At 38.5% G+C, this 139,779-nt stretch overlaps 16 protein-coding genes, 1 long non-coding RNA gene and 1 pseudogene across 22 annotated transcripts; 13 read left to right on the top strand and 5 right to left on the bottom strand.

Moving 5' to 3' along the window:
- The first annotated feature begins 911 nt into the window (after positions 1–911).
- Positions 912–2,982, top strand: LOC111326628 (barH-like 2 homeobox protein). The gene is made up of 2 exons (XM_022930668.2): positions 912–1,104; positions 1,302–2,982. Exons 1-2 carry the CDS (start codon positions 912–914, stop codon positions 1,718–1,720), a joined length of 612 nt encoding a protein of 203 aa, XP_022786403.1. The 3' UTR covers positions 1,721–2,982.
- Positions 2,983–4,716: 1,734 nt separating this feature from the next.
- LOC111326632 (T-cell leukemia homeobox protein 1) lies at positions 4,717–6,485 on the top strand. The gene is made up of 2 exons (XM_022930671.2): positions 4,717–5,035; positions 5,170–6,485. Exons 1-2 carry the CDS (start codon positions 4,909–4,911, stop codon positions 5,649–5,651), a joined length of 609 nt encoding a protein of 202 aa, XP_022786406.2. The 5' UTR covers positions 4,717–4,908; the 3' UTR covers positions 5,652–6,485.
- A 9,773-nt stretch (positions 6,486–16,258) lies between these two features.
- On the top strand, positions 16,259–24,867 carry LOC111326669 (uncharacterized). 3 transcript variants are annotated; one of them, XM_022930720.2, is made up of 17 exons: positions 16,259–16,593; positions 17,566–17,719; positions 18,501–18,574; positions 18,751–18,792; positions 19,130–19,195; positions 19,709–19,771; positions 19,873–19,941; positions 20,124–20,177; positions 20,363–20,425; positions 21,060–21,119; positions 21,431–21,511; positions 22,822–22,878; positions 23,375–23,404; positions 23,693–23,737; positions 23,941–24,015; positions 24,250–24,333; positions 24,412–24,867. In XM_022930720.2, exons 1-17 carry the CDS (start codon positions 16,398–16,400, stop codon positions 24,474–24,476), a joined length of 1,278 nt encoding a protein of 425 aa, XP_022786455.2. In that variant the 5' UTR covers positions 16,259–16,397; the 3' UTR covers positions 24,477–24,867. The 3 variants fall into 3 exon arrangements, with proteins under 3 accessions (XP_022786455.2, XP_022786454.2, XP_022786456.2); XM_022930719.2 differs by having other exon boundaries at positions 18,742–18,792; XM_022930721.2 differs by lacking the exon at positions 20,124–20,177 and having other exon boundaries at positions 18,742–18,792.
- A 5,048-nt stretch (positions 24,868–29,915) lies between these two features.
- Positions 29,916–31,241, bottom strand: LOC148733957 (histamine H2 receptor-like). The gene has a single exon (XM_088757440.1). It carries the CDS (start codon positions 31,058–31,060, stop codon positions 30,101–30,103), a length of 960 nt encoding a protein of 319 aa, XP_088613566.1. The 5' UTR covers positions 31,061–31,241; the 3' UTR covers positions 29,916–30,100.
- Positions 31,242–45,765: 14,524 nt separating this feature from the next.
- LOC111326689 (actin-related protein 2/3 complex subunit 5-A) lies at positions 45,766–47,459 on the top strand. The gene is made up of 4 exons (XM_022930747.2): positions 45,766–45,980; positions 46,222–46,294; positions 46,632–46,808; positions 47,256–47,459. The coding sequence occupies exons 1-4, from the start codon at positions 45,841–45,843 to the stop codon at positions 47,316–47,318; spliced, it is 453 nt and encodes a 150-aa protein (XP_022786482.1). The 5' UTR covers positions 45,766–45,840; the 3' UTR covers positions 47,319–47,459.
- Positions 47,460–51,209: 3,750 nt separating this feature from the next.
- LOC111326653 (cytochrome c) lies at positions 51,210–54,007 on the bottom strand. Its single transcript, XM_022930700.2, has 5 exons — positions 53,889–54,007; positions 52,896–52,984; positions 52,497–52,659; positions 51,812–51,859; positions 51,210–51,492 (listed from the first exon to the last, which is right to left on the bottom strand). Exons 2-5 carry the CDS (start codon positions 52,977–52,979, stop codon positions 51,458–51,460), a joined length of 330 nt encoding a protein of 109 aa, XP_022786435.1. The 5' UTR covers positions 52,980–52,984; positions 53,889–54,007; the 3' UTR covers positions 51,210–51,457.
- Positions 54,008–54,033: 26 nt separating this feature from the next.
- Positions 54,034–61,757, top strand: LOC111326652 (putative cytosolic iron-sulfur protein assembly protein CIAO1 homolog). Of its 2 annotated transcripts, XM_088757438.1 has the most exons (13): positions 54,035–54,175; positions 54,306–54,384; positions 54,795–54,874; positions 55,038–55,118; positions 56,615–56,734; positions 57,457–57,545; positions 57,763–57,824; positions 59,053–59,129; positions 59,240–59,302; positions 59,785–59,872; positions 60,298–60,361; positions 60,543–60,602; positions 61,223–61,757. In XM_088757438.1, the coding sequence occupies exons 1-13, from the start codon at positions 54,139–54,141 to the stop codon at positions 61,331–61,333; spliced, it is 1,011 nt and encodes a 336-aa protein (XP_088613564.1). In that variant the 5' UTR covers positions 54,035–54,138; the 3' UTR covers positions 61,334–61,757. The 2 variants fall into 2 exon arrangements, with proteins under 2 accessions (XP_088613565.1, XP_088613564.1); XM_088757439.1 differs by lacking the exon at positions 59,240–59,302 and having other exon boundaries at positions 54,034–54,175; positions 61,223–61,540.
- A 2,927-nt stretch (positions 61,758–64,684) lies between these two features.
- LOC111326663 (small ribosomal subunit protein uS7) lies at positions 64,685–68,938 on the bottom strand. Its single transcript, XM_022930713.2, has 6 exons — positions 68,915–68,938; positions 67,725–67,857; positions 66,592–66,678; positions 65,676–65,798; positions 65,054–65,281; positions 64,685–64,804 (listed from the first exon to the last, which is right to left on the bottom strand). The coding sequence occupies exons 2-6, from the start codon at positions 67,848–67,850 to the stop codon at positions 64,736–64,738; spliced, it is 633 nt and encodes a 210-aa protein (XP_022786448.1). The 5' UTR covers positions 67,851–67,857; positions 68,915–68,938; the 3' UTR covers positions 64,685–64,735.
- A 97-nt stretch (positions 68,939–69,035) lies between these two features.
- On the top strand, positions 69,036–76,701 carry LOC111326620 (flotillin-1). Its single transcript, XM_022930656.2, has 15 exons — positions 69,036–69,194; positions 69,358–69,433; positions 70,053–70,143; positions 70,495–70,596; positions 70,915–70,956; positions 71,272–71,316; positions 71,535–71,609; positions 71,972–72,067; positions 72,621–72,740; positions 73,668–73,787; positions 73,971–74,065; positions 74,244–74,289; positions 74,402–74,539; positions 75,411–75,575; positions 75,852–76,701. The coding sequence occupies exons 1-15, from the start codon at positions 69,146–69,148 to the stop codon at positions 75,876–75,878; spliced, it is 1,287 nt and encodes a 428-aa protein (XP_022786391.1). The 5' UTR covers positions 69,036–69,145; the 3' UTR covers positions 75,879–76,701.
- A 606-nt stretch (positions 76,702–77,307) lies between these two features.
- LOC111326619 (suppressor of SWI4 1 homolog) lies at positions 77,308–84,430 on the bottom strand. The gene is made up of 15 exons (XM_022930655.2): positions 84,299–84,430; positions 84,003–84,158; positions 83,701–83,802; positions 83,486–83,536; positions 83,237–83,314; positions 82,611–82,703; positions 81,936–82,012; positions 80,987–81,094; positions 80,384–80,510; positions 80,191–80,269; positions 79,882–79,936; positions 79,261–79,335; positions 78,350–78,411; positions 77,810–77,896; positions 77,308–77,715 (listed from the first exon to the last, which is right to left on the bottom strand). The coding sequence occupies exons 1-15, from the start codon at positions 84,314–84,316 to the stop codon at positions 77,474–77,476; spliced, it is 1,410 nt and encodes a 469-aa protein (XP_022786390.2). The 5' UTR covers positions 84,317–84,430; the 3' UTR covers positions 77,308–77,473.
- Positions 77,809–78,786, top strand: LOC148733956 (uncharacterized). Its single transcript, XR_016000173.1, has 2 exons — positions 77,809–77,939; positions 78,563–78,786. It is a non-coding gene; the product is annotated as an uncharacterized LOC148733956 (long non-coding RNA).
- Positions 84,418–88,720, top strand: LOC111326621 (uncharacterized). Its single transcript, XM_022930657.2, has 6 exons — positions 84,418–84,632; positions 84,745–85,002; positions 85,741–85,821; positions 86,011–86,162; positions 87,553–87,727; positions 88,240–88,720. The coding sequence occupies exons 1-6, from the start codon at positions 84,485–84,487 to the stop codon at positions 88,317–88,319; spliced, it is 894 nt and encodes a 297-aa protein (XP_022786392.2). The 5' UTR covers positions 84,418–84,484; the 3' UTR covers positions 88,320–88,720.
- Positions 88,721–91,135: 2,415 nt separating this feature from the next.
- Positions 91,136–96,083, top strand: LOC111326681 (uncharacterized). 2 transcript variants are annotated; one of them, XM_022930740.2, is made up of 4 exons: positions 91,136–91,273; positions 93,257–93,851; positions 94,412–94,675; positions 95,249–96,083. In XM_022930740.2, the coding sequence occupies exons 2-4, from the start codon at positions 93,278–93,280 to the stop codon at positions 95,836–95,838; spliced, it is 1,428 nt and encodes a 475-aa protein (XP_022786475.2). In that variant the 5' UTR covers positions 91,136–91,273; positions 93,257–93,277; the 3' UTR covers positions 95,839–96,083. The 2 variants fall into 2 exon arrangements, with proteins under 2 accessions (XP_022786475.2, XP_088613563.1); XM_088757437.1 differs by having other exon boundaries at positions 91,143–91,170.
- Positions 96,084–97,581: 1,498 nt separating this feature from the next.
- LOC148733954 (uncharacterized) lies at positions 97,582–109,862 on the top strand. The gene is made up of 4 exons (XM_088758058.1): positions 97,582–97,603; positions 98,067–98,165; positions 107,790–108,266; positions 109,390–109,862. The coding sequence occupies exons 1-4, from the start codon at positions 97,582–97,584 to the stop codon at positions 109,740–109,742; spliced, it is 951 nt and encodes a 316-aa protein (XP_088614184.1). The 3' UTR covers positions 109,743–109,862.
- On the top strand, positions 98,359–99,854 carry LOC148733955 (uncharacterized; the record flags this gene model as incomplete). The annotated part of the gene is made up of 2 exons (XM_088756458.1): positions 98,359–98,857; positions 99,483–99,854. Coding segments are annotated over 2 exons (723 nt in total), but the record flags the coding sequence as incomplete, so codon positions are not given.
- A 13,400-nt stretch (positions 109,863–123,262) lies between the features above and the next one.
- LOC148733953 (histamine H2 receptor-like) lies at positions 123,263–124,812 on the top strand. Its single transcript, XM_088758681.1, has one exon. The coding sequence runs from the start codon at positions 123,514–123,516 to the stop codon at positions 124,471–124,473; it is 960 nt and encodes a 319-aa protein (XP_088614807.1). The 5' UTR covers positions 123,263–123,513; the 3' UTR covers positions 124,474–124,812.
- A 2,909-nt stretch (positions 124,813–127,721) lies between these two features.
- Positions 127,722–130,520, bottom strand: LOC148733952 (TNF receptor-associated factor 5-like; annotated as a pseudogene). The gene is made up of 4 exons (XR_016000171.1): positions 129,970–130,520; positions 129,423–129,603; positions 129,043–129,273; positions 127,722–128,853 (listed from the first exon to the last, which is right to left on the bottom strand). The product of XR_016000171.1 is annotated as a TNF receptor-associated factor 5-like (transcript).
- A 790-nt stretch (positions 130,521–131,310) lies between these two features.
- Positions 131,311–132,565, top strand: LOC148733951 (uncharacterized). The gene is made up of 2 exons (XM_088757434.1): positions 131,311–131,824; positions 131,930–132,565. The coding sequence occupies exons 1-2, from the start codon at positions 131,324–131,326 to the stop codon at positions 132,302–132,304; spliced, it is 876 nt and encodes a 291-aa protein (XP_088613560.1). The 5' UTR covers positions 131,311–131,323; the 3' UTR covers positions 132,305–132,565.
- The last annotated feature ends 7,214 nt before the right edge of the window (positions 132,566–139,779 follow it).

Below are 139,779 nucleotides of genomic sequence, written 5' to 3'. Positions count from 1 at the left end.
TTTGGACAATATCCATCTTCACCGGAATGTTCTATCAAGAGGGTCTGTGAGAGAGGTAATGATGTCTTCAACACATTTTATGTACAGAGGTGCACTTTTTCAATCCTTCAAATTAACTTGATTTAACCCTTTAAAAATTCTGGCCGACTTAACAATCTTTTCGCTTCAGGATATAATTGAGCATAAATATGGTGAATGCTCCGCACAGCAAGATACTTTCCGTCGCATTAGATCACATATATTTTAAATTTGTTACAACGTGTGTTCAATTGTTCGACCTACTGAGCCAAAGCTACTGGTCTTTTTCTAAGTTGCTTCCCAGTTAAGTTGTCATAATAGATCACCTTCAATACTAGCTGCGTGAGAAGCACGAGGTAAGACAAGCCAATGTAGATGATCAAACGAGTTATCTTAAATTTTCTGTTAATCTGTTTATCTTTAAAATTTCCACTCCATCTGAAACCAATTTTTTTTTAAAAAAACCAACGCGTTAGCCGAACGGTACGCACTCCGAGTTTTTTTGGGAGTTTGAGTCGGACAGAGTATGTTATCAGTTGAACCGATCTTGTTCTTTTGTCAGCGTCAAATGATGGTTTAACTGTTCCTAGATTATGTTAAGATAAAGTTGACCAATCGACTCAGAGAAGGCTTAACTTAGAACTTCGATAGCCTCAGTTATTGTTCATATTTATGTTATTAGATTTGGGCGTTTGCTGAGCTTTATTCATTAACAAAATATTCTAGGTAAAAGTACGTTTTTGATTACAAATCAGACAACGGTGAAAGATAGAAACTGACCATTAAACACTACGTTGTAAATCACGCTGTATACTTCGTGATTGGGATTATACAGTTATCTTTATCGCTGTCATTGAGTTGGATATGAATAATATCCGTAGGCAACATTCAAGATGATGGAGCCTGGTAATTCAGCAAATTTTACTATCGCTGCTTTGTTGGGTTCCTCAAGACCGCAGCAAGAACTTATCAGGGACACAGCGCCATTTCATGATCACAGACTTCATGGGCCTCAGAGAAACGGGCTTGGGTTCCATGCAACCATGGAAAGCGACGAGGAGGATGGTCAGGAATCTCGAATTCCAGGTAAATATTGATTGAACATAAATGAAAATCAGTGTAGGGTTAGAAGTGTTAATATTTGATTCATCTGATTTGACGATATCCCGCTTAATGTCTCCATTGTGGTCGTGACCAGAGTGTTTCTCATCAAGACCTCAGATGTACATTTATTTGATGTTTGCTCTTAGCTGACAGCTTCAACTTTCATGTTTCTCGAATAGACAATCGAATCGTGGCATCAAAAGAAGAAGACAGCCGTGAGTCTAAAGCCACAAGGAAGTCTGTAAAAACGAGGAGAAAAAGAACAGCGTTCACAAGTTTTCAATTAAAATGTCTAGAGGAAAAGTTTATGATGAACAAATATCTCACAATTGCAGAGAGAGATATGTTAGCAAAGTCTCTTCAGCTCAGTAACAAACAAGTCAAAACTTGGTTTCAAAATCGTCGTACCAAATGGAAAAGAGAAAATGTTGGAGAAGCAATTCACTTGGCCTATGAAATACAAAGGAGTAGTATTGGACCTTACCACCCTCCATGGGTGCCTATTTGTCATTGTCCGCCTCCTCCTCCAATCTACAGAATGAACACAATGTATTCCTGTCCACCCCCAACGTTTATTCCGCCACACGGAGCTCAATAGTTTAAGGCACCGCCTATCCTTGGTTTTCTTCCTTTCCACGATTTGCGACAGAGTACCGGGATACGACGTAGTAAGACACTGAACCAAGTAAGAGACCATATCCTGCAGTGACTCTGTATTTCCAAACAAAATCTTGCTGTATTATTCCAAATCGGGCATTGGTTCGTACGGTGAATTGTGTTTAACGATGTTAGTAATTTTTCTTGATTTATAGCTTATCATTTTACCGTGCAAAAAGTGCGTTATTTTTGGGCATAGATCCAAATATACAAAAACGTAGATACGTGGTAATGAAAGGTTTCCTTGTGTAGCTATGGTTTGGGTTGAAAGTTAGTACTGAACTGGTAATAACTATCTCTTACCAACTAAAATATCAGTTTGATGGTCACAAAAATCCGCGGCAATAATTGACTTTGCCTTTCTTTCTAGAATAGCTGATTGTAATATATAATTTCTTTGTCGCACACTACGCTCTAAGTCTTACAACAGTTTTAAATACTGCCATGCCTGTCTGGCAATCATTTGGAAATACCTTATCATCTTGTCCATCCCAGTGGGAGATACAAAGAAAATTATTTTTTTCAAATTTTTCTAGTTTTTTCTGAGTTTATTGAATGCCTTTACCTAATTTTATTTTATTTATTTGCATTGAGTTGGCACATCGAATTGGGTTCACCCCTAAATATTTGATCAGCCTAAACTTCTCAAGTTTCTCATATGCAAATGGTATTACAGTTCTCCATTACATATTTGCCATCCTCGTTCCATCTTCATTACTGCTCTATATGATCTTTGTTTTTTTTTTTTCTATTATCCCATGTCTTTCATTGAAATATCTTTTCTCAGTCGATTATATTCCTTTCCAAGTAAATTGTAACATTACAAAAGGAGTTGCAATTACCTCAACTTAGACAGGACTTTGAATATTTTCCACAACCTTCAAACCTAGCATTTGAAAGAGTAGTGGTTGTGAAGTGCGAGAGAGGTAACTGTTACATTTTTTTTCTCTGCTGCTGAATGAGGCGTTTTCCGATAACGCACTTTTAGAATAAGTCACGATCGATACTGTGACTGTAATTGCAGTTTTCTAATGGGAGGTCGCCAAAATTGAGTTGGCGAAACTATTTGAATATCTCAATATTAACCTCGAATATTGGCCTCGAACACGTACAATGGGACCTTTTTCAATTTTATAGTTCAATTTTTTTGTACAATTTTTTCGGTCCCATTTCTCGCTTAATTAAATCATCATTATTCCTCTGTTTTGCCCTCCTTGATACTAAAAATGTTCAGTAACCGAGCAAACGAAGTAATACTCACTTAGAAATATTTTTTTATCCGACATGGTGACCAGTTCAGAGAGAGAACATTTTTCTATTTCTTATATTTTTTATGACTCACGATCCCACGCACTGATCAATTTTGCTTGACGCGATACGCATTTAAGGAATCTAAGCTACAGGAATGTTCATCACCAATACATGTCCTGCAATACGTCTGGTCTGATGACCTCAATCAAAGAATGATAATCATTTGCACCACCAGATAATAATCTTCTAATATCTACTCACTGTGAGACACAATTCGCACACAATTCGCACACAATTTTATGGTTTCTTAACAGCGGAACTCCACGCACTGGTCAAATGGTCCGCAATCTGTGAACATTACGCAGGCCTAAGTCTGTGAGGGATTATACCTGTGTAATGTCTTTCATTTCCACCTTTAAAAGCTTTAATCACCTCTTAGTAAACCCACTTTCTCAAGAGTTATAAATGATTATAAACAAACAAAAGATCAGACTGAGATAGTACATATCCACTCATAGGATCGAAATCTAAAAGGCTTTCGGAACCCTGCGCTTGTAAACATCTAATTCATTTAAGCATCTCCGGACCAACCGGTCTGAAAATGAGGATAATCCTTAAAATTTAGAGAAAGCTTATGCTATGAGTTACGTATGTCTTTCGCCTGATTTGGTTGATGGCACGCGACGTAAATTGTTCATATATCAAAAACGAGAAACGCGAACTTGTAGCGGCCAGGGGTTAATACTCTGTATGGGATGATACGCAGATAAATAAATTGTCTATTGTAAATACCACATTTTTACTTCGAAGGGAGTAGATTGTTTTGATTAGAAACAAGAACATTTAATCTTCATGTTGAGCTAAATTTAAACATTTTGGCGATCGTGATGAAAGCTCCCCAATTAAACTCTTAGCGGGGGAGGGTCTGCTCTTAAAATACGTATCTTTCATCAAGTACACAATAAGGGAGCTTATTTTCTGAACTCTTTTTCCGCCGTTCGTCACGTGGTACTCATAGCTCATCGCATAAATTCCCAACTGATGAAGAAGTAAAGGACATGTTTGCGCTTTATATTTATTCTTTGAGTTGATACACGACCGGAGAGTAAAGCTTATTTAAGGCTCTTAAGAAAGGGTAAAAACTGACAGTTTTTGTCTGGTGACAAATCATTTATCTGCTGCAGTTAATACATTTCCCTTTGGGCACCTACGCTTGATAAATTGCAATTTGCATGACAGAAGAATAGGAAAAGATTCCGTTGTTTTTCCTGCTTTTTAAAATACCCAGGAAAACGTCACACATGCAACTTGATATGAGAGAGATTAGACAATTGTCTGGCGATATATGGCCGACATTTACAGAACTAATAGTGCCAATTTCCTCGCAATGAACCATACCATCACGCAACAATGAAAACATTTAACAAACTCCTCCCCAAAATCCACACCATATAAACGTCAAAAGTAAAGGTACATCAGCAAATTTTGTATAGAGTTTTGTCAATGATTCTCCTTCTAGAACATTTGAAACCGGAAACAATTTTTGAACAATGGTCAACTCAGTGAAGTATGTACTTGCGGTAGTGTGTAATGGCTGTGTTAGTCGGCGAAGCATTTGATGATCTCATTATGCTACAGTCATCTCGGGTGACAACCGCTTATATGTCTGTTTACGGTAAGTCCCAAATCATTTACCGACCCTTTGTCGTGTAAAGTGGAAACAAGTTAAGGTTAGCAGACTATGTTTAATTGGCTGTCAAACAGATTAGCATTGTCCGGATGTTGGTATCATAATATTTAGCGGATAGAAATAGTTGTTGCTTTCAATTTAGTCAACTTGTCCAAGGACGCATTTCACCTCCCTTATATCGAAACGCAATGGCATCATTCAGCATAAATGCCATCCTTGGACATTCAACGCAAAAACAACAAGAAATTAACGATGTTGATGTGCGCCACACGAATTGTGTTGATGAACGTTCCAGTCAACAACAGGACCAAAAAGGTAAGCGAATTGAAGGGAAAATCATGTTACCATCAAACCATTGAAATGAAGCAAAAGCTTTGTCCCACCATAAGTGTAAAGTTCCAGAATATGACGAAAATATGATGAAGATGATGTACATTTCTTTCTCTTAGAACATTGCCCCTCAAAGTTCGTACCCCACAGTGATGAAATCGACGACGGCGCTGAGTTCCCCAGACAAGAGGACCTCTTGAACAAGATACGGCGAAGGCGAACAGCCTTCACAAGCAGCCAGTTAAAATCTTTGGAGCAAAAGTTTCGAGATAAGAAATACTTAACGATCACAGAGAGAAACAACTTGGCTAAGAGTCTCCGTCTTACGGATACTCAAGTCAAAACATGGTTTCAGAACCGACGGACTAAATGGAAAAAGCAAATGGCGCCTGAGTTTGAAGCAAACTTACGGTGGGAAGAAGCAAACACTATGTTTTATCCGATACAAACTGCAGTGTTTCCTTATTACGAACAATTTGCACTACCAGTGCCACCGCTTCCTTACAAGTATAACATTGTACCGAGTTTCTGTCCCTCATCTAATTTGCAACTAGTTCAGACAAATATTCATTCATTTGTGTCAGCCCACGGCTCGGTTTAAAAGGATCTCACTTTCCACCCAGAAGAAGCTATATCATTTGAACTATTTACTACTTACTCACTTATTTACTTACTTACCAGTTATACAAAAGTTTAAAGATCATACTATTGTAGTTATTTTATTAAGGTATTGGCCAGTTAGGGTGAACAACGCGCTTGCAACATATCTTTACGAGTGGGTTTTAGAAAAAAATCCTTGGAGAACTAGTCATATTTGACATGAATTTTATTGTTCCCTTGGATCGAACAACGCCTGAACCGAATTGTTCTTCACGAATTACTCCTAAAAGCTCAGTTGAAACCCTCGGTGGTTAATTAATTGCCAAGAAAGTGGCGCTGTATAGAATATCTGCCCAGAACGATATGGAATCAATATCTGGGTTTGTACTCTGCGAAAGAGGAAAAACGAAAACCAAAGGAAACCGCAACAGACAATGGGACTAGGGTGTAGCATCACCTAACGCTCTATTTACCTTAAATTTAGCTTAGAGTCTAAGAATGTATTCAAAATTAGGTGTTAACAACACGCCTTTTTCGTAAGCTGATTTGGAAGGCCTGGCCTACCCCTACTTTTGCAGATTTAAAGTAACTAATCAGTCTTCTTTGTATGTGAATATTTTTTTATGTATGGAGATTCTTATGGAAATTACTTTTACCATTCACTCGTCAAACAGCTTGTAAATAATCTTTACTCATTGTAAACGCCTCAGTATTCCAAAAATATTGCATAACTTTGTAAGAAATGCTCTCAACTACGTCACAACGAGTTGAATTTTAGTTATCACCTGTAAATCTCAAAAATATGTTTGAAATGAATAATTTGTGTTGAAATGTACTCGAAACGCCCCTACTACCTTCAAATTTAAACGCTATGATAACTTCGTGATGGAAAGAAAGCGGAGATAACAAAGAAACGACTAAAGCGGAACTTTTTTTTACCACCCATACGGATGACATAATATATAGGGCGGGTAAAGAACTGCTACGCTAAAACAGTTGATGGAGAAGGAACTCGCCCTTTTCGTTCGAAAATTCTCAGATTTTTTATGATTTCAACTTTGAGGTGCCTTGACCACGCTGCACTGTCGGCCAACAAGCGCACAGCGCAAGAGAACCTGTTTTCTGTTTGCCACCGACGTTGACTGATTGGAAGTGAAACTGCGCTCGCAACACGCAACAACCGTGACCCAATTTGTTCCAATCTAGCGAGTGAATGAAAGATGCAACGAACCAACACATTTAATGTTTGCTGATTTATGATGTGCGTGGACAAGAAAAGAACTTTACAAAGATCTCTACCGTATTGAATTTGAATCATCGCTTTCATATATATAATATATACATATATTTTCACAAAAACTAAATGTCTATCGAATGTATCAAGAGTGGTTTCTCTCACCTTGCGCTAATTTAGGGGTTGTGTACTTTTCGATTTCGCATTACATCCAGTAGGATATAAGACGCTAAACATTAACAGAACACTTGATGAACTCTATTTCTTTAACGGATGTAATTTTCCAGAAGACTCTTCGGAAAAGAGAAATTTATAAACGCAATGACATTGACGGCTCGGTTTATTTATAATCCAAAATCAAATGTTAGCAATATGGAAAGAAAACGATTATTATTGTTTCATAGAGCAAGCACAAAAAGCAATCTTCATTTTTCACTAAGCTTACTTATTCGCAGTTAGTAGTTAAACGTGATTTTGGCTAAGAACGTCACAATACAAAGCTGAAAAACTTTACCGCTTAATAATGAAAATAAGTATTTTGAAATAATTGTTAGCTCCATGAGACTTAAGTTTTTTTCCCGTCTTGAACAATTTCTGCCGATTTGATTGAACGTTTTGCACGGGAAGTTTTCCAGAGTGCACTCTCACCATCCCATCCTTCTGTGCCTTTTGCTTATAACAGTATACTGTATTGTAGAAACATAATATTGAATAGGAATTGCTTAATTCACCAATTATCATTGGGGGCCTCCCACTAATCTGTTGAAATTCCACAGACTTTGAAACTTGCCAAACAAATTAACCAGGAATGTATACATGGGTTACACGCATTTGTTAACAAATATAATCTGATAAAACGACTGAGACGATGTCAAGTATAATTCTCTCTTGGTCAGCATATCATAATTATTCTCGCTAATTTTACTGGCTGGAAGCTTTAAACTTACAGAACAAGACTTCCATGTTCCATACGGCTTGGTCCGCTCTTGCAGATCTGGCTGATTATGTTTAATGAACAGCTAAATGCCATTTCTAGAGCGACATAGAACTTTATCCATGTTCTCGTCGAAACGAAATTTAAAAAATAATGGCTTTTTATTCATAAAAGGAATTTTCCCAAATCCCAAATCACTCTAATTGTAATGAGTAATCCATCTGTCTAATACTTATCGTTTTTACCTGGTAAGAATCTAATTCTATTAGAAGGCCTCTCATCAAGACACCCACTTACCCAAAAATGACGCCGTGATAGGAAACAACACTTTCGAGCGGTGCCGGATTTTAGCAATGTTTTTCATCCGTTCAAACCTTTCTTTTTCGAGTTAACAATGAACTAAAAATGGTTTAAATCGCTTCAACAGCTATAAGCCGTACCTGTGTTCTCAGACCATGAAGTGGATTTCCTTTCGAATCAATTGACTTTACAAGCAAGGTTCCACTTTAAAGATTGCGATACGTCAGTCCAACCTCAGGGCACAGCATGACGCACTCTTTATTCCCTCACCGTCCATATGTTCAACTGGAGTGGAAAATATTTGCGTTCTCAGTGATCTTTGAGCCCTTTTATATTGTGCTAAAAGATCGCTAGCAGTGCAAACATTTCCTCACACCAAGAATGAGTTCTTTGGATTGTTTAGGTAAGCACTTAAAAAGGAACCAAAAATATCAGACCAAACTTGAGTCACTTAACATGCTAATTATTTCTGTCTTGGTTGAATTTCCAAACAACATGATATTCTAGTTGAGCTAATTAAGCTTTGTGGGAGAGTTAAGAAGATAAAGCAGAGATGAAACTAGCTTCCGTACATTATGTTAAAATGAGTAAACAAATAAAGTGCCTCAAGATAAGTAGGTCACCAAAGTAAAGAATGAGTGTTCACAGGCACGAAGTTCACAGTACAAAATGGAAAAGGGTGCAGGTTTATTAAGTCCCTGGGCCCGGGAAAAAGAATTCGAGTTTTATAGAACCTAAAACTTTTTATTTTTGCCAACTTGTTTCAACCTCCACTCAGAAAAATGGGAAGTTTATATATAGATCAGTGCTACCGAATTCACCTTAAGTATCATTCCAAAAATTACTCTATAACATACTTAATTTAGAGTGGAATTAGAGTGCCGCATTAAGTTCAGATCTTGCCTGGAATTGTTTCTCATAAATCATCAGTATCAAATAGCATGTCTGACAAAGCAACTGAAGGCGTGTGCTCGATAGAAGACCTCCCCTCATTAGCTTGTTTTAAGTTTTAAAAAGCAGGACTCCTTACATGTAGTGTTTTACCTTTGAGCTTTTAGTGTTTATCAATAGTCTTACAAAACGGGACTCCTTGCATGTAGTGTTTTACCTTTGAGCTTTTAGTGTTTATCAATAGTCTTACAAAACAGGACTCCTCGCATGTAGTGTTTTACCTTTGAGCTTTTAGTGTTTATCAATAGTCTTACAAAACAGGACTCCTTACATGTAGTGTTTTACCTTTGAGCTTTAAGTGTTTATCAATAGTCTCACAAAACAGGACTCCTTGCATGTAGTGTTTTACCTTTGAGCTTTTAGTGTATATCAATTAGATAATAACAATGTTAAGGATGGTGTTTATAGAGTGATTACGTTCCTCACGGACATGGTTTTCAGAAGGACCCCGTTAAAGATAAATGACGCAATAAAAAAAGAAAAGATGGAGTAACACGTGGAAAAAAGCTAGGATTAAAACCCCGAATGGAGAAAAAACATAATGTAAGCAAACCTGAAAAATGTGTTGGAGAAAGTTCCTCTTACTTCTTGAGTAATAATGAGTCAGATCGAAATGATCATCGGTATTTCATAACTAAGATAATTAATTGTAAAAAAATATCTGCTGCCCGGTTTGTAAGTTTCTGCTTTCTCCATCCTGCTTCGTAGTCAGTAATATAAGGTACAGGTTTTCACGTTAGCAGTTTTTTAGTTATGGATGGAGGTACTATTGAGTTGGAATTAACGATTTTATTTAAGCACTTGAAGACAAAACAAATCCCTGTGGTGCTTGTGTCGTCCGCGATTCAGAAGTTTCTCTTCTAATATCTTAAGAGCTTCCGTAGAGGAGGAGTATCTTCGTTTTGCGAGGATGATTATCGATGCTTAGCTTTGTAGGACTTACGGATTGTTCCTTTATCTTTTATTGATTTTGTATTCAGTGTAATCCAAATGATTTGAAAGAGAAAAAAGAGTGGAGAGTCAAGCGGGATGAGCGAGTGTGAAGCGAGCATACACAATGTATGCAGCTGATTCTCGCAAGGAGTCCAAGTCACTGGTTTACCTTTTTGTGATGTTTATGACATGATTACCTTAGCATAGGTCTTAACTGAGTTTCGCCACTGAACATTTACAGGAACAAACTTCTTGAGAAGAAGTTTGTTGATTCGAATACGATGTTTATTTTCAAATAAAAGAAAATTATAATTTGTCAAAGTTGAGGGTGAGTAGATTTGTTTTCTACTGGAGCGAAGCAGCTTTAGAATGGTATAATGCTTTTGAAGTACTCCAACTGTGAGAGGTTTAGGAGATTAGAAACAATTTGTATTTGTGGTAATCTGTTTGCGAGTAAGAAGGTACAGATACCATGAATATATGAAGTTCATATATTTTGAACTGCGGTTATAGATACATATGATGCACGATCCTCGCAGTAGAGAGCGCTATTTATGCAATAGCGAAAATCAGACCTGAAAAAAATCAGGCCTGTACGGGATTCGAACTACTGACCTCTGCGATACTAGTGCAGCGCTCTACCAATTGAGCTAACAAGCCAACTGGGAGCAGGCCGTTAAGTTGATTCGTAATAAACCCGTGATGATCAATCAGATACGATGAATATATGAAGTTCATATATTTTGAACTGCGGTTATAGATTCGTATGATGCACGATCCTCGCAGTAGAGAGCGCTATTTATGCAATAGCGAAAATCAGACCTGAAATAAAATATTGATTCGTAAATTGTTGATTCGTAATAAACCCGTGATGATAAATCAGATACGATGAATATATGAAGTTCATATATTTTGAACTGCGGTTATAGATACGTATGATGCACGATCCTCGCAGTAGAGAGCGCTATTTATGCAATAGCGAAAATCAGACCTTAAATAAAATAAATAGCGCTCTCTACTGCGAGGATCGTGCATCATACGTATCTATAACCGCAGTTCAAAATATATGAACTTCATATATTCATCGTATCTGATTTATCATCACGGGTTTATTCACAAATCAACTTAACGGCCTGCTTCCTGTTAGCTCAATTGGTAGAGCGCTGCACTAGTATCGCAGAGGTCAGTGGTTCGAATCCCGTACAGGCCTGATTTTTTTCAGGTCTGATTTTCGCTATTGCATAAATAGCACTCTCTACTGCGAGGATCGTGCATCATACGTAAGAAGGTACAGCTTAAAGCAATTGAACGAGCTAATCAGTTCCAACCTAAAAATTAAGTCTCCCGAGCAAGAGTTGATGGTCAAAAACACCAAAAGCCTTGCAGGTCGAGGAAAATAGCACCTGAGCTGACGCCAGCGTCCATATTTTTCAAAATATCATCCGTGAGATGAGGAAGAGACATCTTAATGGAAACATTTGAGTAACTGAAAACCAAAATGTTTGGGAGCTAGCAAGTTCCTCTCCATAAGGTTGGCAAAAAGATTCCCTTGACGTTGCTTTGGATAGATGAGATTACAATAGGTATGCAGTTATTTAGGTGAGTTCGACCAGTCGCTCTTCTTAATGCTTACGAGGTGCACTAGCTGAAACACACCATTCTTTACGACACGATGTTTTTTTTCATAAAGATGAGTTCAAACACGCATTAATAGCAATTACTCTGGCAGAAGTTTGACTGAATCAGATGCCGGCATGAATATGAAAATTTTCTTAGTCCTGTAATTTGCTTGCAAAGGTAGATTTACCTTCTTTACGTTAGCGGAGTCGATGTTAAAATCCCCAGTAAGATAACTGCAATGTCATCTGGAGGCGTTGATAAAGTAGCGTTCTCGTCGTCAATAACGTTTGGCGGTTAGGTAATGGGAGCTTTGTTGTTGTTGTCGGATGAGTTCGATCTGATCATTTTCAGTTGAGGCTGAAATGAAATACATGAAATGCGTGAAGCCACGTTTTCGAGATTGTAGTATGTGGAGGGATTTATCCTTAACTGACTAGCGAATGGCATCTAACTGAGTGTGGAAGAAAGTTTCTGAAATTAAGCGAGTTTTGAGCTGGTCTTCTGCAAGATTAGACGGCAGGATTGGTGGAGACATCACTGATCACTGTTCGAGTTCAGTTTCGGTGGAAGATCACACTTATGATGAGCTGGAATCGTGCTGTGAACGATTTCCTCTGAGGCAAGCAAAGTGTTGGACCGGCGAAAGGCATAACCTTGAAAATTATAGGAAGAAATGGAGCGTACATGACAAATTGCTGAACGACAAAGAGCCACGACCGCCCGCCATCTTGAGTTGACATCTAACAAACAACTAAAACATTTTGTATCATTGAACTTCCCATACATTTTCTTGGATGCTAAAGCAGCCACTTTTATAACAAAGACCTTTAAAGTAACAGCTTGTTATTCTTAGGATGAGTGCAGTACGACGACTTAGCTTCATTTCCGCTAACATTCCAAAACACAGACACTGGGTATTAAAGCTGTTAGAATTAATTAACTCAAGCATTTGGGAACCTATATGGGACATAAGATCAGGATAGCTCCGTATTCTCATACATAACGTGAAGATCAATTTGCAACTAAACAATTTGTCATCGTTTCAGGACATTTTCAATACGAAAAGCACCATTTTGGCCAAGGTTGGGAGAGTCTTTGAGATCATGATCCCGGACATGTAGCTTTGTCAACTTATTCTGCTATGTGTCTCAGCAAACTTTTTGAATAATTTATACTGTGACAAATAACAAAGCTGTAAGTTGGCTACAAGCTGAAAATTTTGCATGAATTAACCTTTTTTTCCAAAATTTAGTTAGCGTGTGAAGTACTGACATGTAAGATATAGATGGTGAAAAAGACAATATGTTAAAAATGTAGAATAATAAATTGACGTAAATGAACTTTATTAATTTTTTTTCAAAGGAATGTTTTCTTGTACTGCAAATGAATTGCATTGTACACTGATGGTTGGGTGTCATCATTGTGTGACAAGATTCCGAACTCCTTCTAATGCGATAATTTTATTTACCATTGATGGATACAAAATTAAAATCAGTTACACTGTTACGAGCACATGCCTGCATGATTTGTAATTCTTGAGCCCTCTATCATTTTTATTCCTTTTGTTATTTCGTTCTTTTTCCCTCACAGCGAATAGTTACTTGTATTGCCAATAAATCTCACGAACATTTGGCGAAGGAATTTTGTAAACAGTAAAATGTTGTAAATTCGATAATAGCCGTGATTTTAAGCCGAAAACCCTTGTTGAATGGTTCTAAATGATTTGTTGACGACAATTATTTGCTGCCTTTTTGATGGCCGGTGCATGTTACAAGCATGATTGCACATTTGATGTACGGCAGACACTGGAAGATTTGAGTACTTCAATAACTCTCATATTCAAGGCAAAACCATAAGAAAGACTACAAGCTAAGTTAAGAGTTAAGCTTAAGGGGTAGCTGATTAAAATAACTCAGAATCTCCATCTTCAACAGTTGATGCACTTCGCTTTCTCGAAACAGATGTCCCTTTTACTAGGTTATGCGAGTGCCCGAGTTTAGAATCCATTATTGGCTTCTGGGGAGACGGTGATTTATTTTAAATTGGATTAAATTAGCTGAGTGATAAAAATAACTATTCCTGTTTTCCTGCGCTTCTTTGTCCGTTTTTGTTTTTGCTTTTTTTCTATGTGTATTTTTTATATCTTTCCTTTACTTTGTGGCGTCTTTGTTAGGAAAAAAATACAAATACACAAACTAACAAATAAGTGTTAGTTTTGCATTCAATTACAACATTATTTGAACTCGATAGTCAAGATAAACATATAGCATTGGTATGATCCCGTTTTGAATTCTGTGATACTTAAGCAAGACGTCTCAGTTATCCTCATAAGCTGAAAGAAGCTTAAGTCTCAGATTTGATCGAATAGAAAATCAAAGCTGCTTTAAACCTAAGAGGGGGTAATTTATTTCCAGACACGCTCCGGAGCTCTTCAAGAACAACTTAAAAAATAATCTGAATATTGTATTGGCATAGTTCAATTATCCACTCCATTAGGAAACGAACATTTTAGAGGATTATTGAGAATTACCAGCGGGTTTGTAATATTTCTGTAACACTGGCCTTTGTTATGCTTACATATTTTTACTGCAAAATATCCTTGGCTTCGTTTAGTGTCTAAACTCGCGAGATGTACTTATCTGAAAAGGTAACTTTGCCATAGAAAGTACATCTTTACGCGGGTTCAGTTTAAGATGACTTTCTCTTGACAGAAAACTTGTAATTATAAAAAGACATCCTTGTAAAGATGATGTGTATTGAGATTAATGGTATGATACTAGTTATCGAGAGAAAGAATTCATGGCTTAGCCTAAGCTCTGGAGATGTTTTAAATGAAAATAAAGCTTCTCTTCGTAATATTATTTGGAGAGTAGCTGTCTATGTTTACACCTGCCTCGAGTTCAGCCGAGATTTTGCTCGTCTATTTGGTTCCGACTCTGTTCTGAATTGGTCTTTATTTGGGTGTCGTGTTATTTGAACGGTTTTTTTTAGTTCAGCAAGTTGTTTCCTCCTCTAACGATAAGTAATACCCGTCTTTAAGTTTATGGTCCAAAGATTTGAGATCGGTCAGGCAGTCTTCACCGACGCTGTCTTTGATGCTAGAAACAAGAATCTCCTTCGAGAGGAAAAGCGTTTATGCCATCTTCGCTTCTATTTTCTTCTCTCTTTTCCGAATTTTCTTTGAAGACCTTGATGAGTGCACAAGAATTACGGATTTTTTTGTGACCCAGGTATTGAGGTTGTTGTCAGCAACATGTTTTTTTAAAACAACGCGGAAACTCTTACCAACGCTTCCGTCGTTTGTTTGGCCGTCAAATCTGGCGGCGAGATTGCATCGAATTCTCATTCCGTGTTCTTTGTAGCCACAACTGGGGCTACTGCTATCCTCAAAATCATCCCTGGTTGAAATGTTAGCAAGTTCTACAGGGAAGTTTATCATGATTCGATCATATCTTTTATTGCATGTTAGACTGCGCAATATAAGAAATAAACATTATTATTATTATTATTATGATAAGCGTTTGATAATAAGCTGACGATGTAAGCCTTGAGGCTGGTTTACACGGTCGGGTTCTTTCCCTTTCAAGATATATTTTCCTTTAAGTGTCCGGCGGCTCGTGCATTCTGAATGATTCCACTTGGAGAAGTATGGCATTTGAAACCACATAAATTATCGGTTAAAAAGTGTTTTTAGGACCGTAACACTCACAATAATTTCCCACCTAATGAGTAAATATTTGCTGCTGTTAATTTTTAAAACAATCACAATCACTATTCCGTCCACAATTCATTAGAGTTAAGACTTTCGTTTTGACAAGGTCAAATACAGCTTCCATCAAAAATACTTCCATATTTTTGTACTCGCTGACCTCGTGGAAGCAATAAAACATACAAGAATAGGGAAATATGAGGGAAATCAGTCTGATATAGAAGTTTACGGTCAACTCTTGTTTCTGATCAGATTGTTGCAATACATTTTCTCGGTTTTCTCTTAAAGCTGATTCAGTAAAACAAGATATCCATCGGTATGAAAAGGCTATTGATGTTTTCATTTCATTAAAAAAACGTTTTGCACTTCCTCAAAAGAAGATAAATGCTCTCTATCATCTCTCCTACATTTTTTCGGACTGCCTGTAGAAGTTTCAGATATGTCTGAACGAGATTAATTTTCTTAAACATTAGTGAATTTTCGAACTTCGTTTTGTGATTTTGATATTGGAAACAGTAACGTCCGTCACCGACATAAACTTCTTATCTGGATCAGTTGTCATTGAATGTGAGACATTTGTTTACAAAATATGATGGAACGACATTTGTGGCAACCAGGATTTACTCAAACGTTTCAAAGCAAGAGCTTGGTACCTGGAGACTTTGATTGTGAGCCCCTCCCACATTGCTTGTACGCATTTCTGCCCCGTGCATTAAATAAGGGGAAAAATTACTAAAGAAAACAAATTTATCGCTTTGCTTGCTCGTTACTCTTGTTGTGTATTCGTCTTTGAAGTTAACAGCGATTATTTTCTCTGTCACTGGCGCGATAAAATATTTCAGGAAGTGCTGAAATTTCGTATTTTAATCATTAGTTATTCATTACTTGAGTTTGAAATGTTGTTGATTATTTATTCTGCTTGTATAGTTCAACTTGTTTTCTCTCGGAGTTGAAGAGCCCACAGCTCATAATGAAGACAAAAAGCCAGGTGACACTTATGAACATTCATTTCTTGTATAAGTTGAGTTGAACACAAAAGACACTTGTTTAGTCATTATCGAAAACGATGAAGTATTGCTATATTGTAAGCGCTTTTGTCATAATCGTGTTAACAATAAGTGTTGTTGGGGGAAAACACAAAGGAAGGCGATCAAAAGATCATTCGCGTCATAAACACATGCGACTCTTGACTCAGGCGAAACACTTTAGACGACCCAAGAATCACGGGATCCTGACTTACTCTGATCACAGACACCAAAGAGGTAAGTTGATCAGTGACACTCTCTCTCAGTTTTCGTTTTCTTTTGGCCTCGTTAGAGATGAGCCCTCACATGCGTATGAATCGCACTGATTTTTGCTCATCTCGTGCAAGAGAAAAATTAGAAAGTTTGGCCTGAGATCTTACCAAAGGGATGAGCATAAAAATCGTTATCACCGTATCCTATGCAACTGGGAAATTCCTCAACGCACACAAGCTGACCTTACCAAGGAGTTAAGGACACCTTGTTTTAACTGAAAGATAAATCGTATCATGCCATGGTTAACATAACTCTAACGATGATGATATTCTAAACCTAAAACAAAATTGAGAAATAAAATAGTGTTAAATTACAAATAATTTTGTCGCGGGCAAAGAGAGATTTTAATGAACATGAAAGGATCGATCAAGATAAGGTAGTTAAAACTTCGTATACGCCTTATTCCTAAGCTGACCTTTCTCAGGGTATTTCGAGATCGCGCCAAGTTTCGGGTCGATTCTGGAAACTCAGGAATGTCTTGAACCAGTTAATCAGTTTGTTTCGTAAATTGGCTAATGTATCGTGAGTAACCTATGTGGCGCCCGCTCAAACTCCACTGAAACATCCATGCAACAAAGTATGAGCATGAAGCATTATTATTTCACTGGAAATTAAAAATATTTGGATCAACGTCAGAATCCGAGCAACTGTGCACTTTCCCCTTCCCTACCCAGTATTAACCTTAACTTGTTATCAATCGACTGTTGTTTGGTCAGGGGAGGGGTAGGTGCGCATTTGCTCAGATACTGACATTGATCCAGATATCTATTCAAAACGTAACTTGATATGATTTCCCTTTGGAACGAGGGGTATATGGTACCCAGTCTCACCTTGATGCTCTCCTCTAATGGCGGAGCCGATGATCGAACTAATGACAGGCATTTTTTTTTCCATTGATTTCATAACCGGATTTTTTTTTTTCGTTATCGTTTTCAGGTCATCATCGTCCTCCAGGTTTGAAATGTCGTCGAATAAAATTCATTGTGAATCGAAATGTTCACTTGAAAAAGAAGACTACAGCGGCATTGAAGAGACAAATGACAAACAAGCACACGAGGAGTATACTACACCGGGACACCACAAACAAAAGGTTCTTCTGTAATTTATATGTTGAAAATGTATTAATGCAAAAGTAGTAATTTCCTGTCTCAGGCCAAGATCTAACAACAATTTTTTATCCCTGTTGCTTTTTCTTTTTCATTTGACCAAGGTACTCTAATTATCTGAAGGCTTTTCTTCCTAAAAGCTGATAATTCCTGTCTCAGCCCAATCTGTTTTCAAAATAATTTGGATATATCAACAAAGTTGAAATGGTAAATTGGCCACCGTAATGATTACAAAAGCTGACGTTTCGAGCGTTAGCCCTTCGTCGGAGCTCCGAAACGTCAGCTTTTGTAATCATTACGGTGACCAATTTACCATTTCAACTTTGTTGATATATCCAAATTATTTCGTTACTCCCACCGACGCAGCCCCAAACAGTTTCTTTCGAAACTATCAGCCTTTATCAATCTGTTTTCAGCTGACGAACAATTCTTAATTTCTGTTAGGACTAAAGGACCAAATTCCCTTGATGTAAATTTCGCTAAGTTTGTCGCTGCAGACCTCGTTTCTTCCATTGAATATTCGTTTCGATAGCATGCAATATTGATAATGAACGTATCGATAACAAAACAATCAAACAACCGCCATTACACAGCACATTCCGAGTTACGGGGGCCGCGTGATCTAACGAGCGTGAAAAACTGGCGGAAAAGGAACCCGGCTAACAATTTCCTTTGAGACAGCGTGAAACTTTTTTATAACTCATTCGTTATAATATTCTAATATAGTAGCTCTAGAAGAATGATGATCTGTGTTTCTTTTTGTAGTTCAAGAGAAGCCAAGCTGTTTGAGGATAGACAAGGGAACTTGGTAACTTACATTGAAGATTGTGTTGCGTCTGGTAGGCGAACACCTTTTATGTTAAACTTTTTTCAGTCTTTTAATTTTTAAGCATTTGTGCATATATTCTCATTGTGAGGAAGCTATTGATATGAATTAATTTAAATGCACTTTGATAGGAAAAGATGTTTCCCAGTCATCACTAAAAGAGTTTTCTATTCTTTTGAGAAAATGCAGAGAAGAAGAACTTTTTCGAGAGTCAAAGAGAACTGTACATAGGTAGGTCATGTTCAAAGCATATTTAATACTAGTTTAATACATCGTTACCTCAGCAATATGAGACAAACCTGTCTCATGGCTGTTTGTGCACATGTATTCGTTAAAATTAAATGCAACAACGTTTTACCTTACCTATCATGACCTACACTCAAAACTACATTGATCATCCAATATTTAGGTACAAGAATCTCATGAACTGCAAAAAGAGCTTATGGAAAAGTACTATCAAATTTAAGACATTTAAGGGTTAAAGCAATAGTCAGATGTTAGATTATGACTGTGATATCTCTGCCTTCTTTATTTATTTTTTTGTTTGTTGTTTGTTTTATTTTATCAGAGCCTATATATGGCAAAAAGAAAACTCAACGTCATTCAACACATCCTTCATCAAAAGACGATGATAGTAAGTGTCAATACAAACGGTTTTTGCCTCAGTGAAAGCGCGCAAAAGTTTGCAAATAACTCAAAATAACGTCTCGAGAGTAAATATGCGAAGAAACTTAAAAAGGCACAACCACGGTACCTCTGGCCGGGTAGTTTAATGTCACTTCCGGCCGGGTAATGTTAACACGTTAAACCAGTCCCTTACCTTTTCTCATGCCAAAATAATTGATATTTGCTATGCTATTTCAAACCCGAAATATACTTCCATCTTTTTTTTCAGACTCAGGGAAGAGCTTCAAATCCTTATTGGTAGACAAAAGTTTCCCGCTTTTAGAACCGAATATGACTTTTAAAAGTGTTTTCCAAATTTCTGCTCAAAATGGGTTTAACAACCTCGCTCTCAGCCGCCACACCATGGTAACTACTGAAGCCCAACTTACAGAGACCAAGCCCCGAGCCCTCACCTCCCCCCTTGTACCGGATCTTGCCATCAGTCTTGGACTATGTGACATTCTATCATTTAATTTTTCAGTTTCAACCGTGCAATCAAGTGAGGATGAAATCAGTGATGATAAAATTCTTCCAGCCACTGAAGGTATCAAGGAGCTGCATTAGCTCACAAATGTAGCCCTCGTTTTCTAAACCCTTGCTCAAAGAATTTTAGGGTAACAGTCTCTTATTTAACTTTATCAACAGACTCTTTGCTTCAAACAGTATCTGATTCCTCAGAAATTCTAAAAGACGATGGGCAAGACATGAAAGAAGGTAGGATAAAACATTCTTTGCTCAGAAAAAAGCCATTGAATACTTTTGTATCATGATGACTTTTGCATATTGAGTTACTCGAGCCACCTTTAACCGGTAATAATCAAAATAATGAACTTCCTTAAGTTTTGTCCCTCATCTATGTTGTTTTATAAGTTATCATCATATCCTTGTTTTACAAGGAACCGCTCAATTATTCAAAGGCCAACATGAAACAGAAGTTACTTCTAACTTCGGTGAGTCAAGTTTTTGGAAAATGTTCACTTTTTGACGTTTGTCTTTGGCAGGAATATCGTCAGTCTTTTATCTTAGCCTGCTTTAACATTAACGGCCGAATGCATCTGATTCTAACCTTAAATTAACAAAGTCCTGTAACCTTTTTTTAACATACTTTTTCGCTTTTCTCATGTTACTGGTTCAGGAACTGTATTTCAAGCTGCCAGAACGGACAGTCCTCTTCCCAAAAAACCTGAGGAGGGCAGTGGTAGGTTATATGATATTTAGGAGGTTGTAGTTTAATAACGTTGAAGGTAAATGGAGCGTCCGACATGCACCTGACAGCGGGAAACTCGACTCGCGCTACGTTGCCTCAAGAGCCAATACCCGCGTTGGCACAAGGAAGGACCCAGGCAAAGAGAGGCAAATGCTTTTACGGCTAACGGTTAAAATGTTGGCCATTTTACGGCTACCAATTAATATTTTTCTGTTGCATTCACCAGAATTTTTGTACGGTTAATTCTTTTAGGACTAATTTTACACCTAAAAGCTAAAATTTTGGCAGTTTTACGGCTAACAGTCAACTCCATTGATGCCGTCAAAGAATCACTAACATACTTTTACAAATTCAGTGCGGACAGATGATGTTATAAGAGCCTCCAGTTATTACTATAGAAACATCTGTCAAAAGCAAGTTTCTAAACAAATCCTAGATGCTTTAGCGGGAAACGTATGACCAGTAGCGCCATTATTTTGCTTTCTTGTAAATGATTATTGTGGAATTTTAGAGTACTTCTCCTCACGAAATTATAGATAGCTGATATAGAGATAGATGTAAACCTAGCTAGCGAAAAGCCGGGTACTTCTAAACTTTGTTTGTCTTCTTTCCTCAATTTTCCCAGAGCTTCAAAGGTATTTTTCATCGGCTGGTGTGACCAGCATTGCCCGTATAAACAGCGACGGTAAGATTGGAATTTTTAAGAGACCCCTTCAATTAAAGGAGAGAATAACGAAGGTCAGAAAACCTAATTTCCTCAAAATCTAACAACTGTTTACAATTTCACCGCCAAAATGCTGCTTCTGCCCGGATTACTGTCGTTTATCCGCTAAACTTCCCAAAAAATCAAGACGACGGAACATCCATGAAAAAAGAAAAAATAATAAACTCTTTGTTTTTGTTTAGATGATAGTGGAATGTTCAGTAATAATACCACAAAGAAATGAATTTGAAGTGGTAAATGTTAAATATGTTGATATCCCTGTAATATTTCAGTTGTGGCGCCAGATTCCCAACAACCTCTGAATCTGGATCGTCAAAATGGTGATCAGCTTCCATTGCACATGCCGAACGCCGGTAATTTTCTTGCTTTCTTATATGAAATGTTGAAGATGGTAGTAGGTTAGGGCTGGATAGGGGGCTTCAGCTATGTCTACAATCAGGCTTAACATTTATCACTTCTTTTTTTTTTTCTAAGGACTCCTAAACTATTCTCTACATCAGAAACCCTTTCCACAACCAGCATTGTACCCAATTTTTAACTGCTAGACAAACAGAAATGTCATGAATGAATGAATGAATGATGAATGAATAAAAAACTTTATTTAAGTGTCTATGTTTTTAGCAGTAAGCTAATGGGGGAGAGTAAAAATTTGAAAGTCAAATACATTTACATATGTAGATAATAGTTATTTACAGTAGATAATTAAAAAGATTATAAAGTTATTTTGTTAAGTTTTAAATTTCAACAAGAGTTGAAAGGTCGACTTTTCTTATCTTCTTCTTGAACGAATTTAGAGTTTCTATCGTTCTTAGGTGTCTTGGTAACTTCGACCAAATGAGAGGTCCCATATATTTAATAGAATTCCTACCACATCTTACGGTTTCGAATCTTAAATCATGTTGTACGTCTTTTAAAATCATGTACAAAGATTCCTTAACTGCAAAAAATGTCACACCAAGGTATTTAATTGTTACATGATGGTGGGAAAAAAAATTCTCCAAGGCACTGAGTGCAAAATATCACAGATGAAATTAAAATGGCTCGGGCAATATGGGTAACCATGCCCCACGTAAAGACATTAAACTTTGATTACGATTACGATTACGCAAAATCCTTGTTAGTGCTCTCTTTATGGACAAAAACAAAGAACCTATTTCAAAATGTTTGGCGGTGTAATCCAAGATGTATTCAATCTCCACCAACAACAGAATCCAAGAACTGACCACAAATCATTTCCAAATCTAACTGATGATCGTTAAGTTCCGTTTAGGCCACAGGATTCTTTAATGACAAAAAAACAACTGTGGTTAAGATTGACAAATAAAAGACACAGACAATCGTTGAACTACGTTTGTAGCATGTTCATTTTTATTGTTAATAGTTCATAAAGAAAGTCGGTTTTTTTGCTAAACTTGTGAAACTTGCATGTTGTCATCTGTTAAGATTCTTGTTCCTGTTAACTGCTGTGTTAATAAAAAGCTCTGCATATTGAGTATGTTCATGAAAAGTGCTCACAAACTTCTTAACAAAGTTGTTCAATTTATTCACTCTACACGGACCTTCTAGTTGCCCACTCAACTTAGCTCAGCAATCACTGATCTATAGGATACACTAGTCACTGATCTTATATCGCTGAGCAGTGACATAATTATCTTTCGCTCAGGGTTTGTCAGCGGTCCGCCCCGTGAGACACAAGCAGAGTTTGTCAGTGAACTCTCAGGTGAGGTTCAAGCTTTCACTCAAAGTAAGGTGGCTCAGGGCTTTTTTTTTTTTTTTTTTTTTGTCAGTGAACTCTCAGGTGAGGTTCAAGCTTTCACTCAAAGTAAGGTGGCTCAGTGCTTTTTTTTTTTTTTTTTTTTTTGTCAGTGAACTCTCAGGTGAGGTTCAAGCTTTCACTCAAAGTAAGGTGGCTCAGGGCTTTTTGTCCTAGGGTAGTTATGTTTTCAAAGTTTTTGCCATCGAAGCTGATAGTCAATGGCTGCAGTTTTCCCGGAGCAGAAAAACTTTTTGTCTTAAAACATAAAGCCTAGAGACCTGTACGAAAGTGTGATTACAAGATTCAAAGTACTAAATACTTTACCTATCACGTCTTTGGAAGACGTCCCCTCAAGTCATCATCATCTAAGCGACCATCACGAAAAATTAAACTGACCAGCAGACTTTTGCTTCCTTTGCCTCGCAAATTTACGCTCTCAATTTTTTTTTTTATTCTTTAGAGGATTATGGGAACCCCCTGAGAGATCCGGGTGAGTATCAAGCCAGCGTCTTTGCCTTTAAACGTTTTTGGCAGTCTTTCTTTATTATATTGAATACAAAAAATCTTCAAAACATTAGCACTACACCGCAAATCTAGGTGGGTAGAGCCAAGGCACTCAGTTAATTGCAAGAAATTATAAAAGTTATTTTTTCATAATCTTGAAATGAAGAAAGTGATTAAACTAATACATTAATATATATTTATTGAGCATGACAGAGGAAGAGTTATAATGTCGAAGATCCCAGGAGAATTAAGCCGTGTGTTCTGTCTTATTTAGAGGAAACTCACGCAAAACCCACCCAGAATAACGGAGGATATCAAGGTAAATGTTTAGTGATAACATAGCTATTTGTTTTAAAAATGAATGTGCTGGAACACATCTTTGAAATTGAGTCAGTAAAACCATTTTGTTCAGTTTGATCGAAAGAGAGAGCTTAAATGAATTTATTTTGCTTTTATTGGAATTGTTTTTATTTATCTAGCTTGTGGAGTTAGCAGCTTTTTCCAATTTGTTTCTATTTTCAGTGAAGACCTTCTCAGAAGCTTATGATAGACTGCATAACGCAGAAGCGCAGGAATTAGCGGGTTTTACTAATGAAGGTATGAGAATTGTTAACTAACGACTCATGCCATTTTTCATTTAATTTAAATCAATGACCAATTCCATATAGTACTAAAGGCTGGCAAATAGATTGTTTCATCCTTCTCGTCACCATCGTCTTCATCATCATCATCATTATCATCATCATCATCATCATCATTATCATCATTGTCTTTCAGGTCCAACGATCAAAGTATTCTGTTATCTTGTTCGCTGATTTTATTTCTCTGCAGCCTTAGTTCCCCAGTCGCTGGGAGAAGCGATGAGCGTTGAAAAGGCAGAGGCAAATTATGAGAGGAGCTACGAGACTTTATATGGTTTGTACGTTTATCAATAATTGATCAAATCTTTTGTGAACAAAGTATTGAGAGGTCGTGTTCAATTTCCTTTCACAGGCAAAGATAAATCCATCAGACTTCAGAAAGGAGCTGCATATTTGCCGGAAAAGGATAATAATTAGTAGTAAATCAGCCACAGTTTCACCTGCATCAGCTAGATAAAAGTTTTAATATTTTCTTGCCTTGCAAGCAGATAATCTCCCTTCGCTGAAAAAGTTTCGGTTCGAGATCATGGATATCACTGAATTCATCAATCAAGAAAAGATACCATCCATACAATAAAAATCAATATACACCCTTTTATACTTGCAGATTGCTTGCCTTTTTAATTTTGAAGCATTAGCGATATCTCTTGAACTAATTATGCAAGTGAGGAGAGAATGCTGTACGAACCAAAATAACCCACCTAAAAGAGGGTAACCACGACAACAAGGTGTTAAGCATGTTGTTATGCCTTTTTGCGCTCAGGATTTGATTTCTTACGCTACCGATTACAATCGGTCAATTGGCGAGGATCGGATTGTGTTTATCACGACTTTTTCTTAAACGCACTCTGTTTAATACTCAACACTCTGCAAAAGTTATTGCGCAAGCAGGCGCTTAATTAACTCCCAGGAAAATGAAGGTAGGTGGCTTCAAATGAGATAGCTGCAGTCCCTGCGACCGCCTCTCTTCTGGAACCGAATTGATGTAATAGGACTCTTTAGCAAGAAAGTAAACCATGCAACATGCCATCGATTATCGCTGACATCCCTCTCCGATAGCAAATGGGCTGGAGTGCTTTGGTACCTTTTAATGGCAGCGGGAGAATGGCTCTAGGGTTGGGAGAAATGAAATTGTTTTCTGCGAAATCTTCCCTCGATCTCTCAAAAGTGAGTTGATATCTCAAAAGTGACTTGATATCTCAAAAGTGACTCGATATCTCAAAAGTGACTTGATATCTCAAAAGTGACTTGATATCTCAAAAGTGACTCGATATCTCAAAAGTGACTCGATATCTCAAAAGTGACTCGATGTCTCAAAACTGACTCGATATCTCAAAACTGACTCGATATCTCAAAAGCGACACAGTTGGCAAATTTACTGAAGCATATGTAGATGAATTGGGTGAAACAACTTTGAGGACGATTAAGATTAAGATTCAGGTCAAGCCAATCTTATTGTTATCATCAACCTATTTTCTAATTTATCATACTCCTTATTTCTATATCGTTGGATCAAAACATCCACAGAATCTCACTGAAAAAGAACAAATAAAGAGCTGTTTTAATTTTTTTTTCCAAACTCTACCACAAAACAGTAAAAATTGACCCATGTTATTAAGAGATTATTTCCTTACCAATTGTTTACAAAAAAAAAAAAAACAAAAAAAAAAAAATAAGGATCCATACGCGAAAAATAAAAGTAAGTGTAATTTTACACCGTTTCAAGACCACATGCTTCACGTTTTTGAATATCGCAAGAATGTTTACTGATTACTTACCTCGGCTCTTCACTGACATCTTCCAGTTCCTCGTCCAAATCTGATTCCTCACCACTAACCATACCACCGTGCTTACTTCCATCATTGAAATTAATCTCTAAAGCCTCAGCCACGCTGTATCCCCGACGCTTGGCATCGGACGCCATTTTCGCAGATTGAAAACGTACGAAAATGATTTTCATGGAACGGGTTAATTGGGTTCCGAAGGTCACGTTTGATAGTTTGGAGCTGAAACTTGCCATGTGATTGGCTTAGAATGTCTAATAATAATAATAATAATAATAATAATAATAATGATAATTGAAAATTTATAACTCGCCTTTTCCATGCAGACATGATCAAAAGCGCAGGTCTACATGGCGCTACAGTCGGAATTTCAGAGCGAAAGGCCTACGTGACCGGACAAGTTTGTATCATCGGCCCAAAGGTTGCTGGGAATGAGTTTTAAGCATGTGAAAGTCTGCGGGCTGGCCCCTACTTTTCATAGGGACAACTCACTAATGAAGTTAAAAAATCAGATATTGCATATCTTGGTGATATTTGCATTTAATGTTCTCAACAACTAAAGTTTTAAACGAATTTCAACCGCTTCTCGGTTAGCTCAATGGATAGAGCACTGGACTGTTGTGCAGGAGGTCGAGGGTTCGAGTCCCGGCCGGACCAACACTCAGGGTCTTAAAATATTGAGAAGAAGTTGCTACCTTTCTATAACATCAAGAAATGGTTAGATATTCTAGTCTTCTCGGATAGGGATGAATAAATGGAGGTCCCGTCTCCTGCAGGGTTGGGGTAGGAGACGTTAATTTCCCACACACGAGATTACTGTGATTACCCCAAATCCCCTGGGGTGGGATGGGTGGGAGGGTGGACTAGCACGAATGGTGCCTATGTTCCATTCTAGTCCTTCCCCACTGCAAAACTTAATGCAGTGTAAATGTACTAAATTAAATTAAATGAATAGATTGTACATGGCTTTCAAAGAATGTTATCTTATGAGCCATATCACGAAGAAAATCATCGCTTCTGCCACAAAATTAATCAAACATATACCTCATATCGTGTGCATATCTTCCAGATTCCGAGTGCTTTACCTTCTTTCATGGGAGTAAGAGCAAAACTAAATCCTCTGAAGTTACACTGGTATACTTCTATAAGTCATTTGCAGCATGTTAAACTTGGCTGATTTCAACGAAACTATCTTCACACCGATCATTTGTCATTTATGCATTGAGCGAGTCAGTCGACAAAATTTGGAAGAACAGATGTATATGAGATAGGCAAAGACAAATTTCAAGACAAGCGCGATGAAATCGACATGAAAATACTTTTATTTTCTCATCAGCTCAGTTATTTCTTTGTTCGATGGATCACTCCCCTCTCTCTCATTCTATAATTGTTCGGAAATTCAGCGGTTTTTGTCAGGTTCAGCTGCACATGATGACAGTAATGGATCAACTTGTCCGACTTATTGCCAACCTGGTTCAAGAGAGGTTTTGCACAGCAGCCATGTTGGATGGCAGGAACAATAGATTATTTTACCCATGAGAAAAAAATTCTTTCTTATGCAAAATATTTTCGTTGTTCCTGCCATCCAACCGTAGGTACTAAAAGTTGGAATCACCTGAAACCACCTGAAACCCCCTGAAACCATCTGAAACCACCTGAAACCATCTAAAACCACAAAGGAAACCACCTGAAACCACCTAAGAAACCATCTAAACCCACGTGAACCCATCTGAAATCGACAAAACAATTCGAAATAACCTAAAACGTCATCAAACTTAACAAACTAAAACGGACATAGTTCAAATTTATAAATACAGTTAACTCTCTCGTAAGCGACCACCTTGGGGTCAGGAGAAAGTGGTCGCTTATGGGAGATAGTCGCTTACTAAGACAGGAAGTCGCTTACTAAGACAGGAAGTCGCTTACTAAGACAGGAAGTCGCTTACTTAGACAGGAAGCCCAAACAATGAGAATCCCAACAAAGGAAGTCCAAACCATCCACAATTTGATCTTGTGTAACAGCTATCAAAGGTTCGACTGTTTTAATAAAAATTTGAACGTTTCAAATGATAAAATGTCTTACAGCACTGTATAAACATTATCGCAAATTGGTATCTTAATTTTCAGCATGACGCAAAGCTTCTGTATTGCTAAGGATGTTCGATTACGGGAGAGGAAAAACAATGAAAAATTCACAAATTTTAACCCCAAAGGTGGACGCGGTCGCCCACGATAGTGGTCGCTTACTAGAGAGTTTTATTACAGAGTTTACATGTGAAACAAAACGGGAAATTCAAAAGGTGGTCGCTTACTGGAGATGGTCGCTAACGAGACAGAGGTTATCCAACATGTATTACGTAATGCGTAACGCCATCCACTCTTTGCACTCGCGTATTTGCTGCACATATTTTTTCTGGAAACTGGAGTCGGCATATTCTCAAAGAAGGACTACCTGTATTATTATATCTAGTTATTTAGAAGTTTGTTTTACTTTTGCCATGTGGCATAAAATATTACGCGTTCCACACGTGTTGACCATGTAACTCTACACCGAGAATTATCAAATGAATGCCGTGTTGAGGAGCCACACGAAATCACCATTTCCAGCAACCAATCAAAAAGCTGGACGTGTAGAGTGATCTGAATACCCGTACATATTACAAGTCTCGATAGCCCAGATATAAGATAATTAATTATTTTGCCCTATCTATTAAAAGGAGTTGGTGCTCCGGCTCTATTATTTTTATGACACATTTGTAATTTTTTATTTGATACATATGTAACTATGATTTGTTTAATAACACATGATACATGTATAACTTTTTGGATTAAAGTTGTAATCACTGATTTTCAATATGTAGTAATTGCATTTAACAACTTCTAGTTAGCCATCGGGAAATATAGCCTATATATTTGGAATATTTCGGTCTTAGCTCCTCTCTTTGTTATTTTGTGCAAGACATTTAAGGCACAGAAAAATATCCAAAGCGAGTACAGAGTGACAAAACAATCCATTGTTCTTGTTGAAAACACACTCTACGAATGGCTGGGAGTTGCACGGGAATATGCGAATTCATTTCTTGACAAAGCACTTGCGTGTCAATATCAACATGCGATCGCGAATGCAAAGAAGAAACTGTTTTAAATCGAAAGAAATACGTGAAGTTTTTTCAACGGGATCATGCAAATTATATATGAAAAAACCCCAGGAAGGCCTGAAGATCTTCAAACTTCCTAAGGAAATTTTGAACATTGCGTTTCTTTTTAATCAGAGACGAATTTATAGCGTGACCTAGACTTTAACTGACTTTGTTTTTGCAAAAGTGAAATATATGTGGATTTTTTGCAAGGTATTTTACTGCAAATGACAGAATATAGCTGATGAATGGTGGCTTTAACTTCCACTGCCTAAGTAAATTGACTAGATAGTTGAGATTTTGAGAAAAAAAAAAGCCTGAAGCCCTGTTTGTGGTGCCTATTCTATATTGTATGGTATTATATACGATATCCGTAAGCCGGGCTCCCTGTGGATAAACTCGATCGTTAACACTTATTTTCCGATGTTACCCGTAATTTTTTAGGTGCTTTCATGTTGTTTTAAATTATTTCGAGATATTTTCAGGTAGTTTCAGATGGTTTCGTAATTTTTTAGGTGTTTTCATGTTGTTTTAAAGTATTTCGAGATATTTTCAGGTAATTTCAGATGGTTTCCTTGGGGGTGGTTTCAGATGGTTTCAGATGGTTTCAGATGGTTTGAAATGGTTTCAGGTGGTTTCAGGTGATTCCAACTTTTAGTACCTACGGCCATTCAACATGGCTGCTGTGCAAAACCTCTATAAAAGCGACGCGAATGTTATTGTTATCAGTAAGCCGGCTTGCATGTGGAGTTTTCGGGTATGGTAATGAACAGATTTACAAAGATAAATGCAAATAAAGTCCTCTTCATCGAGTTGAAATACCTCCTAGTTAAAGATATCAATTTTTTCAAGACTTGCAATTTCGGCACCAGGCCGCAACCATCAGCCATCAGGCCGCAACCACTTTAACGACTATTTACCTCTTTAACTTTGGATTATGGAGAGCGAAATTGTTTTTATTCTTATATAGGGCTAGTGCTCTTTCGAGAAAGAAAAAAAAATGCGGTTTCAAGCTAAACGTTCTAATTTTTTCAGTTTTGATACGTTTCCAACTGCGATCCGTCATGATGCTATTCTTTCATTTCATCGTTAATTTTAGTCAAACGGGAGCGTTTAGTTATCAACATGTCAGTGCGACATTGGAGGAGCGATTGTAAATTAAACGAGGACGCTTTCTCATCAAAGGTATGTTCCGCAGTATGTCCATGATAGCGCGTCGAATGTGTCTCATCTTCCAGCAGTAAATGACAGGGTTCAACGATGAGTTAAGATAAACGAGAGTTAGCGAGAATAAGTCAAAATGTTTTGAAACGATGCTCGCGCCGTACATTTTAATTACAACCTTGATGGTGAAATAAGGCAAATAGCAAACTAAAAACATGAAATAAACGAAGAATATACCAACTGCGGTTTTAACGAGGGAAGCAAGATTTGTCATTTCACCAGACTGAGCTTCTTCTCGTACTTGTATGGACTGAATGCGATTTTTGTGTCGTCGAATAGTTAAGTATACCCTGATGTACACCATAAGTGAGAGAGTGAAGCAAATACCTCCACCAACTGAAATGATGAAATCCCGAGTACCGCGTGATTCCCACAATATTGTTGATGAAATAAGCGCACTCATTACCCATATGGAGATCACGACAATAACAACGCGCTTGTGAGTCACAAGCTGCTGGTATCTGAGATGAAGATGGATAGCTAAGAACCTGTCTACACTTATAGCTACAACACCAAAGAATGAGGCGACTGTAAACAAAGATCCCAAAATAGTCTTTGATATGTTGCAGCTCGGATTTTTTAACTGTGACCACTTGATTAGAATGAAAGTGTGGAATGGTTGAACAAATAAACCAACTCCAACATCAGTAACAGCAAGACTTAGCAACAAAGTTTTTAAATTCTTTGGCAATGACGTTTTCCGCATCGCGTACATTGTCACAATGTTGAACATGATAGCGGTAGAATTAAGGAAAATGTTGAAGGCACAGTTTACAATGAAAGTTGTCTGAAGCTTTCTCAAGTCTAAATGACTGGGCATATACTGCAGACTGTCTTCACAAAATGATCCGTTCATGGCAATTGATGCAAAAGAGCTGCTTTACCACTCAGTTTTTTTCAGAGTAATTTCCCTCTGAATTTATTCCTCTCCTCGCCAACCTGGTAGTAGTTTTCATACACGTGAAACTATAAGTTATAAAAACTCGCCCTTTCTTTTTTTCATAGAGTTTGTTATGATGTGAAGTGAAGTCGTATAAAGCATCTGTGGCCACCTGGCTGAATAAGGATCGAATGACTAATTGAAGTTTTGAGTCATGTTTTGATGGGAGCTAAGAGTATTATTTTCACATTTCAACCTCCTTAGCCAAATAGGTAACAAGATGTTTCGAGGGCTAAAAAAAAACGAAGTGGCTTTTTTAATCACGAAATCAGTTGGAATTAAATGATGGCAATTTCGTGGCGTCTCTTGTATTATTATAAGGAGAATATTTTAAATTTTTTTAGCCATCTTATGCTTATGAATCACTAAATTATGCACACTTAGTTCTACCAGCAATAACCGAGAAAAAACTCATTGATCAGATAGAAACTGAGTCGTTACAAAATTAAAAATAAGAGAAGTAATGTGTAGCGATATTGGACAAGATAGATGAAGTGACACGCAGTAATTGTTTCTAAGAAGTTACTCGAGGGGTAATTTTAAATTTATCATTATCAGACTTACCATCGTAACACACCAAGCCAATCGTCAATATTGTGTAAACAAAAGCATTAGCTGACGAGTTCATATTATGAGTTAAAAGTAAAAGTTGCCCGATGGCCTTTGAAATTAGAATAAAAGAAGAAACGCTTTAGGATCCCTGCGCGCATCGATCTGTTCATTAAAATTAACGCAAACAGGATGCTTGGCGACTCTGCCCGTAAAGTTCCTTTCTGTTATGTTAAGACCCATTTTACCTCACAAGTATCTCACTCCTTTTTAGGGTAAAGGTCCTCGCTTTTTCTGATGTGTGAATAGACTTCGTTCAAGGTGCCCCAGGAAGTTTCTCTCTTAATTAATCTTACGACAAAGCAAAACCTTTATCGCTCAGGAAATAAGGCAAGGTACGAGCTGCCTTAAAATTAAAAAACAAAAAAATGATGATCCATATTATCGGAGACTAACGGCTAATACGTTATACTTGTTCACAACGCGTTTCTATTCCATCGAAGGGTAACTATGGTCTTTTGTATTTTTTTAATTGTCTCTCTTTGGAAACGGAAGAAATTTGAATGAACTCTTGTTTCCATTTCTGACTGAATTCATTACACTTTCTTTTTCAGTGCCGGTTAAATCAGGCTGCAAACCATTTCATAGCTTTAAGAATAAAGATCAGACACAAGAGAAAAAAGCCATTACAATCTTCTGTCAGACATTATTCAGCTTAACTTTGATGATAAGTTTAAATTGTTTTTCTGTCTCGAACCCAGACCGTTTCTCTGGAAAAATGTGCGCGTAAGGAATTGAGAAAGGCAATTTGACGCCCTTTCATAAATAAATAAAAGAATAAAAGTTAAGAATATTAGGATATTCGAAAATGATCAATATTAGCGTACCCCTCCTTTATGTGCTCAATATATTTGCGTTTAAAAGAGTTGATAGTTTCGCTAGCTCTTATTTTGACAGGTAAAGAGTTCCATAGTAGAATTGATGATATTAAAAAGGTTTTACCCCTTCTGTTTTCCTGTTGTACTTGGGGTAGCGTAGTATTATGTGCCCATGACGCGAAGATCTTTCTGATGTATCACTTACAAGGACTAACTTAGTGCGTAGATATTCTGGGCATTGCCCTTATATACGTTTAAAAATAAGACATCGGTTGTTAACGTTAATTTCATCGTTAAAAGGCATCCAGTCTAGTTTCTTAAATAACCTAGCAGTTCGTTCTTCTTTAGTTTTAATATCTAGTATAGTCCTGGCAGCTCTCTTTTGTAATCGAAAAACACGTCTAATGTTTGACTTGGATGTCATACTCCACACTGCTCCACCATATAGGATAAAAGGCTTTATAGTTGTGTTATAGAACAATATGCGCTCATTGAAAGGCAGGTAATGCCTAATTGATCTCAGGACGCCTATACGCTTTGCAAGTTTCTTACATAAATGTTCAACGTGTTCATTAAAAGAAAGGACTGAGTCAATGTATACTCCAAGAAGCTTGTGGCTTGTGGTAGTTTTCAGTATATCTCCTTTGCTGGTACGGATTTCCATCTGGTCGAGGGAGTCTATCTTTGCGCGCAGTCTAGTTCCGGTTACAAACATGGATTTTGTTTTGTTAGCGTTTAGCTTAAACCGGTTGTTCCGCGACCATTCTTCGATTTCCAACGTGCTTTGACATAGTCTAGAACATAATCCAAAGATATCTGTATAAGGCGAGCATGAGCTCAAAGTCGTGTCATCTGCGAAGATGACCACGGCAGTGGGCTGTGATACTACCTCTGGGAGATCGTTTATATACAATAGAAACAGAAGCGGAGAAAGGACAGATCCTTGTGGTACGTCATGCGTCAGGTCCTGGGACGAGGATTGTGCACCCCGGATAACCGTGCGCTACGTTCGATTTTGCAGAAATGAGCGCATTAGGTCCAGACTGTTGTCATCTCCGCCGTAGGTGTGCAATTTCTCAATGAGTAGGTCATGCTTAACAACATCGAATGCCTTCTGGAAATCGGCCAGAAGTAAACCATTTATGTGGTTGTCATCTATATTTAGCAGCATGCGATGAACGATTTCTATCAGGGCTGTCTCCGTTGAGCCGGTGGTCTTTCCTGAAAGCAGACTGCAACGAGTATAGCAGTGGCGGATCCAGGGGGAGGGTCCGGGGGGTCCGGATCCCCCCCTCTTATCAGACCTGACGCTTACAACTTTGAGACTGAAATTCTTACATCCGCAGGATCGTATATCACTTTTTAACTGGCTGATTTTTTTAATTAATGAATCCAAGTAAACGGTAAGCGGCCAAGGAATTATAACGCACAACCGCGAATGGTAGGAGGGGGTGTGGGGGATGTGGGGGAGAAGTAATTTGCCTCAAAAGAGTCCAGCAGTCCTTTCTGAACCAAAGTTTGGACCCCCTAGTCAAAAATTCCTGGATCCACCCCTGTATAGTAGATTGTTATCTTTAAGAAAAGCAGATAGTGTTGTACAAATGCCTCTCAAATATCTTTGAGAGTACAGGAATGACTGAGATCGGCCTGTAGTTTTTTTTGTCAGACTTACTGTTATGCCTATGTATGGGCGTCACTTTAGCCTCTTTCTATGCTGTTGGGAGTGTACAACGAGCGACGAGCGATACAAGTATTTATGAGTTTGGCGAGTGATGGCGCTATTGCTGGGGCTGCTATCTTTAGTATACGGGCGCTCACGCCGTCGACACCAGTCGCTTTACCTGTCGGGATGGCCTCAATTAAGTTATTGGTCTGGTTTGGCGTGATAGTTGGAAAAACACGTTTGACATCAAAGGATCTGCGTTTGCTGACAAAAGAATTCAGGGTCTTTGAACGGTCCTTAATATCACTCTATTTTTTTCCAGTTGCTCAGAGTGTTCTGGAAACTACCAGGGACAAGGTACTTACCTAACTTATTGCATTCGACGAACAACAAAGCCTATTAATCGTGTCCCTCCGCGGGTATCAACTGTCTATAGCGTCAAGTCTCACAGTTTCGTCGCCATTTTAGTCCGACCGATTACAGATAGCCTCGATCTCGTGTTATTCGGCATTAGGTTGCCATGGAAAACAGTACAGAGCCTGCTGATTTAGTTTCTCATTCTTTTGATCGAGCGTCTGATGAAGAGATTTCACGAACCATTTTACTTCATTGTTGTTTGTTAGTAATAATAACATTTACTTCAGCCTTTTTAAAAATATCTTTGTCGGTTAGTTCTGAGAATCAATAGTCAGTATTATCAATACCATGTCCGCCTCTTGATCATTCATTTCATTCCCATTACCTGAAACATGTACCCTGACTGCTTCTTCGAAAAAAAAGAACAAAAACATTTTACACACAAAGAGAAGCCAAAGGGTCATAATAATAATAATAATAATAATAATAATAATAATGATAATAATAATGCGGGAGCTGGTGGGAAGCAGAAGCACAGACGTACTGCGAAAGATGCAGAGGGCAGTGCTCTCGGGCACGCTGAATATTGCCCGGACTTTCAAGGTGGCAGTTTGACTTTCTGTTAGAAGGAGGACCGTAGACACAACGGAAAAGCTTTTTAGGATTAGTTAATATACATTTATTTTTTTACTCCATGGCTCACAGGTTACGGTTTTCGCCCTGTGCTGCCTGATTAGAATGTAGCATTCAGTTGATTTCTCTGCGACATAATAATAATAATGGTTAAGCGATTGGACGTCGTGCCCAACGTATGTTGTGGCCGGCACGTACGAGCTGTATGAACAGCTTCTACCAACGAAGTTATACGAAGTTAAGAAGATTAAGACATCACAGTCAAGTAATATGTCCTGTCGTATGTGCAATAAGGCACCGGAAAGCTTAGCTCACGTATTATCTGGATATTTAGCCTGCGAAGTGAGCCCTGGGGGAGAGGAGGGGGATTGGGGCGAGCGGAATGTGCGGAGGGGAAAGGGAGGGCTTGCCACAGACCCCCACTAACTAACGAAATTTCCGATCTCGTATGGACGAAAAATTCCCATTGGCTGAGATCAACACGTTGTCAATCAACCCTCGAACTAAACAGTCTTCGTGGTGGCTACCTTTTAGAAAATGGCGGACGACGGTGATTTCGAGAAGTTCTGCCCTCAAGAATCGATGTCGAAGTAAAATATGTGTGGCAGCCATTCACTGGTTCAAGCTCAGTGCCTTGATAAGAATGGCGTCTTCATTCTCAAACTTGCCCTTAACCACAACATTCCAAAGTCGATGGACGTTGGATCCAAATCATCAATGTTTAAGTTTGTTTCCATCGCTGAAGTTGAGGGTTAATTGTCCTTTCGTAGGCGAGTCAAACAACGCTTCCCTGCTAGATGTAGGTTTTGCATGTGCCGGGAAGCGGACACGCAAGCTCTTTCTACCTGGACTTTTTCCTGTCGGTGTTGAGAACTTTCATTTCGACGAAACATCGCGGGAATCCGGACATTGAGAAGCGGCCTCATTCAACAGTTCATAAAACTGGCAAAAACTGTTAGCTTTTCTTGCACAAGGAAGGCATATAATTTGAGATATGTGCGACTTATTTTCGAAGTCAAAACCGACCGTTCGAAGGCGATCGGCGAAGATACACTTCCCTTTGACTCTGATTAAAAATACGTATCATGCACGATCCTCGCAATTGAGAGCGCTATTTAGGCAATAGCGAAAATCAGACCTGAAAAAAATCAGGCCTATACGGGATTCGAACCACTGACCTCTGCGATACTAGTGCAGCGCTCTACCAATTCAGCTAACAAGCCAACTGGGAGCAGGCCGTTAAGTTGATTCGCAATAAACCCGTGATGATAAATCAGATACGATGAATATATGAAGTTCATATATTTTGAACTGCTGTTATAGATTCGTATGATGCACGATCCTCGCGCATCATACGTATCTATAACCGCAGTTCAAAATATATGAACTTCATATATTCATCGTATCTGATTAAAAATGTTTACAAAACTCTTGAAGCCACTTCCAAATTTAATTCTTAAATCTACTCCGCGAAACCGGCAAACTACGCCTTCTGGATTAACTTTTGGCTTAATCGCTCTCTTAGATTTTGATACCAGATTCTCCTTGTCGTCAGACATTTCTCGCTCACGTGGAGCAAGTTTAAGTTGTTGTTTTGACAGTTTGCATGGTTCACTGAGCTCTCGCTAATGGCGCTTTCTGATTGGTTAATTTTAAAAGGCGCTGATTGACACATGCCAGACGATATGAATATAAAAATAGGGGGCGTTTCGTTAGTTAGTGGGGGTCTGTGGCAAGCCCTCCCTTTCCCCTCCGCACATTCCGCTCCCCCCAATCCCCCTCCTTTCCCCCAGGGCTTGCTTCGCTAGCTACGGGATGTTCAGCCCTCGCCCGAAAAAAGTATTTGGCAAGACACAACAATGCGCTGAAAGTACTATATACTGTGAGTTGCTACGAGAGCTACAACTGGTCGAAAGTCCTCCTGCATGGTATTCGCCAATCAAGCCTAAACCAGAATACGTCCCGGAGGATGTCCAAGCATTGTGGGACATACCAACTTATCGGGAGAACCAGGAACTGCAAGCTGACACTGAGAATCGATGCAAAGATAGTGAACCGTAAAAGTGTGGAAGTAGTAGTCTTGGAGATGAGTTGTCCATTCGCCAATGAAGCCTAAACCAGAATACGTCTTGGAGGATGTCCAAGCATTGTGGGACATACCAACTTATGGGGAGAACCAGGAACTACAAGCTGACAGAATCGGATGAACAGAGGAAAAAAAGATGAAGAGAAGTCAGTAAAGTATGGTCCACTACGATGGGAGTTACAAGAATGGTACCCTGGATATACAGTCCAGCAGCACAATATTATCATGGACGTGCTTAGGGGTGGGTCAAGGACTGTGGAAGAGGGATTACGGAAGTTGTTGGAAAAAAGGCAAAAGATGTACTACAAAACATGCAGAAGTCTGTATTGTCAAGTACGTTGAACATTGCGAGGACTTTTAAGATCATAAGATGAACAGTAAAACTACAAACGAAACTTTTGAAAGGTTGAACATTATAAGAATATTATATAAGCATGAAGTTTATTCTACGTATGAATATTATTTAGAAGGATAGTTTTAAACATTGAAGGAAATTTAAATATTGAGTTCCGTATATTAGAAGATTAATCGACTTATGAAGAGAATTTAGTTTATCAGTTTTACAGTAACCTTATTCACAGAACGTGACTTCGTTGTTATGTATATTAATAATAGATTGTAAATTAGCGATGGTATATTAGTATTAGTTGTATCTTAGATAATTTTCCATACTAGCAAATAGGTTTTTATATTTTTTATAAGTGCAACGATGTGTAGTTTGATAGGTTACGCTGTGCGCCTTGTGAAACTTTCTTTTCCTGGCATACTGAAGTTCAATAAATTGCATCGTAATAATATTAATAACCAGGAAGCCTGTTCGTTTCCCACTTACTACGCCATGATTTGGTAATTTAAAGTCACACAACAGGGTTTAATTATCAACTTGGACGATACCCGAGGAACGGTTATAAATTACGCGAGGTGGATGATTTGTTTTCCGAGAGATCTTTCGCAGTATTTCCATGATGGCGCGGCGAATATATTTCGTCTTCCAGCAGTAAATGACGGGGTTCAACCGATAAATTCATATACACGAGAGCCACTGACGAAAGATAAACGTGTTTCAAAGCAATCATCGAGCCATAGTTTCGAATAAGAGGCATATGAATGAAAAAAGAAAATAACAAAGTAAAAACACGACATATTCATAGAAAATACCAACTGCAGATTTAATGGGAGCAGCAAGATTCCTCATTTCACCAGACTGACCAACTTCTTGTATTTGCATGGATTCAATTTGATTCTTGTGCCGTTGGAAAATTAAATATAACTTGATTTACAACACCAAAGTAAGAATGAAAGCAAAAGCCGAAAAAACTGAATTGATGAAATCCAGAGTACGGTGTGATTCCCACAATATCATTAAGGAACCAAATGTGCTCAACACCCGGAAGATCACCACAATTACAACACGCTTGTGAGTCATAAGCTCCTGGTATCTGAGATGAAGGATCTGTCTGCACTTAACCGTACTGCCACAACACCAAGGAACGAAGGAACTGAAAATAAAGTACCCGAAATACTCAGCACACGATAAGTGTTACAACTGGGACTGCTCAGTTGTAACTGTTTTACTGGAAGTGTTGTGTAGGCTTACTGAACAAGTAAACCGATCAACACCGACATCAGAAACAGCAAGACTAAATAATAGAGTCTTCAAAGTCTTTGGGAAAGAAGAAACTTTCTCCATCGCGTACATTGTCACAATGTTCAACATGATGGCGGTATGGGTAAGAAAATTACTGAAGACATAGTTAGCAATGAAAGCTGGCCGTAGCCTTTCCAAATCGGAAAAAGTGCAGGGATAATACTGCACTATGTCTGGTAATGTACAAAACAATGTGTTCATCATGAGTACAGGAACAAGATGTTTTAAATTGCCTTCTTTAGGCCATAACCATTTCCTTCTATATTTATCTCTCTCTTTACTAACGAGTTGATCCCTTGTCCGGAGCCCTTCGAAATCGGAAAGAGACCGTAGGTAAAACAGCAGAACTTCTGGCAGTTTACAAACATGAAATATCTACCCTGCAGTCATCTATTGGGCTTAACCAGTTTGCCTGTAAGAAGGGACATAATACCACAATGGCCCTTCTTAAATGTCAACATTATTGGTTAATCTGGTTAGATAAAGATGCAGACTTTGTTAAGGCGTATTCTTTCGACTTTAATAAAGATTTCGATTTGTTTCCCATCAGATTGTATGTAATAAGCTCAAGTCATATAATATCAACCCTTATGTTATTAACTGGATGATCAATTCTTTGAGTAACCGTAATCAGAGACTGGTAGTCGATGGTGTCACAACAAAGTTCGTTTAAATCGACAGGGGTGTTCCACAGGGGACCGTCTTAGGTCCAATGGGACTATGCCAACGATTGAAAGAAATGGCGAACTTAAATATTGGGAGTAACCTTCCATGAAAATGCACGCAACTGGAACACTCATTTTCATAATATGGTGGATAAGGCTAATTTAAGACTCTATATCCTCAGAATTTGTAAATACTATGGGTACACTTAAGAAGAACTTACGATCATATTTTATAGCTTAATTATGTCCGTATTTACATACGCAGTTGAAGTATGGGCATGTGCTTATGGTAGTAAATACCTCCTCTAACATCGATAAATTCTGCAAGCGAGCATGGAAATATGGCTACACCAAGGAGCGCATACCCATCAGTGATATAATTCAAACTAGGGATAAACAACTATGGGAAAAAAATTTCAGTTACAGATACACATTGTTTAACAGATCTTCTACCGAACAAACGTACATATCAATCTTTACGTCAACTTGGTCATGACTATATGCCACCACGTATTCGCACAGAGCGCTTTAAGCGCTGCTTTGTAAATAGATCCCTTTTTAACTTTATCTAGTTTAATGTTTGTAAAGAAAGTAAAACTTTTTAGATAACTCTTCCTCTATGGTATAGTAAACTTGCACGTATGTCTGCAAATGCTTGGTTAAATTAATCAGTCAATTAATCAATAAAGGTTTTCATCAGTGCACAAACCGATCCGTTCACCATAATTGATGCGAATAAGATGCTTTACGACTTCCTGCCAGCACACTTAGTTTCTCAGTAAAACTGTTGTTATTTCCCTTCGAATTTATCCCTGACTCGTTTCAGTATTCTGTGATCTACTAACTAAGAAAAGCAAGCTATCAGTTACAAAAACTCGTTCGTTCATGAGTTCATGGATAGAGGGAGTAAGTTTCTGAAAAAAACTGTGGTGCTGCGTCGGTGGAGGTGACAAGGTAACCGTTCGTTCTGACGAAGGGCTAACGCTCGAAACGTCAGCTTTTAAACCTTTTACGGTGGCCAATTTACATTATCAACTCAGTTGATAAAATCAAATTATCTTACAATACTCCCACCCCACCCCCCCACTAACGCTCGAAATCAGCAATAGAAACTCTTTACGGTGGCCAATTTACATTATCAACTCAGTTGATAAAACCAAATTATCTTACAATACCCTCCACCCCACCCCCCCCCCCCCACTAACGCTCGAAACGTCAGCTATAGAAACTCTTTACGGTGGCCAATTTACATTATCAACTCAATAGATTAAACCAAATTATCTTACAATACCCCCACCCCATCCCCCCCACTAACGTTCGAAACGTCAGCTTTAAACCTTTTACAGTGGCCAATTTACATTTTCAACTCAGTCGATAAAACCAAATTATCTTACAATACTCCCACCCCACCCCCCCCCCCTCACTAATGCTCGAAACGTTAGCCATAGAACTCTTTACGGCGTCCAATTTACATTATCAACGCAGCTGATAAAACCAGATGGCATATGTTCATGTAGTTTGTTTTGAAGCTACAAGATATTCCTGTCGTAATGCCGGCTACCTACCTTGTGATAATACACCACAACTTTCAAAGTGTTTCCTTCTCAACTGTGCCTTGAGATATATTACACTTGAACTTCCAAACTGCCTCATTTTCAACTAACTATTGAGATGTATAGTCTGCAACTTTCCAACTATTTACTCTTTAAGTTGTTCTTTGGTCTTAAACACCCAAATTTTAGACTGATTCAAAACTGACACTTGAGATGCATACACTACAACTTTCAAGTTGCATGCTTCCTTCTTATCTGAGCCTTCAGATATATGAACACCGCGACTTTAAACTGTCTTTAACTTAGACTCTTTCGATGCATTACGTACTATACTTCGGGATATGTTCCCTACAAATTTCAAAACGCTTCTTTCTAAAATGGTTCCGGAAATACATACACCGTGCTTGCTTTTGAGTTGACTCTGCACGTGTATCCATTGAACCCCCTTCGTAACTGAGCTTTTATGAGCCCTTTCGCAGTAAGATCAACTTTTGGAAAGTTTTACCTTTTTTAATCGCTGTTGTTTGTTTGCGTTCCTTGTTACATAATAGGGAGCTTTAGCAAGGACGACGGCGACGGCAACGAAAACGTCGTGTCGAAATCTAACTTTTCGTTTTTGTAACTCTTTCGAGGTTATTCCGATGTTTTTCACTTGGAAAATGCTGGCGAACTATGCAGAGACTATATCACTACGAACGGCGTTAAAGTAAGGAGAAAGAAAGAAAAATTAACCGTGATCCGCTCACGCTCTCGAGAAAACCTAAAGTTTGGTTATTTCACGTTGTTGTTTTGCCGAGAACGGCAAAGAAATGTACCAAAATGTTAAACGCACGTGCAGGGCGACTGTTTTTGCTCATCAAGCCTATTGTTTTCTGCCGTTCTCGTTGCCGTCGCCGTCGTCGTTGCTAAAGCTCCCTAATATTCGCGCGTGCAGGCCGTTATCAGCACGTGCGGGACCCTTTGAACTCCGAATGCACACCCAGAAGTTTCGAATAAAATCAGTCCACACTGCCTTCTTCGCTCCTTCATGGGATACTTCATAAATGAAGCGCAACAGTCAACTATCCCAATATTTTTGCTTGATGAAGACGAGCAACACTTTTTAACATTTTTCCGTGTTCTTCAGTTGTTACTACGGGTTTATTATGCTGTTAAAACCCAGAAAGAGCGCTCTGTTGCGCGGGCAACACTACCATCAACAAAGAAAGCTCATTTCATTAGAAGCATTTGAAATTTACTATTTTGATTGTAGGCATGAATATAAATTTAAAATAAAATCCACAAGCGCATCGATAGTAAGTAAATTATTGGAGGGTATCAGCTCCCTGGAATAACTGAATAGTTGAAAATACTAGCTCAGGGGGCTGGATTATGCATGAATAAATTCAATATTGATAGCGGTGGTACTCTATGGTCCATGCTTGCTTATAAACGTTTAAACATATAACCAATATACCTATGCAAAATTTTTTTAGGATAAACCGAGTTGTGAAAATAGTATGGATCAAAGGAAGAGTAATTTTCTTTCAAAGGTGATTTTAATTTCGAGGAAGAGGCAGTTTTAATAATGTGTTAGTCAGTTGTCTTCCCCATCTTTTGCGCAAGAAATCACTTTTATAATACGTTTATTCAGTTCAGTTCTAACTGGGTATAACCTGGGTAGGTAATACAGTGGCACCGTATTAAGCGGTCACCCTATATGAAGTGGCGAGTCAGTTGCCAAAGCCCCGAAATTTTTATTCCTTGTAGTACTTCACCTCAGTACTTCACCTCAGTCTATTAAGCAGGCGTGGTCACCCTTGACTAAGTCTTAACGGCCTGTTTGTATTGTTTTTCACCTGAATTTCGGTAACGTCTAAAATAAAACTAAGAATTATCTCTCGAGTCAGATTTATCCCTTGTTTAAGAATCAATGCTACCGGTACTTTCAATGCAAATTCTCTTATCGCATTGCAGACAAATTTTCTTCTCTACTGTCAGGTCAACCTGTATCAACCGAAGTGGTCAACCTGAGTTAGGCGGTCAACCTATGCTGGCTGTCACCGATCCCGCCATTCCCGATGGGTAACCGCTTGATATTCAGGTTTGACTATATGACTGTTTACTGATTCACACTCACTTAAGAAAAAAAAATTCTAAAAAATCAGTTTTAAGCTAGGTCAAAGGAGATGCCAAAAACTTCTGTGACCTCCTTTGGTCCAAAGCCAGAGAAGATAGGTGTATTCTCCTGGTCCAAAGCTACACGTTGTGAACCTTCATGGTGTTGTTGGAAACAAAGAGCGCTTTAGCGATAAAGATTTCTCAACTTTACTGACAGACAGTCTGGTCCTTTAGGTATTTGCTTCTTCGGGCGACTTGACTCTTTTTTTTAGGCAACATACTAAAATTTCGGCCAACATGACTCAGGTTTTGAGCGACATGACTTTGGGCGAGATGACTCTCAGGCGACTTTACTGGTTACTGAATCAAACGTTGCACCCGCCTCTAGGCCTTTATAGATTATGCTAGTAAAAGTAGCATATTATGCTATTAGCGGCTTTTTTTTGGCGAAATTATGCCAAAATCATTATGCTCTTTTTTTCCAAATCATGCCCCTTTTTTTAAAATTATGCTCTTTGAAAAAATTGTAAATAAGTCCAAGAAATACATTTTTTAATTAGAAGCCGTTGGTCTACAAGAAAGAAACGCAACAAATCCACAATGAAATTCAAATAAACATGTGGTTCATGTTAACCTGGGCTCAGACCGTTTCAGACGCCGCTCACTGATTCACAGTGAACTACAAATGCTACTACTTGAACTAAAACTTAAAACATCGAATAACGTCACCAAGTGCTTGGGAGTAGAGATGAACAATGATCAAATTGTAGATTTCATTCATTCATTGATTTATTCTTTTATTCACACTTATTCTACTAAAAATACAACAACGAGAAAGAGAAAAAGTAGAAAAAAAAAAGAAGAGAGTTCTAACTATACATGAATTTACACAAAGCAGTGGAAAGAGAGTGTAGTAGCCAAAGGAGCCAAGCTTTCGAGTTGGCCACTACCACAGAGCAGTTACGGATGGGTGAAAGTTAAATACACTTAAGGAGATAGCACATATACTAAATAGTTAAAATAGTAAAATAGAGCTCTATGATAGGTTAAAGTTGTTCAAGATGTCTGCCTGCCAAGTAGGAAGAGTTTATATTCTTTTTTAAAGCTTTTGGCAGGGAGACACTTTATTTTAATAGGTATCGTTTGCCAGATCTGTGATGCCACCACACTAAATCTTGCTAGACCATAATTGGTTCTAGAGAATGGTCTGTACAAGTTTTGATTAGTGGCATACCTAGTAGAGTCAGTTATGGACAGCTGAAGCCGGTTGGGCTAGATCATAGAGGACTGGAGGTATATTCTTTTTTCGATATTGAATTTTATGCACAAGAGAGCCAATTTTTAATTTAAAAATATTCTCTAATCTTAAGATTTCTAATAGTGTGAAATATGGTGTAGAACTTTTGTTAGCAAAGAAGATGCTGCGGATACCGTTGTTTTGACTTATTTTGATTTGATTTAACCTGGTTTGGTATGCAGTTCCCCAGCACATCAATCCATGTGTTAGATATGGATATATGAGAGTATAGTACAGTTGTTTGAGTGTGCTCACAGGTAAATAATGTCTAAGCTTAAATAGAATTCCGATGTTTTTTGTTATTTTATTGTTTATGTGCTGGAGCTGAGGATCCATTTTAAATGTTCATCAATAAAAACCCCCAAATATTTTATCTGAGATTTTTGTTCTATATTGCAAGCTGTTATTCTGATATTTGTTCTCTTTTTAAGTGAAGTAATAATCATATAATTAGTCTTCTTGAAATTAATTGACAGCATATTTGCTGCACAGTATATTAAGACCTTTCTAAGCTCTTCATCAATAACTGATTGGAGCTGCTCAGGGTCTTTTGAAGAATAAAACATATTTGTATCATCTGCAAAAATCCTAAAAGATAATTTCTCTGAAGACCTAGGCAAACCGTTAATATACAACAGAAACAGCAACGGACCTAGTGTGGAGCCTTGGGGTACACCTTATGTAATAGTTTTCAGGCTAGATTCTGTATTACCAACTTTGACATATTGCTTACGATTAGTTATATAGCTCGAAAACCATGCATGGGGGACTCCTCGGATCCCATATTTGTATAATTTTCCTAAGACAATATGATGGTTAATTGTGTCAAAGGCCTTAGAAAAGTCTGAGAATATACCACATGTAATTTGTTGACTGTCAATTGCTGACTTCAAGTTCTCTACAGTTTTGAGAATTGCATATTCCGTGGAATATCCCTTTCAAAAGCCAAATAATAATTGATAGTTAGCACCAAAAAAAGCCAAATTGATAGGTAGCATAAAAAATGATCAGATAATTATCCAAATATGCGAATTATGCTAGCATTGCTACTTGGCAGAAATTATGCCAGTTTGCTCAAATTATGCTAAAAATTATGCTGGCATAATCTATAAAGGCCTACCCATACCCGCCTCGGTCGTCGATGACTGTTGTCGACTGCGGGAGACTGGCTCTAGGATTTCGTTCCCGGAGATTCATGGGAAGAGGAAGGGAGTGAGTGTTTCCGTCCATTCCGTCTGAGAGAATTTCCTTTAAATCTTCCTTCGATATGTCGAAAGCGAGCCAGTCGACGAAATTTAGGGGCGTAGATGTAGATGAGTTGGATGAAAACACATTTCAAGACGATGGAGATGAAGATTCAGGTCAAAGCGGACCGGATGAGGGAGAAGTCAGCAACTTGCTCATGCAGTATCCTTTTATGCTACGGAAAGCTAAATCTTTATTTCACATTTTGGCAGTCTACACTATCTTGCTATTGGGAACGAAATTGGTTCTGTCAAGTTTGAATTATCTTAGACACACCTCTTGCCTTTTCATTGCGATTTAATCAACAAGGTCAGCAGTTAACCATGTTAGGATCATATATGTAACAGCTCACTAAAACACACTTAACCCAAGCTATGTTTTTGTGTCCTTAACATCAACCTAGGAAGAAAAATGCAGAAGCCCTTAAAGCTGCCTTGACGAATGCACCTATCATGTCGAAAAACCAAGCGACGAAGGTAGAGGACAACGATCAATTTTTTGGAATGAGTTTTAAAAATTTAATTGTACTTAATAGCTGGCTGGCTTGACATATGAATATCTTATTGGTTATGCAACTGGGAATCCTTTCATGATATGGGGCCAGATTGCCACCATCTTTTAGACTCTGAGGGAACCTCATAGGCAATATTTTACAACTGAACCCAAGGTCTTTGAAGAGCCCCTTGTCTGAAACACTACATGGGTAACAAGTGAAAGTGTAAAACTCCTCTTATTATGCTTTCTTTAATGAAACTATGTAGGAAATAATTTACAGCCAGAGGTTATAAGAGATCTCTACAAACTATTTTGTAGGATAAAGCATTTGGAATAGTGCTACGTGTTCTAATGGCTGTGAAGGCCGCTGAAGTGGACAAATGTGTTAAAATCTTGGACAAGAATGAGCAGGATGTGTTGATGAAGTATGTTTACAGAGGTTTTGCTGAGCCTTCAGAGGGATCCAGTGCTGTGTTGCTTACATGGCATGAAAAGGTCAGTGTGACATGTATTCCTTCTGTCTGAGCAACCTCTCCAACTGATCACACAACAAGTAGCGTAAAAATATTGAGTTAAAAATTCTGGAAAAGATGGTTTATGGGGAAGACTAATCTGTCATTTTCTAGTCTTATGTTTACCTCCTCAACAGTGAAAGTCCCTTTTTATGTGTTTGCATGAGAGAGCACTCCTTGCAGTGAACTCGCTAGTGCTCTTGTTCATGTTTCGAGTTGCTCTACTTTGTGTAAGTGATTGAGAACTATTTTCATTTTGGATCCAATCAAAGTTGTCCTCCTAGCATAGCTCCTTATATTTGAAACAGTTGGTTGAATTCTTTCTGATATGTTGAGAAGAAATCTTGGATGTGGTCTAATGTGGTGTTCCCATTTATAATAATGTAGCTATAGGGTTACTGTCTTATTTTTGGATTTTCTTGTGTTTCAGCTTTTGGCAGTGACTGGTCTTGGTTCCATTGTTCGTGTTTTAACTGACAGAAAAACTGTTTAGGCTGTCACTGTTTTTTAGGCAAAGGAAAAAACAGTATCATGTAAAATATGATTTATTAAGACTTCTTAGATTTGAGGAAAATCCAACCCAATTGTCTCTGACATATGAAAGGCAATTAAATTAACCTGTTAGTAACATTAACATTTTGACCAATCTCTTTAACTGTTTCTTTGACATCACCTAAAGTTTGAATTCCACCAATTATTTACAATCTGTCTTGAAAAGATCCGATGAATCTCCAAATGGATTGTTTGTACTCTTAGTGTCATAGTTTTGTATGAAATGATGCTGGTTTGATCTTGTCCAGTTTCTTTTTCATTGTTAGACTAAACAAAGCAGTGTTTCATAGTTGTTAGCCAATTAATTGCCTTTTTAACTTTGTTGGGTCTATTTCTGTGAAAAACTTGTGAATAACTGGATTTTTTACAAATGGGACTGTGTAACAACCTTTAAAAAATGAATAAAATTTTGTTTAAAATAATTTTGAGTGCTGGAGTGTACTAACGTTTTGTATAAGATGTACATGACACTTTTTTTATAGTTTCATGAATAAATAGAAGTCTCTAATACATCATAAAAGCTAAAATTTCAAATGATTTCCATTTGGGATTCATCCTTTATTGCACTCCTGAGCCTACATTTCTATTTTTCATATGGTCAAGATATTTTGATATTTGTTAAGTTTATCAGAATCAAACTGATAAGCTTCTGTTCTTTTGGGCACATTTCTTTTTTCATTGGCAAGTTGGAAGTCTTGTGTGTAATTTCAATGGAAATTTGCAAAACCTTGTAGGAGTGTGCTCTCCTAGTAAGTTTGAAAATACAGAAAAATGACTATAACCTAGCAAAAGTATAAGTGTTACAAGTGGCCCATACCCTTGGCAAGTGTTCACTTTACCTACACTCAGCAAGTTAATCCTTGATTTGCTCTCTAAGATTTGTCTTCTATCCATTAAAAAAACAAGGTCAGAACTACATATGATGCACGATCCTCGCAGTAGATAGCGCTATTTGAGAAATAGCGAAAATCAGACCTGAAAAAAAAAAACAGGCCTGTACAGGATTCGAACCACTGACATCTGCGATACTAGTGCAGCGCTCTACCAATTTAGCTAACAAGCCAACTGGGAGCAGGCCGTTAAGTTGATTCGTAATAAACCCTTGTTAGCTCAATTGGTAGAGCGCTGCACTAGTATTGCAGAGGTCAGTGGTTCGAATCCCGTACAGGCCTGATTTTTTTCAGGTCTGATTTTCGCTATTGCATAAATAGCGCTCTCTACTGCGAGGATCGTGCATCATACGTATCTAATACCGCAGTTCAAATATATGAACTTCATATACTCATTGTATCTGATTTATCATCACGGGTTTATTACGAATCAACTTAACGGCCTGCTCCCAGTTGGCTTGTTAGCTCAATTGGTAGAGCGCTGCACTAGTATCGCAGAGGTCAGTGGTTCGAATCCCGTACAGGCCTGATTTTTTTCAGGTCTGATTTTCGCTATTGCTCAAATAGCGCTATCTACTGCTGATTTCAAGGCTTTTCGGTTACATTGTCTTAAAGAATACTAACCAAGCAAGGTTTGTTTTAACAGGATGTTACTGTTAAGGACAAGAATAAACCTACATTCCAGCAAGTAGCAATTCAGCGAAAGGTGTTTATCATCCTTTGCTTGTTTTGTTTAAATATTAGATTGTGCATGATTTGTTTCTCTTTTTAATTTACAGAAGGGTGGGAGTGGTTGAATAGGTTCGGGAATGGATTTAGCCTTGAGAAGTGTGTGAATCATGAATGGATTTACAATCCAGGAGATTTGAGTCAGCTCTTTATCCCAGATACTAGACTGGTACTATCAAGGTCATTTGGTTTAGTGAAGAACTGGCTTGAAATGGCAGCTCCCTGTTTGAATTCAGGAACATTACACGAGCATGTGCGAGAGTTCACTTAAAAAAATGCCAAACAGTGGCAGATGATAGAGCGCTGCACTAGTATCGCAGAGGTCAGTGGTTCGAATCCCGTACAGGCCTGATTTTTTTCAGGTCTGATTTTCGCTATTGCTCAAATAGCGCTATCTACTGCGAGGATCGTGCATCATATGTATCTAATACCGCAGTGCAAAATATATGAACTTCATATATTTCATTGTATCTGAAGGTCAGAACTGTTGCTCAGTTTTGATAAATTCTGGACAGCTGGCTCCCCTTTGGTTGAAAAACCTTCAATTACCATGATAAGCTAATTCATTCAAGAGTAGTTGAAGTTGAAGTTCATTTATTTGTTTAAGCGGGTTGATTAATTTGGCAGCTGTAATAGCTGATGTGGACCTGCTGTCCTAACCCACCCATCCCACCCCAGGGGAGGACATCCATCACACAGTAATCTCGTGTGTGGGAAATTAACGTCTCTTGCCCCAACCCTGCAGGAGACGGGACCTCCATTTATTTGTCCCTATCCGAGAAGACTAGAATATCTAACCATTTCTTGATGTTATAGAAAGGTAGCAAATTCTTCTCAATTATTTTATGACCTTGAGTGTTGGTCTGGCTGGGGCTCGAACCCTCGACCTCCCGCACTACAGTCCAGTGCTCTATCCATTGAGCTAACCGGGAGGCGGTTTAACCATAACCATACCACGGTGCAAAGGGAGGGAGGGGGTGCAGGGCACCCAAAAAGAAACTTCAAATTGGAAGGGTGGTCTCATTGAGTATTTAACAATTATTCTACGAGCGTGCATTGGATGTGAGATGATAGATAACCAATGAGGTGCTACGCGCCTCGTTGGCTATAATCATCTCATATCCAACAAGCATGAGTGGAATAATTGTTTTATTAAAAAAAAAAATGCCCCCAAGATATTAGACAAATCTTCTCGACTTTATTTTGTAAGAAACTGGATGTTACAATGTACAGATATTAGATTATGGTATATTAGCTCATATACCTTAATGGCTAAGCCAATAAAAAGTCTTGAATTGCATTATCCAATGATCCAGTTTTTAATAATCATGATTAGTGCATACCTGTAGTCCCCACTTTTTACTGTGGGAAGAAATATTGGTAAGGACACCTGACTGAGCAGTTGCATGATGTAGCACCCAGGTCAAGTGGCTGAAAAGTTTCTCAAAAATTATCTAAATGGGAAGGCTTAGCTGAAATATAGTCTGTTTTCCAACTGGTTTAAAGATTAATTCACTTAGTGAGGGAGAGATGTTACAAAGTTGTCAAGGTTGATCAAGACGATCATAGTGTACAAGTCTTTCTAAATGCTGCTTGACAAAATTGTAACAAACCTCTAACAGTTCTGTACTCTTAAAGTTTTCGAGTGTTTTGATCTGTGTAACAGGAGATTAAACAGTACACAGCTTGAAATGGATTAACAAGTCATCTCTGACCTTAACAGCTTGCAAATTGCTCCTAATGAGAACTGTTTTAGTGACACAGGGTACAATGGCATAAACTTAAAATCACAGTTGAAGAGTTACATTGTTCTGGTAGTTCACAGTTAACACCCTAGAGAAATGTCCCTCCCAGGATTGTTGTGTTAGCTATGAAGAAACAGTGAGCTAACTTTGTCCTAGTGACCACAATGATGTCCAGATAAGGTATTTAACTATCCTTTACCTTCTAGTTTAAGGCCTTGAATGAACTTGAATTTGGTTGATTTAAAAATGCATGTATCATAAATCTGGTTTAAAAATCAGTAATGGTAGTTAACCAAAACTGACAATCAAAATACTTAAAAGGCAAAACTTGAAAACTATTTCTCCCAAGAGACCCCCCCTGTGCACATAACTCATGTTCCCACATCTCTTAAATTTAATTCAACTTGGAAGTATAATTGTCTTTGATTTTATTCCCTTCCCACCCCAGGAAGACGAAAGAGCAGCATATAAAACTCAAGAATTTTATTGACACCATAACCTTTTGAAATCAGCACACTTAAACAAAGCACAGCCTTGTAAATAATACTGTTTCACATCCTGTACATCAAATTAATTAAAGTTGTTCAGACACATCCCAGTAATCCACACCAGTCTTGTGTAGTGTCATTTGAAATAGTATGTTACATGCTTGATAAAAAGAAAGTCAAATCCATATAATTGCATGTCACTACTGCATTATTTTCTCAAAATGGGTTTCAGCTTGTGGCCTCCTTCAGATATGCGATGAGATCTAAAAACAATAAACAAATGTTTTGCTCACATTAATATTTTTGCATTAAGGTCAAACTTAGGTATGTACCTCAAAGTGTAGTTAAAGCAAACAAGAGGTCCTCCTCTTACACCTAAAACCCCCTTGCTTTTTTTGTTACCATTCCTTTTCTTTCTCTTCTCATCCTTTTGTATTCTGGCAACTATATAGCTTTACAAGCTTCAAAATCTCACAATTTGACATTAGAAAATAGTATAATTAATGTTTCCAAAAAATCTTCTGAGATATAAAGAAAGTGCTATGTGGGTTGAGAGAATCTCTCAGAAAATGTTTTACCAACCTGCTCTCTCAGTTTTCTTCTTTAGACCAGCAAAGACCATCTTTGTTCCTTTAGGAATAGAGTAACATTAATTTAACACTTGAAACTAGTCAAGGAGAAAAACGAAGGGTCTACTCAGAATTTCATGCAACTCCTGCACTAATTTCAAATGACTTTTACTTGGCAAGAACATGATTACAACACAGCTATGGTTTAACTGTTAATCCATAATACTTTATTCCACATCCTCTGTTAAAATTTTACGATAAAAGAATTCTCAAGATTGCAAAACACATGGTAAGTCACAAATTGAAACCAAGTTGTGTCACATCATGCAATACAACAAAGCTCATTGTACTACTTGATTGCACTGAATTCAATTCCACCAGTGTCATTATGTGGTTTTGAACATGGTGTTCATGTTACATACTCCAAAGAATTTTTTGCATCAAGTTTCCAGCAGTAAAAGTGGGGCTTTTGAAACAGCATGCAAAGAATGAGAAGAAAAAATGAAAAACTAAAATGAGGCCTGAATTTTTCAAAATAGGTTAACTGTTAAAAGCTTACTGTGCTACTCTAGTACTTCAAGATAACATGGTGTTCCATTTAAAGTCAACCACTAATCCATTAACAGGTTCAGAAAAAAACTTGCTCTAGGAAATTTCCTGTTATTAAGCATGCATTGTAACTACATCTATAGTCCTACCAGGAATGTACTTCTTAGGATTTTCCAGGTAAATCCACAGAGTGTCTGGGCCCCATGTGATACCTTTGTTCTTGTTAGCATCAGTGTAAGTGAAACCTGGTGCCTGTCCAGTCTTGCGACCAAACAACCCATGAAGGTTTGGACCCGTTTTATGCTTACCATTCTAAATAGAAAACAAAAGGAACTGCTCAGGCATTACTTAGGAGATCTTTTTAACTAGGTACTATGAGTTATCTGTAGCAGTGGTAGCAGAAAAGATGTCTTAGGACTTTTCAAAACCTAACAACTCATTCAAGGAAGAGACTGCTTCACTTTGGGTCAGTAATGATTTTATGTTACACCACTCCAAAGTACTCTCTAAAATCTCAAGAGAGATGAAGTTAAGAACTTTTCACTTACTGCCTCTACTGTGTGACACTGTGCACACTTTGTTTTGAAGACCTTGGCCCCCTTAGTGGCATCTCCTGCTGGAATATCACCCATCGTTCCTGAATCAATAATAACAGATACCTTTAGTGACAAAGCAATGGCACAAACTTCTTCAATAATTCTGTATTGCCTTGAAAACCAAGGCACAATATGGTTAACCTTTAAACAGTACTCAACATCGGTATTTCACATTCACAAGAACGAAACTTTGGTCTACAACCAAGTGCTCTGATCTAATATACATAGACCGGAGGAAATTAGACAGGAGAAGGAGAAATGAAGACAATCATCTCATAAGAAGCACAACTGAACAGAATTTGATTACATAACAGATTAGCTATCCCAAACTACATCATATGCAAGACAAATATGTTTTGCATAAAACAGAAAATTTTTAAAAGTTGCATCACGCTTTAAGCGGAGCATGGTATTTTAAAACTATCGGTTGGGGCAAAAACCTGTGACTAGAACACGAGAGAGCAGATGTTTACGAACGGAGGACTTCTAGGCAATGATCTTTTAGACGCAAGGTTTTTTACGCCCTTTGTAACTATCTTTCTTAGAATGTTTCAATTTTCTACATACATCACGAACAACCCGTAAAGCGCTTGACTATTTGATTCGACTCGATCACCGGTTTTCTCAGAATATTACTACGCGACAAGTCGAAACATACTCAATAATGCCTTCCCTCTGGAAAATTTTCTTAAAATACGAACAGCGTTTGGAAATAATTTTAATCTCTGTGTTCATTAGCAAGAAAGGAAAGCAAAAACCGTGACGGCGAACATGAACTTTCATCAGTACAAGAGTCAAATACAAGCCGGTAAAATTCCGCACGCACACACGTGTGACACGACAGAAACGGTCCCCTGATCACTAAACAAACCTAAATGACTAAACAGAGTAGTAAATAGACGTATAAGAATGATAAAAGAGGAATTTTGACTGATTTATACTTACGTTAGATAAAAAAACTGCGTTGAAATACAAAGTCGCAACCGGCAACACGTATTGCTTCACACTTCCTCCGAGTGACAATTTGAAAGGATAAAAACGGTTTGCGTCATCGCTTATGTAAGACGTTCGAAATGCGCATGATCAGTGATACTGTAAGAAAGAGACTGGCGTCGCGGGCTCAGTTTCTACAGTGCCTAGCGAGTCTAGCGAGTCGCCTGGCGAATTTTTGTCCATTTCGAATCAAGTTCTGACTATGTCTGGAAGTTTGGAACTTGTGCAAACTCTGGAAGGTATGACAGTCTAAGGAAATTTATGTCGTATCTTTTGATTCTATTTTCGTTATTAGGAAAAATTTTAGCACCTCCCGTTCATCGCCTCATCTTAATCCTTGAAACTTTTTGTGATGTCCTCTTACTGTAGGTCACGAAGACAGGGTCTGGTCAGTTTGCTGGAATCCCTCAGGAACTTTATTGGCGAGCTGTGGAGGAGATAAAACAATATCATCATAGTTGACCTGGAAAAGAGTTCCATATAGCCCCATACATTAATTATGCATTCATTTCATAAAGACTAAATACAAAGGTTTCTTTGCAACACTCTATGCATAATTAATGTATGGAACTCTTGCCTTGACCTGAATTTTTTTTCAAAATTTATATTAAATTTTTTTATTAATGTTCTGAATTTGAAGGTGAAATAAGTCTTAAGAAAAATCTAGTTTTTAAATAAACCAACGACTACTGGATGAAATAGATATTATGTTATTTTTTGTGGTCAGCTTAATTATTTCATTTTTAAAAATTGACATTGTAAACTATTTTCCAGAGTACTGTTAGATGTAGGTACCTAATAGTCTGATTTTTCTTTCACATTTTTTTCATTGAATATTGTTTCTTAACTTGAACACATTCGTCTCTGGGGTAAAGAGGGAGATAAATGGGTTTGTAAAACAGTGCTTGAAGATGGACATCAACGGACCATCAGAGCAGGTGAGAAACATACCTTGAAGCTAAACAATACACAGTACTTAATTTTCATGATTCCTTTTTTATATATCTGTGGAATTGGGGAAAATGTGATGGTGACCAATTAATAGATATTTCAGTTTAAAACTGAAACAAATTGATATTTTGATTGTTTGTTTTTAATTAGTGGATTGGTCACCTAATGGGATGTACCTTGCTTCTGCCAGCTTTGATGCAACTATCTGTATTTGGGACAAAAACAGTGGAGGTAGACAAAAGAAGAACAGATGCTCCATAACCATTCTCAAATGTAGTAATCTATGATCAAAGGTTAAAGTTATAGTAAATGTTACAATGAATATCACCAACTATTCTTGCAAAATTTCATTACAAATATTAAACAACAACAAACATATGAAACATATGTGTGAACTGCGGTTATGAGACGTATATGAGCACGATCCTTCGCAGTAAAGCACTATTTGAGCAATAGTGAAAATCAGACCTGAAAAAAAAAAAAATTTCAGGCCTGTACGGGATTCGAACCACTGACCTCTGCGATACTAGTGCAGCGCTCTACCAATTGAGCTAACAAGCCAACTGGGAGCAGGCCATCAAATTAATTCGATATAAACCCGTAGATGATAAATCAAACAACAACAAACATATGAAACATATGTGTGAACTGCGGTTATGAGACATATATGAGCACGATCCTTCGCAGTAAAGCACTATTTGAGCAATAGTGAAAATCAGACCTGAAAAAAATTTCAGGCCTGTACGGGATTCGAACCACTGACCTCTGCGATACTAGTGCAGCGCTCTACCAATTGAGCTAACAAGCCAACTGGGAGCGGGCCATCAAATTAATTCGATATAAACCCGTAGATGATAAATCAAACAACAACAAACATATGAAACATATGTGTGAACTGCGGTTATGAGACATATATGAGCACGATCCTTCGCAGTAAAGCACTATTTGAGCAATAGTGAAAATCAGACCTGAAAAAAATTTCAGGCCTGTACGGGATTCGAACCACTGACCTCTGCGATACTAGTGCAGCGCTCTACCAATTTGTTGTTGTTTGATTTATCATCTACGGGTTTATATCGAATTAATTTGATGGCCTGCTCCCAGTTGGCTTGTTAGCTCAATTGGTAGAGCGCTGCACTAGTATCGCAGAGGTCAGTGGTTCGAATCCCGTACAGGCCTGAAATTTTTTTTTTTTTCAGGTCTGATTTTCACTATTGCTCAAATAGTGCTTTACTGCGAAGGATCGTGCTCATATACGTCTCATAACCGCAGTTCACACATATGTTTCATATGTTTGTTGTTGTTTGATTTATCATCTACGGGTTTATATCGAATTAATTTGATGGCCTGCTCCCAGTTGGCTTGTTAGCTCAATTGGTAGAGCGCTGCACTAGTATCGCAGAGGTCAGTGGTTCGAATCCCGTACAGGCCTGAAATTTTTTTCAGGTCTGATTTTCACTATTGCTCAAATAGTGCTTTACTGCGAAGGATCGTGCTCATATACATTACAAATATTGTTTGAAACAACGGGAATTAATTCATTATTTTATAATTCAAGCTACTCTGGAGTACATTTACTTGCAATGTAAATCCTTTGGTAGCTGATAAACCACATAGATGAGTACTTCGAGACCTCTTGATTTGTACAAATACTTTTGTCTTATGAAGTATCCAATGATTGATTTAGTTTGGATTAATAAATGATATGAAATATTTGATTACTTTAGAGTTTGAGTGCAATGCTACTCTTGAAGGGCATGAAAATGAGGTTAAATCTGTAGCGTGGAGCTCTTCAGGATCATTAATTGCAACTTGTGGAAGAGATAAGAGTGTTTGGATATGGGAAGGTACCAGTTAAAAATATAAACAAATCGTAATTATTAACAGTAATGGCTGCTTGTATATTCATCTCTGCCACCCTGTTTGTCACTTGCTCTTTTATCCATTATCACTGACAACTAGCATATTAACTAAGACTTTGATAGCTAATATAAAATTAGAATGGGTTGGGCAGGCCAACAGACTCCATTTAGGTGTGAAACTAGTCCTAAAACCCAGAAATGAATTTTAATTATAAAGTGTCCAGTATATGTAAGAACCTCCAACTGGATATTGTTGCAGTTAACTTATGTGAAATATTGCTGAAAGGAGCATACATACATACATACATACATACATACATACATACATAAACTTTATTTCCATTCGGATTTATGAATAGCACTAGATGTGCTAGTATCTCCGAACATATAACTACAAACAAATGACAATAGGTTTAAAATCGAAAGACTCATATAAAACCTCATATAAAAATGCTAATAATTATATACTAATCCCCACTAGATATATAACTCCTAATGGCACGTTTAAAAGCTGCTAGAGTGTCTGACATTCTTAATTCATCTGATAAGCTATTCCATGCAGAGGCAGCAAGACACCTGAAAGAGTGAAGTCCAAAAGTTGTGGTCTTCACCGCTGGTACCTGTAATTTCCTTTTACCCCTTAAATCATATGCACTTTGACTGCGCTCTTTGAGAAGTGATGCAACAATTGTCTCTTATTTTTTTAGTACAAGAAGATGATGAGTATGAATGTGCAAGTGTTCTTCACAGTCATTCACAAGATGTGAAGAGAGTTGTTTGGCATCCAGACAAGGAGGTCAGAAAATTGTGTTGTATCTAATAACCATTACATGGGATCTTGTTGGTTAAAATAGAAGCAGCACTTTAAAGGATACAATTGTGAGATCAACTTTAAACATTGATATGATTTAAGAGTAGTGCAGTATTCTTTGTCAAGCTACTTTTCTGGAGTTATGCATATTGATGTTACATTTCTTATATTGTGAATGACTGATTATCACCAATCGTTATAGATTCTGGCATCATGCAGTTATGATGACACAGTCAAACTTTATAAAGAAGATGATGATGATTGGTGAGTTAGCCATTTAGATTTTATTGAATAAGGAATATGTAGAAAAGAACCCAATTGTGTTCTTTCAAAATTTAGAACTTAAAAGAATACACGTATGATGCACGATCCTCGCAGTAGATAGCGCTATTTAAGCAATAGCGAAAATCAGACCTGAAAAAAATCAGGCCTGTACGGGACTCGAACCACTGACCTCTGCGATACTAGTGCAGCGCTCTACCAATTGAGCTAACAATTATGAATCAACGTAACGGCCTGCTCCCAGTTGGCTTGTTAGCTCAATTGGTAGAGCGCTGCACTAGTATCGCAGAGGTCAGTGGTTTGAGTCCCGTACGGGCCTGATTTTTTTCAGGTCTGATTTTCGCTATTGCTTAAATAGCGCTATCTACTGCGAGGATCGTGCATCATATGTATCTAATACTGCAGTTCAAAATATATTAACTTCATATATTCATTGTATCTCATTTATCACTTTCACGGGTTTATTATGAATCAACTTAACGGCCTGCTCCCAGTTGGCTTGTTAGCTCAATTGGTAGAGCGCTGCACTAGTATCGCAGAGGTCAGTGGTTCGAGTCCCGTACAGGCCTGATTTTTTTCAGGTCTGATTTTCGCTATTGCTTAAATAGCGCTATCTACTGCGAGGATCGTGCATCATATGTATCTAATACCGCAGTTCAAAATATATATACTTCATATATTCATTGTATCTCATTTAAAAGAATACAGCTATATTTTTTATCGATGGAAGAAATCTTAAATTTATTCTCAATAGCTTTTACATGCTGGGATTTATTGATTTGGAATGAATAAAAGGATATAAAGATAATTTGTTTTTATCAACTGAGCTGGTAAAGTAAATGTAAATTGGCCTCTTTAAAGAGTTTCTAAGGTGATTTTTCAAATGCCAGACCTTTGTCAGAGTATTAGCTTTAGTTTGTAACTCTTTATGGTAGCCAATTTGCATTTATTTATCAACTCAATAGATAAAACCAAATTATCTTGTTGCACTCCCTGCTGACAAAGCACTACAGTTTCTTTAGAAACTTACCTTCTTGATTCATATGAAATTTTGAGATTGGGTGGCAAAATCGAAATGGAATAATTAATATGGAAGAAGTGAAGTTTGTTCAGAGCTAGTGCTACATGATGGGCCATTGGTCAAAACCATGTTTGTTTTTTCTCTCAATTCTTTCACTCTTGGTGAGTTATTTTGTATTTTTAATGACAGGTCTTGTTTTGATACTTTGGAAGGCCATGAGGCAACAGTATGGGCCATTAGTTTTAACCAGACTGGAGACAGGCTAGGTGGGTGAAAAGTAGTAAATGAGTTATAAGTAAATATGTTACTTTGCCTGTTTGATATATTTCTTGCTATTGCCAGTACTGTAAATACCTTTTGTTGATATTCTTTCCAGTTTCATGCAGTGATGACAAAACACTAAGAATATGGCAGAGTTATGAACCAGGGAATCAAGAAGGTTGTCCAATGTTAAACATTATTTACTAAAATTAATAACAAAAAACACATAGTGATTACTCGGTAAGGACACATGACTTGTGATCTGGTGGTCCTTGATTCTGGCTCTGCTCCATGGCTCTTACCACTAATAGTAGTAATTAACTGCAGAATTATTCTTGGTGCTTAGATTTTTATTCCTTAAATGTGCCCTGTTAACATTATCTAATGAAATTAACAAACTGGTCTTTCCCCAGACAGCTGTGTTATTTAACCAATTTGTTTCTTTTGGAATATTTAATTTTTTTGGCCCTGAAAAGCCCAATTTGTTTTGGGGGAAGTGGTTAGTTACAAGAAGCTGTTATCATCGCTATCATTATTATTATTGTTACTGGTATTGTTGCTGATTCTTTTGACATTCTTAAGTTAAAAGATATTTAGCTTTGTTAAGGTTCATTTTTGACTGAATTAAAAATTCTCAACCCAGTTGAATACATTTTGTAGGTGTTGTCACAAATGGAAGCGATCCAAAATGGAAGAGTGTTTGTGTGTTATCTGGTTATCATGACCGAACTATTTATGATGTTCACTGGTAGGTCAACTTACCAAATGAGGGTTTAATTCATGGACCTTTTAGGCACTGAGCAATTTTTGAAAGCTTGGTTTTAAAACGATTAGAGGAAGAGGAAAAGTGCATAGGGTATGAAAAAAGAAAGTGCTTTATGGTCTCTTGTTTCCTCTTTTATCTTTAGTTAGTTTTTCATTTACTCTTACCTATTTCTCTAACAAACCTATTCACTTTGTATCAGAGACTGTTATTGAATAATACTTTCTGATACCAGCAGAAAATTATACTAGGAGGGTAGACTACCCGTATTCTCAAACCTCTATAGATAAGGTTTTCTTTTTCAAATGAATGAAAAAGAGTTTTTTAATTGTTATTTTATCTTGGTGAATCTATGCTTTTCTAAAATTAATGTTCACTCTCTTTGTTCTTTGTTCTTTTTTTTGAATCAGGTCTCCTGTTGAAGATGTCCTAGCAACAGCAGGGGGGGATGATTGTATTAGAGTATTTCAACAGGTTGTGGATTGTTTTATTTTAATTCATTGTAGATTTTTGAGGATAACTTTCCTGGTTAACATGAAAAGCAGAAATATCTAACTTGTCCTAGGAATGGATGGTGAACATGTTGAATGTATTTCAAGGCTTTTCGGTTACATTGTCTCAAAGAATACTAACCAAGCAAGGTTTGTTTTAACAGGATGTTACTGTTAAGGACAAGAATAAACCTACATTCCAGCAAGTAGCAATTCAGCGAAAGGTGTTTATCATCCTTTGCTTGTTTTGTTTAAATATTAGATTGTGCATGATTTGTTTCTCTTTTTAATTTACAGAAGGGTGGGAGTGGTTGAATAGGTTCGGGAATGGATTTAGCCTTGAGAAGTGTGTGAATCATGAATGGATTTACAATCCAGGAGATTTGAGTCAGCTCTTTATCCCAGATACTAGACTGGTAATATCAAGGTCATTTGGTTTAGTGAAGAACTGGCTTGAAATGGCAGCTCCCTGTTTGAATTCAGGAACATTACACGAGCATGTGCGAGAGTTCACTTAAAAAAATGCCAAACAGTGGCAGATGATAGACATGTTAAAGCACAAGAGCTAATAATGTTGCAAATATGCAAAAATCTGTGAAAGCCTTATAATAGTTCCACTGAAAATTGACTGATGATACCCTCTTGGCACAGAAATGTTGTAGAAATTACACGATGACTAGTTATATCTGACCATTCACTAGACACACAGTCATTAAATAAAAGTATATGAAAATAGGTTGGGTATAGATAGGAAAAAGTAGCACTCATGAGAGGCTGACACTGTTCTTAACATAATCTTAACATAAAATAATGCATTATTTTATTATTTGTTTCTCCAATACAGGCGCATTCCCAGGATGTTAATGGTGTTAAATGGCATCCAAAGAAGCCAGGTCTCTTAGCATCATGTTCTGATGATTGTTCTATCAAGATCTGGAAATTCTCAGAATACTGACATACAGCCCTGTCCCCTCCCTGGTAGCATCTATGCTCATTTCAACATCTACCCTGTGTAGAATACATCTTGTAGATTGGTGATGAGCAAAGCTTTCCACTGGTTGGAGAAAAACAGTCTTGCAACAGAAGTGGAAATATGTGCTGTCTGTTACCAACAGAAACAGAACATGCTCACAGACTTTACAATTATAAGATTGTCAGTTGAGGTGATTTGCAAAATTTGGATCAATATTAAGGAATTAATATAAACAACTTCTGCTACAGCTTTGTAAGGAAAAATAATACTGTCAACTCTCTATCAAGGGCTAACTCTTAAGCAACAACTGTACACTATACAACTGTTTACTGATTTAAAGATCTCAACATGGAACACATTTCTTAGAGCACAGTTGCCTTTGCAATAAACAAGAATGAATCTACAATTGGTGGATCCCATCAGTGTTTTGAGTTTGTGCTGATCTTCTTATAAGACAACCAATTCCCTGCTCTGCTAAGGGTTCCTTAAGAAAGAGTTAACTGTTGATGATTTTATAGCTGTGTAGACAGTACCTTAATTTTACATGATGGTATCAAATAGCTGAAAGACTTGCCTGTGTATGTTAGGGCACCAGCTTCTAGCAAGCTAGTCTGTCTTGAGGCGATTGAGCAAAGCAGTTAGTGAAAGAAATTATTCCCTTTGGCAGGTGAGACAATTCATCATTAATTTTCACAGTTGTATGAGGTTGTCATGCTTGTGCAGCTGAGCATTAATTTGGCATTTCAGGCATTCCTATGGCACTGCCTTTACTGTTCTATACTGCTCAGTATACCTCCAACTGCATATGGTAGTGAGGTGGGGGTATGTGAGCCCTCTCTATGGCAAGACACCTTTTAATACTGCAACAGTCTTTTCACTCTTTTGAGGGAGTCTTACTAGCAAGTTATCAACTGAAGATAGAAAGCCTATTAATGCTTGCATTGTGGGCTAATCAATGAATGCAGAGTCATTTTAATATTTTAGTTATAATTAAAATTATAACTGAGAGGAAATTAAGGAGTGATGAAATATTCAAAATTCAACAGATAGTACGACTAACTGTGTTAGTCTGTGAAGGGATCTCAGCTATACAAGTGAATAAAGGCTGATAGTTTCGAAAGAAACTGTTTGGGGCTGCGTCGGTGGGAGTAATGAAATAATTTGGATATATCAACAAAGTTGAACTGGTAAATTGGCCACCGTAATGATTACAAAAGCTGACGTTTCGAGCGTTAGCCCTTCGTCGGTACAAGGTACAGTCAAACCTGCATCGAGCAGTCACCCACAGGAAATAGTGGGGTGACTGCTTATTAAATAAATAAAATTCGTCTTTATTAAAAAACCATCCGTTATAATTACATATCTGATGTTACAGTAAAAAATAATATATATTGATGGGAAAAATTACAATGATTAAATAGAATAAAAATGATTAGAAATACATATGGGGTGTTTACACAGCTAGACTATATTTAAAAATTAATCTATTAAAAAAGCTATGTTTAAAATGTTCAGTGTTAATGCTGGGCCTGACAATGGATTTCCTTCGAATGTTTACAATATAGTCTTTGTACCTTGGGAGTAGGCTTTTTAATGGATGGCCATCATGTTTGAGGTTATAAAAAAGGCGTGTCACTTTTCTCCAAAAGTTTAACGAATTGCCAGCAAATATAAGGAATTGCACAGATTTTAAAGAATACTGCAGGCTCTGCAAGGTGCTCTTGAAGGCGCGCGCTTTGTCTTCCTTGTAAAGATATAGAAACAACCACCACCACCAACCAATATATTCTGCATATTTACTTTCATGTATAGTTTCTATTACAATTTAGTTAGTCATTATAAATTAGTTTTAATCTTAAATTTTAGTATCGTAGGCCTTCACAGATGAAGAGCCACACCTTTTTATGTGGATATACTGTGAATAAACCGTTATTATTATTATTATTATTATTATTATTATTATATATGGTGTAATTGACCGACGTATAGCGCCTCTTATAGCATCTTTTCAAAAACGTTTGTATAACAGTAAGTTCAGAAACACTTGCAGCATAAAGTGAAAGACCATATAATAACTTAGGGATCAAAATTGAATTAAAGAGGTGGTCTATTTCGTCTTGTGTATCTTGACATAGGCTTCTGATGACAAATAAACACTTGTTGGCTTCATGGAGCTTGGCCTTGACATGCATGCTGAACTTACAATTACCTTGAAATGTGACTCCCACTAAAGAAATGTTATTATATTGTTTGATGTTGTGAGACATTGGGTAGACTGTTGAATTGCCTTTCTTACGCATAACTTGCTCCTTACACTTACTAGTGTTACAATGCATGCTATTTGCAACAGTTTGCAGGTTCCACTTAAAAGGGCTGTTATGAAAATCAGTAAAAAACATTTTAACCCATGCACAAAAACTCACTGAAAAACACTCCGAACATTAATGTTGTGAGATAAACATGGATATATGTTTACTTGAAAGATTATTCTAGTTTCGTTTGATTGGTCTTGCTTTAAGTAACTGCGCAATAAAGAGGGAGGATAATTCAAATAGGCTATTTGGACTTGATAACAGGGTCCATACCCTTTTTCAGGCCAAAGATTCAAGGACTTTTCAAGGACTTTCCAGGACCCTACTTAGAAATTGCAAGGACTTTTTGTAATGACAATTTTACCTCAAAACCAAGAAAAGTGTTTCTGTTAACATCTACGTTTTGGGTTTACTGATGGTGCAAAACAAAAGCAGATATTTTGCGATGCTCTTCAATAAAAAATCAAGGACTTTCAAGGACCCAAAACGAAATTCAAGTACTTTCAAGGCCTTGAAATAGGCCTCCTGAAATTCAAGGATTTTCAAGATGTGTACGAACCCTGTAATAAAGGGTTACCCTGGGGAGAAAAAATTTGGACTTTGAAAACCAACTTCTTAGTACAGGGTGACAGCTTCACATATTAGTTCTTCTCAAGCAAAGAGGTTAGGTGACTTGGGGCCCACTACTAAATTACAGGATGGTTTGCTGCTAGTGTTGGGTTTTTGCAGGCTCTCAGCATCCTGACAAATTTGTCGTTATTCCCCTACATCCTGTGGTTTTGAAACTTCTATTGTCTACAGTATTTTTTTTTTCTAGTCATGTTACTAGAGACTGCAAGAGGTATGGACCATTTTCTCTAAGTTGAGATGCATGAGGAGTCCTAACTCTGAGGCCATATTATACATGTATATTCCAAGGCTATGCTCTCCCAGATACCAGTATTAGACTCCACTATCAACTGTTACTCCCAGGTTAAAACCCATTTACTAAACAGTGAACTTGTAAAGGGAAACAATGTCATCCATTCAGAAACAAATTTTATTATGCTGTTCTGCTGTCATAGCTGATATTTTAACGGTTAGACTTGGCAACTCTCTCCAACTCATCTTTCTTTTTGATAGCATACGAGTTTGAGGAACCCTGAAAAATCAACAAAAAAAATAAATAGGTATTAGAACTGACACACAAGTGAAGATCATCAAGCATTTACAAAACATTAGCCCCAACTGGAGGATTCATGTAATGTTCATAAATTGTAGTAGCGAATAAAGGCTTGGAAGTGCAGCAAAAAGACTTGGAAAAATTTGTATTGAAGTCAAAAGCCAGCCATAGTGGCTTGGTTAGGTTAAACTTATTTACATGACGCTCAGCATTTAACCCAATTCAGACCTTTGCAGCATTGATTAGCTCATCAGCAAGACATTCTGCGATTGACTTGATGTTCCTGAAAGCTGACTCGCGGGCACCAGTGCAGAGCAGCCACATGGCCTGATTGACTCGCCTCAGGGGTGACACATCCACAGCTTGACGACGCACAGTGCCGGCACGACCAATACGGGTGGAGTCCTCACGGGGGCCACTGTTGATGATGGCATTGACCAAAACCTGCAGAGGATTCTACACAGAAGAGGAAGTTTTCACTTTAAAACCCATGTAATTGTTGACTTAAGTCTACAAATTCTCCAACTTGTTACTGTTGCTTTCCTCAACCTCCTACAAACACATGATTCCCAGATTTTAATATCATTTAAAATCAAATGGCGGATTTTGCTTGGAGAAATTGCAGTGCCCTAGGTAACCCTTGCCAGCAGCTTGTGTTAACAAAAGAACTTCCCCTATCCTTGTATCGCCCTTGAAAGCTTTGTATGTGGTTATGTGTATGTGTATGTCACTAAATGATGGTATTTGAAATCTGTGATCTTCTCAGTATCAAGAAAATCAGCTAACAAGGGGGAAGGTTGATAAATTCTAGACAGCCCAAATTGAGAAGAATTTTCTGTTGTTCCCTCACCTCTCCTGTTAACAGATGGATGATCTCAAATGAATGCTTCACAATTCTAACTGTCATCAGCTTCTTTCCATTATTACGGCCATGCATCATCATAGAGTTGACAAGTCGCTCCACGATAGGACACTAACAAAGAAAATGTTATACAGCACAACAATGTGCCCATCAATCTTTCATAAGGCAAAAGGATAATATAATACCCCATGAAAATATGATCTCACTCTAAAACAAGACTACAAGGCTCTTGATTAAGACTAAACTCGTGGGGTAAACATTTCACTTAGAAAGCACAACGCCTGACATTTAAAACAGTCTACCAACACCATAGTGTCATACAATCAAAGTGGTGCAGGATTTCTTTATAACGGACTTGTTTGAAAAAAAAAAAGAAACTTTTTTCCATCTGCAGCTATTAACATTGTTGACCACTGTTCACAAAAATCAAGATAGAGATTGAAAAAAAAAATGGCAAGATCTTGTTAAAATAACTGACCTACTTTCTATTATAATTTGTAGAAAAATGTCACATGGCTCATCTCAACTCAGTTTTGAAGACTGTTCAGCAGTCTGCTTAAGTAAACAAATAGTGCAGGTGCAGCAGCCTCATGGTTGGTGCACTCAACTTCGGATCGAGTGGTCTGGGTTCGAGCCCTGGCCGGGGACATTGTGTTGTGTTCTTAGGTAATACACTTTACTCTCGCAGTGCCTCTCTTCACCCAGTTGTTTAAATGGGTACCGGCAAATTTAATGCTGGGGGGTAACCTTGCGATGAACTAGCATCCCATCCAGGGGGGAGTGGAAATACTCCTAGTCTTTTCATACTAAAGAAACTGGAGTAAAGCGCTGGCCGGATGGGCCACTGGCTCGTAAACAGACTTTGCTTACCTACCTAAGTAAACAAATACTTTGCAAACATTACCTGTGCCTTCCTAAACCTTTTTGAGGCATATCGCCCAGCAGTGTGGGGAAGATAAGTGGCATACTTCTCTTTAACTGCAATGTAATCCTGATCATTGAAAGAAAAAATTCAAAATCATACCAAACCTTTCAATATGAAAGATTAATTGATGCTCTTTTAAGTGATTAACTCTTCCACACGAAAAAAAAAACTGGTATATCAGAGGAGGCCAGGAGTCTGAAGTGGCAGCATTAACCCTTTCGCTGTGCGCCATTTTTTCACCCCTGTGCGGGCCTAAAATTAGGATTTTCGCAAACTTTTTTTTAAAATTAAATTATCATGTTTTTAAACGATTCTTAGCTTCAGTTCTTTTTCTCTGCCACTTTGGAGGAGGACCATTCCCGGAATTATCTGCCCCAGTTTCTTCAGAATCTTCGCCATCTGTTTCGGCTTCTGAAGAATCTGACCCATCACTTTCTGTATCTTCACTCTCAGATACGTAGTCATCGTCATTTTCGCCATCTTCCGAGCCAGAAAAATCATCCTCGTCTCCTGAATCATCCCAGACTCTTTCCAAAACATTATTGACTGTTAATCTACTCATAACTGGCGGATGAATGAAAGATACACTTGCAAAACGCTCGAAAATACACTCGTGAAAAAACCAAGATGGCGGCTGGCAGACGGCTAGCATCAAAAAAATAACACTTGGCACAAATCATAGGTTTAAACGTCATATATCTCTCACCAAATGTATTCTTCGTTACCAGGCCCTTAGAAGTCTTGTTATATGCGGTCTAAGTGTTTTTATGATGTGCGTAAGTTTTCATATAAAGGCTATACTTGAGGACGTACTGAGTACGTCCTTGTAGCATATGTGTAATCTGAGACAGGATGTACTGAGTACGTCCTTGTAGCAGTGAAAGGGTTAAAAGCTGGCCTTTGTTTATGATAATGAGGTGGGAACCCTAACCTTGATCAAAGTGGACCAACCACACAAGTATACAGCAATGCTAATTAGCATCTAAACACAAGCCAGGAGGTTTTATTCTCAAAATTTAGAAATTTTCCTTGACAAATGATCCCCTAAGCCATTGATGAAGCTAACAGCTTATCAACCACGAGCAGATACCAAAAGAAATAAACCCACTTACAGTTAAACTGATATCACTGACTTGCACATCATCAGTGCTCCACTTTCCAAACAGTTTGATGTCCTGCACTTCAGGTGCGACTACTACTGGCGCAGCATCATCCGCAGCACCCCAGTCCTCAGACATGACGACACTAACAAAGAACAAGACAATTCTTTATGGTGGCCAATTTACAACTTCAACTTGGTTGATATAACCAAATTACCTTAGTAATAGTGAGAGTTGAATGAAGTGAACATTACAGTGATTGAATCAATTCATTTGACACATCAAACACATACATAAACACAAGCAGCACAAGTCTAGTGAGAGCACAAAACAAAAACAAAGGAACATACTGTATGTAGACCAGGAATACTAAGGTTGCTTGTGAGGGAAAGAAAGTGTCTTGAGAATTTTTTTAACCAAAACATTTTTCCCATTGCAATCCCTACCACTCTTCTATTCTAATTGTGATGTTCCCCCCATGTACACTATAGCCTGCTTTATGTTTGTGCAGGCCTATTGGCACATAGACTCCTTACATGCTTTGATGTTTATGTCATAAAGGAGGACAACAATTCCAGGTCACAACTTCTGTGCACTGGAAATTACGACATCGGTACAACCCGAAGAAGGGTCACATCAAAGGTTCTCTTCTACTTCTCGTTAATCCTAGATTGCTTGTAATAAGAAGTTAATCGAGGACAGTGTATGGTTCGTGCTTGCGCTTGGATTATGTCTGCGTTGTGAATAACGCAAGAAAAACTCGACATCAACCGCAGTCAGCAACAAAAAAGAAGAAGAAGCTTTTTACACCGCTAGAAGGAAGAGACTAAATGACTTCACAATTAAGCTTATTGTCCCACCATTCTGGATAACACCAGGCTAAGAACGGTCAATTCCCCATTAAACCACGTTTAAACTACTGGAAGAGCAATAGAATTGAAAGATGAATACAATACGCTTATATCAGTCACTAAGAGCGTCTAGATCAGAAGTAACTATTGGCAGGAAAGTGAATTCTGAAAAGCTCTGATCAACGATCCCCTTAAAAGTAAAACTTTATTCACTTATTTAGTTTGTTTATCTATGCCATATACAAGGAAATAACCAGTGTTTTTTGTAATCCATCAAGGTTTTAAATGGAAAGTCTTTGAAATTAAATAAATCCAAAATTGTTCCTTCGCAAAAATTCGCCGCCATCTTACCTCGAGTAAACGAACAGAGAGGACAACTTGTGGAAGGGCACGTGGTATCAAACCCCGGGGTGGACCCGAAGTCAGCACATAAGGAAGGGCTCGTAGCGATCTATTATTGATTAGCTCTATCAGTTATCGACTGCGCTAAGGAGGCGTAGCCGTCAAGGTCACGTGATTACGTCGCCATACTATTGTGCTCAAAGAACGAGGAACTTTCGCTGCGTAGTTCAAAACTTCGAAATGGTGTTCTTTGAAACTTGTGGGCCAAATGAGGCCATGGTTGTTTCAGGTATCTTAGTGTCATTACGCTTATTCATATTTGTGCCTTTTTAGCAAAATCCATGAAGCCGAAAGAGTAGAATCTAATCGAGTATCTTGCAGGTGTTTTCGTTACGTTCGAGCAACAATGATCACGAAGGTTCGTGATGATATTTCTCCGTTTCGTTTTTCAGGGGTTTGTCACCGTAAATCAGCATTGGTTTCTGGTGGTCGAATATTCGTGTGGCCCTTTATTCAAAAGCTGCAAAAGTAAGATTCATTGTTTCAATTTCTTCTTTTCGGTCCGATTCCTTTCAGATGAGTCTGTTCCCAGCCGAGGTTAGCATTCTTATCGTGACTGTGGCATATTTCATGAGATTGGAAAGAATGTGGGATAACTTCGAATACACTTCACTGTTTACCAGCGTTGAAATCTGTAACCTTTTTGTTTGAGACTCTTCTATATTTTTGGAAACAACTGTGGACAAGCAACCGTACTTTTGTTTACATCAAGCAAAACACTCTAATGTCAACATCAGTGTTGGCTCACAGGGTGCCTTTTCAAGTATTGCATACTCACGTCATGATTCCCGTTCAAATCAACAGTTGGCAAAGTGAAAGTGTATCTTTTAACAAAGCTGAAGCTTGCACTGAACTGCTTCCCAGAAAAAATGCCGACAGAAATCAGCAGACTTATCTCAAAGAAGTGTACAGTAGTAATTCTCATGTGAATATGAGTACATGGATAGATATATGCAAACTTTCTCTCAAAGGGCAAATTAAAGGAGGCTTTTAGCTGACTGTCTCTTAATAATGATGTTTGAAAATAGATAAGTTGTGAATAAACAGTACAAGTGTGCACTTGTGGAATTTTTTTTTGTGTGTATAGGATCTCTCTCAACACAATGACATTGAATGTGGAATCCCCACGTGTTTACACAAGGCATGGAGTGCCAATTTCAGTGACAGGAATAGCTCAAGTAAGTTTAAAATGGTATTAGGCCGGAAACTTTTGTGGCAAGATTTTCATATAACCCCATACTTCATTCTGCGTTCAATTCTTGGATAAAGGAAAGCAGAGGCAAAACAACAGATTTGCTTTGCGACTATGGCTTTTGATTGGTATGGAGTTGTACAGAAATCTTTCCACTTTTGCTAATCTGTCTTGCTAAACTCGGGATTGATAGCAAATCCATGTACATGCAAAAATGAACATCACCTGGTGCTACACTATGTAAAGAGTTCCATATTTTCATGGGGAATATCTATAATTGATCATCATATCTGTTTCTAGGCTAATTTGTTCCTGAAATTGGGTCTGGTCATTTTAGGTAAAGATTCAAGGCCAAAATCAGGAAATGTTATATGCAGCCTGTCAGCAGTTTTTGGGAAAAACTCAAGAACAAGTGCGTGCTGTTGCCTTGGAAACACTGGTAAGATTGTCAGAAAGTGTGTGTGAATTTGGATAAAACAGAGTACTCTTTACCTGTGAGAGCCATATCAAGATTTTATGGCTTTGTTAATTGACTCCAACAATAGTCTAAGTTAGTAACTTTTTCAGGGTTCACTATTTGTGAAGTGAGTGGATACATGACTCTGTGTGAATCATTCTGAGATACGATTTTGCAGAAGTAGACTGAATGGCTTAGTTTCTGTGATCCCACCTTTAACTTTATTAAAGCACTTGTTTGAATCAAGGCAGAAACCTTTGTTATGTAAAACTCATAATCTGTTCAATCATTGGTTTATAGGAAGGTCATCAAAGAGCTATCATGGGTACCATGACAGTGGAGGTAAAGATAATGTGAATAGTAACTTAATTTTTCTTTAAAAGCTGTCAGTGTTGGAAACACCATGCAAAATGTAGCTTAGCACTTGATTAAAACATGGAGGTACATGTAGTGGTAGTCAAATAATGTTAAAAATGTATTGCCACCCAGAATCACAAGGATTGACTGTAGAAATACCTCCTGTTTATTTTCTGGAATGACATGTTAACACTAATATAAAAAACTAAATAGATTGTAATTTGTGAGTGGTGAACTAAGCACAGTACAGTTGCTGTAACTTGAAGAATGACTTGACTAATCTTGTGAATTGTCAAACAGGAAATCTATAAAGATCGAAAGAAGTTCTCAAAAAGTGTGTTTGAGGTAAACAAAGGGCAACTTATTCTTTGTTTTCTTTGTGAGAACATATTGTTTTGCTTGGTTGTAGATTTTGAAATATTGTTATTAGTGTGAAGACCAACACCTTTAGTACAATTATATTACATTTTAGTTGGAATTTTTCACTTCTATTATACATGAGTCTCATGTTGGCTTAGTAGAATTACATGTATTCAAATAATTTTTGACTGTCCATTTTTCAGGTGGCATCCTCTGATTTGGTCAACATGGGAGTCAGTGTTGTAAGCTACACCATAAAGGACATTCGAGATGATGAAGTATGATCTACATGTCAACAGTGATTGATATATTTTACAGTAAATTTCATAATTTAAGCACTAGGAGAACCAGTGCTGTAAAAAAACTCTTGCAATTAATCTTTAGCTAAACAATAATCTCACCAAATAATATCTTCTCATTGTCCAAAACAAACTCTTTCAGTGATTATAATTACTGGTACATATAATGAAGGCTAAAAACAGCTCCCACAAATGGAATTTTATGTTGCTTCACATATTTCTGTGTCTGAATGTATCTATAGAATCTATATGGCATAATGTTGGTCTGAAATTCAGCATAACAGCTGTATTTATATTTAGGAGTTTGTCAGGTAGTGAAACTTTATTATTTTTCATGACAGGGATATCTGCTTGCCCTTGGTATGGCTAGGACTGCACAAGTTAAGAGAGATGCCAGAATTGGTGAGGCTGAAGCTAAGAGAGATTCTGGAATTAAGGTAAAACTTTTGAACAGAAAATTTTTTTCAAGGGAGAGGCCTCAGTGCTATAGGGACATCCAGTGTGAGAGAGAACCAAGGTTGAATATTCGAGCTAATCAGGTAATATTATCAATTACAATACAGCTGACAATGTGCACTGGCAATATGAAGCCAATCCCATGTACTGATTGCGTGGTGCAGACTTGCAAAGTTCATGATCTTTTGACAAGGACAACAATGGATTGGCAAAAAAGCAGAGAACTAATAATAAATTAAACAACTCTCATGGGTTTGTTGTGCCACAAACAATGTTTGATTTCTTTACCGGCTCTCGAAATAAACAAGTCTTTCTTGATTCCTGTTATATCAAAAATTTTCTGCTTTATTATTAATCCTTTATTGACCAAGCAAGATTGATCAAGATGGCCGGGAATTAGCCTCTTTTTTTCTCTCTGGTCATTTATGCACCTCAACTTCGTTTCAGTCCATAACAACACAAAAAAAGAGCTTGGCCCATATCCAGCCATCTCAACCTCGCACTTGGTCACTAACTTATTTGTCATGATTATAGGAAGCTCTGGCAGAGGAGGCAAGGCAGAGGGCCAAATATGAGAATGATACAGAGATTGCTAAAGCCAAGAGAGATTATGAGTTAAAGAAGGCTGCATATGATATTGAAGTTCAAACCAAAGTATGCATATTTAACCTTGATATGTCTAAGTTGATTATGATTTTTGACCAGACAAATTACTTAGTGACTTTGTTGGTAATGAATATATAAAGGTGTAATGTTTGAATTGGTGATGAACTCTTTCCCATACCTTGTCCTGACAATCAATTCATTATCATTATCAATAGCATTATTAGGAATTGATTAACCCATTAATGGCCGCAGCTTTTGTGGAAAACTGTGTTTTGAAGCTAGTCGAGCAGATTTCGGGTCACTGTTGTGGTTTTAAAAGCTCAAACTTACCAAAAACCGCTTTGCAGCTCGTGCACTCGACGGCCTTTCGATCCAAATGCAAAATGGCAGCCTGAAAATCTCGGGCACGTGCAGAGAGCAAAATTTCGACATAGTTTTTGGGTTGAAAAGTCATGCCCCACTTACGACTTCTACTTTTCTCTCTTTCTCCTGCCCTTTTTTTCCCCTCTCCTTGCCTAAAGTTTCTCCTCACTTGCTGGAAATTGAGTAGGCTTCATTTTGGTGTAGAGATTTTTCAGAAACTACTCATTATTTTCAAAGCACAGGCTTGGAAAGGTAGGTGGGTAGTGAAAGACGATTTTCGTGCAGATTTTCAGGTCAAAGTGACACGGTTTTTTGGCTATTTCTCCAATCTCCTCCACTCGATTGCGCTCATTCTGGTATCGTCTGTAAGATATTTTCAACCTGTTCAAGTAGGTGCCCGAATTCGTGCTCCAGGGCTAAAAGTGATGACGTCACAGGGCGTAGAAAGGGTGTGGGTCCCCATGGGCGCATACGGGTGCACTGGACGTCAATGGGTTAATATTCAATGTTATTCAGTTGTAAATTAATGGATGATGTCTGTTACAGATACACCATCATTCTACTGAATGAGAATTCATGCAGTTGGTAATATTTCTCTTTGTCCCATTGTAGAAAGCAGAGTCTGAGTTGGCATATGACCTCCAGGCTTCCATAACAAAACAGAAAATCAAGGAAGAAGAAATGCAGATCAGAGTTGTGGAGAGAGCACAGCAGATCAATGTTCAAGAGCAGGTAACAATATGCAAATTCCTTCAAGAATATAAAATTTTCAGCTAAGAGATTGCAAGTTTTCATAAATGTAAATTTTTGTTTCCTGTGAAGTTGTCCTGTAGGTGATGTTATGATAACCTTCTTGTTTTATGGAAGTTGTAATTAGTTTTTTTTGTATAAATGTTGTACATTTTGGTCTGGTAGGAAATTGCACGGAAGGACCGTGAACTTGAAGCTACCATCAAACGGCCAGCTGAAGCAGACAAGTATAAAATGGAGAAGCTTGCTGAGGCCAACCGGTAAAAGGATACCTTATCATGACACTTCAGCTGATAATCTGATTTATTTGTTTAGTGGGAAATCGGTTTTATTTGATTTCTACTGAATCCATGAGGGTGCATGGTGTAGTTAAACCAAAACTTAACCTACCATTTTTTTTTGTAAGCTGTATGGATGTTTTGTTTTCTTTTGTTTTAGAAATCGTGTGATACTGGAAGCTGAGGCCAGTGCAGAAGCAATAAGGGTGAGAATAAGTTATATCAGCTCAGTGTAGATATTGGAGTCCACTTCTTTTCGTAGGTATTGTTGGAGTGTTAGATCTGGGCTAACATGACAATTTTTATGTATTGTAACAGGTGAAAGGTGAAGCTGAAGCTTTTGCCATTGAAGCAAAAGCTAAAGCAGAAGCTGAACAGATGGCCAAGAAAGCAGATGCTTGGAAAGAGTACAGAGAAGCTGCTGTTGTTGATATGGTTCTGGCAACCATGCCAAAGGTATGTAAATTGTAACACCAAAGTTCTGCTTCTTGCTATGCCAGATAATGCATGGTTCGTACAATCTTGAAAAGGTCTTGAATTTTAAGAGTCGTCTTGAAAAGTCCTTGAATTTGGTTAAGTCCTTGAAAACTACTTGATTTCTTTGGTAGGTCATGAAAAGTCCTTGAAATATTGCAACTTCTTTGCGCCTTATCGCTTTTCTGACAAATGAAACGATTTTGCTATGGAAAATTTGCCCACTAGTAACTACCAAAAAGGGAAAATGGTTGGTATAAAACGTGAGTAGTACATAAAGCAAAGTTGGATGTGTGCCTCGATTTCATGTGCAAGGCCTCCGATGTGGGGTAGTCCGCTATGTGCTTTTGTTTTAAGGGGCAACGTAAAACATGTACTACTTTGGCTATGTTTTGGTCGATGGATTTTTCATTTCCCTTCATTTTCAATTTTATTGAGCGATGGGCAAATGTGTATTCAATCGTAAATGGTTTAGATTTATGAATAAAACTTAGTCCTTGAAAACTATTTTTTGTCCTTGAAAAGTCCTTAAAAAGTCCTTGAATTTTGTTTGTCTGAAGTTGTACGAACCATGTAGTGGTTTGAACTAGGGAGAACCAGTTGACTGTGTTGTCTGATCATCCAGTTGAGAGTGACTATTTTTGAAGTACTGATTGACAATTTCAACAACCTCAGTGGAAGTCATTCATAGAGTCAATGCACTTGACTCTTCTGATAGCATCTGCCTAAGTTCTTAAGAGGTCAGTTGAACAATCAGATTTCATAATCCACTCTTACCTGCTTGTATTCTCTTAACTGCTGCAAAGGAACTGTCTTTTTGGATGAAGTTCATCTTGTGATTGGGGTTTCTTAGATTGCAGCTGAAGTGGCAGCACCTCTCGCTCAGTGTAAGAAGATTGTCATGGTATCTAATGGAAAGTGTGAACTTGGTGCCAGTAAAATCACTGGTGAAATCCTAGATATTGTTGCCAATCTGCCAAAATCTGTGGAGGCACTAACTGGTATTGATATCAGCAAGGTATGAAATTACTTGCTAGTGAATCATAAGGTGATCTAAATTGAACACTGTTACTCTTAAGTGACTGAACTTGCTCTTTCGATTGTCTATAACTGACAACAACCTTGTGTACAATCATTTGAAAAATTACAGACAAGCATCTGAAATTCTAAGGACATTACAACAGTATTTTTATAGGCTATGGCAAGCAAAACCATCTTACTAGAGTCTGGAACTTTTCTGGATTAGCAAAAAATTTATTATAAATGTTCACTTTGCTATATTTTTGTTTTTCAGGCAATGAAGCTGACTAATAGGGTGTAATCATGAAGGTGGCTCACCCTCTTCCACCTTCAAAATGATTTATCGCAAATAATACATAAAGCTGTTGCTTGTTGTTAGTTGTAGCCCCAAGGTTTATCTGGTGCCAACTATAGACAGATTGTATATGACCAAAGTGTAACTGTGAAAAAGTCTTTGTTGCTATATAGTGTGTTAGGTCACGGTGGACGAGATTGCCTTCTAGTTAGGGTTCAGTTCTTGTAATGTTTATCAGATGCTGTTTTTCATGTGAACACAAGAAAGTTTTGTTCTCGCCTTATTAAAAAAATTGAATTTGTACTTGCATATATATATACATACAAGAGGCCATGTTGGTCATACTCAAATTTGAGTTGTAGTTTTTTTCTTTTTTGACATCAAGGGTGTATAACCTTTGAAGAGGAGCACAGCTGCAATCATCTGTGTCTAGGAGTCTAAACCCTTGCCTTTGTTCACTAGTTCTGTTCTTCTTTTAAGGAATTTGACTTTTAGTCGAAACCTTAAAGTTATTGAATTTCGTTTTTCTCAGAGAAAGGAGGGTTTTCACTGAATGAACAAGGCTGGAAAGTAATGCCCTGATTGCTTTCTGATTTGGTCATCTTTGGGAAGTCGTCAGAAGAATTTTTGTTGGTATATTAATGTCTAGTTATTCTTTTGTTGTGATGGAACTTGGCATTCATGTCCAGAGGGAGACATGCAGTCTTAACAGTAACTTCATGTACTAAGGTAGACTGTTGTGTAGTAATACAAACTGTTGTGTCAGTGTATGCTAAATGTGCGGCCTGTCTTGTTATTAAATAAAACTGAAAGCTCCCCAAGACAATCAGCAGTTGTTGCATTTCAATTGTTAGACTGACACCTGCAGTTTCAAGTAGACCTTTTCTTTTGCTGATTCCCACTGTAGGCAGTAAACAACCTTACCTCCTCTCGCCTTACATCACTTGTGATGTGACGTTTTGTATCTAGCCCGCCCACTGAATACTGTGCCATCCTCTCCCTCCCCAAAAGCCAAAATTTAGGTATACACATCCTCCAACTGAGGATGTATATCCTCATTTTAATACCATATTTACCATATTTATGATCTTATCTGTGATGTCAACCCCAAAGTATACAATATCCTATCATTTTGAAGTCTATATAAGGAAGGAGAGAGAGGATTGGAAAAGGAGAATAATGGGGAGTGAGGGAGGACTCATAAGAGGGTTGGGTTGTTTTACTGGAATGCTGACAAGTTTTGGAGTTTGAAATCTTACATTGGAAGAGTAAAGAATAACTTTGGTTAGTACAATTTGGCATCTACCATCTTAATGGGACACTGAACATTTCGGTTAGTACCATTTCAGAGCAAAATAAATTGTATTTGAAAGCTTGCAATAGTTTTTTCCATCCATCTGAATTCAAGGCCGGTGTCATTTCTGAGTTAAACAACTGCAAATTAAATTGATCTCATTATTAAATACAAACCAAGTCAGAAAGCCCACTACAATAGTTATTTGAAAAGTGACAACTAGGAGTCTACCCTCTTGATTGATAGCAGACAAAACACGTTTCTTGGGTGTGAAACAATGTTCAGGTGTCAGACGTTATAATTTGCTTCACTTTTTTGACTTCCTTTTCACTTTAACATTATTTCCTTTCTTGACACCTTTTTTAACTGGTGTTACTTTCACAGATTTCTTGACTTTTCTGTCTTGCTTGTATTTTCGATGTTCTGTTTGTTTTGAGGATATCTTGATGGTTTTTGAGGTATCAACTATTTCAGAGTGCTTCCTCTTTTTACCAGGAATTGTTGCAACATCTTCTTGCCTACTCTTTTTGTGGACTTTTGGAAAAAGCTCTAAAATGGAAGAAGAGTTAAGATAAACTTTTAGAATTAAATGGAAGGAGATTATCCGGAGAAGGGGGTAAAATGTGACAAACAAAGAATTTACCAGGATCAGGTTCTTCGCCAACCTCCTGTCTGTACCAATCAGCATCGTCATTGTCCTTGATGTCACCTGTTTCCATAGCAACATCATCTGCCAAAAGAAAATGCTGTTTGTTTCTAGTAATATTTAGTCTGTAAGTACATTGCACCATTTGACATCTTCCATCCATGGGAAATGAAAATCCATTTTAAATTTTCTCCACCTACGAAGCTGCCATTTCCATTATTGTGGAGAAGGGGCCCCTAGTTTACCATACAAAGTCATGCACATCACAGTGAGGTTGTATTTAGCATGATTCTATGAGTGCTTTGCTTTATAATTAAAATTATGGTGGTCATAAAAGAAAATCTCTTGAAGTTAATGAAAGGTGACCCCAGAGTCCTTAGAGACAAAATGCTGCACATGAAACAAAGAAATACTTGTTCACACAATTCAAAGCTCCCTGTGCAGTGAGGTATCCCTGGTAACTGGATTCCAATATTGGCAAGGCCTTATGATGCTTGTCACTGGATTTGATACAGGTCTATATTAATAGACACTCACCGCTGTCATCATCACCTTCCTCAAGCTTTTGTTTCTTTTTCTGCCCCTCTATACTTCGCACTCTGTAAAATAAGCAACACATCTAACTTTTGAGAAGCATATTGGTGCTATATGTAAATCGGCTTTTTATCATCTAAGGAGGATAGCCAAAATTAGGAGCTATCCGTCAGAGGAGTCTACTATAGCGCTTATACATGCTTTTATAACTTGCAGGTTAGACAATGAGAATGCCCTTTTATACGGGCTGCCAAAATACCAGACTCAGAGGCTACAGTCTGTACAGAACTGTGCTGCTCATCTTGTTAAGCATTGTCCTAAATTTGGTCATACTTCACCATTACTTTCGGAGCTCCATTGGTTACCAGTAGAGCATTGCATTCTTTTCAAGATCTTGTTGGTTTTTAATTCTCTAAATAATTTAGCCCCTTCTTATCTTAGTGATTTGCTAACATTGTCTATCCCCAGTCATAGTCTCAGGTCATCCAAACAGTCTCTTCTGGTTGTCCCAAGGTCTATTCAAAAGTCTTATGGTGACAGAGCTTTCGCAGTGGCTGCCCCACAGTTGTAGAATGCTCCGCCCATTCATATAAGACAGCCTGGTTTTTCTTTGGCTGCTTTTAAGAAATGTCTGAAGACTTACCTTTTTAAAAAGCTTTCTTTTCAAATATTTTGCGATTTTATGTGATTGTTTGTCTTAATTATTTTGTCTTTAATCAATTGTAGTCATTATCTTTTTAACTCAGCATTGTAAAGCGCCATAGAGCAGTCGGATATGGGACTATATAAGTCCATCATTTATTATTTATTTATTATTATTCTGGATTCAGAGGGCGGGAGGCAGTAAATGCTGCATATGAATGGCTTGGATTATCACTGACAGAGAGAATTTTAACATTTTAATAATGGCATACTTGTTTAAAGCTTTCTCTTTTTCTTTCCTCTTGATATTCTCTTGTTGCTGTTTCTTCCTTTGCTCCTTTAATTTCCTGATAAACAAGAGCTTTCAATCAGTTAAAAAATGATTATCTGAACTTAATACAAAAATTAAATGAGACTCAGTTCCTCTTATTCATTGTTGAAACAAACAATGCAATTGGCTTCTAGGAATAAAAAGAAAATATATACAGACATTCTGACTAAATGAAAAATAAACAGCTTTGACCAAATAGGCTTAAAACAATTATTCATATCTAGAAAGCAAACTTCATTTAAAATAATCGCTTTTAATGGCTCCAATAGCTAAGCCATTTTAGATGTGATTATTCCCCAAAGCCTTGGAGCCAAGTTTGAATTTTAATATACTGAAAATGGCCTATTTTTTCAAATGAGGTTTAACTCACATGCATTTCACACCTGTTTAATTTTCAATCTCTTAGTTTGTCTCAGATCATAACAATGACAAAGTAAAGCATATAATCCCTCTAAAAATTCACTAATGATCACATGGACATCACATGGACATCACATGATGATCACATGGACATCATCCCTCTAAAAATTCACTAATGATCACATGCTCATCACTTGAATACCTCACTTCTTCTCTATGCCTTTTCATCTCTCTTATTTCCTCTGGTGTCTTTTTAACTTAAGAAAATACAAGTCAAAACATTATTATTATCATTACCCTGTTTTTGACTGAAATTACTGTATTAGAACTACAGTGCTGTATAGTTACTTGAAATTCCTTGAGTCCTTACAAATACAGAAAATATCTTTTAAACCTCTTTATCAATAGCAGATGCTGAATTAAAGTACTTAGACTACTATATTGAACAGAATGGCTCAAATTTGATGGTGCATAATATCTCCTAGCAAAGCATTTTTAGACAAGCCCTCACCAAATTCATGAAAAAGAACCTCTCCTGAGCACAAGCCTTCTTCAATTTTCACAAGCTGAAGGCTCATTCGGGGCCCTAACTAAAAGGAAGAAACAAGGCAAATCACTTTGTGACCACATGAAACATACTGCAAATTAGCACAATTGAGCAATACAGACAACAAAAACCATTTCAATTTTCCAAATAGTTGTACCTCAGTAAGTCGTATTGCACTTTGTTGTGCCTTAACATTTCCCCTTCCTGGCACATTCTGTGGTAAAGTCACCCTGGAGTCAGCAGGTTCTTCACCTTCACTCTCTGAGCCATAACCACAACCACCTCTATGGTAAGACAACCACAACACCACAATTAAATGAGAATGTCAGTACTGGAACATTCACTTGATGCATTTCTCTCATAGTTTAAAGTACATTTCAGGTTCAGTTAAACGTACCACGTGTTTCAAATTGATCTGCTCAGGCTCATTGTAATTTAAGTCCTTGCAGAAAATGAAGAGCGAAATATTCCTGAATGTTTTCAAACCTCTCGTACTAACAGTAGCTGTTAGTAACAACTTGAACTGCAACTAACCTTTCAAGATAAATGGCTCACTTGTCATTTCATTCACAAGTCCAAATATGGTTTACTTCAAAATATTTTTGACATTTAATTTAATACTTTTGGCAGTCTCATTTATCTTTTGGAAACATTATGCTTTACTCAACAACTCCACAGTAACCCAACATTCCCTCAAATTTTTATCTCTGCCAGAAAATAACAACAAACAAATATAAAGCACTATGTAACACAGCTATACCTGAGGACATAATCACTGATATCACTCAGTTGTGCCATATTAGGAAGTTTTGTTTGAATCAGTTTTTTCACTCCACGGCTTATTCCAATAGGAGCAGCTTGAATATTACTACGAGCAAAAACAGTCAAGTTGAATGTTGACAAGACTTCAATTGAATCCATTAGAATTCTTTGTTTGGCAATGCCATTAAATTTCAAAATTAAGGGAAGGCATTGCCAGAGTATGTTTACTTAGCATGAAACTCAGAAAACTGTAAACACTTTGATTTGAATCTGACAGGTAAGTAATTATGTGTTGATCAATTACAACCAAGTTTAGCACAATGCAAGCAAACATCAAAACCAAAAACTACCCTCACTGCCGATTCCTAATTAGCTTTTTCTTTGGACCACAAAAACATTCCTTTATCGTTTCTAGTGTCCAGTGTTTTCTGAGGTCCTAACTGTGTCACTCTGTGAACTGTCCGTGATACACTCAGTTGGAAACAAAACCGTGAGCACACAACTAAAAGTTTTCCAAAATTTGCTTAACTGTTTTCAAATTAATTCAAGGCAACTTTAATCCTTGAACTCCCATAAGTGACCAAGACAGAACTTCTCCTTAAAACATCAATGCAATATCAAGCAGACAAGTGATGAGAATAAACAAAAATATCACTTAGGGGAATATTAGTGGATCCAGTACTAAATTCTCTGAACTAACATCATACGAATTGTATGACAGACAGGAAGGAGGATGACCAAATGTCCTGCAGCAGACTAAATAAGACAATCACAGGTTGTACTGCAGCAGACTAAATAAGACAATCACAGGTTGTACTGCAGCAGACTAAAAAAGACAATCACAGGTTGTACTGCAGCAGACTAAAATTTAATAAGACAATCACAGGTTGTACTGCAGCAGACTAAATAAGACAATCACAGGTTGTAAAGAGCAACTCTACACTTACTAATGCCTGAAGTCAATAACTTTAGTGTCTGAGTTGTAATTCAACAAAACACATCGTCTTATCTCAGAGAGGTGAACCTGTAGTGAGGAAATGAGTTCAACAAGAGTCAATGAAAGCAAATTAACATACTTCATCAAAGTTTGACCAGAGTACAAATCTGCTGTCATCTAAAAGAATAATAATTCAGTTTAATAAATATCCAGAGAAAGCTACATACCATTTCTGGTAAATGTGCCATGTGATAGAATTTAATTGCAACAAAAGCATTTTGAGTATTTTTCTACCCCTCCTCTTCCTTTCTTTTGCCACTTTTGAAAGCTTTTTATGAGTGGCCAGCAGTCATACACATTTATTGCAACAAAATAAGGTTTTACATAATGAAAGAGATCAATGTCAACTCTCACAAGACTGACTTAGTATACTATATTTAGTTTTTATAATGTCAAATAGAATTCAGTTTGTTAGACAGCTTCAGGGTAAATTGATCATATCCATTCTGTTAAGCACATTCTCTAACAAATCTTAAATGGTTGACTCGCACATTTTGCTAAGGAATGCTGCAAAGTGTTCACTTATATCAAACACAGGCTATGTCATCCTTACATTTTGGATAAATCTCATTTCATAATTTACAAATTTTAACACACGTACTTATTTTAAAGGAACTCAAATTACCTTCTGGATGTTGATTGAAGGAAATAAATTCTGAAACATTGTTGTCATAAGCTTCATTGATAGGCTATCCGTGGAGAATCCATTCAACACCAACTTAAGAAAAAAGGATTGGTGTATCAGATCATATTCACATGTAGAAGGCACTCAATAAAAATTAGATTATTATAATTATAAACTTAAGGAAAATGGAATGAACCCAATTAACTGCCACTTGTAGGCCACCCCTCCACTCTCAAACCCCATTATATATTTTATCAACCCACATGGTTATACCCCAATCTGCCCCTTAAAACAGAATAAATGTTCATCCGATTAGGTGAAGCCATCTCCCTTCCTATAGAAAAAGCCCCCCCCCCTTTAACATTTAACACATATTAAGATGAACTTGATTCTTTGTGATGTTTTGAAAAACCTAGCAAACATTTGTTTCCATCAACTTTGCGATACAAATTATGTAGCTTCATTCAAAACCTTTTCCTTTAAATTCTGATTTGTTTCTGCCCACTTAGATACAAGTCCCTCCTTTACTCTTGATCTTGTAAATTCCATTGTCAATTGTTTTATTTCCTGTACTCTTCCCATGATATAACCTAATGTTTGGATTGAGACAAATGACTATATCCTACCAAAGGTGGCTTTTTGAATTGACTTCCAAATGTCTTGGGTTTCTTAAGTAGAGATATCACATCTCTCACAAGTGAGTACTGCAGTAAAAGTAGAAAAGGGTTAGTTTCTCCCAGATATAACAACATAATTTGACCTTGAATAGTAATCCTTTTAAATGGAACACTGCAAAATAATCGACAAAGAATCTGGTTTGCACAACTGTGCATGAACAAAAAGGGATGAACTGCAATGTTAAGACTGTATTTTACCTCTTGAATTTTGAATGTCAGTGTTGGTCCTCTAGGTATGCGGCAAAACCTCTATATATAACCAAGGAAACAAATTAATCCTCTACAACTGGACAGAAATCCTCATAATTATCTGGTTTGCATTTCAAGAGTGTAACATGCTATTGATAGAAAGACACAGAGAGCTGGAATGTATAAATGCTTAATTTTTTCAGTTCCATTTGATCTTTACTCACCAAATAGGTTCCAATTTCAGTTTTTGACAGCATCATTAAGTGTGTCACACCCAGAGGTCCAGCAACATGAACAAAGTCCTTCACAACATTTTTCTTATTTACCTAAAATTTTCAATTTGATGAAGACATAATCAGTCAAAGAAGTGTTACAAGCAAAGTGGGTAACATCAGTTCACTGAAAAATTCCTTTACAATAGGATTCCATTCTGTACAAGCAATTACTGCACATAGCCCTTGCATGAAGTGTTATAAAGGTCGTGGGCACGCTTACTGTGACAAAACCTATACATGTACTGCTTTACCTTTAAATTACTAGCAGTGTACGGTTCCATTACATGTCTTAAGTCCATCTCAAGTTGAAGCACATATTTCCCCACATTCCCCCTGTGCATGACAAAACTGTGAGGTATTTTGTTGATTTCTGCTTCTGTTGGATCTTGATGGGTCTTTTTCTTCTTCTAAAGAGTGAAAAGGAGAAGAAACGCTAACTATTATAAAACACAAAAACAATTCTGAACAACGCATGGATGGGAGAATATTTTACAGAATCCTTGACTCATATTTTGAAGAAAATTACGGAATGAAACAATATACGTACTCTTTTTCCTTTTCCCATCTTCAAATTAATGAGTTAAAGTTGTCTCTAGGGTCAAAATGAAATCGTTTCCCTCGCCCTGCAGGTCGAAATAACTTTCCCTCATACGCACGTGTATGAAAACATCAAGGCAAGACACTCGGGAGGACTGGTATCGAATAGCGCCAGTCCCACTCTGTGTTTTACATCATGGCGGAAACGGCGGATGATTCGAACGACACTGCACGCGAAAAAGTAGTTTCTAAAGGGCTAGCGAAAAGGAAATACCTGCTTGAAGATAAAGATTTGGAAGGATTAGAGTTTAAATTGAAGGATAACCCCGTCAACAAAAGTTATGGTAAACATGTAGTTATTTTTGTGCCTGAGCAGGTTTGTGCTGGAACATATGGCTGGAAAGAGCGCGCAGTTGTAAATATTCTGTATTTCATGTTTTCGACCTTATTTTCCAGCTCCCATGAAAATATTTAAACTGTCAGAAGTAGAGTCGGTCGCTATTTCGAAATGGGAAAGCATGGAAAAGCTGGAAGCTGAGCTGGAAAAAAGAAGGCAACAGGGTTCGAAGTTAGCGGAAAGAAAAGAGGAAGAAAAGAGACATTTTTGGAATAGCGAGGAGTTATATGAACCACTTAAACCATTCATGGAGAATATAGAGCTGCCATCAGAAAGGGTGTCATCATATTTTAAAGATAAACGAGATAGAAAACAAGGTAATAATGTATTGATGGGCCTTGGTGACTCACAAAAATTATGCTCTTGGGATTTTTTTTAAGTAATGAGTAATGAAAATATACATGCAAATGGGAATGATTTGATAGGTAATGCTTACAGCTTCTTGGTCTCTTTCAATGTATCCTATGTCTGAAGTGACCCACCTTCACTGTAATGGGGCAAGGTCGATATACTAATTCAACAAATCTATTAATTCCAATTATCTGTAACATCTGCATAAGCCTGTGTGTCAACAACAACAACAACTTTATTTGTACCCAACATAAAAAATAATGATAAAAATATGATAAATTGACAAGAATATAAAGGAGTACTAGCTGCCACAAATAACTATAGGGCTAGAAAAAAAGGGCAGCTATACTTGGGGATTTATGTACTGTAATTATTTGGGTCAGATACAACACACACACAACACACACACACTGACACACACACACGTTCATCATACAAAACAAGGTCAAGGAGGCAAGGAATATCAGAGTAAAAAACAAGTGGAAGGCCAGAAAAATTATTATCAAGAAGAATTAGCTTGAGGTTTTTCTTAAAACGTTTCAGAGGAAGAAGCTTTATGTCTTCACTTATATCATTCCAGACTTTAGTATCCTGAAATCTTATGTTGAAGATTCCATAATTTGTTCTGTGTGTCATGTCAGCCTTTCTAACTTTAGATAGTAACACAACTATTTATGCTGACATTTATTATAATTTATTTTCAGCCAATGAAAGTATTGACAGTCTCCTCGAGTGTGATGTGATCCTGTGTTTTTGTGACTGTCTGCATAGCATCCCACCTGATTGTATGTAATTTTTTGTTTCCAAAAATGTATTTCAATATTTTTTAATATAACTTGCATTGACACTGCTCTAAATTGTATGCTAGCAATCTTAATTCTATGTGAGCTTTGATCAAAACTCATTGCAGCTGGTAGTCATTTGTTTGTTTTCTTTTTGTTATTATTATTTTCTGACTTTCACTTTTATTTTAGCTGTGGCTCGTCAACTATTAAAAAACTTTCCAGAAGCTAGACAAGTTGACAGAAAGACACCTTACAATGAAAGACGGAAAATGGGGCATTTTTCTTGGACCTCTAGTGCATCGTCTGAAAAAACAATTGTCAATTTATATGTAGTACATAAGGTACGTGGCTATTTCTTTTGAAATCACCAGATCATAGCTTCTCAATTTGATTGCTTGATGTATGCTGTCAGAAGGTAAAGACGGTCTGTTTTTTTAGCCCAGTGACTCTCACTGCAAAGTGAAAATAAACTTTTTTGGCTTTTTTCAGATACCCTCATCTTTTATAAGTAATAATTTCAGTTGCATAATAAAAGAATTTTCAGAACTGAAATAAGACCAAGAACAAAAACCAAGCACTAGCCAACACGTAGAATATATTTTGTCAGATGAAATTGGAATTTCTGATTTTAGAGCAAAAAGAACTTTGCTTACAACAGGCTGATAATTGCAAAGATAAAATAAACAATTTTTAATATGAGATACAATGAATATATGAAGTTCATATATTTTGAACTGCGGTAGTAGATACGTATGATGCACGATCCTTGCAGTAGAGAACGCTCTTTATGCAATGGCGAAAATCAAACCTGAAAAAAATCAGGCCTGTACGGGATTCGAACCACTGACCTCTGCGATACTAGTGCAGCGCTCTACCAATTGAGCTAACAAGCCAACTGGGAGCAGGCCGTTACGTTGATTCGTAATAAACTCGTGATGATAAATCAGATACAATGAATATATGAAGTTCATATATTTTGAACTGCGGTAGTAGATACGTATGATGCACGATCCTCGCAGTAGAGAGCGCTATTTATGCAATAGCGAAAATCAGCTATTGCATAAATAGCGCTCTCTACTGCGAGGATCGTGCATCATACGTATCTACTACCGCAGTTCAAAATATATTAACTTCATATATTCATTTTATCTGATTTATCATCACGGGTTTATTACGAATCAACGTAACGGCCTGCTCCCAGTTGGCTTGTTAGCTCAATTGGTAGAGCGCTACACTAGTATCGCAGAGGTCAGTGGTTCGAATCCCGTACAGGCCTGATTTTTTTCGGGTCTGGTTTTCGCTATTGCATAAATAGCGCTCTCTACTGCGAGGATCGTGCATCATGCGTAATTTTTAATATAAGAGAAAAATCGAGTTTCCAGATGGGAAAATTGGAGAATTTTGGACGTGAAGTCACTTTAATTGATAAACTGATGAAGTTTATCAATTATCCCCTTGACTCTGATGATGACTTCCGCACAGGTTGTCGAAACGTCAGTCACTACCACGGACAACAGTCCTTCTCAGGACTACACTCACCCGGACGATCAGACTACACCTTCACATGTTACCCCCGGGTTCAAACCGTTTACTGCAAAACTGATGAAGTTATTTTTTTTTTCTATTTGTTCAATTTTTAATACGATGAACGGCAACAACGAACGCTTTTCTCTCCAGCTACTTTTTATAATTGTGTGTCACGGATGTTTAATGTTTTTTTTTTATCTGCAGTGGAAGGGTGTATCTCGAAGACAAGAATCTTCATCGATGATAAGTTTTGACGCTCTTGCTATCTGTCTTAAAAGGCTCTCGGCTTTAATCTCCAAGACAGTCCACACTGACGGCCGGCCGGGTAACAGTGTAAACATTGGAACTTACTTGCCGTACAGAGTGGACTCTGAAATGTGTAAGGTCTTTGTAGAAATATAGATGTAAGCTGAATTGAGAGTATGGTAAGAGTCCGCCCTTATGCAATCCAGGAGAGACTGAACAGAGAACACCTGTCGCCCTTGAAGCTTACTTGACGTACAACATTTTTTATGATTGATCCAGAGTAACTTTTGGGATTTTTCAAGAGACTTGTAATGTCATTGTTTGAACTCAATAACGGTCGGGAATATGTTTTGATCGTTTCCTTCTTTGCACAAAATCTTTCAGTGTTGTAAATCTACTTAGATTCCGAAGATTTAAGTTACAAACGAAGATGGTGGCGGATGTTGTTGTGTTCTAAGACTTTTTTTCTTGGTATTGGACAAGACCTCTTGTCTGTTTTTCTCGCCCCCTCTGGTTTTCCCGGCGTCCGTCCCCTCTGACAATATTGGACTTTATTCTCGAATTCATGCAGGACAGTCCCGTATATACAGGTGCGTATTTAGCACGCTTTCACTAGTGGTAACGTTCTGTGGTTCTTTCAAACAGTCAAACGAACTTTAGAGGAAACTATGGAATATCCTGTGAAGGTGTATACCATCACGAACAAAGACTCGTCCTCAAAATGATCAGCTGTCGAAGGAACTCTGATAAAACAAGGCGTCATAAAATGAAGAGAAGGAACAGTATCAAAAGTGAAAAAAATTATACCATACAGTATATGATGTCTGCGAATGGTTATTATGAAAGGTTTACGCAGCGTGTTATCTCGCATGATAGATTACTGTGCGCGCTGAAGCATACAATTAAGGCAGCGTTAATATTGTTGTTAAAAATATACTAACAGTATTCAGAACAGCAAAATGATACCAGACTTTTAAGTAGTGGCAGTTAATATTTTTACCTAATCAAAAAGTAAAAGAGAAGAGTTAACAGTAGTTTAAAATCAATGAAATTGAAAGACTTGGTTTTGGCGCTCGTTTGTTGGTTTTTCCGATGAACAGTCGGACAAGTCTTATTTAATGTTCAATTTTTTCTTTGTGTTTGGTTTTTCCCTTTTTCATATTTGTCACCTTAAGTGATTAGCGCACCCATTCTAGACTAGCGAATTAATAAGTATGAGCAAAGGGGTAAGTTTATAAAGCTCCGGTGGGGGAGGGGGGGTTTTCTAAAACTGAGGTTTGGAGCGTCAGTCCATTTTTTGCTTCACAAACTCTCTACGTTGGTCAATTTATTGAGTCTGAATTCATCTTGACCAGCGCTTGCGAAGATAAATTGTCTGATAGTTAAACATGTAACGTGTAATACATATATCTTATTGTGTAGTATGGCTGAGTATTTTTACGAGTTGTGCCGTATTTTGCCGAAGGACTCGTCAAAATACAAGCAACGAGTAGAAATACATATATCTTATTAGACGTTTTGTTTTGTAGTAGCGCTGTGTATTTTTACGAGCCCGTAGGGCGAGTCAAAATACAAATAACGAGTAAAAATACTCAGCGACACTGCACAAGAAAACGTCAAATAAGTTATTTATTATCCAACACGCCAAGCTGTTGTTTCTGCGGGCGAATTTCGCGGATATTTATTTACGGGGAGTGCGTGACAGAAGTATGCGAAGCGGAACGGAATTGGCGCGTTGTTGTGTTGCTGTTTCTATTTTCTTCATTAAATGAAGAAATTTTCTGGTCGTCAAGCTGTTTTTCTTCGTTCGATTCATCAAATGAACTTGGATCTATATTTGCTAGCCATTCTGACTCTTCGTCGTCGGAAATATGATTGAAATTGTCCGCCACTTTTTTGTTTCCGTAACTACAATCCAATTCTTCGCTTGCGCGATTTGAAAAAACCAGTTTAACCGGTACTACAATAGACGAGTACAAATACCGCGTGATATTTGTACTCGTCTATGGCGTTGTTCGTACTCGTCTAGGTGTAGCTGGATAATAATCAGCAATACTACACAACAAAACGTCTAATGAGAGATTTATTATCAAACACGCCAAATTGTTATTTCGGTGTGGGCGAATTTCGCGGATATTTTTGGGGTACTCGTCTCGCGTGTTATTTGTCCTCTACTAAACACAATGAAATGGAACAGCTTGCCAGGATACATTGTACACGCCGAATCATTGTCAGTTTTTAAGAGTAGACTTAAAATTTGTTTGAATATTTATTGAATATTTAATGAATCTGTAGCCATTAGATTTTATTTTTTGTATGTTTTTAGTTAGGGAAATTATTTTTATGCAGGGTTAACCTCACGATTTTCCCTTTTCAGGATGTATTTTTCGTATTTGCGTTGTAATTTCCTGAATAAATGTTATGTTATGTTATGTTAATAAAGGGGGTTATTTTGCCTTTTTGCTTAGAAAGTTTGTGGGTACGTGTATATGAAATGCAGATATCCTAAAGTTTTGGCAGGAATTTTTTTCATCAGCAAATGACGAGTAAGGAAAACTAGACCTTTCGTAAGGTTTATTATTAGCTCAACGGCATAAGAAGTGACAGTAACCAGCAGGGTGGAGAAAATGTGTCAAAGAATAAATAAAAAACAATGAGCAAGTGGCGCCATGTGTAATGAAAAAAAAAATGACGGAGATTTGTATCACCATTCGAATGAATGAGCCTTGATTCTGTTTTGTTTGGTCTCCATAGGATTTGGGAGATTGTTTGGGTTGTGTCTTGGTAACAATTGACCTCCTTTACTCACCTTAATCTTCCGGAAACACGGTTGCTTTCTATTTACAGCCTCACCCTTATTAGTTTGATATTATTTGACGATGACTCTTTGAATAAGTCAACAAAATAAATATGGAATTAGGCAAATTTTTGTGTACAAAATAGGAAGTACTTATAGTGTACTTGATACAAATCAATTACTTCATCAGCTCGCGCAAGATGAATTACACTGCTAAGAAAAGACTTTGGATTAAAGCAGAAAGAGAGAGATTGGTTTATTTTATTTTCAACCTCGTTGCAAAACAAAATATCGAAACACTTCTGCGAATGGTAATCTTAGCCATCTGAGTTGTTTGGCCGGCTTTTCCGGTTTCCAGGAAGGCGCGCAACGATCCACGATTTCATGATATGGAATTTATAAATTTCAACACTACTGCTAGCAGTTATAATTACTCGAATTGAATTTCAACTTAATCTGTGACTAAGGCTCTTTCAACAAATATATATATGAATGTCAATTATGTTCAAAAGTTAGTCCTTCGTTGTGAGGAAAACAATTTTCTGCGCCCTGTCAATCATGCGGTTTAAACTTTGACAAAATTATATGCACTTTAAAAGGGAAAGACACTTCTTTTGTTTTAAGGCTTTCATTCGTACAATAACTGTCCTAAACGGGCTAACCACAAAAGGCCAGTTGGTATGATAATAACCTATGATTTATTAGCAAAACATTTAATAACAGGTAAGGCTGGTGTGTTTTTTAATAACAGGTAAGGCTGGTGTGTTTTTTAATAACAGGTAAGGCTGGTGTCTTTTTTTTCACTCGGCCTTGTGTGGTGGAGTGATTATTATGTGACCAGAAAATTCGACCTCGTCCTCAAGAGTTTTTGACAGAACTCAGGTGAAATAAGATTTCATTTGATTAGTTATGATTACTATAAGGAACTGGGTTTGCCAAATACCTGACCACAGGCGACTCTTAAAAGAATTGAGTGTTTGTTTTGCATGAATCATGGCGAAGATTTCACGGATAATCAACTTTCCACGCATTGCTTTACAGTTTTCTCAGTTTGCTTTGTCCGGAAATGATATTTTTTCAGGCTTCTCGTTGAGCCACCATTCAACAGATTAACCAAGGTCGAATGAAACTCGGCCATAAATTCTAATATGAACCTTTCTTCGACTGTTTGCTTTTAATTTTGATAAAAGAACTACCTCCAAAGAGTAAAACCACGTAGATCGTAAGTGTGCTGATGGGATTACGTGGTTTGTCTGATGCGGTCATCTTAAACAGATTTCCTAAACGGTTGACAGCGGTTTTATTTCAAATGGATAAAGTTGAACAAGTCGTGCGGAGTAGAATTTTGACAAAAAACACGAGTGGGGTTTTTATTTCACCAAAGATCTCAGGAATGCAGTTCATTTGCATTGAAAGAAGCGTTTCTATTTTAAGGTTTCATGTCAGAACTTGTTGCTATGTTGTATCACAACTGATTCAATCTTTGTTATTATTGTGGCAACATATTAAATTTTATTTTTGAGTCCTGCTGACCATGCAGATGTTTTAAGTTCTTTACGAACTGGATGTGTGCAGGAACTGCGTGAATATTGGTTTTAAAGTTTATTTGAGAGATCGAGCGCCTTTCACTCTCTTAATTTCCCTTGCAATAAAGCCTTGGTCAAACGGCGCATGATAGTCGATGATAGTTGATTCTCTTCAAACTATCATCAACTATCACCAACTATCATTCGCATGGTCAAACGGCCAAAAAAGTTCGTGATAGTTGATGATAGTTCACCGGCAGTCGCGCGAGCAAAGTCACGCGAGCAGCTAGTTCCAGGCTCTTTCCGCGTAAAATGTGAACACTAACATGGCTTCGCGTGAGACAAACAAACTTGTTGAGGTATGAATTTACAACGAAAGAGGGCGGCAGCTTGCTTCAGTTAATAGTAATCGATTTTTTTGAGGAATGTACGTCTATTAGACGTAATATCAGGTCATTACTCCATCTCGCCGTTGAACGTTTAGTGAAACGGTGTTTTTTCGGCGGTGTCTCTTCGAATTCCTGCGAGTTGACGCTTTCTCCAGATTCTTGGTTTTCAATATTTTCTTTCTCATTATTATTATCATCTTACGTATAAAAACGAATTTTTGAAGCTAAAGCTGAGCCTCGCGAGGAACTTTTGGCGACCATTTTAAACGAGTCCGCCGATTTTCGAGGAAAACAGCTAACCAAAAACTATCATGAACTATCATACGCGTGGTCAAATGAGAAAAACTATCATCGACTATCATGAAGAATTTGAACAAGCTCAAAATGAATGATAGTTGGTGATCGTCGATGATAGTGCATGATAGTAGGTGGTCAAACGAAAGCGCGCGCTTCAACTATCATCGACTATCATGCGCCGTTTAACCAGGGCTTTAGATATATTTAGAACAAGGTCGGAATTGGGAACTGTTCTTTTGTTTATCTTCTTGGCGATGATAATCGACTTTTCCATGCACGTCTTTTCGATTTACTATTTTTGTTTGATCCGGAAATCATTGTGATATTGGTTGTATTGCTGCGCAAACTTTGTGAGAACAGTTTGAAATCACTCAAATTAATCTCAACCTGGTGAAAACACTTGAGGCGAAAGCGAGCAAAAAAAATAATCAACTACATAATCAAAAAGAATCAAGGAAGCGACTGGTAGGGTGAAGTGCTGAAACTGAAGGATAGTAGTCGAAATATGATTTCACCGTCCTTTTTTTAAGCATTGCTTTCAATTCAGAGTAATTATCGACCATTATCGCTACCTTCATTTCTTTTGATCGTGTCATGATCTTTGTCGCAATTTTTTTCGACGACAAGATTCTTCGTTTTTTTCTTATCAACAGGTATTATAGAGAAATATCACCATGGCGGGCTTGCCTTGCAGACCTCCGTCAGTAGGTATCCTACTGCCGCAGAATCTCTCTTACGAGAAAGTAGAATTTGATCAAGTCTGCGTCCCTGCCAACGCCTTGATCATAGCTGAAAACGAGCAGATATTTCTGGCGATGGCAAACGTCTTGAAAGAGCTCAAAGCTGTTCTGATTGGCGATGCTGGCTACGTTTACACAGGGAAAATTGGCTCTCGGCAGGTCTTCTTGCTCAAATGTCGCGGCCCTGGAGCAGTTGTTCAGACCATCAAGAAGCTCAGACCAAGGGCTGGTTTGTTTTTGGGGTTTGCCAAATCTCTTGTGAACAGACCTCATGAAATCGGTGATATAATAATTGCAGAGGCAGTTTTACGAAGGGATGGCAAGCAAGAAAGACTTGAAAGTTATGGCTGCAGTGAGTGTTTGATTAATGTGTTTGAAAACGGCAAGTATGGCTGGACTCCTCCAAAATATCGCAAACAAGCTGTCCATGTTGGAAAAATTCTGCATATGGGAGATGTTGCCAAAAACGAGAAAGCCAGCGCAGTTGCGGTCAAGACTTCAAGTTTGGGTAAGTAAGATTACTGGAGGCATGTATTCGTGCATGAATGCTATTGATTTCTTGTTCTTTTCTTAAATAGCGTTAAAACTGTCGCAAATTATTTTGTGGCGTAGACTTAAACCGTCGCGCGTTTCGAAAGCTCAGCGTTGTGTAGGCCGTTTTGTTGGGGAACTCTTTCTAAAATAGGAACAGAAAAATCAAGGAAAATATTTTTATTGACTATAATTCATTTATATCTGGACTTTCCTGAACTTGAACAACTCAGACAACTGGACGTATGATGAACCGACCTTAGTAACATGTTTAAGCTGAATATTTATGGAAAAGGCAAACGAAGAAAAAGAAAAAGAACTCTATACTTATTTGCTCACACTCCCCCAAATCCTCAGAGATCAACATTGGAAAAATTGAAAAATATCCTTGTCCGAATTAAATTGACATGCCTTCATTTTAGTGTGGTAAAAACGGCTGCAAGCGGTTGGGGAAAAAATTAACTTCTCCTACGAGAAAATATTCTCATGTTTCTCTGGTCAGTAACATATCTCTGACTCTATCTTCTTGTGCTCTAGATGTTTCAGAATGCATCAAAGGCCTGGGAAAAGAATGGATTTCAATCCTCAGTGTCACGGGAACCCCGCGTTGTCATGGCAACCAGTCCTGGGAACCTTACGTAGCAGCGGTGATAAGCTCGTTTGTCAATCGAGTGTTAGAAGACGACCAAGTGTTTGCTGTCTTGGGAGGGGAGGGTAGGTGTCCCCGACAACATAGTCCTCTTTTGAGCGACCCTTCGCAAGAGACAATGGATTGCTCGACGAAGATTAATGGTCATGATGGTATGATATTAGTACAGTTTATTTACCATGTGCTTATTACAAGTAGATTATGAGCTCAAGATTTCTATCGCGTGATATTTGATGAAAGAGAAGCCCGAATCAGCCATGACAATTAGCATTTGAGAGCGAATAATCAAATCGGTTCGGTATAAATCTAACGTCTGGTCGTTCAAAACCTAACAACATAACATGCTCATGGCTCATTTTCTATCACGGATTACAAAGTGGGTAGCATAACTAATCAGATTTCAGCATTTACGCATGTGCTCTGGTAGCACGAAGCAAAGGAAAATTATTTTTCTCTACAAAGTTGTGCAGTTATAGCTAACCAGACGTAAAACATGGGAAATTGTTCAAGAGCTCTGCTTTAAGAAACACACAATCCGTTTCTCAATAACTTAACGACAAATTTCACTTCTGATTATAATGACTATAACAATTAATGAATGCCTTGGGCGAACTCACCTCAGCACCTAATAACAATTACAACAAGAACAATAGATGACAATACCAATAAGAAACAGTTGATTTCATGACTTGATCATCTTGTCCGTTTCATGTGCATGTTTTCAGTATACCAGTTTGCAGACCTCAACTTGAGCCAGGAAAACATTAAGAGAAAGGCGGAGATGAACTGGGCACAGTTACAATATGCAATGAGTATTGGATTATTGCATCTGCCGCCTCAGCCTAACTCACAGTCAAACACTCATTCCAGTCAGGATCGTTTCAGAATATTATCTTCATCGAAGTTTCCTGTGGAAAATGGCGACAGAAGAGAGATTGCTTCGCCTGTCTCAAAGCATTTACCAAAATCAGCAGACAATCCTGGGACACACCCAAGCTTGAAGCCCACGCGTACCCAGCCTTTGCCACCCCTCCCCTCAGACAAATACGCAAGGGCCGAAACACCAAAAAGAAAAATATCTGCACCATCCGCCAAAAGTAAAATATCAGGAAGGAGCAGCCAGTCCCTTTGTCCAGCTGTAAGCTCCACCATGGCTCTAACCACGGAGGCGGCACTGTTGCCTTTGGGAGCCACTCTTCAGAGTCAAGGAAGCCGTTACGATATTATTTGGATGAGAGCAGAGGAGAGAACAGCAATTAGCAGCCAGCTGGATGGGCGTTTCCTTCCTCCGATAACACCAATCAAGAATAAGTAAACTGATTTGTTACGCGATGCTTTGTTACGTTCGTGGCGGTAGCTCAGTATTATAGGGTCCTTTAAAATAGTAGTAAATAGCGTGCTTTAGAGATATTTTTGCATATACCTGCATGATATTTTACTTTCAGGTGGGGGGCTGTTCAGAATGTTTATCTTTCTGTGTGTTTCAGTAAAGCAGTGGAGACACAAGGTCAAAGTTTATGACCGACAGGCATTAAATAGCCTTACAAATATGGTACTAAAGTCAATCGAAGTAAAATAAGTACATATTAAGTTCGTTTGAAATGATATCAGACCAACATCACTCAGTCGTGAACAATGCCATCGCCTACAGCCTTTTGTACGATCAACTGCTGCTAATTTAAACACCGTTTAATGCATGAGTTATTTAAATGACCTCCCGCAAGAGATCATAAATTGTTTATAATTTCTTGCCTCTCGCTTTTGTCAGTGAAATCTAACAAAGCAAACCTACACGAAGCACACTAGAGAAATTGGACTGAGCAACCTTTTAAATCAATCAGTCTTGAGATAGAATAAATATATGAAAATCATATATTTGATAAATATATGATTTTCATATATTTATTCTATCTCATTTATCACTTTCACGGGTTCATTACGAATCAACTTAACGGCCTGCTCTCAGTTGGCTTGTTAGCTCAATTGGTAAGAGCGCTGCACTAGTATCGCAGAGGTCAGTGGTTCGAGTCCCGTACAGGCCTGATTTTTTTTTAGGTCTGATTTTCGCTATTGCTTAAATAGCGCTATCTACTGCGAGGATCGTGCATCATACGTATCAGTCAGTCTTGTTTTTCTTGATCCCTGTCCAAGCACAGATGGAGTTGTGAACATTGACTCATGCAGTTCTCATACGTACCTATCATTTATCTTTGAATTTGTCGCTTTATTCACGCGCTCCTGTCTGGTTAAGTCAATATGCATACAATTCGCTGCGCGAACGTTTTTGCAGGAAGCTCATCAGACACTGAGCTGATTATTAGCGAATCGTTCACTTCTAACAAACGGAGCATTTAAGTTGTGTATCAGCTAAGGTGTCTCACCGCGCATTCCTGGTCTAATTTATCCTGTTTGTGAGTCCTCCCCTCCACCAACTAATCGACCCATCTATTTGTAATCAACCTCCCCCCCTCTTTTAAAAGGTATAAGTTAAGATAGAAGTATTCTCCCAAACCTTCATTCACTCGTTTTCTCAATAACATCACGTTCAATGCATTGTAGTAAAAATTCGTGTTGGTCTTGTGATTAAACACTAGCAGTTATTTAGAAAAAACACTGTTTATTTATTCACATTCAAGTATTTCACATTATTTATGTGAAAATGAAAATGATAACCAGATACTTAGTATCAAAATGTCATCGGATTTTTTCTCCTTGAATTTTCACAGTCCCGCCTCAACCTACCCGAATGGTTCTCTATTTTCTGAATTGGACAGGAGAGCAGAAATGTTTCTTTATTCTACTTTTTAGCCTTGGCGCCAGATTTTAATTGAAGTCAACGTTACATTGTTTCTCTTCCTGTACCTATTAACATATCTCGAAGGCTTGTTTACGCAATACCGACATGTTTCTGATGTTGCTCCAATTAAATCAAACTCAGCTGTTTTCGCTTATACTTAAGAAAATTAAAACTGCGAACTCAGGGATATTTTCACAAAGATTGTATCACAGTGACATAAAAGTAAAACTTTTCGGTGGTATTAACAACTGAAACTCGGAAATGAGGAAATATCTATCACCTCGTAAGTCGGCTCCTTGAAGTCGTGATCTACTTAATAAAATCCGAATGCCTGTTGGAGACTATTCACCATTCAGGTTCTACTAGTAATAAATCCTTCGCAAACTTTTCAAATTCAAATTCGTTTCGGGTTCTCTTGTTGCGCGACACAAATTGGAAACGTTGCGATTTTCTACGAGTAGAAAGATTGGCTAACACCGAAAAAAAATGGACTTTTACTGAAAATGTTCCATTTTATGCTTCCGAAACAAACAAGCGCCGACAAGTGGGCACATCCTCAGGAGACACGTTAAAAGGTTTTTTTTAAGCTTTAGTTTTCCTACAGCGCTAATTACCGTTTAAACATCAATAATTAAAGTGGATATCAATGTTTCACAGGCCACCTGCTGTCTTCCTACCAAACAAAAACTCACACGTATAAAGATGTATAAAGATCTCACATGTATAAAGATCGCACCGAAGATAAGAGATCTGCATATCAAAAGAGGAGATCAGTTTTCACCTTTTAACAGAAATAAAGAAAGTCTTGCCGCTGTTTTTTCTGGTCATAATTCCATTTTGTACAGGTAAGGCACAATTTGGGAAATCAAAAACCCAACACTGAAGATTTCACAAAATCATTGGACTGCGATGAACCAAGAAATTATAGCTTTTTAAAATTAGCATAAAGGGTAAATGGATGGCCGCGCATTTCGAACCAATTCAGTTCCAAAAAGTATTCTGACAACATTTCAGTGATTGTTTTCATAGGAATGAATTTGCCCGTTAACCGAGTCGTTGCCCCTTCATGTTTCAGCTCGAACATCTAAACAGCTCGAAGCAAGTATCGCTTGCAAAGGAAAAGTTTATGTCATTGGGGATCAGAACGGAGCATCACAAATCTCAAATGATCCGACGAAAGTCGCCTCAAATTACACTGTATTTCCTTCAAGTGACGTCATTGGCGTTAGGTGCTTCAACGGAAAAGTTAAACCATGGATAATAGGAAGTCTAAGCAATGGATTAGTCACCGACAATCGATGGACATGCATAAGTCAAGCCCCCAAGTCTCACGCGTATTACTTAAACAACGATATTGGCCCGCTACCACTGGCTTTTGTGAGCTATGCAAACAAGAAGGACAGTCCGTGGGGAAAAATCTCAGGTATTAGTGAGGATGCAGTGTGGATCTCTACTGTCGAAGATGATATCACCTTTTTGTTTTGCATGAGAAGGCTGTCTGACGTGTCTCTGAATTGGGTTGAGCATTCGTCAAAGGGTATGTTGCCAAAAATGTTTAAACAATGTTAACTTACTTGAATTTCCAAGCAATTCAAGTCCTGTCAAAAACTTTCTAGATTTTATTGACATAGGTTTTTTAAAGACTTATAAAAGATGAGGTCTGAAAACTGGTTAAAAAAAACATTCGTTTGGTCTGAAATGGGGCCAGGACTTTTTGGCCTACCAGCAGTCTCTTATTGCTGCTGAGGCAGTGAAACGGCTAAGCCTGCGAAAGTTGATCTGTTCATAACACTGGCAGACCTCCAGCATGTTTGCCTCGATGTCCGGCCCAAATCCTGTGGGCCGTCGCCGTCAATGCCGCAGCTCTAGCTTGCATACAGGTGTGTTAGGAGTTGGAGAACTGAGCGGGACACCCTTACTAATATAAGAATTCCAAGGAGTATATTAGTAGGGATTTTGGAACCTTTTTTACTAAAAAAAGCGTATGTTTTATTCTATGTAAACAGCATAGTATATCAATCTCGGTAAGAAATGGTGTGGGTAAGAAAGAAGAGTACTAAGTCATATCGTGTAAGAAAGTGATGCATGCTGGGTTAAAATACACTCACACAGACTGTCCACCATAACACTTAACTAGTTCGAACTATGTTTCCCCTCAACAGGGATCTATCAAGCCACGATTGATGACGTAGATTACTCGTTGCGTAATCACTCTCGATCAGAACACCTTCTTGGTGACGTCATGGAATGCTTTCAAGAGTGCCTGGCTGATCCTCAGTGTCTTTCGTTCAACTTTGAGCATGATTCAGTTCTACCCACAAGGAAGTGCGAGTTGAATGCAGCTACAAAAAGACAAGACGTATATAAGAACGATCCTTCGCAGTAAAGCACTATTTGAGCAATAGTGGAAATCAGACCTGAAAAAAATTTCAGGCCTGCACGGGATTCGAACCACTGACCTCTGCGATACTAGTGCAGCGCTCTACCAATTGAGCTAACAAGCCAACTGGGAGCAGGCCATCAAATTAATTCGATATAAACCCGTAGATGATAAATCGAACAACAACAAACATATGAAACATATGAGTGAACTGCGGTTATGAGACGTATATAAGAACGATCCTTCGCAGTAAAGCACTATTTGAGCAATAGTGGAAATCAGACCTGAAAAAAATTTTTTTTTCAGGTCTGAATTACGTCAGAAGATCCACAGAATTACGTCAGAAGGCCTGGTTACACATACTATGACAGAATTTGAACATTGGAGTTTTAATGCATTTTAGTAGTGATTGCTTAGACGAACAGTTTCTTTGCAATTTGTCTGAAATTTTCTACACATGACACGCGTACTGGTAGATACTGGATATTGTGTAAGTACACTTAGTTATTAGTGAGAAACACTCACGAGCTAGCCTTGGGTGAAAATACTCAGCAAGTTATGTAAGCGAATTAAAGATTTAAAACAGAAACAATAGTCAGTTGTCTGAGTAAAAATAGACTGCCCCGAAGACTGCCATTTGCCGATTTTTTAATTCCTCAGTCAGACCTACATTTTTGCGCTCGGCATCGACGATATTCCAAGTAGCTTGAATTTGAGGTTGTCAAAGTCAACATAAAAACATATTGATATTCTAGGCTTTGTTTGAAACCACACCATCGTCGTCTTATCCGTTTAAATCCCGTCCTTTAAAATTTACTGACCTTAAAAGAAAGTGAGCAAGCTATATATAGCTGTGCTCGAAAATTTACAATTGCCGTGAAAATGACGAGGCTGTCAAGAATGTTATGAATTATTGGGCTACTTTAGTTAAACTGCGCCTCGATTCCAGAACCAAATATTTCTAAAAATGTAAGAATTTTTCTTCATGTGTGCTTGTTCTTTGTTCCTTTTTTCAGCGTCTCGGCTCCACGGTTTTTCGACTTTGCAGATTTTCTTAAAATTGAAGTGAACATGGGTTAATGCAGATGATTGTCTACAGCCCTCTTTTGCTGAGGCGTTTCCTTTCAATTAAACTTTTGATGACTACCACTAAGCAAACACTGCTGCATTACACTGACAGTTGAAACAGAAACAAGCTGTCGTAGTCACAAAGTTTCACACAAGCTAGCTCCATTCTCCAAAGAAATGGGACCTCTTTCCTTTTATGATAACTTTTTTCTTTTTTTTTTCCGTATCGCATGTGCAGGTATTGAACCGGCAACCGTAAGAAAAAGAAGAGGCCGTTTACCAACTCATGGTGTCGTGCTTTGTATTCTAGTCAAAAACAGGAGAACTTAAAATATATAGATAATTTAAGAAGGTGACATCACCCCGACATTTTTTACACAAGTCCTTATTAATTTCCTGAAATTTTGAAATTTTATGATAGCCGGAAAACATCCTATTATAACATTTCTCCTTGAAACTTCGAAATCAGCTGAGAAGTAACATTCTAAAAAAAAAACAACGACCAGCTCTGTTCTTTCCGTGACGCTTAAAAATGGAATGTAGATTCTTTGATGCAATAACTGGCGTCATTCTTTGTTCAATTAAACTGCATTTTCATGGTGAGGATCTTAACAAAATTAAGAACTGGTAAACATAAATCAGCATTATAAATTAAAGTAACTTGAAATTCTCAGATAAAATAGTCTTAATTTCGGATAGTGGTGAAGAGACAGTTCTTTGTAAGCACCGTTCATGATGGCGCCGTTTGTCACTCACAATAGGCCTTTTGCAGCTAGAGATCACATGCTTAGATACAGCATAGCAACGCCATACTGGAGAGCAAGCACTCCAGTGATCTCAGACAGTATAGAGGTCACAGAGGTCTGCATTCAAACAAAGAATACAGCGGATAACAGGTCAAAAGTTATCCCAATTCGAGAAATCCAGTAAGAAGTAATCAACAGCTTCTCCGGAGTGTATCAGCAGCAAAATCACACCAAAATTCGTTTTTCGCTGATACACTCCAAGGAAGCTGTTGATTAAAACTTACAAGATTTCTCGAATTGGGATACCCTTTAACTTGTTATCCGCTGTATTCTTTGTTTGAATGCAGACCTCTGTGATCTCTATTTTGTCTGAGATCACTGGAGTGCTTGCTGTGGCGTTGCTATGCGGTATCTAAGCACGTGATCTATAACTGCAAAAGGCCTATTACTCTTTGGAATAGGTGGACAGCAAGAAAAAAATTAAGAATCTAAGGACTTGTCAATTATTATTGTTTCACCATAAGTACTTTGTCCCTAAAATTAAACTGAACGCAACAACGCACTGCTTATATTGCTGACGAAAACTGACTGAGGTGAGAGGAGAAAGTGATAATGATAATAATAAAATAATAATAATAATAAAAATAATAATAATAATAATAATAATAATAATAATAATAATAATGATACAGCCCGAGGCTGTTCACCGTATGCTTGACCCCAGTTGCATGGAAGATCAGAGCCGCTGAAGGATACCGGATGTCCAAACCTATTAACAGCAAGGTTACGGGACTCTTGTATATTGATGATATCAAGATCTTCGCTGCATCGGAGAGTAAGCTTGAACGGGTTATGAAGATGGTTAAGTCATCTATGGAAGATGTGGGACTTCAATGGAACCTAAAGAAGTGTGCGGTGGCCCATGTGAAAAGGGGGGTACAAGCGACTGCTGTCTCAGGGGGGAGAGTTCTGGAGTCGACTAGAATACCATATCTTGATGATGGTGAGCGGTACAAGTTCCTTGGAGTACTTGAGAGTGTTAGGCAGGAGGATAAGTTGGTCCTGGAGTGTGCAGCAAGAGAGTACCTCAGACGATTGTCAGTTATTTGGACAAGTCCCTTGTCGGATTATAATCGGGTGATAGCGTCAAATCAGTTTGCATTGCCTGTTCTTGGATATCTTACGTGGACACAACAGTGGCCGGTGATGGAACTTAAGCAGATCAATAGGGAAGCGCGCAAGATTGTTGTCGAGAGTGCGGGTAGACACCCATGTAGTTCGAATGCATTGTTGTATATGCCAAGAAGTAAAGGAGGGCGGGGATTGCGCTCTGTTGAAATGGAGTACAATGCCACAAAGATCAAGGGTGCAGTCAGACTCCATAATAATGAAGATCGTGCACTGGGAATGGTACGGGAGTTTGAAGAGCAAGCGGCAAGGACGGGGCGTAGGTCCATTTTTAAAGAAGCGGCTAAGTGCGCGGAGGAGTTGGGGCTGGAGTTGGATTTGGAACACGCGCAAGGGATCAAGAAAGAGGTACACAGGTGCCAAATTGAGAAGTTAGAGGATGAGATCAGAAACCAACGATGGCAAGGGCGTCTAGTGACTACTAGGCTGGAGGATGAGAGTTTGAGTGCCGATGGGTGTTTCTGGTGGCTCACAGAGTGGAAGAACTGCCCATCACACACAATTGCTGGACTCGTCGAGCTATACAAGCAGCTCTTGCCAACGCGAGTATACACGAGTCAGAAGACCCACACAAGCGGAGAAGGTGAGGGGAGGTGCAGATTATGCGGCAAGGCTCCAGAGAGCGCGCGTGGCTCATATCTTGTCAGGATGCAGTGCGCTGGCCCAGAGCAAGTATCTCTCTAGACACGACGCAGCACTGAAAGTACTGTTTTACGAACTGTTGTATGATGAGAGAGTTATAGACGAGATACCACCCAGGTACTCACCCGACAAGCCGAGGCCCGTGTATGAGTCAGAGAATGTTAAAGCTTATTGGGATGTCCCTATATATGCTGATCAACAAGAGGTCAGATGCAATAGGGTGGATTCACGCATTGTAAATCATATGTGCAAGAGAGTTGTGACGCTGGAAATGAGCTGCCCGTGGGTTAACAATCGGAAAAGAAGGGATGAAGAGAAGACACTGAAGTATGGACCCCTTCGCTGGGAACTAAGGCAGCAGTTCCCAGGCTACGAGGTGAAGCAATATAACATCATAATGGATGCCCTCGGGAGGTGGTCACGGGAGCTGGATGTCATGATGCGCGAGCTGGTGGGAGGCAGAAGCACAGACGTACTGTGAAAGATGCATAGGGCAGTGCTCTCGGGCACACTGAATATTGCCCGGACTTTCAAGGTGGTAGTTTGAGTTCCTGTTAGAAGGAGGACCGTAGACACATCGGAAAAGCTTTTTAGGATTTGTTAATGCACAGTTATTTTTTACTCCATGGCTCACAGGTTACGGTTTTCGCCCTGTGCTGCTTGATTAGAATGTAGCATTCAGTTGATTCCTCTGCGAATATAATAATAAGCTTTATTTCAACTGATAAAACTAAACGGCAATCTAATAGATTGGCCGGCTGGTATAAACTAGTGATCAGCATGATAAATAGTGTCAATCAAAATCAAAGGAGAAACCCTATAAAGAACTAAAGTCTGAATTAAAAAAACAAAAAATATATAGAGAAGCTAATACTTATTTTAAACTACATAAATGACTAGATTTATCGTATTCTAAAAAATATTTAAAAAACTATTGCCTTAAATTTAGATAAAGACTAATAACATCATTGTGGGCTGAAAACAGGAAGCTGACAAAAGAATGTAAAGGGTCTGTGTCCATGCAGAGAAACAAAAATGCTTTTCAGTTTTTATTTATACTGAACTAGAATTAAATTTCGAATTCAAAACATATGAATGAGATGAAAATCTCATAGATATATTCTAGTTACTCTGGTGCTCTGTGTGGGGGGCAGGGGTGGGACAGGAAGCTAAACTTAAGTCAGAACTCGTGGTCGGCTTAATCACTGTCGAGACCCTAAAGCGCATGCGCGAGAGTAAGTCGAATTGTTTTTTAATTACATGTAGGCTTCAAGAACCAATTAAAAAGCATTTGAATGCACTGCGAGAATATTTTCATATACTTTTAACATGCCTCTCGCGTACTTTTGCAGGGACGTTAGGTTTACTTGTTACAAGGGAAAGTGAAAATCGCATTGATATTTTTACCATTGCGAGAGGATCTTGGTAATAGGCAGCGGTAAAACGGCTAAAACATTTATCTGTTAGGTGTAAAAGTTGACAAATTTTAACCCTTATAGTAAAAAGAACTTTAATCATAAATAAACATTTCCTGTGAATAAACTGGCCAAAATTTTAACCATAAGTCATGAACGCCATCGTCCTATTGACTATTGAGGTCCTCTTACGAGCGTAGGAGCACAAACAGTATTCGTCCAAAATTCATTTTCATTTTTGACGAGTAGTCATAACGCTGTAAATTAGATATTAAAAAAGACTGTTCATGACATGTCGAGCTTAGCGTTATAAAGAAAAGAAAAACAATGCAGTAACCAACTTTTATTGTCTGTTCCATAAACACAAATTAAACCGAACGTTCTTTGCCACATCACCCTTCTTACATTATCGACGAAAACTGACCGAGGTGAGAGGAGAAATTTACGTTAATATAAACGGTTCGAGTGGAAAATGGACCGAAAGAAAGCTGACGTCGAAATACCTAGAACTATCGATCGAAAAAGACTAAATGAAACGTCAAGTTGTACTCAAAGATAACTGCTGCTCCACATCAAAAGTCAGTAACAACAAATTAAAACTCTGTAAACATGTACCAGTTCGGTTGATCTTTCACGAAGATTAATTTTCAAGTCTAAATTCAGGCTATAGGTGGTTTGCAACCAATCTCTGGAGACACAGTAACATAATCTTGCTAAGAGCAATGATGATGTTTAAAAGTGAGGCCAAACTATATCGAACACAATCAGCTCGGTGTTTTCACTGATCCCTGCAGGCTATGGAAGTTCAATAACTGGAATTTATTGTATAATCATTCATTTATTTACTTGCGTTTTATTGTCCAGGAAAAACGAGCAAACCGCTCGAGACAAATTTTACGAGCAAAGGAAAGATAACTTATTTCTCCTTTGGCGGTTATAGTAACCTCAAGAAAAGCTAAGAGGACAAGATTACAACGGTCACTGTTCGATCAAAAAGCGAGATTTTAGCTGTGAAATGTGTAAGTTTTGATAATGAGAAACCGTGGCTCATGGAAAGTGTTAGCAACCACTTGGTTACCGATACCCAACGGAAATGTTTTGGTCTGAACAGAACTGAACGACCTAGTGGCAATCGTCTATATTGGCGGCCGAAAATAGATGATAACAATTGGCCCCAGTCCTTTGTACTCTATGCAAACAGAGAAGATTGTCCCTGGAAAAAGATTCCGGGTATCAGTAAAGACGCTTTCTGGATCACTACTCTGCATGAGGATCACGTGAGACTTATCTGCTGGCGAAGGTTATCTGATTTTCCTTCAATTGGAGAGAAGTAACCCGCAATTTAGCACCAAATTTTAAAATTTAGCACGCTTCACACAAGTGTGCAGGGAGCGTAACGAATTAAGAGATAAAGGCTGATAGTTTCGAAAGAAACTGTTTGGGGCTGTGTCGGTGGGAGTAATGAAATAATTTGGATATATCAAGATGTCACTTGATGTATGACATCTTGATATATCCGAATTAAGAGATAACCTTCTCCGAATGGAAACTCGCTGAGAAGACTGCAAGGAAATTTTTCAATACCTTTTAAAACATTAAAACTCGATTAAGAATGAAAATTGGATATTTAGTTTTGATGAGTATTCTTATTCATGAGTATTTTATCTTTGTGGTATCGTCACGATTCGTTCGGCTGTTTGCTTAACTTTGAATTCTAACATTAATTGCACATTGTTTCGTATAGATAAATGTCTCCAGCCTTCTTTGTCCATGGTGTTTCCATTCAATCAAAGTGCACTGTTGTGGTAAAACAAAAATAAACACAATTGTTGCAACAGCGTTTAGGTATACATCAAGTGACATCTTACTCAGTGAAATTGAAACAGATTTACTTGGATAAACGACCTAAAACATTTCCTTTTGTAGTAGAAATGAGATTTTTTGCATTTTATTTTCTGTTCAACATTCCGTTTTGCCAAGGTGAGTCATAATCAGGAAACTAAGAAGCCGGTAATCGTGACAAAGTTTACTACTGAGATCGGAGTAATTTTTTTAATTATCGATGTTGTACAGCAAGTTCACGTATCCGGCAAAGCCGGAGGGCGAATACTAACGAAAACGAACGATGTCATGTAAAAAACATATTTGAAATAAGGCAAATCCAATGAAAAATAATTTTCCTTTGGATGTAGTTAATTAATCAGTTCTTCTCCGCTGTACCTTAAAGAAACAAAACAAACAAAACACACACAAACAAAAGCGACTGTGAACCGTAAACGTGTCTTTGTCTTTTCGCTGATTTTGGTTTCTTTCTACCATAATGTAACTAATGAAAAATGTAACGAGTAAACCAAAGCTAACGAGAACCCTTACATGCACGAACGATGTCAATACAAATACTTATATTGTGCTCAGCAAAATTTTGATGTACATATTGTGTTGAACTAACTGCATGTTGGGGCCTGCCTTTATCTGATTAACGCACTCTTTTTATATTACTTGTAGTAGTGTCAGTTCTGCCTAAGCTCTTTACACTTAATACAACGTGTACTTACCTTTCAAATCCGATTGTTCTCGAACGGTGTGTCTCGGTACCCCCAGAACTTTATGAATTTCTCACAAGTTGTTGGAGGAGGCACCACATCGATCTAAGTACTATCATGTAGATCATCTCGTTTCTTTCCGAACGTGCACTGTTAGAATACCATAGAAAACCAGCATTATAATTTTTATGTCACCGTACCTTAGAAGCTGGTGCAATGATAATGGTACCGTTATACCCCCACGATTTCACAAAGAAGTGCATTACTGTGAAAAAGAAAAAAACATTGTAACTTAATGTTGACACAAAGAATTATTATTTATTCGTTAAAAAAAGAAACGAAAAATCTAAATAAGCAAATTTGATAGGGAGAATGTGCTTGGACAAAATCGCTTAGATTTTCACCGGCTTCAAGCTTCATTTATGATCAGTTGAAGTTCAGAGACGAAACTGCACTGTGTTTATAATAACTTCTGTTTGTATTTCAGGGAAAACGAGTGAATCGCTCGAAGCAAATTTTACTTGCAAAGGAGAGCTAACTATTTTTACCTTCGGTGATTACAAGACTTATGCTCAAAACAGTTCATGGGGGGACATCGTAATTAATGTCACTGTAAAATCAAAAACCCATCTCCTGGCTGTGAGATGTCGAAATTATCGCCAAAAACCGTGGCTTATGGGAAGTGTAAGCAACGGCCTAGTTACCGACACACGATGGAAATGTTTTGGTCTGAAAAGTGGTGAATTGGCAAGGAACTTGTTTTGGCGCAAGACAGCGGATGTCAGCCACTGGCCCCAGGCCTTTGCAATCCATGCAAACAGAGGAGATAGTCCCTGGGGAAAGACCGCGGGTATCAGCGAGGACGCCTTCTGGATTTCTACTGTTGAGGAAGATCATTCAAAGCTCTTTTGTCGGCGGAGATTATCTGATTTGCCTCCAGTAATAACAGAGAAGCTGTCTGAGGGTATGTGTTTTAAATTTACTGATTAATAAGGGTCAGTGAACAAAGCAAAAGCAGCGGTGTTTGTGCGATTAATGCATCTGTCGGTGATTGAAAGTGTAAGGAGCGTATTTCAGAGCAAAAATTTAATTTGCATAACAAGAAAATCAATTCCGTGAACTGGACTCGTAAACGTTGACTGATGAGCGAATGATGATAAGTTAAAAGCATCATTAAAACGCAGACAAGAAAGATGAGATAAACTAATCAGGATAACCTTAGTCTAGCCAAGTTCATGGAATATAATTTGCCACGTGATAAAGTACATGAAAAAATTACGCACTTCTGATCGGCAGAAAACGATTACATTTGTCATGCATGTAACCGCCTCCCGGTTAGCTCAATGGATAGAGCGCTGGACTGTTGTGCGGGAGGTCGAGGGTTCGAGCCCCGGTCGGACCAACACTCAGGGTCTTATAATAATTGAGAAGAATTTGCTACCTTTCTATAACATCAAGAAATGGTCAGATATTCTTGTCTTCTCGGATAGGGACGAATAAATGGAGGTCCCGTCTCCTGCAGGGTTGGGGTAGGAGACGTTAATTTCCCACACACGAGATTACTGTGTGATGGATGTCCTCCCCTGGGGTGGGATGGGTGGGATATTGGGCGCACTTAATTTGGAGCTTCGCTCTGTTGTGCGACCCTCACCACACTCTGGTGAAAGTGATTAAATATAAATATAAATATAAACACGAGTGCAAAGTTGTAACACGAGTGCAAATTACAAATAGCACGCGTGCACTGTCAAGATTTCGTGTGTCTTGACTTTTTGTGATACTTTTTTCATGAAGATTAATAATATTATTATGTAAAAGCATGATTTCTCGTCCTATTTGGTGTAAATAAGCACTTGTAAAATTTTTCAAAGACTACAAATTGCACTCGCCCAACGGGCTTGTGCAATTTTGTTGTCTTTGAAAGATTTGCTCGTGCCCATTAACACCAAATTGCTCTCGAAATCATGTTCTACCCATACTGAACATCAACAGATTATAATCTCTTTTAAACATGTATTTGTCGGTTTCTTTGCTCTCCTGGAGGGCCCTTCCGTATTAAATCGTGTAACTATGTTCCCTCTTTACAGGGATCTTTCAGGCTACAATTGATGACGTAGGTTACTCATTACGTAACCACACCAAGCGTCACCATCAGGTTCGTGACGTCATGGACTGTTTCGAGAAGTGCCTTGCTGATCCCCAGTGCCTGTCTTTCAACTTTGAGCATGATTCGGTACTACCCACAAGAAAATGCGAGTTAAATGGAGTCACGAAAGGACAAGATCCACGGAATTACGTCAGAAGACACGTGCAGAGTCAACTCAAAAGCAAGCACGGTGTATGTATTTCCGGAACCATTTTAGAAAGAAGCGTTTTGAAATTTGTAGGGAACATATCCCGAAGTATAGTACGTAATGCATCGAAAGAGTCCCTAAGTTAAAGACAGTTTAAAGTCGCGGTGTTCATATATCTGAAGGCTCAGATAAGAAGGAAGCATGCAATTTGAAAGTTGTAGTGTATGCATCTCAAGTGTCAGTTTTGAATCAGTCTAAAATTTGGGTGTTTAAGACCAAAGAACAACTTAAAGAGGAAATAGTTGGAAAGTTGCAGACTATACATCTCAATAGTTAGTTGAAAATGAGGCAGTTTGGAAGTTCAAGGGTAATATATCTCAAGACACAGTTGAGAAGGAAAGACTTTGAAAGTTGTGGTGTATTATCACAAGGTAGGTAGCCGGCATTACGACAGGAATATCTTGTAGCTTCAAAACAAACTACATGAACATACGCCATCTGGTTTTATCAGCTGCGTTGATAATGTAAATTGGCCGCCGTAAAGAGTTCTATGGCTAACGTTTCGAGCATTAGTGGGGGGGGGGGGGGGGTGGGGTGGGAGTATTGTAAGATAATTTGGTTTTATCTATTGAGTTGATAATGTAAATTGGCCACCGTAAAGAGTTTCTATAGCTGACGTTTCGAGCGTTAGTGAGGGGGGGGGGGGTGGGATGGAGGGTATTGTAAGATAATTTGGTTTTATCAACTGAGTTGATAATGTAAATTGGCCACCGTAAAGAGTTTCTATTGCTGATTTCGAGCGTTAGTGGGGGGGTGGGGTGGGAGTATTGTAAGATAATTTGATTTTATCAACTGAGTTGATAATGTAAATTGGCCACCGTAAAAGGTTTAAAAGGTGACGTTTCGAGCGTTAGCCCTTCGTCAGAGCGAACGGTTACCTTGTCACCTCCACCGACGCAGCACCACAGTTTTTTTCAGAAACTTACTCCCTCTATCCATGAACTCATGAACGAACGAGTTTTTGTAACTGATAGCTTGCTTTTCTTAGTTAGTAGATCACAGAATACTGAAACGAGTCAGGGATAAATTCGAAGGGAAATAACAACAGTTTTACTGAGAAACTAAGTGTGCTGGCAGGAAGTCGTAAAGCATCTTATTCGCATCAATTATGGTGAACGGATCGGTTTGTGCACTGATGAAAACCTTTATTGATTAATTGACTGATTAATTTAACCAAGCATTTGCAGACATACGTGCAAGTTTACTATACCATAGAGGAAGAGTTATCTAAAAAGTTTTACTTTCTTTACAAACATCAAACTAGATAAAGTTAAAAAGGGATCTATTTACAAAGCAGCGCTTAAAGCGCTCTGTGCGAATACGTGGTGGCATATAGTCATGACCAAGTTGACGTAAAGATTGATATGTACGTTTGTTCGGTAGAAGATCTGTTAAACAATGTGTATCTGTAACTGAAATTTTTTTCCCATAGTTGTTTATCCCTAGTTTGAATTATATCACTGATGGGTATGCGCTCCTTGGTGTAGCCATATTTCCATGCTCGCTTGCAGAATTTATCGATGTTAGAGGAGGTATTTACTACCATAAGCACATGCCCATACTTTAACTGCGTATGTAAATACGGACATAATTAAGCTATAAAATATGATCGTAAGTTCTTCTAAAGTGTACCCATAGTATTTACAAATTCTGAGGATATAGAGTCTTAAATTAGCCTTATCCACCATATTATGAAAATGAGTGTTCCAGTTGCGTGCATTTTCATGGAAGGTTACTCCCAATAATTTAAGTTCGCCATTTCTTTCAATCGTGGGCATAGTCCCATTGGACCTAAGACGGTCCCCTGTGGAACACCCCTGTCGATTTAAACGAACTTTGTTGTGACACCATCGACTACCAGTCTCTGATTACGGTTACTCAAAGAATTGATCATCCAGTTAATAACATAAGGGTTGATATTATATGACTTGAGCTTATTACATACAATCTGATGGGAAACAAATCGAAATCTTTATTAAAGTCGAAAGAATACGCCTTAACAAAGTCTGCATCTTTATCTAACCAATTTAACCAATAATGTTGACATTTAAGAAGGGCCATTGTGGTATTATGTCCCTTCTTACAGGCAAACTGGTTAAGCCCAATAGATGACTGCAGGGTAGACATTTTATGTTTGTAAACTGCCAGAAGTTCTGCTGTTTTACCTACGGTCTCTTTCCGATTTCGAAGAGCTCCGGACAAGGGATCAACTCGTTAGTAAAGAGAGAGATAAATACAGAAGGAAATGGTTATGGCCTAAAGAAGGCAATTTAAAACATCTTGTTCCTGTACTCATGACGAACACATTGTTTTGTACATTGCCAGACATAGTGCAGTATTATCCCTGCACTTTTTCCGATTTGGAAAGGCTACGGCCAGCTTTCATTGCTAACTATATCTTCAGTAATTTTCTTACCCATACCGCCATCATGTTGAACATTGTGACAATGTACGCGATGGAGAAAGTTTCTTTCAATATCGAACTTTCAATATCGTCGCCATGATGGTGGTCGGTCAAGTTTGCGTCCGTCCCTCGACTTTTGTCATTATCTTCATTATCCTATTTCTTTTCTCGCGTCTCCTCGACAGCACCAGCAAAGATATCACCTTTGATTCAAATCGTTGTACTATCTTTCGTCGAACTTCGTCGCGGTGTAAAGAGCGAAGGTTTCCCATTTGCAAATGGTCTAAACATGGCCAAACGACCATGGCGATGCCTGACGCTCGAGGCGTCTTTGCGGTTAATCTCATCCTCTTGTCTGGCGACATTCACCCGCAACCTGGGCCCTCCATACGAGGAAAAGCAGGCAGCAATGAAACTACAAACCAAGGCAACAAATCGACCAGAAATCAAGCAACGAAGAATCGAAAACATCTCATGTCCGTCGCCCATCTTAATGTACGCTCTGTGGCGTCTCGCGAAAATTTTCACCTTGTTAAAGACATGATTATCAATAACAAGTATGACCTTTTTACTATTTCTGAGTCGTGGTTGGACTCTACAATACATGACGCGGATATTCTTATTCCAGGATATACGACGTTCAGGCAAGATCGAGGGCTACGCACGAGAGGTGGCGGATTACTTGTTTACATTAAAAATATTTATAAGGCCTCGGTGATTGAAAAATGGTCCTCAACGTCTGAATCGAATTTTCAACAGCTTTGGATGAATGTACAGTATAAGAAATTTAAATCTTTTCTTCTCTGCACAGTTTACAGACCACCGGATGCCTCAATAGATTTCTTAGAAGACTTAAGTAAGACTTTTGTTGACTCTCTGCTACATGGCTTAAATGTGCTAATCCTTGGAGATCTTAATTGTAATGTTCTTGGAACAACTGATCCTGGGGGCCGCGCACTGATCAACTTTTGCTCGACTTTTGGCCTAACTCAACTCGTCAAAACCGCAACAAGAGTAACCGAAAATTCTGAATCACTCATCGATGTTGCTCTGACTACAAACGAAAATATCATCTACGCTTGCGAAGTGATACAGTCTGCAATTAGTGATCATAGTTTGGTTAGCTTAACACTCAAGTTTAAGACACCAAGGCCACGGAAAATATATGTAACCACGAGAACATATAAAAATTACGATCGTAATGGCTTTATTGACGATTTGGCAAATGTTCCCTTTTATATCGTTAAGCTTTTTGAAGATCCTGATGATCAAGTTAACGCCTTTAACTGCCTTTTTCTTCAGGTCTTAGACGAGCACGCCCCAATTAAACGTATCAGGATAAATTCAAGGCCTAATCCATTCATTACACCAGAGATCAAAGGACTAATGAACACGCGTGATATGTGGCATAAAAAGGCGATGAAAACCAACGACAAATTGCACTGGAATGCTTATCGCTTTTTCCGTCAGGAGGTCAAACATGAAATCAAGCTTGCCGAAAAAGAACATGTTCGTTCTGAAATCTCAAAATCGAATGGAAACTCCAACTCGATTTGGAAAATTCTTAACCGTTGTCTTCCCAAGAAAAACGCTCCATTAGCCGCTGTTGAAAATCCACTCCTTCTGGCAAATAAATTCAATGAATTTTATGCTAACGTGGGAAAAGTGACAGCTTTGAAAGCCACGGACCTTGCTGAAGAACATAATCTCAACTCCCGAGACACTGAGGGAATTCATCCGTGTGAATCCATTCGCAGCTCTGGTCAAAATACCTTGTTTATGTTCCGTTCCATCACTACGGGCGATGTGCAGAAGATTATTATGAGTATACCGTCTAACAAAGCTCCCGGTTGCGACAAAGTAAATGCAAAAATTCTGAAAGATAGTTCACCAGTTATTGCTCCCATCATAACTAGTCTTATAAATGACTCCTTTTCTCTGGGCAGTTTTCCACTACAATGGAAGAAAGCAGAAATCGTTCCAATCATTAAATCAGGCGACAGTGAGGAACCTGCCAACACAAGACCAATTTCACTACTACCCATTTTATCTAAGGTATGCGAAAGAGCAGCTCACTCGCAACTAGTCAACTTCCTTGACTCAAACAATATAATATATCAAATGCAAAGCGGAAACAGAAAATTTCACTCAGCCGAGACCTCATTACTTTATTTCACAGACGAACTACTAAATAACATGGATCACAGAAAGATGTCGGTTATAGTTCTCTTGGATATGTCCAAAGCTTTTGATAGCATTCGACATGACTTGATGTTGCGAAAACTTCGCAACGTTGGTTTATCGGAAATAGCTTGTACCTGGTTCGAGAGTTATTTGACACAACGTCAACAAGTTGTAAAGATTCAGGATACCTTGTCCAGCCCTCTACCCTTAACAGTCGGAGTACCGCAAGGATCCATCCTAGGCCCAGTATTGTTTACATTATATGTAAACGACCTCTTTCGAGTTCCAAAACACTGCAAACCCCTGGGCTATGTGGATGACACAAAAATTTTCCTCGGGTTCCCCTCAAACAAACTTCAAGACGTTATCTCTGCTGTAAACGAAGATCTAGAAGAAATATTGAGTTGGTGTTGTAGAAATTCGCTGCTCGTAAACCCTGATAAAACAAAACTTCTCTATGTGGGCGTCCCCCAACTAATGAGAACTTTACCTGCCACTCTTCCAAGTGCCACAATATTGGGAACTGAAATCAAGCCTGTGACCGTAGTTAAGGACCTGGGAGTGCACATTGATTGCCATCTTAATTTTAATGAGCACATCACAAAAACGGTATCTGACTGTATGTTTAAATTAACGAGAGTCAATAGGATAAAACATTTACTGGATCGAAGCACTCTGATATACCTCATAAACGCTTTCGTCTTTTGCAAACTTTTTTATTGTTCGACAGTTTGGAGCAACACAAGTAATAAGAATATCAAAAAACTTCAGTTAGTCCAGAACTACGCTTGCAGGATCGTGACTGGCTTGAAAAAGTACGATCACATCACAGAGGCACTGAAGTCTCTTAAATGGCTTAACGTAAAGAAAAAACTACTTTTTAATGACTTAGTCATGGTTTATAAATGCATCAACAACTTGACTCCTAACTATCTCTGTGAACGATTTAAACAACGTTCCGAAATTCACCAAAGAGATACCAGACAGAAGAGCGAACTTACGTTGCCCAAGTGCAGGATCGCGGCTGGGCAAAGGGCTTTTGCCTTCCGTGGGGCTAAAAGTTATAATTTTTTACCCAAATTTATCAGAGACACAGATAGCCTAAGTGGTTTTAAAAAGAAAATTTTTAAGAATATTCTTAATTCGTAACATGTGACTTTAGTATTGAAATATAAGCTAATTTTTTTTTTTTTTTTTTTTTTTTTTTTTTTTCAATATCATGTTATCTTATTATGACGTTTTTACGACTTAATATCTTATATTCATGTATGGCGGAAGAGCCCCCAGGGGGGAGCTATGCAATAAAGTATGTATGTATGTATGTATGTATGTATGAATTTCTTCTTTCCCAAAGACTTTGAAGACTCTATTATTTAGTCTTGCTGTTTCTGATGTGGGTGTTGATCGGTTTACTTGTTCCGTAAGCCTACACAACACTTCCAGTAAAGCGGTTACAACTGAGCAGTCCCAGTTGTAACACTTATCGTGTGCTGAGTATTTCGGGTACTTTATTTTCAGTTCCTTCGTTCCTTGGTGTTGTGGCAGGTACGGTTAAGTGCAGACAGATCCTTCATCTCAGATACCAGGAGCTTATGACTCACAAGCGTATTGTAATTGTGGTGATCTTCCGGGTGTTGAGCACATTTGGTTCCTTAATGATATTGTGGGAATCACACCGTACTCTGGATTTCATCAATTCAGTTTTTTCGGCTTTTACTTTCATTCTTACTTTGGTGTTGTAAATCAAGTTATATTTAATTTTCCAACGGCACAAGAATCAAATTGAATCCATGCAAATACAAGAAGTTGGTCAGTCTGGTGAAATGAGGAATCTTGCTGCTCTCATTAAATCTGCAGTTGGTATTTTCTATGAATATGTCGTGTTTTTTACTTTGTTATTTTCTTTTTTCATTCATATGCCTCTTATTCGAAACTATGGCTCGATGATTGCTTTGAAACACGTTTATCTTTCGTCAGTGGCTCTCGTGTATATGAATTTATCGGTTGAACCCCGTCATTTACTGCTGGAAGACGAAATATATTCGCCGCGCCATCATGGAAATACTGCGAAAGATCTCTCGGAAAACAAATCATCCACCTCGCGTAATTTATAACCGTTCCTCGGGTATCGTCCAAGTTGATAATTAAACCCTGTTGTGTGACTTTAAATTACCAAATCATTGCGTAGTAAGTGGGAAACGAACAGGCTTCCTGGTTATTAATATTATTATGATGCAGTTTATTGAACGTCAGTATGCCAGGAAAAGAAAGTTTCACAAGGCGCACAGCGTAACCTATCAAACTACACATCGTTGCACTTATAAAAAATATAAAAACCTATTTGCTAGTATGGAAAATTATCTGATACAACTAATACTAATATACCATCGCTAATTTACAATCTATTATTAATATACATAACAACGAAGTCACGTTCTGTGAATAAGGTTACTGTAAAACTTATAAACTAAATTCTCTACATAAGTCGATTAATCTTCTAATATACGGAACTCAATATTTAAATTTCCTTCAATGTTTAAAACTATCCTTCTAATTAATATTCATACGTAGGAATAAACTTCATGCTTATATAATATTCTTATAATGTTCAACCTTTCAAAAGTTTCGTTTGTAGTTTTACTGTTCATCTTATGATCTTAAAAGTCCTCGCAATGTTCAACGTACTTGACAATACAGACTTCTGCATGTTTTGTAGCACATCTTTGGCCTTTTTTCCAACAACTTCCGTAATCCCTCTTCCATAGTCCTTGACCAACCCCCAAGCACGTGCATGATAATATTGTGCTGCTGGACTGTATATCCAGGGTACCATTCTTGTAACTCCCATCGTAGTGGACCATACTTTACTGACTTCTCTTCATCTTTTTTTCCTCTGTTCATCCGATTCTGTCAGCTTGTAGTTCCTGGTTCTCCCCATAAGTTGGTATGTCCCACAATGCTTGGACATCCTCCAAGACGTATTCTGGTTTAGGCTTCATTGGCGAATGGACAACTCATCTCCAAGACAACTACTTCCACACTTTTACGGTTCACTATCTTTGCATCGATTCTCAGTGTCAGCTTGCAGTTCCTGGTTCTCCCGATAAGTTGGTATGTCCCACAATGCTTGGACATCCTCCGAGACGTATTCTGGTTTAGGCTTGATTGGCGAATACCATGCAGGAGGACTTTCGACCAGTTGTAGCTCTCGTAGCAACTCACAGTATATAGTACTTTCAGCGCATTGTTGTGTCTTGCCAAATACTTTTTTCGGGCGAGGGCTGAACATCCCGTAGCTTGCGAAGCAAGCCCTGGGGGAAAGGAGGGGGATTGGGGGGAGCGGAATGTGCGGAGGGGAAAGGGAGGGCTTGCCACAGACCCCCACTAACTAACGAAACGCCCCCTATTTTCATATTCATATCGTCTGGCATGTGTCAATTAGCGCCTTTTAAAATTAACCAATCAGAAAGCGCCATTAGCGAGAGCTCAGTGAACCATGCAAACTGTCAAAACAACAACTTAAACTTGCTCCACGTGAGCGAGAAGTGTCTGACGACAAGGAGAATCTGGTATCAAAATCTAAGAGAGCGATTAAGCCAAAAGTTAATCCAGAAGGCGTAGTTTGCCGGTTTCGTGGAGTAGATTTAAGAATTAAATTTGGAAGTGGCTTCAAGAGTTTTGTAAACATTTTTAATCAGATACGATGAATATATGAAGTTCATATATTTTGAACTGCGGTTATAGATACGTATGATGCGCGAGGATCGTGCATCATACGAATCTATAACAGCAGTTCAAAATATATGAACTTCATATATTCATCGTATCTGATTTATCATCACGGGTTTATTGCGAATCAACTTAACGGCCTGCTCCCAGTTGGCTTGTTAGCTGAATTGGTAGAGCGCTGCACTAGTATCGCAGAGGTCAGTGGTTCGAATCCCGTACAGGCCTGATTTTTTTCAGGTCTGATTTTCGCTATTGCATAAATAGCGCTCTCTACTGCGAGGATCGTGCATGATACGTATTTTTAATCAGAGTCAAAGGGAAGTGTATCTTCGCCGATCGCCTTCGAACGGTCGGTTTTCACTTCGAAAATAAGTCGCACATATCTCAAATTATATGCCTTCCTTGTGCAAGAAAAGCTAACAGTTTTTGCCAGTTTTATGAACTGTTGAATGAGGCCGCTTCTCAATGTCCGGATTCCCGCGATGTTTCGTCGAAATGAAAGTTCTCAACACCGACAGGAAAAAGTCCAGGTAGAAAGAGCTTGCGTGTCCGCTTCCCGGCACATGCAAAACCTACATCTGGCAGGGAAGCGTTGTTTGACTCGCCTACCAAAGGACAATTAACCCTCAACTTCAGCGATGGAAACAAACTTAAACATTGATGATTTGGATCCAACGTCCATCGACTTTGGAATGTTGTGGTTAAGGGCAAGTTTGAGAATGAAGACGCCATTCTTATCAAGGCACTGAGCTTGAACCAGTGGATGGCTGCCACAAATATTTTACTTCGACATCGATTCTTGAGGGCAGAACTTCTCGAAATCACCGTCGTCCGCCATTTTCTAAAAGGTAGTCACCACGAAGACTGTTTAGTTCGAGGGTTGATTGACAACGTGTTGATCTCAGCCAATGGGAATTTTTCGTCCATACGAGATCGGAAATTTCGTTGGTTAGTGGGGGTCTGTGGCAAGCCCTCCCTCTCCCCTCCGCACATTCCGCTCGCCCCAATCCCCCTCCTCTCCCCCAGGGCTCGCTTCGCAGGCTAAATATCCAGATAATACGTGAGCTAAGCTTCCCGGTGCCTTATTGCACATACGACAGGACATGTTACTTGACTGTGATGTCTTAATCTTCTTAACTTCGTATAACTTCGTTGGTAGAAGCTGTTCATACAGCTCGTACATGCCGGCCACAACATACGTTGGGCACGACGTCCAATCGCTTAACCATTATTATTATTATGTCGCAGAGAAATCAACTGAATGCTACATTCTAATCAGGCAGCACAGGGCGAAAACCGTAACCTGCACCTGTGAGCCATGGAGTAAAAAAATAAATGTACATTAACTAATCCTAAAAAGCTTTTCCGTTGTGTCTACGGTCCTCCTTCTAACAGAAAGTCAAACTGCCACCTTGAAAGTCCGGGCAATATTCAGCGTCCCCGAGAGCACTGCCCTCTCCATCTTTCGCAGTACGTCTGTGCTTCTGCCTCCCACCAGCTCGCGCATTATTGTTATTATCATTATTATTATTATTATTATTATTATTATGACCCTTTGGTTTCTCTTTGTGTGTGAAATGTTTTTGTTCTTTTTTTTCGAAGAAGCAGTCAGGGTACATGTAACAGGTAATGGGAATGAAATGAATGATCAAGAGGCGGACATGGTATTGATAATACTGACAATTGATTCTCAGAACTAACCGACAAAGGTATTTTTAAAAAGGCTGAAGTAAATGTTATTATTACTAACAAACAACAATGAAGTAAAATGGTTCGTGAAATCTCTTCATCAGACGCTCGATCAAAAGAACGAGAAACTAAATCAGCAGGCTCTGTACTGTTTTCCATGGCAACCTAATGCCGAATAACACGAGATCGAGGCTATCTGTAATCGGTCGGACCAAAATGGCGACGAAACTGTGAGACTTGACGCTATAGACAGTTGATACCCGTGGAGGGACACGATTAATAGGCTTTGTTCTTCGCCGAATGCAATAAGTTAGGTAAGTACCTTGTCCCTGGTAGTTTCCAGAACACTCTGAGCAACTGGAAAAAAATAGAGTGATATTAAGGAACGTTCAGAGACCCTGAATTCTTTTGTCAGCAAACGCAGATCCTTTGATGTCAAACATGTTTTTCCAACTATCACGCCAAACCAGACCAATAACTTAATTGAGGCCATCCCGACAGGTAAAGCGACTGGTGTCGACGGCGTGAGCGCCCGTATACTAAAGATAGCAGCCCCAGCAATAGCACCATCACTCGCCAAACTCATAAATACTGGTATCGCTCGTTGTACATTCCCAACAGCATAGAAAGAGGCTAAAGTGACGCCAATACATAGGCATAGCAGTGAGTCTGACAAAAACAACTACAGGCCGATCTCAGTCATTCCTGTACTCTCAAAGATATTTGAGAGGCATTTGTACAACACTATCTGCTTTTCTTAAAGATAACAATCTACTATACAGGGGTGGATCCAGGAATTTTTGATTAGGGGGTCCAAACTTTGGTTCAGAAAGGACTGCTGGACTCTTTTGAGGCAAATTACTTCTCCCCCACATCCCCCACACCCCCCTCCTACCAGTCGCGGTTGTGCGTTATAATTCCTTGGCCGCTTACCGTTTACTTGGATTCATTAATTAAAAAAATCAGCCAGTTAAAAAGTGATATACGATCCTGCGGATGTAAGAATTTCAGTCTCAAAGTTGTAAGCGTCAGGTCTGATAGGAGGGAGGGATCCGGACCCCCCCGACCCTCCCCCTGGATCCGCCATTGCTATACTCGTTGCAGTCTGCTTTCAGGAAAGACCACCGGCTCAACGGAGACAGCCCTGATAGAAATCGTTCATCGCATGCTGCTAAATATAGATGACAACCACATAAATGGTTTACTTCTGGCCGATTTCCAGAAGGCATTCGATGTTGTTAATCATGACCTACTCATTGAGAAATTGCACACCTACGGCGGAGATGACAAAAGTCTGGACCTAATGCACTCATTTCTGCAAAATCGAACGCAGCGCAAGGTTATCCAGGGTGCACAATCCTCGTCCCAGGACCTGACGCATGACGTACCACAAGGATCTGTCCTTTCTCCGCTTCTGTTTCTATTGTATATAAACGATCTCCCAGAGGTAGTATCACAGCCCACTGCCGTGGTCATCTTCGCAGATGACACGACTTTGAGCTCATGCTCGCCTTATACAGATACCTTTGGATTATGTTCTAGACTATGTCAAAGCACGTTGAAACTCGAAGAATGGTCGCGGAACAACCGGTTTAAGCTAAACGCTAACAAAACAAAATCCATGTTTGTAACCGGAACTAGACTGCGCGCAAAGATAGACTCCCTCGACCAGATGGAAATCCGTACCAGCAAAGGAGATATATTGGAAACTACCACAAGCCACAAGTTTCTTGGAGTATATATTGACTCGGTCCTTTCTTTTAATAAACACGTTGAACATTTATGTAAGAAACTTGCAAAGCGTATAGGCGTCTTGAGATCAATTAGGCATTACCTGCCTTTCAATGAGCGCATATTGTTCTACAACACAACTATAAAGCCTTTTATCCTATATGGTGGAGCAGTGTGGAGTATGACATCCGAGTCAAACATTAGACGTGTTTTTCGATTACAAAAGAGAGCTGCCAGGACTATACTAGATATTAAAACTAAAGAAGAACGAACTGTTAGCTTATTTAAGAAACTAAACTGGATGCCCTTTTACGATGAAATTAACGTTAACAACCGATGTCTTATTTTTAAACGAAAATAAGGGCAATGCCCAGAATATCAACGCACTAAGTTAGTCGTTGTAAGTGATACATTAGAAAGATCTTCGCGTCATGGGCACATAACACTACGCTGCCCCAAGTACAACAGGAAAACAGAAGGGGTAAAACCTTTTTAATATCATCAATTCTACTATGGAACTCTTTACCTGTCAAAGTAAGAGCTAGCGAAACTATCAACTCTTTTAAACGCAAATATATTGAGCACATAAAGGAGGGGTACGTTAATATTGATCATTTTTGAATATCCTAATATCCTTAGCTTTTATTCTTTTATTTATTTATGAAAGGGCGTCAAATTGCCATTCTCAATTCTTTGCGCGCACATTTTTCCAGAGAAACGGTCAGGGTTCGAGACAGAAAAATAATTTAAACTTATCATCAAAGTTAAGCTGAATAATGTCTGACAGAAGATTGTAATATTTTATTTTTTCTTGCGCTTGATCTTTATTCTTAAAGCTATGAAATCGTTTGCAGCCTGATTTAACCGGCACTGAAAAAGAAAGTCTAATGAATTCAGTCAGAAATGGAACAAGAGTTCATTTAAATTTCTTCCGTTTCCAAAGAGGGACAATTAAAAAAATACAAAAAATCATAGTTACCCTTCGATGGAATAAAAACGCGTTGTGAACAAGTATAATGTATTAGCCGTTAGTCTCTGATAATATGGATCATCATTTTTTTGTTTTTAATTTTAAGGCAGCTCGTACCTCGCCTCATTCCTGAGCGATAAAGTTTTTGTTTTGTCGTAAGATTACTTAAGAGAGAAACTTCCTGGGGTACCTTGAAGGAAGTCTATTTACACATCAGAAAAAGCGAGGACCTTTACCCTAAAAAGGAGTGAGATACTTGTGAGATAAAATGGGTCTGAACTTAACAGAAAGGAACTTTACGGGCAGAGTCGCCAAGCATCCTATTTGCGTTAATTTTAATGAACAGATCGATGCGCGTAGGGATCCTAAAGTGTTTCTTTTCTTATTCTAATTTCAAAGGCCATCGGGCAACTTTTACCTTTAACTCAGTCATAATATGATCTCGTCAGCTAATGCTTTTGTTTACACAATATTGACGATTGGCTCGGTGTGTTACGATGGTAAGTCTGATAACTGATAAATTTAAAATTACCCCTCGAGTAACTTGTTAGAAACAATTACTGCGTGTCACTTCATCTATCTTGTCCGATATCGTTACACATTACTTCTCTTATTTTTAATTTTGTGACGACTCAGTTTCTATCTGATCAATGAGTTTTTTCTCGGTTATTGCTGGTAGAACTAAGTGCGTATAATTTAGTGATTCATAAGCATAAGATGGCTAAAAAAAATTTAAAATATTTTCCTTATAATAATACTAGAGACGCCACGAAATTGCCATCATTTAATTCCAACTGATTTCGTGATTAAAAAAGCCACTTCGTTTTTTTTTAGCCCTCGAAACATCTTGTTACCTATTAGGCTAAGGAGGTTGAAATGTGAAAATAATACTCTTAGCTCCCATCAAAACATGACTCAAAACTTCAATTAGTCATTCGATCCTTATTCAGCCAGGTGGCCACAGATGCTTTATACGACTTCACTTCACATCATAACAAACTCTATGAAAAAAAGAAAGGGCGAGTTTTTATAACTTATAGTTTTACGTGTATGAAAACTACTACCAGGTTGGCGAGGAGAGGAATAAATTCAGAGGGAAATTACTCCGAAAAAAACTGAGTGGTAAAGCAGCTCTTTTGCATCAATTGCCATGAACGGATCATTTTGTGAAGACAGTCTGCAGTATATGCCCAGTCATTCAGACTTGAGAAAGCTTCAGACAACTTTCATTGTAAACTGCGCCTTCAATATTTTCCTTAATTCTACCGCTATCATGTTCAACATTGTGACAATGTACGCGATGCGGAAAACGTCATTGCCAAAGAATTTAAAAACTTTGTTGCTAAGTCTTGCTGTTTCTGATGTTGGAGTTGGTTTATTTGTTCAACCATTGCACACTTTCATTCTAATCAAGTGGTCACAATTAAAAAATCCGAGCTGCAACATATCAAAGACTATTTTGGGATCTTTGTTTACAGTCGCCTCATTCTTTGGTGTTCTAGCTATAAGTGTAGACAGGTTCTTAGCTATTCATCTTCATCTCAGATACCAGCAGCTTGTGACTCACAAGCGCGTTGTTATTGTCGTGATCTCCATATGGGTAATGAGTGCGCTTATTTCATCAATGATATTGTGGGAATCACGCGGTACTCGAGATTTCATCATTTCAGTTGGTGGAGGTATTTGCTTCACTCTCTCACTTATGGTGTACATCAGGGTATACTTAACTGTTCGACGACACAAAAATCGCATTCAGTCCATACAAGTACGAGAAGAAGCTCAGTCTGGTGAGATGAAAAATCTTGCTTCCCTCGTTAAGACCGCAGTTGGTATATTCTTCGTTTATTTCATGTTTTTAGTTTGCTATTTGCCTTATTTCACCATCAAGGTTGTAATTAAAATGTACGGCGCGAGCATCGTTTCAAAACATTTTGACTTTTTCTCGCTAACTCTCGTTTATCTTAACTCATCGTTGAACCCTGTCATTTACTGCTGGAAGATGAGACACATTCGACACGCTATCATGGACATACTGCGGAACATACCTTTGATGAGAAAGCGTCCTCGTTTACTTTACAATCGCTCCTCCAATGTCGCACTGACATGTTGATAACTAAACGCTCCCGTTTGACTAAAATTAACGATGAAATGAAAGAACAGCATCATGATGGATCGCAGTTGGAAACGTATCAAAACTGAAAAAATTAGAACGTTTAGCTTGAAACCGCATTTTTTTCCTTTCTCGAAAGAGCACTAGCCCTATATAAGAATAAAAACAATTTCGCTCTCCATAATCCAAAGTTAAAGAGGTAAATAGTCGTTAAAGTGGTTGCGGCCTGATGGCTGATGGTTGCGGCCTGTGCCGAAATTGCAAGTCTTGAAAAAAAACTGATATCTTTAACTAGGAGGTATTTTGATTATCAACTCAATGAAAAGGACTTTATTTGCATTTATCTTTGTAAATCTGTTCATTACCATACCCGAAAACTCCACATGCAAGCCGGCTTACTGATAACAATAACATTCGCGTCGCTTTTATAGAGGTTTTGCACAGCAGCCATGTTGAATGGCCGTAGGTACTAAAAGTTGGAATCACCTGAAACCACCTGAAACCATTTGAAACCGGCCTGAAACCATCTGAAACCATCTGAAACCATCTGAAACCACCCCCAAGGAAACCATCTGAAATTACCTGAAAATATCTCGAAATACTTTAAAACAACATGAAAACACCTAAAAAATTACGAAACCATCTGAAACTACCTGAAAATATCTCGAAATAATTTAAAACAACATGAAAGCACCTAAAAAATTACGGGTAACATCGGAAAATAAGTGTTAACGATCGAGTTTATCGACAGGGAGCCCGGCTTACGGATATCGTATATAATGCCATACAATATAGAATAGGCACCACAAACAGGGCTTCAGGCTTTTTTTTTTCTCAAAATCTCAACTATCTAGTCAATTTACTTAGGCAGTGGAAGTTAAAGCCACCATTCATCAGCTATATTCTGTCATTTGCAGTAAAATACCTTGCAAAAAATCCACATATATTTCACTTTTGCAAAAACAAAGTCAGTTAAAGTCTGGGTCACTCTATAAATTCGTCTCTGATTAAAAAGAAACGGAATGTTCAAAATTTCCTTAGGAAGTTTGAAGATCTTCAGGCCTTCCTGGCGTTTTTTCATATATAATTTGCATGATCCCGTTGAAAAAACTTCACGTATTTCTTTCGATTTAAAACAGTTTCTTCTTTGCATTCGCGATCGCATGTTGATATTGACACGCAAGTGCTTTGTCAAGAAATGAATTCGCATATTCCCGTGCAACTCCCAGCCATTCGTAGAGCTAATTGAGTGTGTTTTCAACAAGAACAATGGATTGTTTTGTCACTCTTTACTCGCTTTGGATATTTTTCTGTGCCTTAAATGTCTTGCACAAAATAACAAAGAGAGGAGCTAAGACCGAAATATTCCAAATATATAGGCTATATTTCCCGATGGCTAACTAGAAGTTGTTAAATGCAATTACTACATATTGAAAATCAGTGATTACAACTTTAATCCAAAAAGTTATACATGTATCATGTGTTATTAAACAAATCATAGTTACATATGTATCAAATAAAAAATTACAAATGTGTCATAAAAATAATAGAGCCGGAGCACCAACTCCTTTTAATAGATAAGGCAAAATAATTAATTATCTTATATGTGGGCTATCGAGACTTGTAATATGTACGGGTATTCAGATCACTCTACACGTCCAGCTTTTTGATTGGTTGCTGGAAATGGTGATTTCGTGTGGCTCCTCAACACGGCATTCATTTGATAATTCTCGGTGTAGAGTTACATGGTCAACACGTGTTGAACGCGTAATATTTTATGCCACATGGCAAAAGTAAAACAAACTTCTAAATAACCAGATATAATAATACAGGTAGTCCTTCTTTCAGAGCATGCCGACTCCAGTTTCCAGAAAAAATATGTGCAGCAAATACGCGAGTGCAAAGAGTGGATGGCGTTAAGCATTACGTAATACATGTTGGATAACCTCTGTCTCGTTAGCGACCATCTCCAGTAAGCGACCACCTTTTGAATTTCCCGTTTTGTTTCACATGTAAACTCTGTAATAAAACTCTCTAGTAAGCGACCACTATCGTGGGCGACCGCGTCCACCTTTGGGGTTAAAATTTGTGAATTTTTCATTGTTTTTCCTCTCCCGTAATCGACCATCCTTAGCAATACAGAAGCTTTGTGTCATGCTGAAAATTAAGATACCAATTTGCGATAATGTTTATACAGTGCTGTAAGACATTTTATCATTTGAAACGTTCAAATTTTTATTAAAACAGTCGAACCTTTGATAGCTGTTACACAAGATCAAATTGTGGATGGTTTGGACTTCCTTTGTTGGGATTCTCATTGTTTGGGCTTCCTGTCTAAGTAAGCGACTTCCTGTCTTAGTAAGCGACTTCCTGTCTTAGTAAGCGACTTCCTGTCTTAGTAAGCGACTATCTCCCATAAGCGACCACTTTCTCCTGACCCCAAGGTGGTCGCTTACGAGAGAGTTAACTGTATTTATAAATTTGAACTATGTCCGTTTTAGTTTGTTAAGTTTGATGACGTTTTAGGTTATTTCGAATTGTTTTGTCGATTTCAGATGGGTTCACGTGGGTTTAGATGGTTTCTTAGGTGGTTTGGATCAATTTACGTTTCTGGGCAATCCAACACGTTAATGAGGTATAGAGTATGAATAATTAATCGTACACTGTGGCAGTTTTAACAAGGACGATCAAGTAATCCACCTCGATTAACACCAATCGAGCTCGAAATAGAATTATCGGATCAATTGAATGATTAAAACATTAAAGCTCAGTAATGGAGCTGGAAATGAAACACGGCAGGGTAGGATTGATCTGTACAGTTTGATGATCCGAAGGCGGATAAGTAATCGAGCTCGATCTGTTTTGATCGAACTCATATTCTACCCATAGTCCTCATTCGAGCTCGTTTTCTGGCATGCACGGATTGGCGACAGTTTTTGTTTGGCTCCTCTCAATTTGGTCTCAAAATATCCAAATGAAAACGGGTTTTTTTACGGGTCGTTGAACGTCTCTTCCCCTTAAAGTCCGCAACACTAAAATCAAGCATGTTAAAATCTGGCAGTCCTTCCGGCGACATAAGATAACGCAGGCCATACTTAAAATCGGTAGTTTCTACAGCTTCGCTTGGATATTTTTTATACAAGATCAAGCTTTTTTTATGGAAGAATTTTTTACTTCTGCAATTGTCTCCTAATTGAATATAGAGCAACCATAAAATGCTTTAAGAGATTTTGCAATGCCTTGTCGTCTTGAGATATTTCAAACCTTTATTATTATTATAAACAGTATTATTAAAGCCATCTTTCTTAGGAATATAATGAACAACTTGTTTAGAAAACATGTGACTCATTCTCTCTCCCAGAGCATCAAACAAAAGTTTTACTGATAGTAACAGATCCAGGAAAATCTTAAAGAGTAGTTAATTGTTACACCTAGGCAACTATGTATTTTGCAGTTTAGTCAAAATAAGGCCTATTTACTATAATACTTTCAACAGTTTCCAAATAAAGTTCTTTATAATATCCCACCAAAAGTGAAAATCTTACTCTGGTATTCATTGAATATGAATGCCACCCATACAAGTCATCTGATGTTGCAAGGCATTCTGTAACTGCTCAAGAATATTTCTTGTCACCCAGCTAACCTACTCCACCACAACTAACTCTAATTCCATCTTCCTTTGGGGACATTTAAAGCGCTTCTATGATCAAAATTTGAGATATTCTAATGTTGTTTGTATCAGAGAGTATTCAATGGAAGATTAAGAAACATGTCTTTTGCTTTCGGATATCTGTCTTAGTTTTCTCGAAAAATTATTGTTTTATTCAAATTAGCTGAGATATCTTTTATTGGTATTTAACCACTAAATTTCGTTGAGATGACGTCACGATTTCCTAATTATGCATAACTTGACAATCTGAATATCTCTTGAACGGAAAGAGGTATATTTGGATAATGTAAACGAAATTTTTCTTCTAATCCAGTGCACTTATAATACATCAGAATGGCTTAGATTCGAGCGATACTAATCTCGTCATAGTAGCACTTTAGGTGGCCTACTTTGAAAAAACATCATGACTTTACTACAAATTTGCCTTCAAATTATTCTTGTGGTGACCGCTTTTCGAAATTAAACATCATACAAAAATTAAAACTGACTGGAAATGGTTGGCTATGTACACAACATCTATACGTTGTGATGTCAAAAACATTTAACGTTAAATACTCAAATAATAAATGACAAATTTTATTTCCAGCCGTCCGTTTTCATCGACAAAACTATTTATATCCACATCTCTACCCCACATCTCTCCTTCCTTCAATGTTATAGTCTCTGAAGTGAACACCTTCTCTTTTTCTGTTCCAGGCATCATTACAATCCTACAAAAACAACAATGTGAATAATTACTTATGCGAATTTCAAGTGAGGCGACTCAAATTTTTACATTCCACTAAACAATCTCCTTATCCAATTTTCTTTTGTGCGTTTTCGCTAATAAATTGCCTTGTCCCTTCGTTTCTCTTTCAGTATTTACAACCGTTTCATAGCCAATATTATACTTTTCTCACCTAATTTCTGCAGAAAATGGATGGGAAGCTGACAGTAGCTGAAGAAACAAACTGCCAGGATAGGTCAAGATTCCCCTCCACTTGTGTCCTTCGCATCTAAAGGCTTCACTTGTAATGGGCTTTTTTCGTTTCCTCTCCTCGCTGCCATACGCTTTCCGGGAAGTTTGTTAATTTCCACCGAAAGGAGGCAACCCTCTCCACCTGAACCATCACGTTTTCTGCTTGGCTCTTCTAAAAATTAATGGTAGCGTTACAAACTGCGGAAGTCGTGTTATCAAATAATTTTGAAATAGCACTAGATAGAAGCTCTTCCGATTATTTTTGTTTTATTTTCTGGTTGCCCATTATTAACCCAAGAAACCTCAATTCAATCTCCTTGCCTTGTTGTGTATGATTCTTCGCAATCGTCTTATCTCACTTGATTGAAGGACATGGTGAGATTTCGCTGCTTCCATCAAATGGCTGGTCATATCCTTTTTCTTAACGATTCTGTTGCAACCTAGGACCTTGCACTGTGTGGCTTTTTCCTGGCAATCGCTTAAATGAAGGGTTATATTAGTTCTGAAATGAAGAGAAAAAATTTATTTTAGGTGTTTTGTATTTGCATTTGTTTCTTTTATAACTACCGAATGGTGCGAAAAATAGGTAAAAAAATCTCACCTCAACTGTCAATTTTATCCGTTGCTGAAGTTTATTAACGATAAAACGATCGCTATTTGATTTGAGGGCACAACATAACACACACCAATGAATCCTAACCCTTTTTTTCCATGTATCCCTTTCTTCTGCCACTTAACAGAGTCGATTCCGGCATGAGGCGTGAATTTTGATTCTCTACGTGCCCGCATACATCTGTGGTAACAAAATAATGGCCTCGTGCATAAAGTGAAGGCCAAAATGAAATATCTGACTAGGCCATGAACATACCTTGGAAATACTCTCCCGCAATTCAGTGGACAAGGTATGACGGCATTGTCACATCTACCAGCACGGTGCTCTTCATACACTTCCCAACTCACATATTTTTTGCATTGAGGACATGAAACCTTCCTCTTCGTGCATAATAGAGCATGGGAAGGCATTTCCTGGCGTGGTATCTTTATTTGGCATCCAATATTATGACATGGTATGGGTAGTTTCGCGCAGTTGGCAAAATGCTCCGCAGCATTTCCATAACCTCCCTTCCAACCACAGCCAGCACTAAGGCACTCCACCGCCAAGGAACTGGTTACGTGGTCGAGTGCGATGTTTACACCTATTGATGCTGCTTGAAAGCCTTTTCTACACATGGGGCATTTGGGCAATTTCGCTTTCTTTACCAATTCTGTTATACATTCGCGGCATCCAGAGTGGCCACAAGTTAAACTGACAGGCTTTAGCATAGTGTTGTAACTGAAACAGTAGGAGAATCCACCCTTGGAATTGATTGTCATTGCAGCTACTCTATTCCAACTAATACCTGCCATTTCTTTCTTATCATACTCACCAAATCGAATAGACTAATTGCTGTTCTACCGGGACTGTAAAGCGACAGTTAAACGCTGCCTTTGGTCTTGTCTGAGTCATTATTTATATTTCTACAATTATCCAATTCTTCTCTCTCCGGTTTCGTGGGAACTGTTAACCTAAGTAAAAACGTGGCCAGAAAGAAACCAAGCTCTTTCATTACCCAGATAAAAATATCCTTTTGTCTCGTTGACAGTCGCTCAACAATACAATTCCGGAAATGCATGAAATTAATTACCGATGATTTTATGAATATTTTCTCACATTGAACGGTGTTAGGTGTTGCGTTGATCTTTCTTCGTTGATTGCTTGTGCTATCAGTTTCTACCAAAAATATTTTCGTTACACAATTTTTCTATGAGAACCATTCCGTTGCCATCATGCTTTTAAACGAGCTGATCGCACTGGGACAAGGAGCGCGATCTGTTATCATCCAGTAGCTTCCAAGACGCCGTTTGCTTCCAGGTCCACTTCATTGCGCTCGTTGCAATCAGGGCATGGAGTTAATTAGAAGAAACGACAACCACGTTGATGCATTCCAGTGGTAGGTCAATCATACCAGGATTAGTTACTGCGGACTGATTATCAAAGAAATACGATTTGATTTACTCCCCTTTTGCTGAACAATACAATTCCTCTCAGGTAGTTCAACAGACCCAGTTCGCGAATGTCCATCATTTTTTTGTTTCCTCATAATTTATTACAGGCGGTCGAAATCTCCTTCATTATCCGCTTTCTTACTGAGTTTCTGCCTAGTTAGGACTCGTTTTATTTTATGTTAGCACTTACATCTTATCAGCTTCTTGTTATTGACGATAGCCGACAATCAAGCGGGAGTGGCAATGCTACAAATGGCTACACGCGGCTCACCGTGGGGGTGAACCATTTGCTGTGTGCAACGATTCTTAGCACCGCCTACGTATACCTTGTGAACCAAGTAATTCAACATCTCACTCGTACTTGTGTGCCTTTTTTATCTCACAGGCGATGCGGGGGGTGTTCTAAAAAAAAAAGCCTAAGGACGAACAGCTTCTTTGCTGAGTTTTCCAAAGTGCCGATAGCTACTCTCCTCTTGGCCATCTTTTATTTTACACAAGATGACCCTCAGCAAAGAATTGTCCGGGCACTAGGCATAAACGCCAGCTTAGTATCGAAGATAGTCAGACGCCTGCAAGATGTTTGTTCTGTTGATCTGCTAAACAGACCAGTTGTTCCATTTGGAGGACCCGGATGCGTGGCTAAGTGCGACGAAAGCAAATTTACTCACAGGGCGAAGGTAACCTGAAATGAACCTGATAATCAACATCACACATATCTTATTTTCTAAACGGACATCTATAGGGGTGGTTTGTTAACCATTTCGAAATAATCTCATTTGCAGTACAACAGAGGAAGAAGGGCTGCTCGTGATGCTTGGGCGTTTGGGATAGTATCCGTTTATCAAAGTCCTTCCAGAGGGTATTTTCAAGTGGTTGCAAGAAGGGATGCGGCCACTCTCTTACCCATTATACAGCGTTGCCCTCTACCGGGCATTGAAGTGCATACCGACGACTGGGCAGCTTACAATCGATTGGCTACCTTACCTGAAATGGCTGCACATCATGTTGTTCTTCATGCGTACAATTTCGTTGATCCACGAACAAGTGTGCACACCCAGGAGGTGGAATCTGCGTGGGCTCAGCTTAAACTGGGACGCAACAGAAGGAAAGGTGTTCGTAGAGACGATCTGCAATCATACCTCGATGGGCAAATGTGACGACAGTGGAGAGGCAGCAGTTTCGACACGGTCATGGAGAACTTTCTGGCCATTCTACCATTGCAGTTTCAAACAGATACTCCTGTTTTTAAGTTTTTTAATTCTTTTCTTTTATGTTTACGACTTTTCGTTTAAGGGATTACAGTTGTACATCGGCGATTACCATTTTATCCACGATTAGATCCTGTTGCTTAAGGCCGGATTAACGCTAATCAAAGATAACACTCCTGGCGATGATAAAAATAAAAACAAAATGGGCTATTTGATGTATGTTTCTTTGGCGGGAGAAAAGATAGGAACCAAAGGCAGTTTAGGCACACCGGGTGTACGATTGGCCTATTCCTAACACAATAGAGTCAACGTTTCAAAGAATTTCTACATTTCTCTGCAAAATTGTAAAACTTTGAAACGTTGGACCTTCACCGTTGCTCCCTTATAAATTACTACAAAATCGACTACAAATCGTTTGTTTTTGTGGGACCTTTAATTTATCCTGAGGAGCCTTACAAGCCGTATGGTGGTGTTTGGGTAAAAACACCACAAATAAAGGGATTTCCAGCAATAGTAACCGATCTGTTTCCCTGATCTCTCTTCACTCTATTCGCGCGCACTAAAGTTATCTCCGACTACTTAAGGTAACACTTCACCCTCAATAACGCCCTTGATGGCTCATTAATTACGCCGGAATTTATTGCGCTTCTGCATTAAGGCGCTGTTACACCAGGCAATTTCTCACTCTTACAACTTATCTCGCAAACAAGTTACCTCAATGGTGTTACACTGGGCCACGTTTCCTGCAACCTACACTGGGCAACGTTTCTGGAGCTACTGCTCATTAATGTCTTTTCAAAATCACCGTCTCCTTTCGGTGGTGTATTCAATGAAACACCTGCTTTAGCGCATTCCAATTATGGCGCAGATAACCCAATTCGTCCTGAATACTGAATATTTAGTTTGTTTATTCTATGAAATACGAAAAGGCCGTGATATCAGCCTTTAACGTGAGATATCATTTAGTCCTGTTCAGTTTACATTAGGTTAGGGAGCACATCACAATACCCTAAGGTCGTTTTATTTTTTTTCCATTTTGCTCTCCATTGCGTGCGCGTGGATTTCATCAAGTGAAAATCAGCGTTTCCCAGCATGTCCTGTCATCGTACCAATCAGGTGTCAGTCTGAGGTCCATTTCGCGCTTATTTTCTCTTTTATCTACGTTGTTGCTGTAGCCACCGTGTTCTATTAGCACTTATGCTTGAGTTGCTTTATTGTTCTTATCTGCTGAGACAAAATTTTGGTTTTAACGTTGGCCAAAGGTTTGCGGCATAATCTTCCCTCAAACAGCTATTTAGCTTTTGACATGGTATCCCCTGTTGCCTTTCGTTATTAGAGATCGGGTTGATAATGATATTAACAATTATATCTTTATTTTTCTTGCCGATACGCGCTTAGAGTTCTTTTCAATTCCCTCAAATTGTTCATAGAGGTAAGTTCTTTGGTAAACTGGTGAAATTATATCACTCTCCGGACGCGGGTTTTGCATTTTGTACAGTATTTCATTGCGAATCTCAAAGTTAGCTTCTCCACCCTATGCCTAAATATTATGTACTCACTCTGGACAAATTTACTCTTTTTCCACTTTTTGCTATCACGATGGCGTTTCAAGAAAAGCAGGAGACTCACGCTTGTTCCACAAATCGCCGTTTTGGGGTGTTTCGTGAATTTTAGTGATTCATTGGTATGGTAGATATATTGGGAGGGGGGAGGGTTAAATACAGTTTTAAAAATACAATTTTTATTTGGCCTGTACAGCCCCCAAAATGATCCCGACCCTGAAATGATCCCCAACCCTGAAATGATCCCCAAATCGACCCTGAAATGATCCCAACCCCGAAACGACCCCCATTTTTCTTTTTGTCAACCCCGAAATGACCCCCAAGGAATTAGGGAATGTTGATTAAACATAGGACTGTTGATTGCTTTTTTGTTCTTTGTGGTAATGCTGCAATCCTTTCATTTATTTTTATTCTTACGAAGTATCAAACAAAGGGAAACTACAGTACACCACAGTTAACTCGAAGTCTTAAGGGTAACGAAAAACTGCTTGAGTTAGCGGAGTTTCCAGTTATCGGGGTCGATTTCAATTTTCCAGGTTAATAATTTATAGCTTATTGATTTTCAGCACTTCGGTATACAATGCAGTGCAAATTAGGTTTATTTAACGAGAAACTAGTACATTTGTAACAACTGTAAAAACTATGCATTCTTACTACAATGCAATAATGTGCATGTAACTTATTTACTACACTTAATTTATGTTCCCTTTTGCGTCGGGGTCGAGAGCATATCGTATGTATTTGTGCAGACATTCCAATGGACACATGTTTACTGCACTGTGACACTTTTCTTCATGTGACAGCAAAGACCCCACATCAGGAATGACTCTTACGATCGATAAGTAACTTTCAGTTTCATTCCGCCTTTCATAAAAAACATTAACTAGCTTCAGCGCATCTTTTGCCAAATTTTCCCTATTCTTAGTTTAATATATCCTCTTTTAGTTGTTAATATCGGCGCCATAAATCAGTTTATTACATACGAAAAAATGCTTTTACTTTCCCTCATTTTCGAGCAATCCACATTCCCATGTTTAATCCACATTCCCATGTTTAATCAACTCTAATTCATTTCGGGGTCGACAAGAAGAAAAATGGGGATCATTTCCGGGTCGATTTGGGGATCATTTCAGGGTTGGGGATCATTTAGGGTTCGGAATCCTTTCGGAGGCTCTACAGGCCTTTTTTCCGGTATCCGCTATGGTTAGAAGTCATGTGTTGAAATGCCCACCTTCGTAAGGCTCCACCATGTTCTAGAGATATTTTCGAAAATTTCCGACTAGCATCTGTAGTGTATAGGATGCCAACGAGCATGAAATATGCGCGATGTAATGCGAGGCGTGATGGTGTGATGTAATACCCTCGAGACCTGCATATATACAGCATGTGTTTAATTATTTAGTGAGTTCTCTTAGGTACGCGAATAAAACCGATTTCATTTTAACCGCTGTGTACTACATTGGCGACGAGGATTTCGAGAATTGTGAAGATTTAGAGGACTTCAAGGATTTCGAGGTTTTGTCCAAGGTTTCAGGAGTTTCGTCCGAGAATTCGTAAGTGATTTCGCCAGGGATTTTATTCAGAGATGCCGGGACACGGTGGATCTGACGAAACGACAAGCGGTGCTGTTGGCAGTTCTGTTAATGGTTCTGGAATGGCTACAGTTGCTTTAGATGTCAGTGGATTGGAACCATTTAATCCGAAGGGAGAGGCACACAATTTAAGTCAGCGGTGGAAGAGATGGAAGCGAGCCTTCGATTTGTACGTGACGGGAAAAGGTGTTTCGAACGACGCTCAAAAGCGAGCTCTTCTGTTGCACGTTGCTGGTATGGACGTTCAAGAAATTTATATCACATTAGCCGGTGATGGCGAGGATGTGAGTTTTCAGGCAACACTTCAGGTACTTGACAATTATTTTGTTCCCAAGTCAAACGTTCCTTTTGAGAGACATTTGTTTAGACAAATTTCGCAGGAGAGTGGAGAAACTGTGGACCAGTTTGTGTGCAGATTGCGTCAGCGAGCAGCGACTTGTGAGTTTGGCGTCAACGAGGACGACTACATTCGGGATCAACTCATAGACAAGTGTTACTCCAGCCACTTGCGCCGGAAGTTCCTGGAAAAGGAAGGGACTGTTACTTTGGGTGATTTGTTGCGGGTTGCAAGATCCCAAGAAGCAGTTGATAGACAACTGAAACAATACAACACGGACCAGGTAGACCGGGTCAATGCAGTGAGAGAAAAAGTGGATGGAAACAAGAATCCCAGAAAATTGAAGACGTGCTTTAGTTGCGGACGGGAAGGACACTTTAGTCAGGATTGGAGGTGCCCGGCGCGAGGTCAGACTTGCGGGAACTGCGGTACGATAGGCCATTTCAAAGTCAAATGCCCCCAATTCCATCAGCGAGGCGGCGCCCAGTCGGGATCCAAAGGAACGAGGAATAGCAGAGGTGGATTTGGTCGGGGTGGACGTGGACGCGGAAGACTGGGGCAAGAGGCAAATCTAGTGACTCGCGGACCTGCCTCCCGAGAAGAAGACAAAAAAGATTTTGCAACACCAGCTCGTCAGTCAAGACCCGATTATGCCTTTTCAGTGGAACAGTTGGATGACCACAGGGAAGAAAGAAGTGCGTTGGTAACGCTGATCATCGGTGGTGTGTACGTACCAGATGTTCTTATTGATTCGGGAGCTTCATGTAATGTTATGGGACAGCGGACCTGGGAATTACTAAAGCAGAAGGGGATCACGTGTGAATCTCGGAAGTCTGCGAAAGAAATTTTTGCTTATGGTGGCGTAGAACCTTTATCGACCCTAGGAACTTTTACAGCAGATGTCACGCACGCTGGGTGTGAGTTTAAAGACGGAAGTAAGGCTGAATTTATAGTGGTTGAAGGCGATGGTCGTACGCTGTTGGGGCGCGAAACTGCCGAGGTGCTAAACCTGCTACGTGTTGGTCCTTTTCAGGCAAACAGTGTTGACGGAGGACGACCAGACGACAGCATTAGAGGAAAATACAAGGAGTTATTTAGTGGTGTTGGTCTTTTGAAGGGTTACGAATTAAAACTGCATGTTGATGAGTCAGTGAAGCCTGTAGCGCAGCATGTACGTAGGATTCCTTTTGGGTTGCGAGAGAAGGTTGATGCAAAGCTTGATGAACTTTTGAGGCTGGATATCATAGAGGAAGTGCCAGAAGGGCCGTCAGGATGGATATCGCCATTGGTGGTTGTTCCCAAATGTGACGGTGACGTGAGGGTCTGTGTTGACATGCGCCGAGCGAATGAAGCAATCGTCAGGGAGCGGCATCCAATTCCAACCGTCGAAGAGCTGTTACATGACTTGAATGGAAGTACTATGTTTAGCAAGATTGATCTCAAGTGGGGTTTTCACCAGATCCTGCTCAGCGAGGAAAGTCGTCACATTACTACTTTCGTCACGCACCGAGGGCTGTATCGGTACAAGCGGTTGATGTTTGGGGTGACATCGGCACCAGAAAAGTATCAGCAAATCATCAGAGACGTGTTAAGGGGTTGTGCTGGGGTTGCCAACATTGCGGACGATCTTATTGTTCATGGAGGTGACGTGGAGGAACACGACAAGCGTCTTTTTGCTGTGTTGGATAGGCTGAGTGAAGTGGGGTTGACGGTGAACGAAGACAAGTGCCAGTTTAGGTTGTCGAAGCTTACGTTCTTTGGTCATGAGTTGACTAGTGACGGTATAAATCCATGCGAAGAGAAAATAGCCGCTATTAGAGATGCAAGACCTCCCAAAGACGCAAGCGAAGTACGATCGTTTATGGGTATTGTCCAGTATTCTTCGAAGTTCATGCCAGACGTAGCGTCCGTAGCGAAGCCTATTCAAGAGTTGACCAGGAAGGGCGTAGTGTTTCACTGGGGAAATGAGCAACAAGCAGCTTTTGAGGAACTAAAGCGTCTAATCACCCAGGCGGAGACACTGGCTTATTTTAAGGTTGGCTGCAGAACGCGAATCATTGCTGATGCATCCCCAGTTGGCTTAGGGGCAGTTCTCACCCAGCAGCAGAGAGGCATGTGGAGAGTTGTCTCATACGCATCAAGGAGCTTAACTGACGTCGAACGGCGCTACAGCCAAACGGAGAAGGAAGCGCTGGCCTTGGTTTGGGCATGTGAACGGTTTAACATGTATGTTTCTGGACAGGACTTCGAGTTGGAGACCGACCACAAGCCTCTGGAGCGTATCTACTCCAGTACTTCGAGACCTTACGCCAGGATAGAGAGATGGGTCTTAAGGCTACAAGGGTACGATTTTAAAGTAGTGTACCGCCCAGGAAAGACTAATATAGTAGACGCGTTGTCCCGCTTGAATTCGGATCACGTGGACCATGGAGAGGAGTATGACTATGTTAGAGCAATTGTTGAGGACTGTGTACCCGTTGCTCTATCACCTAGAGAGATTGAGGAAGCTTCCTATGATGACGAGGAATTGACCCAGGTGAAGAAATGTGTTAAGACAGGGAACTGGGACCAGTGTATACTTCCCTCGTATGCACAGGTCAAGGACGAATTATGTCTGTATGGTGAACTCTTGCTTCGAGGCACAAGGATTGTGGTTCCCAGGCTCTTGCGCGACAGGATGGTGCGGTTAGCACACGAAGGGCACCAGGGTATAGTCAAAACGAAGTATCGTCTCCGCAGTAAAGTTTGGTGGCCAAGAATGGACAAAGACGTTGAGAAGTTTTGTAGAATTTGTCATGGCTGCCAGGTCACTTCTGGATTTGACCCCCCAGAGCCGATGTCTCGCGTTTTTCCTCCAAGTGCCCCTTGGCAGGACTGTGGAGCAGATGTACTAGGGCCCCTACCCACAGGAGAGAGTATTTTGGTGGTGGTCGATTACTATAGTCGATTCCTAGAGGTTGCTATAATGAAGTCTACGACAAGTTCCAAGGTCATCGAAGCACTTGCACCCATGTTTGCAAGATTCGGTTTTCCATTCTCGCTAAGGACAGATAATGGCCCCCAATTCGTGTCTGAAGAGTTTGAAGCCTTTTTACGTACGAATGGTATCGAACATCGGAAAACGACTCCATTGTGGCCACAAGCCAATGGAGAGGTGGAACGCCAGAATCGCTCGTTGCTGAAATGCATACAGATCGCACATTTGGAAGGAAGGAACTGGAGAACTGAGTTGCTGGTATGGTTGACGGCGTACAGATCCACTCCGCAAACGACGACAGGGACTACACCCTGTTATATGATGCTTGGTCGCGAAATGAGATCCAAGCTGCCAGAGCTAAAGAGAGAGACAGTTGGTGTGCCAGGCGAGGAAGTGCAAGAGCGAGATTGGTCATGTAAATTAAAGGGAAAAGCTTACGCTGACCTTAAGAGGGGTGCCACGCCCAAAAGCATAAGTGTTGGCGACACGGTTCTTGTGAAAGCAGAGAAAACCAACAAGCTGTCTACCAACTTTAACCCTGATCCCTTTAAGGTTGTTCATAAGACGGGGTCAGAGGTAACGCTCAGGAACGAGACTGGCCTTGAACTGAAAAGAAACACTGTGTTTGTAAAGAAGTATAATGAGCACGGAGATGTATCCAATGGCAACGAAGACCAAGTGGTACAGGCAGGTTCTGCAGTACGAGTGGATGACCCAGGGGCAAGCAAAATTTCAGAGACGACAGTCGTACCGGTGCCAAAAGAGATTCCTGGAACGTCTGAAGATTCTCAAGAACAACCTAGGCATTTCCCAGACAATGAAAATACCGGAGTGGGAAGGCCTGTTCGGAGGTCGACCCGGACTGTAAGACCGCCCGATCGTTATAAAGCCATATGAACTGAATATGATATGAACTGAATATCTTCAACTTCTTGTCCTTTTATCGAGCGACTGGT

Source organism: Stylophora pistillata, chromosome 4, assembly GCF_964205215.1.
Source record: "Stylophora pistillata chromosome 4, jaStyPist1.2, whole genome shotgun sequence".
NCBI lineage: Eukaryota > Metazoa > Cnidaria > Anthozoa > Scleractinia > Pocilloporidae > Stylophora > Stylophora pistillata.
The sequence above is the reverse complement of the archived record's forward strand: the minus strand, read 5'-3'. Positions and strand labels throughout refer to the sequence as shown.

What these genes read in the sequence shown, in the direction of transcription:
- LOC111326628 (XM_022930668.2), top strand. Translation starts at nt 912, where the DNA reads ATGATGGAGCCTGGTAATTCAGCAAATTTTACTATCGCTGCTTTGTTG. An exon ending in TCAGGAATCTCGAATTCCAG is followed by an intron (nt 1,105 to 1,301) that starts GTAAATATTGAT and finishes TTTCTCGAATAG; the next exon opens with ACAATCGAATCGTGGCATCA.
- LOC111326632 (XM_022930671.2), top strand. Translation starts at nt 4,909, where the DNA reads ATGGCATCATTCAGCATAAATGCCATCCTTGGACATTCAACGCAAAAA. An exon ending in TCAACAACAGGACCAAAAAG is followed by an intron (nt 5,036 to 5,169) that starts GTAAGCGAATTG and finishes TCTTTCTCTTAG; the next exon opens with AACATTGCCCCTCAAAGTTC.
- LOC111326669 (XM_022930719.2), top strand. Translation starts at nt 16,398, where the DNA reads ATGAAGTATTGCTATATTGTAAGCGCTTTTGTCATAATCGTGTTAACA. An exon ending in TGATCACAGACACCAAAGAG is followed by an intron (nt 16,594 to 17,565) that starts GTAAGTTGATCA and finishes TATCGTTTTCAG; the next exon opens with GTCATCATCGTCCTCCAGGT. An exon ending in GAATAACGGAGGATATCAAG is followed by an intron (nt 23,738 to 23,940) that starts GTAAATGTTTAG and finishes TTCTATTTTCAG; the next exon opens with TGAAGACCTTCTCAGAAGCT.
- LOC148733957 (XM_088757440.1), bottom strand. Translation starts at nt 31,060, where the DNA reads ATGAACGGATCATTTTGTGAAGACAGTCTGCAGTATATGCCCAGTCAT.
- LOC111326689 (XM_022930747.2), top strand. Translation starts at nt 45,841, where the DNA reads ATGTCGAAAGCGAGCCAGTCGACGAAATTTAGGGGCGTAGATGTAGAT. An exon ending in GTCAGCAACTTGCTCATGCA is followed by an intron (nt 45,981 to 46,221) that starts GTATCCTTTTAT and finishes ACATCAACCTAG; the next exon opens with GAAGAAAAATGCAGAAGCCC. An exon ending in CGAAAAACCAAGCGACGAAG is followed by an intron (nt 46,295 to 46,631) that starts GTAGAGGACAAC and finishes ACTATTTTGTAG; the next exon opens with GATAAAGCATTTGGAATAGT.
- LOC111326653 (XM_022930700.2), bottom strand. Translation starts at nt 52,979, where the DNA reads ATGGGTGATATTCCAGCAGGAGATGCCACTAAGGGGGCCAAGGTCTTC. An exon ending in AGTGTCACACAGTAGAGGCA is followed by an intron (nt 52,660 to 52,895) that starts GTAAGTGAAAAG and finishes TTTTCTATTTAG; the next exon opens with AATGGTAAGCATAAAACGGG. An exon ending in TCCTAAGAAGTACATTCCTG is followed by an intron (nt 51,860 to 52,496) that starts GTAGGACTATAG and finishes CTATTCCTAAAG; the next exon opens with GAACAAAGATGGTCTTTGCT.
- LOC111326652 (XM_088757438.1), top strand. Translation starts at nt 54,139, where the DNA reads ATGTCTGGAAGTTTGGAACTTGTGCAAACTCTGGAAG. An exon ending in ACTTGTGCAAACTCTGGAAG is followed by an intron (nt 54,176 to 54,305) that starts GTATGACAGTCT and finishes CTCTTACTGTAG; the next exon opens with GTCACGAAGACAGGGTCTGG. An exon ending in GTATTAGAGTATTTCAACAG is followed by an intron (nt 60,362 to 60,542) that starts GTTGTGGATTGT and finishes TTGTTTTAACAG; the next exon opens with GATGTTACTGTTAAGGACAA.
- LOC111326663 (XM_022930713.2), bottom strand. Translation starts at nt 67,850, where the DNA reads ATGTCTGAGGACTGGGGTGCTGCGGATGATGCTGCGCCAGTAGTAGTC. An exon ending in AAAGGTTTAGGAAGGCACAG is followed by an intron (nt 65,799 to 66,591) that starts GTAATGTTTGCA and finishes TTTCTTTGTTAG; the next exon opens with TGTCCTATCGTGGAGCGACT. An exon ending in TCCATCTGTTAACAGGAGAG is followed by an intron (nt 65,282 to 65,675) that starts GTGAGGGAACAA and finishes TCTTCTGTGTAG; the next exon opens with AATCCTCTGCAGGTTTTGGT.
- LOC111326620 (XM_022930656.2), top strand. Translation starts at nt 69,146, where the DNA reads ATGGTGTTCTTTGAAACTTGTGGGCCAAATGAGGCCATGGTTGTTTCA. An exon ending in AGAGAGATTCTGGAATTAAG is followed by an intron (nt 72,068 to 72,620) that starts GTAAAACTTTTG and finishes TCATGATTATAG; the next exon opens with GAAGCTCTGGCAGAGGAGGC. An exon ending in AGATCAATGTTCAAGAGCAG is followed by an intron (nt 73,788 to 73,970) that starts GTAACAATATGC and finishes TTGGTCTGGTAG; the next exon opens with GAAATTGCACGGAAGGACCG.
- LOC111326619 (XM_022930655.2), bottom strand. An exon ending in AATTCAAAAAGCCACCTTTG is followed by an intron (nt 82,704 to 83,236) that starts GTAGGATATAGT and finishes TTTTTTCTTAAG; the next exon opens with TTGGTGTTGAATGGATTCTC. An exon ending in AAAGAGAAAGCTTTAAACAA is followed by an intron (nt 78,412 to 79,260) that starts GTATGCCATTAT and finishes CTTATTTTACAG; the next exon opens with AGTGCGAAGTATAGAGGGGC.
- LOC111326621 (XM_022930657.2), top strand. Translation starts at nt 84,485, where the DNA reads ATGGCGGAAACGGCGGATGATTCGAACGACACTGCACGCGAAAAAGTA. An exon ending in TAAACGAGATAGAAAACAAG is followed by an intron (nt 85,003 to 85,740) that starts GTAATAATGTAT and finishes ATTTATTTTCAG; the next exon opens with CCAATGAAAGTATTGACAGT. An exon ending in GCATAGCATCCCACCTGATT is followed by an intron (nt 85,822 to 86,010) that starts GTATGTAATTTT and finishes CTTTTATTTTAG; the next exon opens with CTGTGGCTCGTCAACTATTA.
- LOC111326681 (XM_022930740.2), top strand. Translation starts at nt 93,278, where the DNA reads ATGGCGGGCTTGCCTTGCAGACCTCCGTCAGTAGGTATCCTACTGCCG. An exon ending in GGTCAAGACTTCAAGTTTGG is followed by an intron (nt 93,852 to 94,411) that starts GTAAGTAAGATT and finishes CTTGTGCTCTAG; the next exon opens with ATGTTTCAGAATGCATCAAA. An exon ending in GAAGATTAATGGTCATGATG is followed by an intron (nt 94,676 to 95,248) that starts GTATGATATTAG and finishes GCATGTTTTCAG; the next exon opens with TATACCAGTTTGCAGACCTC.
- LOC148733954 (XM_088758058.1), top strand. Translation starts at nt 97,582, where the DNA reads ATGAGGAAATATCTATCACCTC. An exon ending in GAGGAAATATCTATCACCTC is followed by an intron (nt 97,604 to 98,066) that starts GTAAGTCGGCTC and finishes ACCGAAGATAAG; the next exon opens with AGATCTGCATATCAAAAGAG. An exon ending in CATAATTCCATTTTGTACAG is followed by an intron (nt 98,166 to 107,789) that starts GTAAGGCACAAT and finishes TTTGTATTTCAG; the next exon opens with GGAAAACGAGTGAATCGCTC.
- LOC148733953 (XM_088758681.1), top strand. Translation starts at nt 123,514, where the DNA reads ATGAACGGATCATTTTGTGAAGACAGTCTGCAGTATATGCCCAGTCAT.
- LOC148733951 (XM_088757434.1), top strand. Translation starts at nt 131,324, where the DNA reads ATGTTAGCACTTACATCTTATCAGCTTCTTGTTATTGACGATAGCCGA. An exon ending in AATTTACTCACAGGGCGAAG is followed by an intron (nt 131,825 to 131,929) that starts GTAACCTGAAAT and finishes TCTCATTTGCAG; the next exon opens with TACAACAGAGGAAGAAGGGC.